This window comes from Glandiceps talaboti, chromosome 10, assembly GCF_964340395.1.
Source record: "Glandiceps talaboti chromosome 10, keGlaTala1.1, whole genome shotgun sequence".
Taxonomy (NCBI): domain Eukaryota; kingdom Metazoa; phylum Hemichordata; class Enteropneusta; family Spengelidae; genus Glandiceps; species Glandiceps talaboti.
Window position 1 is genome coordinate 15,250,761 of NC_135558.1, and position 144,179 is coordinate 15,394,939.

At 35.6% G+C, this 144,179-nt stretch overlaps 8 protein-coding genes across 9 annotated transcripts in view; 2 read left to right on the forward strand and 6 right to left on the reverse strand.

The window, feature by feature from the left end:
• LOC144441030 (epidermal growth factor-like protein 8) overlaps positions 1 to 762 on the reverse strand; it is a 44,775-nt gene extending 44,013 nt beyond the window's left edge. Inside the window, exon 1 of the mRNA XM_078130542.1 lies at positions 89 to 762. Coding sequence (XP_077986668.1) covers positions 89 to 240 — 152 coding nt within the window. The 5' untranslated portion in view covers positions 241 to 762. The remainder of the gene's footprint in view (positions 1 to 88) is intronic.
• A 36,686-nt stretch (positions 763 to 37,448) lies between these two features.
• LOC144440649 (bifunctional peptidase and arginyl-hydroxylase JMJD5-like) lies at positions 37,449 to 45,008 on the reverse strand. The gene is made up of 7 exons (XM_078130035.1): positions 44,685 to 45,008; positions 44,016 to 44,180; positions 42,553 to 42,737; positions 41,695 to 41,827; positions 40,080 to 40,133; positions 39,056 to 39,295; positions 37,449 to 37,622 (listed from the first exon to the last, which is right to left on the reverse strand). Exons 1-7 carry the CDS (start codon positions 45,006 to 45,008, stop codon positions 37,449 to 37,451), a joined length of 1,275 nt encoding a protein of 424 aa, XP_077986161.1.
• Positions 45,009 to 68,820: 23,812 nt separating this feature from the next.
• LOC144440564 (uncharacterized) lies at positions 68,821 to 70,683 on the reverse strand. The gene is made up of 3 exons (XM_078129950.1): positions 70,605 to 70,683; positions 69,328 to 69,547; positions 68,821 to 69,096 (listed from the first exon to the last, which is right to left on the reverse strand). Exons 1-3 carry the CDS (start codon positions 70,638 to 70,640, stop codon positions 68,966 to 68,968), a joined length of 387 nt encoding a protein of 128 aa, XP_077986076.1. The 5' UTR covers positions 70,641 to 70,683; the 3' UTR covers positions 68,821 to 68,965.
• A 336-nt stretch (positions 70,684 to 71,019) lies between these two features.
• On the reverse strand, positions 71,020 to 75,530 carry LOC144440650 (uncharacterized). The gene is made up of 4 exons (XM_078130036.1): positions 75,262 to 75,530; positions 72,586 to 72,886; positions 72,020 to 72,076; positions 71,020 to 71,193 (listed from the first exon to the last, which is right to left on the reverse strand). The coding sequence occupies exons 2-4, from the start codon at positions 72,865 to 72,867 to the stop codon at positions 71,020 to 71,022; spliced, it is 513 nt and encodes a 170-aa protein (XP_077986162.1). The 5' UTR covers positions 72,868 to 72,886; positions 75,262 to 75,530.
• Positions 75,531 to 75,901: 371 nt separating this feature from the next.
• Positions 75,902 to 90,181, forward strand: LOC144440801 (AP-3 complex subunit mu-1-like). Its single transcript, XM_078130193.1, has 13 exons — positions 75,902 to 75,992; positions 77,021 to 77,099; positions 79,212 to 79,317; positions 79,791 to 79,903; positions 80,327 to 80,448; positions 81,303 to 81,429; positions 82,434 to 82,580; positions 84,000 to 84,073; positions 84,600 to 84,702; positions 85,565 to 85,723; positions 86,609 to 86,659; positions 88,895 to 88,963; positions 89,465 to 90,181. The coding sequence occupies exons 1-13, from the start codon at positions 75,958 to 75,960 to the stop codon at positions 89,528 to 89,530; spliced, it is 1,251 nt and encodes a 416-aa protein (XP_077986319.1). The 5' UTR covers positions 75,902 to 75,957; the 3' UTR covers positions 89,531 to 90,181.
• Positions 90,182 to 107,470: 17,289 nt separating this feature from the next.
• Positions 107,471 to 115,749, forward strand: LOC144441054 (uncharacterized). 2 transcript variants are annotated; one of them, XM_078130571.1, is made up of 7 exons: positions 107,471 to 107,563; positions 108,572 to 108,855; positions 110,157 to 110,213; positions 113,126 to 113,245; positions 113,657 to 113,782; positions 114,218 to 114,416; positions 114,981 to 115,749. In XM_078130571.1, the coding sequence occupies exons 2-7, from the start codon at positions 108,589 to 108,591 to the stop codon at positions 115,079 to 115,081; spliced, it is 870 nt and encodes a 289-aa protein (XP_077986697.1). In that variant the 5' UTR covers positions 107,471 to 107,563; positions 108,572 to 108,588; the 3' UTR covers positions 115,082 to 115,749. The 2 variants fall into 2 exon arrangements, with proteins under 2 accessions (XP_077986697.1, XP_077986698.1); XM_078130572.1 differs by having other exon boundaries at positions 107,474 to 107,563; positions 108,559 to 108,855.
• A 3,768-nt stretch (positions 115,750 to 119,517) lies between these two features.
• On the reverse strand, positions 119,518 to 140,287 carry LOC144440952 (high affinity copper uptake protein 1-like). Its single transcript, XM_078130425.1, has 5 exons — positions 140,103 to 140,287; positions 136,275 to 136,400; positions 128,545 to 128,611; positions 126,996 to 127,167; positions 119,518 to 124,218 (listed from the first exon to the last, which is right to left on the reverse strand). The coding sequence occupies exons 1-5, from the start codon at positions 140,166 to 140,168 to the stop codon at positions 124,017 to 124,019; spliced, it is 633 nt and encodes a 210-aa protein (XP_077986551.1). The 5' UTR covers positions 140,169 to 140,287; the 3' UTR covers positions 119,518 to 124,016.
• A 3,315-nt stretch (positions 140,288 to 143,602) lies between these two features.
• Positions 143,603 to 144,179, reverse strand: part of LOC144440887 (uncharacterized) — a 19,252-nt gene continuing 18,675 nt past the window's right edge. The window contains exon 5 of the mRNA XM_078130331.1: positions 143,603 to 144,179. This exon is cut by the window's right edge and continues 2,046 nt beyond it. The gene's annotated coding sequence lies outside the window, so the exon portion shown is untranslated.

The following is a 144,179-nucleotide window of genomic DNA, read 5'->3' on the forward strand; positions in this document are numbered from 1 at the left end:
CTTTGTCAGAAAAAGAAAAGAATGTAAGAGAGAAACTCGATCGGTGACAAAGTAGTAGAAACACTATATGCAGCCTGCAATTACTTACCCAGCGCGGTGCAAATAGTCCGCCGCGGCGTTGCTTCGTTCGGCCTGCAAGAAAACACATATCACGACTACCAGGCAATACACCGACGTCATGGCTGGATTCGAGCGTTTTAAGTGCGTAGACATACGTTGTAGAGTTTCAGCTTCTCGCATGAATAAACTTCGAATTGTGTCTTCACACTTCCTGGGACATTACCGAGGTTTGTACTCCATAAATCACGAACATGTGATGAATGAATGCTCTCCCGATAGTGTCAACAGTATTAATACTAAAGGTGTATGGTGGAGGATAGGATGTCTGCGAGGCGCTATATGAGGCGATAGAGCTCACGCCGAGGTGTAGTGCCTAGACCAGTAGTGTACGTTGAAGTACCACAGTACTGCTGCCAAAAGTCAAATGAGTCCACGGACGCCTTCTATATGTTATACAGCACCCAGAGTCTCTTAAAAACGAGCGAACACTGGCTTCAAGTTGCGTTGAGTTAATTGAGGTGTCCCGACCTGACGTTACCGACTCGGTGCTACCACGCAGACTGTCAAGGCTATTCGAGGAGAGAGAGTTTTAGGACTGCCCAGTCAGAAGCAATCTTAGGTGAATAATCGTCTACCAGATGTGTTGGCGGAGAGCTCAACATTGGGCAAGGATCTCGGCCGAGAGACGTACACAGCCATCAATCATTCTATCGGCCACATACAATACACTTTAACCTAACACTAAATATTCATTACTTGTACAGTTATTGTTCAATATAACACTGCTGTGAAGCCGTATAGCTTGCTCAGAGAACACTTGAATGACTTTTAGACATTCCCTCGACGCTGACAGACACACTATAGACAAAACAATGTGCGACTTTTGTTGTCTGCTCACCTTAAAAGTGACATTCCGTAATTTATTCGCGCGCAGTAAGACGGTGTTTTCAGAGTGTCCAAAACATTTCATGTTTATTTACACATCCAAGTGAAATTGAGCTACTCTTTTTTCACCTCCTAACCTCCGAGCAAACTAGGAATCTGTCTAACATGCGAGTCATACATGCAAAGTTAGACTAGTCAAATAAACATTCTGATTTGAGGCAATATCATTTATGTCTTATTTGCATAAAGTGACATCATAATTGAAAAAAGTGTAAGGGATACGAGATGATGTATTTACACCAACTGCCCATATTGGTCGTTTTTAGCATCTCACTGACACAGACCACCCAAAACAAATCGTCGTTTCTAATAGCTACAAATACAGACTCTCTCGAAGTGCTTGTAGTTTGTGAATTTATGACCCAGTGACCCGAAATTACATCCCCTTTGAAGATTTGGAGATTTTAATGGTATTAGGGTAGTTGATAATGATCATACCCACTCAAGTGGTAATCCAACACACTTAGCGAGGTTCCCTAGTTTGTTGGATTTTCGCGATTATACATTCGAGGTTTTTTTTTACATGACATGGATGACACTTATGCGCGAACTGACACCTCATTTTTTTTAACGAAATGTATTACAACATGACCGTTCAACCCCAAGACGAAGTGTGAAATCACTTTTCAAGCAGCCATATTTCACGAGGCAGACGACAGTCTTTTTCGCGCCGAAAAGTTGTATCAAAATTATCAACTTCTAGAGCACGATTGAGATGTTATATTTCACGCCTGGGGGAAAAGATACGCGATAAGAAGATATCGGTCGCAAATGAAGACTATTATAGAACCAACCAACCGGGTTTGTGTACAAAACATAGATGAAATTGTATATGACTTTTGTCACGTCGACGACTTCTAACAAAGTCATTCAACTGTGCAGTGTAAACGAACACTGCGACTTCAACACAGACTTCTGTAACTATTTGTAAAAAAAAAAGTAACTTTTATTTCGAGTGCTTACAACTCGCCCGCTCTACCATAACGCCATCGCTCGTTCTTCAACTAACTTTCGAAGTTCACTTGTACGCAAACAAATGTACCATTTTTGAATATTGCACGGTTTATTACTTGGAATGAGGCTGATTTGGGGCACACTGACAAAGTGTCGAGAAATTTCCACACACACACAAATAATGACAAATGAAAAAGCGCAAAGTTGAATCAATAAGTGTTTGACTTTTTTGGCGGGCTAGACATACACTATTTACTGAAACCTAACGACGACGAAATGTTGGAATGACACTTCATAAACAAAGGGAACTTTGCTCAACTTAAGCTGTTATTTTTGTCTATTTTGGAACAGAATTTGACTGTTATCAGGCGGACTGAAATATTTCAGACAGTCGAGTATATGATAACGCAAGGAGAAACAAGGTATGCTTCTTATCTGAACTGTTAAAAATAAATTCTTACAACAATAGGGATCCTGACCTTTGACCGGCATAATCAGTAGTTGACTTTATGTATAACTTTTGTACATCGTAAACGGCAGGTACATTGATATCAGAAGCATTAAAAAGTAACTCGTACGGTTTGAAATAAGCGTCCCAAACATGACTATGATACACTTAATCTCATTGGCTGGAAATACAGTTTTACGAGGTGACGTCAAATTTGGATTTTGTAATAAATGTATTTATTATAAATAGTGGTGGTATTTATTGTCACAATGTATGCCGTGTCAAGTGTCTGTAATTCATAAAACTGTCATTGTCGAGAAGTACATTGTGATCACCTACATGTGATTGGACAACGTCAATCGTCGGAGTATATGACACATACTGTACATCGTAAATTTCCTCTGTTTGTTTGTGTTATTCCCCCGTTATGTCAAACCGTCGCATTCCTATATGCAAAGAAACCACAAAAAATGTAATCTTTTCCCTCAGAACCACGAGTCTGTCTTATACACGGTATCAGTCAGATCAGTTGCCTCTGTAGATGGCTTATTTAAGCAACGAATGGTTTCCGTCCTCGGAGGCAAAGTAGAGAGTACACAACTGGGCCAACTCTGACTCTAACGGGTCAACAGACTGACCCGACCCTTGCTGCCAAGACTTCGCCTTCCCCAGTGAAAAATGTCAGCTATTTTTCAAAACATTGGTGTTATTTCACATGAAATGTCAATAAATCTGCCTCGAACGAGCCCTTTCATTTGTCTTCCTGACAAAACTGTAAAATATTCATCGACCTTCTACGTCATATACTAAAAAGACTTCGTTTCTCAAAGATCGTTGACCTTTGGGTGTCGAATTTGTGCAACGGATATGGAGAATATAATCGAACATTGCTATTGGCAACAGCTGACTCTTTATTTACATTTTAGTGACCATAATATATTTTCATTGTTGGAATCTGGGCCAACTTGAAGTGATGCGGGTACTAAGCTTATTATTGCTGGAAGTCTTCATGGTCATTATTTTTGAAAAATATTCTCTAGAATTATCTTTTGGAAATTGTTATACTGGGAAATACATATAGAAGTTATTTGTGGTTTACTAATATGTATCAATCAACCGATAATTTATCAATCGAACGGTCAACTGGTTTGTTGATCAACACAGACGCATATTACATATATAACAGTGGGAACAAACTTGAAAAGCCGAAGTATCTTAGGCTGTATTTTTTCTTTCTAAAACACTAATGTACAGCTAAGTAGATAATGCTTAGAGTACGCCTAAAAGGTAGCTGGTTTATCTGACAACTGATTGACCTTTTCGCAAATACAACTAATGGTTTGATCGATAATCTGATCGATTAATAATCAATCAAACAAACAAACAACTGAACTAATGGTTCTATGAGTTTATTAATTAACCATCTATACCCACCAAATCGACATCACATTCTCAGACAATGAAACAATTGTTAAGCGAACGAGTTAGCTTATCAATAAATTGAACAATCAATTGATTGGCAATTCAGCCAGCCAGCCAGACAGGCAATGAATTAGTTTGTCGGTCAGCCACTTTGACATCTGACGAAGGGTAACATTATATCGTGTATGGTAAATCAAATTGTCATGTACTGGGTCCATTGAAAGATTTCAATGTAATATATCTCCAATAAAGTCTGAACTAAAACCTTGGATATCGAATGAAAATAATCAAGCTTGGGTAACTGTTTGTTGATTCAGTCACGTGTCATTGACTCTTACGTCATCCATCATCGTCCACGTCATCAATGTTACATTACAGTGAAATATTAGTTTATCACAAAGTTCGTCACAGTTCAACTTGAGCATGCGTGTTAACATTCCAGAACGTATGTGATCAAATTTTTAGATGCGAAGAAAGAAAATAAGTAATACCGTCTCGTATGAGGGGTTCAACATAATTTGTAGTAGGGAGGGACAATGTTGGAAACTTATATAAGCACGGGTGTTGAAATCCGGGAGAGTTTGTCTCAAAGTTTAGAGATGAGAGGATAATAAAATAGGGAACACTGTCCCATTTAAGGAGTTCATCATTATATATTACAGGGGGGCAAGGTGAAATTTGTGATAGAATGTGGGTGGGAGAGGGGTTGTAAGAATTTGTAAAAATTGCGCTTTGTAAGTAGCAGGCAAGGAACAGCAAATGCTGAAATCTAATATGTTGTTAAAATCGATACTAGACATGTACGATTTTTCTTAGAAATTGAAACTTGTAACCCCAAAGTTACTGGCACTAGAAACATGAACAAGCCCCCCCCCCCCCCCCCCCCGGAGATAATGATACTAACCCTACTTGTCGGTTACTATCGGTCATTTTGCCATTTTCGTTCGCCTAATCAATAGGTACTCGCACTTTTAAGTTGTCTGGTGCCACGGGCAATTACGGCAAAATAAATCGAATTTTGCCGGTAAAACAAATAATAGAAAACGCATGCCTGGTTTACATTCAACTTGTCTAATACGAAGTAGATTGAGACGCCATTTACAATTGAACTAACACGAGTCTTTGAACAGACGTAATTATGGCAAATTCTGTCTTTCTTTCGTCCTAGTAAAGTTTGCGGGGCAAGAACTGCCAGCGTTTGACCCAGCGAGGTCACCCGTGTGCAGATAATAGCAAAGGGCGGGGACTGCTAATATTATATTGGGTGTGAAGGTTGGACCAAATGACGGTCGACGCGGGGTAGCTTGAGTATACACTCCGATGCAATTGTCTGTCAAGGCCACGAGAAGTCTGGTTTATTCGAGCGGTGTATAGTGCATTCCATTGGACCTAGACACGGCGAGTCCTCTGTCTGTCCTTTTGAAATGGCGACTTCACAGAACCGAACTTTGAATGAAATAAAATTGGAGGAATTCAATTTTTTTTTAAATTCTATCAAGTAGTACGTATACCAAAACTAAACGTTTTAATTCTCCGTGGTATGGTAAAACCAAACTTTGAATAAATAAAACTGTCTGGAAGAGTTAGCCATTGATTTTTTTTTCAATTTTGCTCGTAGTAAAATCTGCATAACGTAACTTGTGACTTTAAAGGGGTACAGTCGGTAACTTTATAGTGGTTGGTGGTTAGTTTTGTTTCATATTAACATATAACTATAATATTATCCAATAACAAAAATGTGTTAAATTAACCTAACATCTAGTAGAACTGTCACTGAGAACTCAAATATGTTACAAAATGACATTAGGACATATCCTAAAAATAACAAAAACAATAACCATAACAAATGGAAAATTCATCTGTGTTGGTAAACCACAGTATTGAATTGAACTTTTGTTCCAAACACAAACTTGAAAAAAAAGTCCTGAAATGTTCGACTGCACACTCCAGTCTTTGTCAGCAGATTGATCCCGCTATTCAGCACACGTGACATATATGGACAAGTTTGTATTAGGAACAAAAGTTTGGTTCGATACTAAAAGACATACATAACTCTTACAGTTTCCAAGTCTCTTTGTTCATGCTGTGTCGATTTAGCCTCCGATTTTGTGCTAAACATGTTAAAGGTGTACTAGCGCCAAATGGACTATTTCTTGAAACTTTTTTTGATTAAATATAATAAGCTGCTCTTAATGTTATACGCCTAGTGGTGCATCATTTTGTTTCATCTACAGGTAAACATTTGTGAGTAGCTGTGCACAAATGTAACGCATTAGCAATTTACGGCACGGACCCTAAAATCAGTGCCTCCAAAATATTGAATTCGCACACAAAGCTTAATCATCACGAGGCACGGTGTGAGAGAATACGTAACAATCAGTGTGACTGGAATTGAAAGTGTATGACCACAGATAAGTTTCTTACTTGTCTTTGGTATGACTTACAACATATAGTAGCTTGTATATCTCGATATTGAATATTTAAAGAGCGCATTACCATATACATGTATAGGTATCGAGGCAAGTCAAACTTCACTGCCTACGTATAAAAATAAGCATTTACATACTGGTGTATTGTCTTTTTCTAAGTAATTGACCTATTTCAGTGAATGTATCTTTGGGTTCTTGATGGAAGTACATGTCTCAGTGAAGGTTTAAGGTGTAGTACTGTGTACACTGACCGTTAACCGAATTAAAAATAGGACCTTAATTTCAGTATGTACCCTTCAACCATATTGATCATCTTCGACCATCGGAGAGAAGCAACTGAAACTGAATAACAAAAACATTCAATTAACAGGATTTGTCAGCTGCTCAAAACGCTCACGTTCGCCCAACTACGTCAAGGAGTCTTTCCGAACTTATCCGAACGTACATCTTGTATTTCAAAGTTTAGTTGAGATTTAGCGCTCAAGTTGTAAATTCAAACCCCGCGTATTTCAAACTAAGTAGCAATAAGTTTTTTTATAAAACTTGATTGATCTATTGTAAAAACTGTAGCAGAGAGTTTAGATATAGATTTCACGACGCTACATATATATCGCAACGTAAAATAAACAGTAACGTCATCATTTGACACTCTTTCAGTATTTTTCGTCCAATGGTATATATTGCCTATTGGCACTGTTGTACGTCATGCTAAATTATGTGTTTTCGCCACATACAACCTATAAGTCCACAGCTATCGCATACTTTATTTTTTGGAAATTTATTTAGGTCTTTACCTGTAAGTACGTAGTATACATTCCATGGTGTGAATATACGGAATGGCTCAAACCTGTGCTGAAACATTTCACTAAACGTCCATTTTTTGACTTATGGACAGGTGAAATAGCTATCCATTGCAAAGGATTGAGCCATGCAAGTTTGGTTACATGTTCCTCGGAGAATTAAATCTGAGTTTTAGGGATAATTTATTACAGAAATGGTCGTATCTAGTTTAGGGTTCTTTTTAAGCAAACACTTATGGTCAGGCACTGAGACAGAAACTATGTTTTTGTCGTAACTCTTTCTATGACGAGAAAATAAATGACTCACCGTCACACTCGCTTTTATCCGTAAACTATATATGTAAACACATAATGGGGCTTTGTTGATGTGAGTTCACAGGTATGTTTTACGCATGCAAAGCACGTGCAAACACTAGGTCAAAGGTCAGATTCGTTTCCTCTCCTGCGAATAAAGTTAACTTTTAGGTCATCTTTAAATAGAAATTCTATTCTTTTCATGTGTGAAATGCTTCGCTTTGTCAGTGACTGTGTAAATAACACGTCTGGACTACCATATGATGACTAGTTGTTGCAATGCTAGTCAGGATTCTTTTAGAGAGCTTTTGATGGAATCCTAGAAAATAAAATTTGATACATAAAGAGAAGGATGCGCATTAGACCGGTCTTTTATTTTCGCTTGACTTATACTGGAAGTTTGGGTGAGTTGGGTGACTCGGCGATTTTCATGGTTCAATGTACTGTATTGTACAGGGTTTTGTAAAATACCACGGAGTTGACTAGTACCACAAAATACACTGATTTACGCACCTTTACAATGGGAATTAATCGAGCTGCAATAAGGGAATGGACTCGACAGCCTGTACTATATTTTGATAAACATGGCTGATAAGACTCTCAAAATATGCATACAGTGTGTCGAATCTGTCTCAAATCAGCGAACAAAATCACGTATGGGGTTGCATTTGGTTTTATTTTTCCATTTCTATCACAGTACGGATGGTTTGATACAGGGTGTAAGTCATATGTCAGCCGATTCTCTTGTCACAAGTTGATTACTTTTCATTGTAAATGTGCGTCGACGCTTGGTTTTGGCCGGTTTTCAAATCAATTGGAATAAAACCACAATGATGTATCATGCGATCCAAACCCTGCCTGAGGTGTCGACTGAATGTGTCGTTTCTATACTTCATCTGTAGTGCTATTATATACATTTGTTTTTCATCCGATGCACAAGTCTGCGACCGGTCAACGTATAAAACTCAATGGCATTTTGCCATTGTAATTAATATCTTGTCAAAACAGTTCCTGAAATACAAGGAAATTAATAACAGATTTTTCAAGCTACGATTCCCTTTCATTGTTAATCAGGGTTTATCAGCATCATACATTTTGCGATGCCTGACCAGCAGAGAATAGAAATACAGCGAATTTTACAATACCGTGCAGGTTTTCTGCTTGTTACAACAACGCAGAAACCAATAAGAAAATGGACATGCTACACTTTAAGATAGCAAGATTGAATGAGCACAGTTTCTTGCTACATTTTGTCTAAGTGAAATAAACTACAATGTCACCATACAGACATCAAATGAACACCACAAAGGACATTTTATGCGCCCCTCATCGGGTGTTTGATACTAAGAAAAAACATCGGTGTCCGAACGTCTGCATGTCGTTGCAATACATTGAAATGGTTTATTTCATTTACACTAAATGTAGCAAAAAATGCGATTTTGCTATTGAAGTGTGGCATATACAGTTTCTTGTGTAGTTGTAGCAAACAGGAAAGCTGCACAATGTTGTGAAATTTACTGTATACAGGCAGACAGACAGTGGAGAGATGTGGGGAGAGACGGGGTGGGATTGAATCAACAGGCAATAGTTGGTTAACAAACGTTAGTGCAATACTCAGTGGACGTGTTCTATTCAGACTACATATGTAATGTAAAACGGGGACTAACTACCTTATCAATAACACACTTTAAATCTGTGAAAAATACAATGCACAAGTGTAGACGACGTGTCTTCATGAAGTATTTAGCCGACTCCACAATCTCACATCTGCTTTAAGTCTTTGTCGAGTTGTTGTGTCGGATTCATAGCCTTGTTTACATTGTAACAACATAATCGTATATTTTCAGGCTCTGTGATCTGTGTCGACTTAGATTTTATCTCTTGTCTAAAAAGGTTTATATCTCATGAGTGTACGCCTACATTGATGTGCAGAGAGGGAATTTCCAAGGGGTTGGGGTGGGGGGTGTTCACACCTGAAAGATACTGGGCCTAATGTAGTTTTTCAATTGACAGCAATTTTGTATGAATTTACAAGGTTAGTAATAATGATCTAATTAAACCTAATATGTCACAGTCTCCTTCATTTAAATTTACTTCGTGGGTTCACAAACACTCTACCGATGTAGACATATTGTATGTAGATGTAGGTGTATTTGAAACCATGCATATATGTTGTCTTGTGAAAACAACTATAACTTAAATGCCGTATTTTTTACCAAAGAAATCGTGATAAAATGGAAGCCCACAGCCCAAATAGTTTAATTAGTTTTTATTTAGAAAACTATGATGAACAAAATAGCTATGACAAATCTCTTTAAATATTTCCACGAAGGATAGCATTTCACAAGAGTTTTGCTGAAAATACACATTCTACATCAACTTTACGGTTTACCTCGTACATTATCATTTACATTATTTCATAAAATATGTCTCTTTGTTGAGAGCCATGTCATCAACCCCGTCCACCACATTGATCAATAATACAGTTTAAAATTGTAGATTCATTCGACTGTTAAAAAAAAACATGCAAACATTTATCCATGGTCTTGTATCTTCATATGGAAGACGTTGAGAAATTTCGGACCCTCTATCTTTGAGGCTATTTGAACAGTTAACCCGTATCTTGGTACGCTTTGACGGTAAATTTACAACCTTGTCTGAGAAAAATACGATTTCGTCGTTTTTCCTTCACATCTGTTTACCCCAACACTGGTTGTATTTTTCTGTCCTATAATTTTGTGTTTATTTGCGACCCCTTTTGTATAAAATCTCCCTTCCATGCAAATGTTTATCAAAATTCAACAGGCTTTGTTTGTGAAGAGTTTACTCGACCACTCGTACGTAGTTCATTATGAAAGTTATCAGTTTAAATGTTATCAGTTTAATTGTACAAAAAAAAAAGTGTTTACGTGAACTGCTCAGGATCATATTAACATATCGACCGATGTCAATCGTAATGGACTCATCAACTATACAAGAAATGAATGTACGAGAAATATCAAAATAAGCTAGCCTTATCTATTCTATGAAAATATCGTAAATATGACAATTCCTGCATCATATTTTCATACCAACCTGTAAATAAAGTTATTTACTATAAATTCAGTCTAAAATAAATTTGAAATGTGACAGAAATTTGTAAGAAGACAAGAATTTTCGTCTGATAATTTGGCGGGAAAATGAGGCATAAAACGTGAACGCGTTTTGATTGGATATTCTGGGTCATTACTGAATATTTAGTTACATAAAGACGAATGAGACTACTGAGAGTACACACAGCTGGTCATATTACACTCAGTTGTTTTGTGTATGGGTTGAAACCACGACAAAGATGTAACAAGAGTAGGAATTTATCATATAAATGCATATCGGACTACAAAACCGAGAGAGCAAAATGGTGACCGTCTTTTCGCTCCATCACCTTCGCCTTAGGTGGTCCGCATCGGCTTGATTTGGAACTTCTAAATGAGAAAATAATCGGTTAGTACGCGATGTACGTGCGCTAATTTTAAACAAAGGAGTAACCACGAACATAAAGAAGCCGATTGTGGACGTTCTTGATTATTGTATGTGCTTGCTTTGATTGGACTAGTAATGATAATCATCCGGTTTTTTTTTATGATGTTGAGAAAGTAAAGCCGTACAACCCCAAAGTAGACTATAATATAGTGTAGCATTGTATACATACGTAGTGGTGGAGGAATTATCAAACATTTGTTGTTAGGGATGTTTAACTTTAAAGGGGCAATGATGATAGATTTATAGGTGCTTTTAATGGCCAGTTTCAGTACAGATACCGAAAATTTATGCCTACTAACGTATGTGCATTGTATATTGTCATCGGATTTGCAACTTCTGTGGTTAACAGTTTTGATGTCGTCATTGTCCTTTTCAATTTACAAACAATGAAGAATTGTTGTTTTTAAAATTTCATTTCTGCTTGATGACGTCATTACGTTAATACTCTTAGACTATCTATAAGAATGTGATATCCTCAAGTTGCCAAGCTCGGAATACAACAGTTTAAAGCTTGCTTTGAGTATCTTTAGATAAAATAGGTGTGTCTGTCTGTCTGTCTGTCTGTCTGTCTGTCTGTCTGTCCACCCACCAACCAACTCACCCACCGACCTACCTACCATCTACCTATATCTCTCTATCTATCTATCTATCTATCTATCTATCTATCTATCTATCTATCTATCTATCTATCTATATATCTATCCATCCATCCATCCATCCATCCATCCATCCATCCATCTATCTATCTATCTATCTATCTATCTATCTATCTATCTATTTAACTACCTGTCTGTCTGTCTGTCTGTATATCTATCTATCTATCTATCTATCTGTCTATCTATCTATCTATCCATCCTTCCATCAATCCATCCACCCATCCATCCATCTATCTATCTACCTGTCTGTCTTTCTGTCTGTCTGTCTGCCTGTGTCTGTATATCTATCTATCTATCTATCTATCTATCTATCTATCTATCTATCTATCTATCTATCTATCTATCTATCTATCTATCTATCTATCTATCTATCTATCTATCTATCTATCTATCTATCTATCTATCTATCTACCTACCTACCTACCTACATATTCATCCACCCGGGCACATGTACAATATCTATCATGTATGTGACGTTAACATAACATTAATGGAGAATCAGATGCAGTATAGAAGGCGAGTAGATTTCTAGAGGGGGATAAGACAACTTGAAAAAATTAGAATTTGATACATTTTCCATATGACCATATGTTATTTCATACTCCATAGATTAAAATGCAGGATATACTAGACTATAACCTATGATCGCTTCAGGGCAAAATTCTACAATTTGATATTTTTTGGGCATCTTTCCAAAACAGCAGAAAAAAATTTTCCACTTCATTGACTTACGGATTTCCTCTCATAGGACGTCTTACCGACTCATTGAAGTTCTTGATTTTTGGCTCGTACTTTTTCCCAGGCCTCGCAACTAATTAGGCAATATTTTGTAAAATTAGCTGTGTGTGATGGGACACAGTCCATGCGGAACACTGAAAGGTGTATACACACGACGAAAGGTCGAAAATGTTACATGTTTCTCAATGTTCTTGCCATCACAATACTTCATAGTATTGCATCTAACAAGACTTACCCCCAACTGTGAAATACACGGTCGTTTAGACGTGTCACTTTAAGTAGTAAGAACGATTTTACGCGGTTACGGATATCGGATGCGTGTCACTTTTCCCGGGTTTCGTTTCGCTGCATGCCGATAATATTGTGGGTTTTGAGGGAACAAGAGTGCATCCTTGCAAACTACGATTGTGTAATATTTCTTTTACCGGTTTCGTTTCGCTACATGCTGATAGTATTGGGGTTCTTTTTTATTTTATGTTACTTTGATTCCTTCTCAAGACTTGATTAATAAAAATTGAGTATATCAGTGCAAACTAGGATGGGTGTAATCTTTTCCGGTATTCCGTTCAAAGTTTCGCCACATGCCGACAGTACAGTAGGGGTGGGTGAGGCATCGTACTTTGGTGTAATTTTTTTGCAACTGAACTTAAAATAATTATCTAGTCGGATAAATGTTTCTTATTTGTACTAAAAGATATAGTTGAAAGTATTGCTGAAGTACCTTCAAGACTGGAAATCTGTGTTCAAAATAATGCAGCCATTTGGGCAAATGTTATCCGGTTTAGAAAATCGTGATGAGCACGATCATTGTGTATATCATTTTGTGCCAGGTTTGAGTACAGTTGTATCGACTGCGCATGTTTGACGTAGGGCTGAAAACGAACATGGATGGAAGCATGGAAGCATCCATCGTTATTGTAATTAAACCTCTCGGGATGAAATTGTCGCAATTTCTTCGGCGATAATTATAAATAAAGAACATCTTGCCAAAAAATGGCTTTTCTCAGAAATATAGCTGAAATGGAACCCGGGCAGAGGAGCCTCCTTCCTTATGACCATCAACAGTCGTGATATTAGTGATCAAATCCTGTCAGTATCACACAACGTTACAATTCGTTGACAAACAATCCGTACCTAATTGACGTCTACTTACATACGTGTACAATCAGCGCAATCAAGGTAATTCATCCTGAAAGACTGCACCTCAGAAATAAATTTTCCTGAAATCAAAGTTATTCAATTTCCCTCAAAACTTTGGCTTATGAAAATTTGTTCTTAGTTCGTGTTAATATAATGCCTTAACTTCTTGTCTTCATTTAAACCGACAATCATTTATTTCCCCATACATACATACATACATACATACATACATACATACATACATACATACATACATATGCAATAAATTATGCAATACATACATACATACATACATACATACAATACATACAATACATACATACATACACACACACATACATACATACATACATACATACATACATACATACATACATACATACATACATACATACATACATACATATCAAGAGGCATCTCGCTTACTTTTAAATTTGGTTCTAAGTAAATGAATCTAAACCAGTAGAGACTTAACTTTCCAAACTAAATCTGTGAATCTGTGTCGCTGTTTTATGTCATTGGTAACAATAAAACACAGCACGTCTAGCGGCGATTTGTCACTCTGCTAGTAGAATCAAGCAGGTGTTATCAATTACCACGTAGTAATAAATGTTGGGAGGGGAACGGATTGTTTTGTCTACAGAGTCACTGACTAGGAGAGAATTCACCACCCTACATAGCCGTTGAAGTTTTAAAGTTTCATCTCGACACGCGCCTGTGGTTTAGCAAACAGAGTTTGACATTCCGTTCCCAGGAAATTGGCATATTCGAGGACTGCCTTTTATCCCTTAGAAGACATTCTCACAACTTTTAGATATCCGGAGGTGAACTTCAAATGCTTCCATTGATTGACTGAGTGACCTGTCAAATTGTCAAACATGTCAAAATGTATTGCATTAGAAACTAAGCACACGTGTTATTTTCTCACATGGTGTAATAGAATCAGACCCACAGCAGGTAAGATATCATGTTCAAGAAAAAAGAAAATGGCCGCCGTGTAAAATTGCGATGTGTGCGATGTCCTGTTTGGCTCATATAAGAATGATAAGAATAATAATGTTGCGCATCTTTTTAAAGTGGCCATATGGATGAGGATTTGATATTCATTTTGAATTTTGAATTTATAAAACAATTATGGTGTCCTACTTGAAAAGATTAATAAATGTGTAAAAAGGTTTGTTAATGTACGTACAATAAGAAACTTTTCACACATTTTTGAGCTTTTTTTACAATGTTTTGAGTTACAAACACAGACTTGATTCTATGTCGTTTCACACTGGGTTTCCAAGAAGGAGGCTGTCGTGATAAAATTGTTTTATAAATCCAAACATCAAAAATAAATACCCAATCCTCATCCATATGGCCACTTTAATTAAAGCATCTGCCACAAACATGGGTATTGCGACCACAGCAATGTACAATTATTACCCCTGGCACAGACCTGTAAGAGCACAACAGCCCTGATAAATCATCCTTCTCAACTCATCACTGGAAAGTAAGAAATTCATTGCTGTAAACGCATAAGATTAAAGCATTCAAAAATAAATGACAGAGGAGCGGCTCGAACCTGCAGATTTCGTTCAAGCCACTCTGACCAATCGACCGTCATGCTAGGATTACACTCTCTCGCTCTAGCTTCTGCATTACTTGTAAATGCAACAAAAAGATACGTGCAGACGATACTGGAAATCGTAAAATTGTTCTGAAATGACGTAATATGAAACTATACATCGTCACGAAAATGTCTTTTGTCACTAGCTGTGGAATTTATAACGTAAAAGGGTAGAATTTTCGATTGTTTGCAACTCATTCTCGATCGCTCCGTTTTTCTTCAATGTATAGTACATGAACAATCATCAAGTGAACGAATGTTTGTTTAGTCTTTACCTCGCTACAATACGATTACCGATTTATTTACACTTAGCACACGTACGGTCTTACACCGTTGTTGATATTGTGTATTGTTCGTTACTAAGCTTCATCAGTTCGCGTTTAACCGTACCAAGCATATTTACACTTTCAGCTTCGATTTCAGATAGCGAGAAAGCTAAGGGAAGTTGGTTTGTGTTTAAGAAAACAGAGACACGTTTCAGACCCTTTCGATTCCAGCATTTGAGTGTGAATCTGTTGAGTATGGTTGGAAGTAGCAATTAGTTATTTCAATAGATACAAAACATTTTCATGTACGTGGTCAGAATAATTATATGTTTCTCTGTATGTCAATAGTTTTTCGTTACAGCGTACAGTCTATATGCGTCTACCAAATTCTTTGTCGGCGTAGAACTAGCTTTTAATTAATATATTTCTATGATGGAAAATCTTGAAAGAGCGGCTAAGTGTTTGGGGAGAGGACTATATTAAGGAAGAATCAAGGGTCTATGGTAAATGTGCATTGGCGATCAATTTCCATGAAATTCAAAGTTCTTTAAAAAAAAAAAATTCCAAACTTGCCGTTTCAAAGCTTGTTCCCAGTCCTTTGATTCCAATTAGTAAAATAAATTTTGGGGTTCACTATCATTTTCAACGATGTACTCAATCGTTTATCTTCCAATAGAGTTTACAGAATAGTCGTCGGTGGCCATGTTGGATTCTAAAATCGCTTAATGTTAATATTATTTTGACCTCTAAAAAATTCAAAAAAATTGTATGGTGACCAGTGTATGGTTACCAGTAAGTTGTTTAGCTTTATCTTAACTGAGGATGGGTTGGAGATTAATTGAACTAATAAAGTAACAGAAACAAATTTATTCTGAGACTTATAGTACACTAACACATCATACGTTTATAGTTAACCTGGATAAGAAAGTCGTCTGACTCGACAAAAATCATCATACCAACGTTAACATTGCTACATTTTATCGTTTGTCTTGGATGTGGCGCCACAAATATTGAAGTACAAGGATGCGGATCACATACAGGTTGCTCACACAAAGAAATGTAGCAATATTGGTAAGACATTTGTCGCGTCAGACGATAAAATGTAGCAGTGTTTGTAAATAATGTTATTGTTGAGCTAGAAGACGTTCTGTTCAAAAATGGATGTACAACAGTCGAAATGAAAACAACAAAAACTGACTTGTTTATTCAATTGTTGTTCTCTTCTTGTCAAAAATAGTAGTTTTAAAGACACGTCGTAAAGTGTGAGTATTCGATATCAAGTTCGTTCATTCGTTTGTTCGTTCCTTTTGATTCTTTTAGGAGATTCATTTGTAGATTAACCGCAATTGAGTTTAAATGTGCAAATTGGTCATTTTTTGTTGTTGGCTACTTCAGTCTTCAGATGATGGGTTACTCTTGATGAACAAGTGCGTGAAACTTGTAATTGGTGAGTCACGGTTCCCGGGGTGTGTAAGGGAGTTAGTTGACCGACCAATTGAGGAAGGGAGAGACAATTTATTTATTAATGAATTGATAATGTTGTTGTTGTTGTTGTTGTTGTTGTTGTTGTTGTTGTGACCTCACTCTGTGTCGATAATGAATATTTACACTAGAAAGACAAATCAGACTAAATATTGTCCAAGTGAAGTATACTGGGAAAAGGGATGTCATATCTGTCTCTTGCCATTCCTCCTCGACCCTCCTCCTCCTCCTCCTCCTCATCATCATCATCACCACCACCACCACCACCACCACATCATCATCATCATCATCATCATCATCATCATCACCACCATCATCACCATCACCATCATCATCATCATCATCATCATCATCATCATCATCATCATCATCACCTTCACTTCAAGCGGCAACTCCATCACTATATATGCTGCTACAACTACCACCACCACCACTACTACCATCCCAACAACTATTACTACTACTACTACTACTACTACCACCACCACCACCACCACCACCACAATACCACCCCAATCAACATCACCAATACCACCCCACCATCACCATCAATACCACACCACCACCATCACTAATATCATCACCACCACACCACCGTGTGCACCATCATACCAATATCACCCCAGCACTACTACCATCACCATCACTACGTACCACAACCATTATTACCATATGTTTGATGAATACAAAACAGAAATGTGTTGGAATGTATGCAATCACATTGATAGATGACAAGACGTACCATATATTAGTAGAACCAAGACAAAGTAGTCACAACAGAACACTTTTTATAAGGACAAGTACCAAAACCAACCGACATATTTGGGCATTCTCTTTCCGTTCCACTGTTATCGACCAAATAAACGCACGTCAAATGTACAACGATTTAATTTGTCTCATAGAGGTTAGACGGTCATTATTGGTCAATTTATTGGCACTATTTGCAGTGTCAATGTACTCGTGATGTATTAACAACAATAAACAAACAGTGAGTGTTGGTCAGCCACATCACAACGTGTATCACCTGTATCCTGACGCTAATGAGAAAATACGTCACACTTCTCTTGATTGATGATGCAATGCAATCACATTGTCAATGGTGACACTTTCCTGTGTTTTTGTTGCAATAATGCCACGCTCCTCAGGATTGCAGGTTATTTTTTCAGACGATTCTATACTTTATGGACCCAGAAGGGTCTACCTATGTTGATCTTAGGCTGCCATTCGAACATTTGCAAGAATCTCGAATTTCAATCTGAACAAAAAAAAAACGTTTCTTTCTGAAACTGTTCAAAAAAAAAGGCCAGTCCATTGAAATGTAGTGCTACGAGTTGTTAAGTGTAATCCTGTGTTGATTGGCTGGGCCCATATCCCTGGATATTCGTGTGTGATTTGTTTATACAATGAATTTTGTTTTTATTTTCACCAAACAACGAGTAAAGTGAATTAAAGTGGCCAATGTGAACTGCAGGAAATATATGATAAAGCAAAACACGAAAAGAATCAAGAGAACCGATAGTCCTTCCTCAATGAACCACCGAACCATTTGCGTGTCGACTGAGTGGAAAACCTGAAACTTGGTATTTGTTTTCAAAGAATGTAGAACTTGAAAGTTCAACTGCTGTGAGAGAAACATAAACACCATCTGACGACAAAAGAAAATACCATGTGTTTAGTGTCAAAACATTTTAAGTTTCATGTGACCAATTCTCATGAGATGATCCTATGTTTAGTAAAAAAAATGTGCTTTGTGATGATGATGATGATGATGATGATGATGATGATGATGGTGATGATGATGATGATGATGATGATGATGGTGGTGGTGGTGGTGGTGGTGGTGGTGGGGGGGGGTCTATGGAAGGAAGGTTATGAGACAATGTTATGTAAGTATCTTGTGGTGGAAGACGACACTTTAAAATTTCAGGTGGCATCACTTATTTCCTAACTCGAAATATTGTACGAGTTTTTCACCATTTTGTCAAGTTTGACCAGATCATAATGCCAAGAAATCACCATAGTATAAATTTGTCCAAAAAATATTATATCTCTCAACCATCTAAACACCAAATGTACTGAGCAGAAAAAGAAAATCGTTCACAGATGTCATTGACTTATTCTACAAACTACTTTAGCCACTTTTCCAGTGTGACAATTAAAACATTCAACAAAAAGTACATATGTATACAAATATTACATTTCACGTAAAACACACTGCAATTGTTACTATGACCCCAACTCAATCAATTAAATTCTTACTTTTGAGGCCATCGAGGTCTATGATTATTACAAATGATCTTAAAAGCGAGATGACAAATTGCAGCGACGTTTATACAGATGTCGACCTTGACCTTATCTCGGTATGAAGTAGGCCAATTCTGTGAAACCACCCGTCGCAGGCTGATGAAGGAGGAAACGGGTCACAACATTATACGGAGTCATTACGTATCTACTCTATCATGAATAAGTCAGCACCGAGAGAAGCGTAATAAAATAAGGCTATCAAAACTCATATTACTCATTTCCCGTCGGTTTCAAGTTATACATCTATTCATTGCCAAAGTTGCTGGGAAATTCAAAATGACAGCTAATGTATCATCGTGGTTTCGTTCTCATTTAAATGTACAGGAGTGTTCAAATTGCATTCTTTATTACCTAAGCCAAACGTTTCACCTTTTGCTCGGAAAGTCTGTATTCTGAAGTTGGTTGCATACTTTCTCAACCTAAAAAGAAATTACAAGTGTTTGCCAAAATTAATTTCACATTGTGTTAGCATAATCCACAGATTTTCCAAATGAGAAAACGTGGGCGGTTTTACTAAAGTGTGTGAGAAGGGTTGTAGAAAATCACCATCGTGTATATCACTAGTTGTTTGAAAATAATGAGGCAGAGATGGGTACAAAGATAGTTGTTACAATCGCTATTAACACATAAGGAATTTGCCGCTTGTTTATGAAGCATTGCGAAGTATTGCTATTGTACGTAGACATACAACCCTCTGGGTGTTACTGTATGTGTCACCAATAAATGCGGATGATGGCGAAGTCATTCAAAACATATATTTACTATTATTATAAAATTGAAAATCTCGATTCGTTTCCCTGTTAATTCTTCAATAGGTAATATAAGGAGTGTTGTTTTTGTAAGTTTTGTATAACGTTTTGTTGCTCTTGATAAAACGTGTGACAGCCTTGTGATCATCAAACCTTATCACCATCTCACAAAATTATAATATGCCCCCAAACAGGTACAATGAATGTTGGATGGACAGTATGTAGGCATGCAATGTCCGACTAATAGAAAGGTAGTGCCACGTGAAATGTGAAGGTTTAACGGACAAACAGTAATGTTACACAAAAACGGCGAACAGTTAAAGGCACTGAGGCTAATTAATTTTACCACATAATAACCTCTTTGTTGCTTAGAAGCTTCCGCCACATAAAATTATCTCTTCGTATAATGATTATGTATATGTAGATGGGATAAATATAGTAACATAATTATCCACTGTGTATTACAGTGTAAGCAGTATAGAATAGTTTGTACATGCGCAAAAACATAGGTTGTGTGAAATTGCAGTATGTAGTTTTATTCATAGTCACAAATATTTAAGCTTCACAGAAGCCATAAACACATTGCATGGTACATTGAAACCGATCCTAGAATTTGAATCTGTACAGTGTAGATATGCAATCAGATATTGATGGATAACTTGAAGATCAGGGTTAAGTCTAAACATATTAAAAGTTCCACAGTATAACATTAGACATAATTTTTCATCTAATGGAATACTTCCATAAGCTATCATAATATCGATGTGAGCATGCGTGTTGAAGTGAGTATAACTTGGATGACACTGAGGTTTATACGCAAGTGCGGCGTCTCTAGGAGTCTGGTGTCAGTGGCAATTTGCGTTGAAACCAAAAGTGTATCATCGTGTTCTTCATTTTTGTTGACTAAAAATGTATTGATGCAAAAAAAATCCAGGTTTCTAGCAATGATTGAATATGTTTCAGCAAAGTCGAGTTACATAATGCGTTATATGAATCGAAACTTAGAAGATATCCAGATTTGCACAGCTCTTCGTTAACTAAACAATTGGATCAATTTATTTAAAACTTGATCGATCAGTCAGAATTTCAGTATTGATATATCACTTAGGCGACAGTCACATGATCAATTATGGTAATGAACTGATCGCAATGATCAGTCTATCAGCTTGAACTCATCCACCATTCTAAAAAGCTTACTGATCCACAACACTCCAAGAATTCTCCAAAGAGCAGAACTCATGCATCCCCACAATTCCATCGACCTACGTATGTAACTTAGGATTCTTAAATACTTCGCCTAGACATTTTGCAAGCAATGTTTTGTTTTCGTTCTCGCGATATGTTATTGTTGCAGCATAGACAAAGTATACATTCATTCCAAAACTTCAGAGTTTTCTATTAACAGTGCTATCTGTCTGGTTTCTTTCTTCCCTCCGTGACTTCCCACGCCCTCCTTCCTTCCCTCCTTCCCTGCCTGCCTGTCTTCTTTCTTTCTTTCTTTCTTTCTTTCTTTCTTTCTTTCTTTCTTTCTTTCTTTCTTTCTTTCTTTCTTTCTTTCTTTCTTTCTTTCTTTCTTTCTTTCTTTCTTTCTTTCTTTCATTGATGGAGTATATTGACTTCATTCAATGGAGGTAAAATGCAACTTGAAAATCCAAGGACCTTCTCTTACAAAAGTCAATAGCTGATTGCAATCCTACATGTAGTTCTCACTCAGCAGTCAGTGAAAGACTAAAGCTGATGTTTCTGGTTCGATGGAAGGAATTTACACACGTGCAGTGCTGACGTCAGAATCGTCAAAGGATTCAGAAATTCTCCGACCTTTTGACTACCAACCAAGCAATCTGACAATTGGGGATTGATAGTACAACTAAAGACACGTCTGATTGATATAAAACGCTTTAAAAGCGAAAATGCAGATTTTTGGACAAATTTAAAAAATTCACGAATCTTTACTATCAACGATATAAAAGGCTTGTGGCGGCTGGTACAGAGGACTTCCGATTACAATTTGTACGACGTTTAAACTCAAACCATATCATGAATGGCTTTAAGACTTAATTGCTTACTATCACACCTCTATGTGATAGCATGCTGAGTATTTTGAACGTCTGGGGAAATAAAACGATAGCGTTGCTGTCAGTTAAGTGACAGATATTCACTCTCTTGCACCATCGACCTTTCCACAACTTCCAGAATTGCAACAGAAAAAAATGAGCATTTGGCAAGCAGATTTTTGTTTTTTTAGGCACTGAAAATTTAACTGAACACAGATGAACCCGGTTTCAATCTCAGTGAACTGTCTAACATTCTCTTCACTAGATATCACTGACAGCATCAGCATCATTTAAATTCAAAAGTAGCCAGCCATCTTGTACTTTATCTCGAAAAACGATGTGTATTTCATAACTTCACGTGTAGGTTCGTGTTTTTAACCATTCCCGCGCTTTTTTGGTTGTATAAAATGCTCGTTTTTCATCATTTTTGACACATTTTAAATTTATTTTTGAATAAAGCCATAGAAGATATCTCTATTGATGATTTGGTATCAAAACATTTGTTTCAAAACGATCAATTTTACCAGTCACAAAATGGTTTTTCATGGCGGCTTTCAAAGGTTGCTTGACACTAAACGGGTCACCGCTTTAAGAATCAGATTTAGGCGGTATAAAATAAACGTTGGAGTATTAACAAGAATAACAATGTGATTGATGACAGGAAGCCTGTCTAGTCCCAGTAGACTTCGTCAAAATACAGTCGTCAAAAAGCAGTGGTAAATTCACAAGCATTGTATCAATATCGTGAACGATAATCACGCAAATTGTGTTTCACAGAGACGCCAGATTGAACAAGCCTCACATCCTAATGACAAAACTACTCAGACGGATTTCTTTTGCAATGATGGAAAAGAAACAGTAGTTTTCTGTTTTGTCTCCGTTGTAAGTACTTCAAAGTAAGGACTCACTCAACGAAGGATTACGCTTTGGTCTCACGGTGACAATTGTACTTAACTACTTTTAATATCATTGAAAAATAAAGAGACTAATTTATCCCCTTTTCGTAAAAAAAAGTTGACTTTAGATCCAAACTTTTGACGCGAATGTGTGACTAAGGATAATTTCCACGAACTTTATTTAAAAAAGAGTTAAAATTTGACAAATATTTATTGAAAAACAACAACGATTTTGTCCCCTAATTCTGGCGGGAAAGTGTTTGGCGATGAAGAGGTTAGGCAAACCTAGAATGTGACATGAACCTACATTGCGAGTAGTGTTCGTATTTGGTGATTGATAAATGAAGGGGACATAGTCCAGAACTTCGCCCTTTTCCCCGTTATTTCAATGACATATGAAACCCTACTTAAACCAGTCGCTATGTGTAGTATAACTCGTAGTTACTGCAAAAATACATCTCTATACTTTTATGCAAATTTTAATGTCAAATACAGATGTAGCATCAGTAAATGGTTATTTCAATGTAAATTATTTCGAAGACTATAAGTATTTTAGGATGTGATGAGTTAATGTGATGATATAAATACTTTAAAATGGAAATTAATTTAATGACGTAATTAGTGACGTAATCTAATTATCTGTGTAGGTTTTGTCAAAGTATAGTCAGATTTGATCCAGGAGAACGGATCTAAAAGCAAAAGATAAAGTACAGAGAAATTCTCTAATGTGACGTGAAAACACGTTGGAAAATATTGGTAGATTATGTGCACTCTTTTTGTTACATGTACTAAATTAGCTCATGTACTGAAATGTGTGTTCTCTTCTGTTTAAGTGAAGTGGTTGGGCGGTAAGAGCAAAAGTGAAATGCAAGGTGACTATATTTAAAAAAAAAAAGCAGCAAAGCATTGATGCTAACAAAGCAGCACCCAATAGATGCCAGTGTTTGCACATTTGAGCCTGCTGTGACAGTGACACGCAAAGAAGGTGTAGCGACTACAGCTGGTCAACATATTTGCCACTTGTATGTTGTTCATTCATTCTGCATTGCCATTACTTTTGTTTCCAGACAGTGGAATACATTTCGCTCCATTTAGAGTAAGTGACAACATGAGACGATCCCTAAATCACGGTAATGGTCATATTTGGTGGTTGTTTATTTTCAATCCTATCAATCGCAACGACTGTGGCCAACAATGCATTTATGTTGCTCCCCCTGCACTTCTATCAGATATTTCTAACTTTTGTGCGAGCGAGGAGAACACGCGTACGAGAGGAATACATTTCGCTGCCTTTAGATACGGTGACACAATGAGACGGTCCCTAAACTGCTCTTGTAACGTATAGCTGTTTATATCAATCGTACGTATTATTACATACATGTGTACACATATATTACTTTTTGAATAGTGCTTCATCACCAAATCACTGTAAATACATAAAATTTCGATCAGCAGAGAACGTCACTTGCTATATGGCATGCAACTGAAACATTTCGCCTAAAAAGACACCAGTCACGTGGTACGTCTTGTCAAGGCCAGTAGGAAAAAAAACTAAACCCATTAAGATTACGTTATCTAATCGACCGTCGATCTAGAGACAGTATATTACAGTGTACATGTAAAACATGCCTCACCGGCGATTGAGAAGTTTTCCAGTATTTTGCCATACATGTGTTCGCCAAGTTTGCTATAAATCAATCGCATATATATTTCCTGCAGTTCGAACTACGTGTATAACGCCATGTATTAGAAGAATACAGAGGGCTAATCTCACATTTCTGTTTTATTAACATTGCCTAATGCACGCAAGTATTAGCTAAATTTGCAGTCTGTCATTTCTACAGATTGAAGTACTAAATCACCATAATATTTAGGTTTCTCCGTTAAATGTTATTATACGGGACAACTTTTAGCTTTGAGTGTTATCAGATGTAGATTATGCACAGGATGGGTGTACTTTCTGTTTGTTGGGTGGCCACGATTTCGTCAACGTTAACTATATCCATTCTTTAACGTTTTCCATGCTTTCATACAACTTTCCCCCTGCTGACTATCGATAGACTGATTGAATGCGTCTGTGTTTTTTTCCTTCTTGTGTTTTATCTCATCCGGCGTATTCATTATTCTTCCTTTGTACATGTTATGTCTATCTATCTATGAGTGTGTATGTACATATGTATGTGTGTATATGATTGTGTGTGTGTGTGCGAGCATGTGCCTGCGCTCGCACGCACGCACAGATAGAAACATACATGTGTGAGCGTGTGTGTATGTGTATGTGTGTGTGTGTGTGTGTGTGTGTGTGTGTGTGTGAGCGTGAGTGCTGCCCCCTCTCTCTGTCTCAGTCTTTGTCTGTCTGTCTGTCTGCCTGTCTGTCTGTTTGTCTGTCTCTCCCTCCCTCCCTCCCTCCCCCCCTCTCTCTCTCTCTCTCTCTCTCTCTCTCTCTCTCTCTCTCTCTCTCTCTCTCTCTCTCTCTCTCTCTCTCTCTCTCTCTCTCTCTCTCTCTCTCTCTCTCTCTCTCTCTCTCTCTCTCTCTCTCTCTCTCTCTCTCTCTCTCTCTCCTTGGTGTTAGTTTGTACATAGGATTTCTTTCGTTTTCCCATTTTCTTCTTTAATAATAGACACCTACTATTAGTATTTGCTCTTTTTATTTTCTTAGACATCAAAGTTGACATATTAAATAAATCTTGATTTCATGCTTTCATGATTCCGGAACGGAGGTCAGTGTCTCTCCCAAAGCAAGCCCAAATGATTTGAATATATTCATTGTCTTTTTCGTGAAAAAATTGATGTTTTATTCGTTCACATGTTTGTTGTCGAAGCTAACATTTACTTCACAGGACATGAAACTTTACATTGTAGTGTACTACTTGACCCAGACGTGCAAACTACATGTAGACGATAATCCGGGTAATAAATTATGACCTAGTTAATGCAAATGTTTACGTCTGACGTCACGCACATCGGGTGAATAAATCATTTAATGACTCTGGTTGAGTGATACGAAACTACAACTGTGACACGACCTTTGACCTGGCAGAGTTTGATGAAAAGATGCAGTTGAGAATTTGTGGGGGTTTGAACAGATTCGGGTGAGAAAGTTCGAGACAACGTGTGAAAAGATACACATGCGAAAAGAAAGGGCAGACGACCTAGATTTTTAACAACTGGCTCAAAACAAACTACTCCTGAACCACGTTCATCATTTATTATGGTTTTACATCAGTACTTTATCCAATGTTATTTTTACATCTTCGCTCTCCTATCAAAACGTACTGAACTGCAAATAAATCAGTTTAAATTGGAAGAGAAATCCACTTCAGGAAACTTTAATATTTAACTTTCAGGGACTACAAATTTTACTAGTTACAGAAAATTGACAGGCTGCTCTGAGCAAAAAGCTTTTCCGGTACGGATGCCTACATCGTTCAAAATACTGGGAAAATGACATTACACTAATAACTACGGATGAAACTATCTAGGCTGTATACTGAACATGATCTTAAACATTGATATGATAAATTTACTTACATTCTACAATTAATTGTAACGTACGGTTTCATCTACTTTACAGAAGGTATTGCGCTAACACTCACTTACTGTGGTAGAGAACTTGCCCTTTTCTTCAAGTTTTCTTGACTGTCTTCTCGAGAAAGTTGTATCTAGGATACCAAACCCATCCTTGTCAAGAAGCCTCAAAAAATTAAAATACCGATCGTCTCCTACGACTAATTGAGTCATCTATTTTGGTAAAGATAACATCATAATACGTCATTTAAAACAAAATACTAAAAGTAAATGTTCGTAGAACTGACACGTTAATTTTACACTCTGCTGTGAGTTACATCATAGATATTTGATGGGTTCCCCTCCACTGTCTATGGTTCAATGACTCTAGAAGTCTACATACTGATGAATATTTGAAGATTAATATTACGTCCACTATGGCAATCCATATTATGAAAAAGTTAGGCTAATTGTTTATATTTTGGGGTTTTCTGTCTCTGAGTGCATGGATAAACGTAAGATACATATGTATGTATGTATGTATGTATGTATGTATGTATGTATGTATGTATGTATGTATGTATGTATGTATGGATGGATGGATGGATGGATGGATGTATGTATGTATGTATGTATGTATGTATGTATGTATGTATGTATGTGTGTGTGTGTGTGTGTGTCTGTCTGTCTGCCTGCCTGCATCGAAATACATACCTACATTTGTAGCTGTGTGTATGTATGTATGTATGTATGTATGTATGTATGTATGTATGTATGTATGTATGTATGTATGTATGTATGTATGTGTGTGTGTGTATGTATGTATGTATGTATGTATGTATGTATGTATGTATGTATGTATGTATGTATGTATGTATGTACATGTATGTATGTACATGTATGTATGTATGTATGTATGTATGTATGTATGTATGTATGTTATATGTATGTATGTATGTATGTATAAGTCTACCAAGTGGAGACGATCAGTCCATACTCATAACCTTTTAGACTCATTTAAAGTTTTACGTTTTTAAAAGGATGTCTTAGCTGGGGGTCACCTTTCTCTCTCAGAATGCCCCTTCTTAACACCCTTGGGTACATCACATATGCGTAGCTATCAGCATTGAAAAGGGTCAAGTCAGGACAAATTCCATCGAAGGCAGACGGACAGATGGAGTGACTGATGACTGGCTTCGACGGTTTTGGCCATGTGATTTTTATTTCCGATTTAAAGTGTAAATTTCTAAGATAGCATAACTCTCACTTCATAAGGTATCACTTTAATGTCTTCTAAATAGTTTGGTTTCTGAGTTTAGAGTCGTTCAGAGGAAGGAAGAAGGGAAATCGATCCCACTTTTTTTTGACATTGTTTACAGTCGTCAGTGGTGGGCCCAGTCAATAAAAATGGTCAAATTTGATAGGGATCGTCAGGAGTAAACTGCAATAAAAGTTAAATGTGAAAAATCTGTTGTGGAACTATAAGTGCTTTTTATGTTGCTCACAATGACATACACTCTTCTGAACTCTACACAGTAAGTCTGATATCCCGATTGACGCTGCTTTAAAGACGAGCATACTTGGGGTCTGTGGGATAATACGTCCATAGAGGGAGGCTATCTGAACTCACCCCTACCTATCACACCATGTCATACGTCCATCATACAGTAAGCAGACTACGGGAAAGTCTTCCATGTTGAGGACACATTAATAACGTATTTACGCCTCAGAAATAAATGTTTTCTGATACTTTGTTTAGGAAAACTTAAACTCATTTTCAGTTCAAATTAAGGAACAAATGAGGGGTCGCCGTACAATTTTTTTTTTTAATTTTTTTTTTAGTAGATGTCAAAATTATTCCAAATTTAAGCCATTTTTAGAATCAGCCCACTATCCTTAGCGGTCTGCTGCACAGTGTTAATTCGACGAGAAAATAACAATAAATTGTAGATTTCTTTGAAAACTTGCATGACGGTGAATCAGCATTTCCTTTGTTATTGTAAAACGGGCCAGGAACAAGCTTTCGTATGGCAAAGTTTAGAAATGTTTAGCTTTTAAATGAATTAAAGATTGTGCCTGAGGTACACTCTACATTAACGGTCTTGAACCGAGACCACGTTTACGAAAAGTCGATCTCTGTAAAAAAAAAAAATTAAAAAAAATACTGATTACAAAACAAACACTAACGCTTTAGAGGAATATTGACATCATTACAGTCATTATAAAGCTGTTTGAACATGCAAAAAGGAATCGACAAGGGAGGGGGTTTTGGGTGTTTTTGTCATTTTCAGCAGTTTTTGCCTTAGGGTGAAATAACACGTGTTATCCCATCCTAAGGCAAATCCCTCTGAAATGACAGAAGTTTTTTTTATATATATTAAAAGTGAAAATATTTAGTACATAAAACCTCTAGTAAAATGTTCATGCATTGACATTACACTTCTCTTCTGGCACTGGCACTTTAAAACAATTGATTGCATAGCAGGGATTTCCTCCACATTTTTTGTACGTATAATAAATTACGTCATCGGATATTTTATATAAGTTATGTCTTAATACCATGTTCGAGTTCAGTCGATTGCATGTAATGGCCAAGTAGGCTTCACGAGATAGAATACGTATTGTACTGCGAGTATCTTTCAATATACAGTAAAAAAAAAATACGCCCCGGAAAACGTGTAAACTTATAGCTTGCGTGTACCTTTAATGATACAAATACTTTCTCCCGTTTATCAGTACAGAAATGATGAAGTAATGTCGGTGTGCATGACAAAAAACGTTTAACCAAAGCACTGGTCTGGAAGGGTCGGGACATTATTTCGACTTTCCACTTTAGAAGGGGCAAAAGATCCAATTTAATCGGCCACACACCTGTCCCAACAGCTAAGTAAATTCTCCCCCGAGGATATGGCGAACCATCAAATCGTGAAATTAGACATTGCCGACAGGGCTTCAATAGAACAGTCTGTGTAATATCAATGCTATACTAGAGGGCGGTGAACTTTGTGTTATGGATCACAGATTTTCAATAAGAATATGGACTTTTACAGCATTTTTTCCCATATCACAAAATGTCTGGATCGTGGTTGGCGACTGTCTACGTTTGTCGCATAAGCTATGAAGCTTAACCTTCTCCGCCCCTCAGCTACATAACGTGCGATTACTACATAGTGGCGCGCGCGGATGTGTGGGTGTAGAGGGGGAGGGGGGTGTCAGTAGCCCCATCTACACGTAGGTCGTCCTACCTGAGGCAGTACCTGAGGTAGGATAGATTTGTGTCTACACGTAGGAACGTTGCGCAGTAGATGTCGCGCGTTCCCTCCTGACTCCGTCCTGACAGTACATAGGACGAAGTCAGGAGGGTTTCAGGACAGTTTGCGTCTACACGGGCTTCAAACTATCCTGAATCCTACCTCAGGTAGGATTTTTAGTGCCGTGTAGATGGGGCTAGTGTTAATATAGTGGACATCGATACTGAGAGCAAACTTAATCAAATATCATTTATTACTTTAATTCTTGTTTTAATATTTTGCTCTAAACATTGCATTTATTACTTTCTGTTAACATTTTGAATATACAAAATAATATACTCTGGTATGGTCTTGATGGTCAGAACTGTATAGAAGGCCCAGGAGGGCAAGTGCGTTGGGTCATTGTCGTAAAACAAATAGGCCTATTTGCGGCAACAGTAGAAGGTCCCCTTTTGCGAGAGCATGAGTAACATGCATTTACTATGCAGCGCGCAAATAAAGTTGAGTTTCATATTATCATTTCCCTTATTATATTTAGAGTCTCAAAAAACGACGTCGGCACAGACATGAAACTTAGTGACGATCCGTTATTCTCCCTTTTTAGGTACAAATTTTGCGTTACATATTTCTGCGAGGTACATGTTTTGCTTTGTGACTTTTTATCAAACCTACAAAATGGCGGTCAAGTTTCAAATATAGATACAGTGGCCACTTTTTTTTGCTGGATTCATTTCTTCTTCTAGCTGACTACCCTGTTTTTCTATTTTACTCCGTTTAAAATAGCTACGTTGACATCTGATTACTGCAGTGCTCAATCAACTTATAAATAGACGGTGGTCGGAAAGAGTTGGAATAGATGGCTTCGCATGACAAAGATACTGCAGTGAGGGTAGTGAACTCTGAATTCTGGGGTCAGAGATTTCTATTAAATGTATCTTTTATCCCCATTTTAGCAGACAGACACGTGGCTCATCAATTTCTAGTTTATAGACAGCATGACAAGTGTAATGAAAGACCGCAACCGTACATATGACTTGCGAAATATACTGGCAAAATTACAACTAAACGACTTGCTACCAGAAAGTTGACGACTTCTGTTCCAGACATTTCCCCGCTAATTTTTTGAAACATTCTTTTGTGTGTAACATTTTAGCACAACCAGACTTCATTTTGGTTTGACATGGTGGCAGTAATCACTATATATAGTATTTGTCTCAAAATACAAGGGTAAAACTCGAAAAAATAATTCATGAATATTTAAATTTCCGCTAATCGTGGGCCAGAGGTCAGACCATTCTCCGAATTGTTATTGCTTGAAATGCCTTTATTTTTTAAAGGCAAATGTCTGCAATATAATCTAACTTTAATTGTGTCGAATAGAAGGCGAATGTGTAGAACTTATTCAAATGGCAAATAGCTAGATTTGTGCAACACTTTTTTTTCCCATCACCATGAAAATTACCTCCCAGCTAGAGTTCTCAATTTATCTTCATAAACAAACATGGGAAAATCAAATCAAAAAGCCCTTACATTGTAACAGGTGACCTAGCTCAGGTTGAGTACGGTGACCTTAAAAGTAATCATATCGACAAAGTACGACCAAGTCATCTGTCATGTCACTGAAATTAAAAATAAGCTGGTGCAACCTGTTAGTCAAACACTGCCTCGCATGACAAGGCTTCGCTTTCAATATTGAGTACTACACTCAAGTGGTCTCTCCGAGTAAGGTAAGAAGGGTGTCCTTGATATCATCATAATAAAAGTTGCACAACAAATCTCTCCATTTGTATGCCAAGATTGTGTTATCAAATGGCAATCTACTCCAAACCGTATAATGCTTTTTTCCTCATCCCAAACAACCAAATACTAGAAGGTATTAAAACATGATACTGGTCCTCTTGTGCAAAACTCTTTACTAAAGGTGACAACTGTCCAAGCTTGATCAGTCACTCCTCATTCCTATGGAATAAGAGATCCGAGTTGGTATTTAGCGAACTTTGAAATTCGCATATGGGTTTATGAGTCATAACATTTGGCTTATATCTCCGGGTGCAGTATGCACAGTACCTAGTACAATATAGTTCTGTTCATGATCAGGGGTTTAATTTCCACCATGTGGTTGTTTTCCTGACGACATAGCTAGGTTGTCCCTAGAATAAGGACACGGTGAACGATTGCACTGCACTGAATGGCCACGACTGATAGACTCAAAGTGAACAAGAGTAAATGTCCCCTCATAAATTACGTACACACGATGCAACTCTATGAAACTGTACAAATTGGTGAATTTAAGTTTTAAATTGAATGAATATAATTCGACTCACGACGAAGTCGGGGTTACGAATAAGTTACTTGTTGCCAACTGCTGCCGACTTGTTTTAAAGTCGCAGTCAGAGTATGTGTGGACGCTGTCGGGGTCATTGACCTTTTTCTTCAATGTAAGACAGATTCTTTTCAAATACTCCATTTTCATCTTTTCTATTGCTTTCTATCTAAAAACAGACAAGGCACTGTAGGTTACGAGAATCTGGTAGGTGGACATACCACAATAGGCACTATGATATGCAGTAGCTCATATGAAATGGCTGTACACAGTACAAAGCAGTAAAATTTTCAATAAACATACCTGAGTGTACATAATAAAGTCAATTAGATGACAAGTAGTCCATTGTCTTCTCTGTCCCCCCCCCCCCACATATAAAAACACACCCATACATAAACACAAACAAACATACTTACATGCATACATACATACATACATACATACATACATACATACATACATACACACAAACACACATACATACATACATACATACATACATACATACATACATACATACATACATACATACATACAACACAAATTTGAGTGTGGGAAAAATACATTTTTTGTAAAAGTACATAGAAGTGGAGGAACATGGCACTGATAACCTTAATAGTTTGGTGTGCATGCGGTACCATAAAACAGTTGAAATATCTGAGAATTTGTCTTAAAATAGACGGAGTAGTAGTCTATTGACACATATTTTAGTTTGTTGAATGGACCAAAAATACCTAGCATTTCTAGTATAGAATGATCATCCATCGACTCCTTATTCCCAAAGGAACGTATTTGATGTTTACACTTCTACTAGTATGTTATGGTGTGAAAAAGTGTAAAATTGTTGGCACAGGGAATCACAAGTGTGAACATATTTGTATATCAGGTCTTTAATTCATACAATACAAGGTCAGAGAGCAAATATGAGACATAAACCACAGTAACTTTAGATCCCTAGCGTCATACCCTAGGGTTGAATTGAATCAGACTCTTATTACTTACAGACTGGGCCTGAATTTAATCACTCTGAGCTAGAGATAGCTGGGTTATAAACTTTGGCTGTCTGGTATTACAACTGTCGACACCTTACCATGGACAAACAGGACCTGTTACAAGCATGGAAAGTAAACAACTGAAATGGATTAATAACACTTGGCACAGCATATTGGAAGTGCAGAGACTTGCATTACGATTCATCATTTCATAAGAACAGTTTCATGGCTACTTTACAAAATAATACAGTTCACAAACAAATTTCCAGTTCCCCTGGCATTTCATGTACACATAAAGAGACCATAAAACTGTTCTTTATACCAAACCATGGTTTGTAATACAAGTCTCTGCTGCTACAACATGCTCTGCCAGGTGCTGTTAATCCAATTCATCTGTTTACGTTCCCTGTTTGTAACAGTTTCCGTCTGTCCACAGTCTGATGTCAGCAGTTGTAGGTGAGTAAATGATCTGTACTCACAACTGATTACTCTCTGAGTTTATAAGTATAAATAGATTGATATGTTTTGCAGAATTATGGCTTGTTTTTGACTGATGGTAATACAGCCATATTTATTAGACATATATATAGCTTAAATGTGGGTCACATGTGTTCATATTTTTATCTGTGGGTGTCATACATGTAGTTGAGTAAGTGAACTACTCAGAACTTATAAAATTGAGTTTTAGTAAATTATTAATAGATTTATATAGTTTGCAAGTTTAAGCCAGTTTTTTGAACTCACTGTAGTAAGTCAATTGCATCAGATATCATCAACAATGTGTGCGTTTTGCGCATATTTTTATCTGCAGGTCGGGTAGGTCTCCAACTTTGTAGGGTAATAGGTGTGTAAGTAAGCTATATAGCTGATAACACTGAGAGTGGTAAAACATTAAATTATTAGATGTATACTGTGTGCAAGCTTATATCAGTTTCTTGAACTCTCTGAAATAGTCAGTCGCATCAGACATCACTGAAACGGTTTGTGTTTCATGTATATTTTTTATCTGTGGGTTGGGTCGGTCTCATACTTTTCTGGGGTGATAGGTGTGTAAGTAATCTATAACTGATAACCCTCTGGGTTTAGTATAGTATATAAATAGAATGATACACTTTGTAAGTTTAAAGTGTATCATATGCATGAGGATTGGGTATTTATTTTGGATTTTTAATTCATAAAACAATTTCATCATGGCTTCCGCCTTGGAAAATCAATGTGAACAATGTTAACAAAGTCTGTGTTTGTAACTCAATATGTTATAAAAAGCTATAAAAAATATGTAAAAAAGTTTGCCATTGTACATACAATAACAAAGATTTTACATATTTGCACATGTTGCAATGTATTGAGTTAAAAACAAAGACTTGGCATGTGTTGTTTCACATTAGGAAGCCATGATAAAATTGTTTTATAAATTACAAATCCAAAATAAATACTCAGTCCTCATCAATATTACCACTTTGAGTAATGTTTTTCAACTCACCAAATCAAAAGATCAAATATCTTCGAAACTATGTGTCTTGCGTGAGCCATTGCATTCATAGCAACCATACGTGAGGACGGCCAAGCTAAAAGTGTCACATGCTTAGTAACACTATTGTTCTCAACATCATCACACATGGCCATGGCGAAAGCTTGACCATGATCACGTTTGACTACCATTGTTGCTACGTATATTTGCAGAACTCGCAAGATCTGCAACAAGATGTAAAGTCCCTAATTCAATACTACATTCATTGTATTTTGTTTAATTTTGAATATGTCAATATGTCTGAAGTATTGTCCTTACTAATACCCATATTGCAATGTCAATGACAAAAATATGTATATGAGAACCAGGAGTTTCAGTGATGTTTGTCAACAGTGACCATATTATAAAGTAATTTATCACCAGATCTGATCAGTTACTGAGTGAATCTTCAATATACTTCAATATGCTGGACATGAAATCTGAAACAAAACATCATCTGATTCGACAACAATCTTATAAACACTTACATTTTATTGTCAGGCTCACCAAAAATATCACTAACACTGCTACATTTTATCATCTGGCTCAACACAAATATCACTAGCACTGCTACATTTTATCATCTGGCTCACCAAAAATATCACCAACAGTGCTACATTTTATCATCTTGCTCAACAAATATCTCTCTTGGTAAGATACAATGTAGCAATGTTAGTAAGATTGTTGTCCAGCCAGATGATACAATGTAGCAATGTTAGTAAGATTTTTGTTGCCAGATAATAATTAAAATGTAGCACTGTTAGTAAAGGTTTTTGTGAAGCCTGACCACAAAATGTAGCAGTGTTAGTAAAGGTTTTTGTTAAGCCTGACAATGTTTGTGTCAGGAGTCACAATTTTAATTGTATTTTAGTACCTTGAAATATAAGCTAAAAGCATTTCTCCTGTGCACTTAGAAAAACAACAAAATATTTGCGATGCATCCAGGAAATGGTAGCAAAATTTTTCACATGTTTGAAGTCAACTGCTTCAGAGCCTGTATACATGTGCAGATCACTAATGATCAAAACACACACACACACACACACACACACACACACACACACACACACACACACACACACAGTTGAGCCCATCACTTAAAACATTCTCAAATTGATTCTCTTGAAGGACTTGTTAGGGTGTCAATTGAAGCCCCCCCCCCCTCCATTTTTGTGTCACATGATAATAATATTTTTGGTTTAAATGCAGAAAATAATAGTCTCCGAAGCATAGATGACAAATACATTGGCTCTTCTTAGCTAGATAATATTATCTTTGGATATTTTCCAATATTTTACAAATGTTGATACAGCCATTTAAACATTGGCAATGAGCCCAAGCTTGAAACATCTGTTTTAAAGGGCAATGTTTTAATCCCAGGTCATTGCATTAGTTTTATCTTAATAAGGATAAAATGTGATTATCCTTTCATGAATTAATGGGATTATCTATAGCTGTACCAGACAACTGGTTTTTTAACCTAGATCTCAATCCTAAACTAAAGCTGGTCTACTATTTTAGGCACTGCTTAAATGACATCACTTCCTGTATAAGATCATAATATCCTGTTCGAACGTAAAAAAGAAAAAATTGTCCCACTTTTATCCATAATGTTGTGGATTTCTTTGACGGAACCATATTTCTGTCCCGGGCAAGTTTGGTGGGAATGCATCATCTGTCACTCTGAAAGGTCAATGACCTTGTGTATATTCACAGCAATATAAGGAGTTTATTCTCACAAACCGTGATTGTTTTAACTTCTACAGCTGTCTGAAGACACGAGGGAAAACCCCAACACTTGGCAATTTGACAGAAAACAAGATATCACACTGTTTAAATGCATTTTGACACTGCTATGTGATTAGGTATCACTTCCATGATGGCATATTTTCTATTAACTTTTGTGTGACATCTTATCTTTTTCTCTAACACTTTGTAAAGTGAATTCAGTTTATCATATTAGTCGGCAGTATTACACATAAATTTGATATTAGCCATTGATAAATTTTGACCCAGCTATGTGTGTAGGTATCACTTCTACTATTAAAGGCATATATCTTCAAATGGAAATTAATCTGTGTTGGTAAACCATAGTATTCAATTTAACTTTTGTTCCAAACACACCTTGAAAATTTACCTGAAATTTTCGACCGCCCACTTCAGTCTTTGTCAACAGATTAACCCACTATTCAGTAGATGTGACCTTATCGATACGTGAGCCTAACAACGGGTCAATCTATTGTAGAAGACTGAAGTGTGCAGTTGAAAATTTTCAGGTAAAATTTTCAAGTTGTGTTTGGAAGAAAAGTTAAATTGAATGCTAAGGCATATTTCTGTTAGCGTTTTTTAATGTGACATCGTATCTCTTTTGTCTGACACTTTGTAAACTGAATTCAGTTTATCATACTTAGTCAGTGGTATTACATATAAATTTGATACGAGTCATTGATAAATACAAGAATGCAATCTCTTCGTCTGAAGTTAGAGTTGCAATGGGTTTAATAGGTGAATGACTATTAGCCTCTGGATATGAAAGACTGTTTATCTATAATGCCGTGTTACATATCTTCGAGGCATGCTTGTTACCATGAAGATGAAAAAAATAAGAGTTTCCATTCTTGTACAGTCTTATTTTGGACTTTATTTACATGTAAAATTAGTCGGTACGTAAATAATCATTCTACAGTTTCAAGAAAAATTGTTGTGTAGTTTTGATAAATCACCAGGAAAAATTAAATCTTGCTCTATAACTTGCACAGCTGCAAGAATAATATATAAAAACATTAAATTTGGCACAATAATACCAACTTGTAAAATTCTGGAAACCTTGTCTCCAAAACTCATCACATTAAGAGTCCTTGGGAAATGTATTGACCACTTTGCTCATTTATGGAGACTCTTCACAACTTGACCAACTTTGGAGTGGGTGGATAATATTATGGTCATCTATAGAGGGCGCCCTTTCCTAGATTCCCAAGTTCTCCCTTCCTCTTCAAAAGCAGTCGGTCTGTACTTACTCAACTCACACACTATCTGAGAGAGTAGTATGGTACAGAATAAATACAACATTAAATGCACAAATATGGCAGCTGCAACATCATGATGAAGACGACCACCAGAAACTTACAGAGAAACTGACATCCAGTGATCGAATGTAGTGCCAACATTTGGGTGGAATGTACAGTATATCACCTGGTTGGAGGATACACTCCTGATAAGTTGCTGAAGTGAACAAAGGAAACTTTTCTAAGTTTGGATTTTCGACGTCTACCTACAAGAAATGGAAAAATAAAATACTTTAAGTCAATGATCTTTTTGACAACCTATCCTACTTATACTGGAAGAACATTGGAAATTAAGAAAACAAGTCTTTTTGTCATTTCAACTTTGTGAAATTCTAGCCTTTAGGAAACACAGTGTAAATTTGGAACTAAAAAGTAAGAAGTGTGCATTTAAAGTGACACAGGCTAAGTTTAAAATCTTTTTTACCTTGGTGAAAATGCTTGCATAAAATATTGATTGCACTTTTCTAGCATTAATATTTATGAATTGTCTTTGATGACATTAACAACAGTCCTTTGGCATTATCAACACAATTATTAGCATAAAGTGGCTTTTAAATTTTAGCGTAAGTGTAATTATGTAAGTGTAATTATGAAAGATTATATATATATATATATATATATATATATATATATATATATATATATATATATATATATATATATATATATATATATATATATATATATATATATATATATATAAGTACTGTGTAATTCATTTGTGTCATTCATTTTGTATATATTTGTTTTGTTGTGACGGTATCTTTACTAGGCTTATTCGATGTACTGTAAAATTTTGATTTAGAGTGACTTATAAGCCCTGAAAGGGCTGGGTGAAAAATGCTTCTTTTTGTGTATTCCTATTGTAAAATGTCACTATACTAAACTACAACTACTATCTCATGAAATCGTTACATGTAATTCGCCCGAATATCAGGTTTGACTTCTGTTAATAGCACATGATGGTTTAATATTTACTTCTTAGAAAAGTAACTGTAAATGTACATCTTCTTAATCTTAATTGGCTTAAGCTGATTTTATAACTTTTTACTCAAGTGAATATACTTATATATAACTTTGATTGAACCATTCTTGTATAATGTCAATGTTGGTGTATGCTTTTGATAACATTGCAATTGCCTTCAAGCATTGTTAGAACAGCTGATTGCATAGTAGGCATTTCTTGAACATTATTATACATATAATAAATTACGTCATCGGATCGTTTATACGCTATATCTTAATACCAGGTTGAGTTCACTCAATTGCAAGTAGTGGTATAAGTATTGTTTAGTAAGGAGAATACCGTGTGTACCTAGCAATTATGCTAAAAAAACATATAAACTCAGTATGCGCCTCTTTAATGTACACTGCTTTTAGGGATGAAGCTGTGAGGGAGTGACGTTAAGTCACATCCATTTGCCCTGACTACCGGAGGCAGCACACATGGTGCTCCTATTACGCATAAGCAAAGTGTCAACATCTTGCAGTAAGACTAGTGACAGTTTAGGTAAATTGTATGCTTTAAGTAAGTAATACATTACAGGTATAGCTTTAAATATGAAGCAAAAAAATTACCTCAAAATTCATATAAACTGAGTTTATGTCCTTTTAATTGACTGCTAAATTCCAATATTACCTGACTAGTGTTATTCAGTAAATGGCCGTCATGTGGATAGACACTTTCACTGACATCCTCTGAGTAGAGTCTGACATATTTCCTGCCTACAACCTGTGCCAAACAGTTGTATTTGGGATCATGGTGTAATGGTGACACAGTTCCTCTTGGGCCAAACCATGCATTGATATCAACATCATCATCCTCATTACCAAGGCAACAGTAGTCAGGAATACAGATATCCTTCTTCAATTCTGGAATCTGATGTCAAGTAATTGATTATTTAATGGTGAATAAAATTGCATTTTAGAAAGACATATGTAAATATCCTTCAAAAAACAATTTTTCATGATTTCCCTGAGAAAGATCATGATGGCTATAAAGTATAAACATCAGACACTACAATCTCAAGCCCATCAGTACCAGATACTTGCAGTGCCCTCTATGGCCAAACTTTCATGAGTGTAGTGAGTAAAAGTGCAGCAGAAAACACTGCATGCACTCATGCAAGTAATTCTGAATGCTCATACTGGAACTCGCACAGAATGGGTTTCTGTACGTTATTATTATATATGTTTATCTGAAACAGCAAATTCCTGTAAAAATGATACTGTATGATCACTCATTTTGGTGTACAATGAACAATCACACCCTCATTTACATATTATTTGCAAGCAGGTACGCAATGTTTGCAGTATTGCACTGCCGTGCAAATACCACTAGTATGCATGCACAACGGTTCAATTAATCACTGATACATGTTTAACAATAGTAATAATAACCTTTTATTAACAGTGTCCGAGTAAAACCTTGTAGAGTCAAACTGAATGACACTCTTCTTACTTACAGCCTGGCAAATTGAGCCAAACCCTGACCTGGGCTCAAGCCTCGACTACAGTGGTAAGAGGCCACTGACTTAACTACTCCACTACCGACAACCAAACTTGTATGTACCTTTTGGGAAGCAAACACGATTAAGTTATGATTATTGAGAACATATTTCATTTCAAGTACATGTATGTATTAAATCATAATTTGTGCTTACCTGATCAAAGAGCTGATGTTGTGCAAGATAGCCAATATCTGAATTCTTAGAACCCTGAAATCATAAAACACAAAAAAATGACTTTTACATGAAAGTACCACAGCTTGGATTATGACAATCAATCAATCACTCAATCAATAATCCATGACACATTGCGTCCAGTAGATAAAGAGAAGATAAACATGAAGAATGGGAATCAAATTAGAAGATGCACACATGCAGTGCATGTCATATAAATTAATCATCAATTTTTGTTAAAATAAATTGGCTATCGCAGACCAAAAATGTAATTGTGCAGCACGGTTGATATTTTTGACATCTGATGTAGTCGATGGAATGACTGCATGATTAATAGTTTCGCACTATATATAAAATTCCAAAATATCTATTCTGCACATCAAAAAATGTAACCATGCAGCACCATTGTAATTTTGGAATCTGCAAAATGTCAATTGTGCAAGGACTATGTTTTTAAATCGGGATTTTCAACCATGCAAAAACTGTCTATTGTCCAGTGATTTGTAGATTCTGTATGAGTTTCAAAAATGTAAATTGTGATGCATCACACTTTTTTTTTGGTCTTCAGGATAGACATTTTGGATTTAAATCATGTCTAAAATTCTATTGTGGAGTAATTTCTGGAGTAGTTACATTTGGTATCTCTAATCTGTGCAATACGTTTTTGGCTTTCAATCATTTCAAAAAGTCTATTGAGCAATGATTTCTAGACTCTCTTTGATTTCCAAAATTGCCAATTATGACACACAATTACATTGTTGGTTTTCACGATAGACATTTTTTAAAGTTTCAGTTCAAAATGTGTGTGAAATCATCTACATGTACATGAATATGGTCGAGGTCTACAAAATACTGAATAACATTGAGGACTGCACAGTTACCATGACAAGGAGTATGTACACAGCAACCCGAGGTCACAACTATAAACTTCAGAAGCCACCTGCACAACTATATAATCGTAGATATTCATTTCCTGTTCGCGTCATGAATGGAACGCTTTGCTGAACCATGTAATCGTGTCAAAAGACACAAATGATTTCAAGAACAATATTGATCAGAATTTTTGCACGACTAACAGGAACTGAGGGACTTTATTATCTGCAGATACTTGTCCCTAAATGAACTGAACTGAATACAAATACTTCATATTGACCATTTGTGTCCCAACATTGAATACTATTGCCTTTAGGCCTAAAAAAATTGTGTGGTTCCGATACAATTTTACAATAGGTGGGCTAGGTAATTTCTTAAAAATATTTTATTAAAAAATTGTTTCATGTGTGAGTGTCTATGTTCATGTAGTTATGTTTTCCGTTGTTTTCCATATGGTCTCTGTGTTATTGGTTTCTTGTCATCAGATGTACAGCCATTACAAATTGGAAGAACAGTTTTGTAGTGTCTTTTAAGTTGATGTCAGTTTCCATATCCATTATTTCTTGCAGACTTCACTATTTTCATTATTTTTATTTGTTTTATCTCAAATACATAAAAAAACTAGGTGGGGTTGGGTAACCTGAACCAAACAATTATTTTTTAGGCCTTACCAATATATGACACCTCCACTACCACTATTACTACCACTACCACTATCACTTACCGCATTCTGTATGTATTTATCAATAAACTCAGAAACAGTCATTAACGTCTGTGACCAGCCTTCATCAGTGTACCTAGCACCAAGCTCAATTGGAACGGTTCTCCAGCCGGCAATCTGATGGAGGTAGTCAAGACTACAAACAACAATTAGAAATACGTAAAGATGATGATGGATTGTTAATTATTATAACAAGACCCTACAGCCTTAGAATGGATATAGTTTGATAGTCATCCTGTCTTTGTAAATGGAAAGACTATTGTTCCTGACTACCCAATGGGTGGTGAGCCACATATGCAGAAGTTACCATAAACCAAGGATTCAGTATATCATGAGAACATTTATAAGGTGTTCATGTAATTCCATAAGACTAATTCTTACATATTACTCAACCTGGTACAGTAACATTGTGCTAATATATGGAACACATTTCAGCCACTACACAATGTTCATTATGAAATGTCAATAGGGTTACAGTGTTCTTGTGGGTATGTAGTGTGGCCTTCAGTCACATTTTTCATTACCCTCTGCTGGTACATGTTATAAATCCATTAAAACCAAAAGTAATCGTGTCAAAAACAGCTTTTATCCAACTCCATGTTCAGAGTCATAATATTGTTGTAGTATCAAGGTTTTTACCTACTGCATCCTTTGTCCTAGTAAACTGTAAATTTTGTCATCTGAAATGTTATTTTCATTATTTGCAATACCACTACAAATTTCATTTTACATCTTTTTACACATATGACAAAAAAGTATTATTATTATTTTACGTATGAAGATAATAAAACTCTGTCTTTAAATAAATTCCTTGTACATGGAAAGACTAAATATATTGAACTATGACCTTTCAACCCTTACCTCCATCTTCTGGTTGCCATGGCAGGCCAATGTTGCATCGCTCCTTGGAGTACAACTGGTGTTTTGGTATTCATATATGCTGACTGGAAATGTTCTAATGATGGACTCTCAACATGTTTTATCTCTCTGTCTTTGTTGATGTGTGGTATATTGTCTATTAACTTCATTTTCTTGGAAACATGGACCTAAATACAAATAAAGTAATCAAGTATGCACTTCTTGTCTGGCTATGAGGAGACTAGTAGACGTCTATTACCCATAGGGCTGTTATGCAGCAACTATTTCCCGAGGCTGAAAGCCAAACAGGGCAATTCTCGCTACCTGAAATACAATATTACTGCCTAGGTGCATCATAAAAATAACGAACATTCGATTTGTTGGTCGACACCTTAACTTCCATTCCACAGGCTTCCCATTCATTACCATAGGCGCAAATGAGAAGACATGTAAATAGACATTTTTGTTCTATTTTGACCCTCTAGCATGAGCTAAAAAGCTATTGCAGGTACTGAGAATTGTTGTTGCGTCAACACAAGGGTAATATGATGTCAACTAGTGCCTAAATAAAGCCAGGGAATAAGTGTTTTATAACACATCAGTGTTCTCTGGTACATATTCTTTGTATATTCAAAACAAATCACTATAAAAAAAAAACTATCACACTACATGACTATTATTGCCCTACCATAATTAGAACATGACTAGTGTCTTGCGCTATGCAAATTGATGTCAATATAGGTCACGTCTATACCACATGACATGATGTAAGCCAATCACTGAAGACTGGATGAATATGACACATTATAAGTTAATATATCAATGGTCAAGAACAAGACAAATATATCTCCTGTGTTAAAAACGATAGAAGTAACATTTGTCTTTTTCTGAGCTATTCATAATTTGTTTTTCAAGAAAACCAGTTTCTGGTATGAATGCAATTCTAGCTTGGTATTTTGATGCGAAGGTTGAAATGATGACATCATCAGATTGTGATTGTAGTAATGGTGATTTTCAAATCAAATCAAACACCTTTTAAATTATAGCACTACATGTACACATATTATTTGTTTGTAGTCTCTTGTAAACTTAGAAATTGTCAAGAAAAAACAACACAAAAATTCTGGGGCATAGCCATAATATAATTTTGACAGTAATTATTAAATATAATGTTAACCAAAAACCAAAATCACACTTCCTGTCAATTTATACAACCAGCAGCAACCTCACTAGCCTGTTTACTGTGCTGTTAAGATACATTGTTAAGTAGTCATACCTCCTACCCTTGCATTGGTTTAGGAGGTATGAACAGCTAACTTTATTATCTCAACAGCACAGTAAACAGACTGAGAATGTGGAGGTTAGGAGGTACAACCAGTTAATAATGTATCTCAACAGTCCAATAAACAGGCTTCAATCTCATTAAAATTATGGTTTTAGAATAGTCATCCAATCACAATGCATACCTTGTCTTCATTTTGAGGCAACACTTCGCTTTCTTTCGGACTGATTTTCCCCTTTTCATTTTCTCCTCTTTGCAGTTGATGAATTCTTGTTGCTAGGTGACTGAGAATATCATCCATAATTGGAGCTCCCATCAATAATCCCATATCACAGGCTTTGAGGGCTTCCTGTTAAACAAAACACAATAAGAAAAAACAAAACAAACAAAACCATTGAACATTAACTTTGAAAGTTCAATGTATGGCTTGGAGAAACTTTCTTCTTCTCCTCCTTGTTTGTGTTCTACATAATTCAGAAAGGCTGAGCACATGATGTACTAGATTGACAAAGTTGAATCTGTTTTTATCTTGCTTGTAGACTTTAAGTGATTTTTTGATAACAGATACATGTAGGTGAAAACTATGAGTTCAAAACGCAGTATTTGCAAAAACAAAAACTTTGCAAACACCTGGTTTGCAGAGGCATCCAAGGTTACGCATTCGTGCCATCATGTTTTGGCAGCCCCCCACCCCCATAAACATTTGATGTATGACTCATTTGCCTGGTATAATAGTAGTGGGATGATTCGGGGTCAGTGCACACATGATGGAGAGAAGAAGTTGAGGTCTGCTTTTTCTTTTTCTGCATACCAAGTTAGCACTATACCAGATCACCAATATCATTTTACGCACCTTACAGTTACAATGACAACCGTCTGGCCCTTGACTGCACATCAACGCAAGACATTTCAACAACGATGCAATGGAGTAGAGATGCCTCCACGCTATATCCACGTCTTTCCAGTGTCCCGTGTTTAGTTTTTCCCAGGTGTATGCAAGAATTTCCCCTGTAAGCTGCGTACATCGTTTATACTCATTCTTGAAGTAACAGTTTATGCAACAATCTAATTTTAAATGTATCGCACTTCCGGTTTTCTCTTGCAGTGTTTTCGCCAGTTCAAAATATCCTTTTGAAGTTGGAGCAATTTCTTTCAAAAGTTCTGGAAGGGAAGTCATACTACCTTTGCTGATTTTTTTAACATCAAAGCGTTTATCGTCGTGCCATGGGAACTACTTGAAAATGTCAGGTTCATGCACAAACTGGAAAAATCAGAACATAAACAACTGCACGTGTTTGTTTGTACAGCATACAGGGCGCAGCCATTTTGTATGAAATATCACCGTCGGTGGCGCTATTTAGTACTGTTCGTGGTTCGCGTGTATGCGTGTATGGGCCATGTGGTGAGCTGCTGCACTATACATTTGTTACCAAGCCACATCGCTGATGGCTCACTTCATTTCCGTCCGCTTACTACACACATAAAACTTGCAAACATCATGTTAATTTGACAAACTGCCAATTTGTCTTGATTTTATTTTAGTTGGTAAACATGATAAAAGTCACACATTAGAAGCCAATACCCAAACTTAATTTAAAAGTGAACAATAATTCTTACAAATTTCAATCATTTTAATAAAGTAGATTTTTTCACAGACTTTTCAGTTAAGCTTCTTATCACAAATATCTTATTTCTTTCTCCATATTTTGTTCTTTCGAAATTGAGCCCGGAAATGGCAAAGATATACGAGAAGAAAGGTGTTCAGAGAATAGTGAGCGTATACTCGTACACATATATACACTTTATTGGCACGTTCCAACAATGACAGGAATCGGAATAGCATCAATTCTAGGCCGTTGTCTTAGCACGGTAGCCAGTGACAGTGAGTCCCGTTAGTCCCGACGGTTATCACTACTCCCTCTGTCTGAAAATACAATGATATATGAAACTATTACAGATGAGGAGTAATTGAAAATATACCTTTGGGAGGGGTTACTCTAAAACGTGCTGTAAGATAAAGGGGGATATGATATAAAGTGGTGTCGGAAATTGATCAATCTTGAATCAACAAATGAAACATTTGTGTACATAGGGTGACTGGTTGGCTATGATATCGTGTCAAAACACAATTATATGGAGGGCATGGTGGATATTTCGAATTAAAAAAAAAATCAAGAACGGGGGTATATTTGACAACATGGTGTGTGTGTGTGTGTGTGTGTGTGTGTGTGTGTGTGTGTGTGTGTGTGTGTGTGTGTGTGCACCAGTATCTTCAGATATCAATTCACCAAATCGAAAAGTAATGTAATTCACCATTCAGCAGTAAATCTTGTGTAAATTCGCCAATATCACATACAGTTTTGTCATAGTTTGACTATAGCCTTACTAGAATGAACGTTAAATACGTGTGTGGGTTTGCAATGTATACCAGAGTCGTGTACACATGAGATAGGGACCGGTCAATTTCTCCGGCTGGCGGAGGCCTGGTGATGGATTTTTCTATAGGGCCGATAAAAGTCACTGACTCCCCCATCCTGTTAACGAAAGAGGGCTGACCCCCTATCGCTTATTTTTAAAACATGATGACATCACCCCTGCCCCCAACTCCCCTCCATATCATATTCACATGCCGGGTATTCACATGCTGGGTATTTCATCGTGACTCAGAGTGGCCTGCTTGCCTATGTCTCGCAAATAATATAATTAGCACAACACGTAATTAGCAACTACATAGGGATGACATTAAAAAAAAAAGTTTACTTGTAATATCATTGTGGTCGTAATATAAAAGTAAGGAGGAAAGGTTTGGATGGAAATATGTACATCTCCCACGGAGGTTCTCCTTCTAGAAGCTCTGGGTGTTTGACTTTTTAAGCCAACTTTTATACTATTCAATACATTCCAAACGTTACAAGACAGCACAACCATATAACTACATGCAGCAACTAAACTAGGGTTGAATTTTTTAAAGTTTCATATCATCTTGAGAGTAAAAGGTAGGGGATAGAGATCTTGAGACGGGTATTGTCCACCTCTCATTGAGGAGAGTTTCTTTACTTTAAGAGTCTGTTATGACAATTTTTTATACTGTGTAAGCAATAATTTCACAGATGTCAGTACATAGTCATAGGGTAAAAGTGTTCAATTTTTTTTTGAAATAACATCATAACAGTAAAAGGTTGGTGCATATCTGATTGTTTGTTGAATGAGTGGCTCCCATTCATCTGGGCGTGAGGGCGTACCAGGGGTCTCCTCCCAGCAGATCTGTAGTTTTTTGGCTCATTATCTGGCAATGTTTAAGTTATTATCCATAGCTTCCTTTCAGGTAATAAGTTCATAATTTCAAAAAGCTAAAGTGAATATAAGTTTCGCATGTTACATGAAAATTACACTGTCTATAACATTATAGTGGCATTACTATTGCAGATAGCAAAGCCACTTTGCTATGTAAGAGAACTTAGGTGCCCATATCTATATTGTGCGTATTGCAGTGCATCATGATGTGTCAGGTGACTGGTACATAACTGGTGCGCCCCCAACGATGACGAAGGACAGAGCTACAACGTTATCCACGTCACAACTAATCAAGCAGATTACAATACACGGACGTCTTGACTATGGTGATGACGACCTGCGTTGAGACTCGTATAGCCTTATCTTGATACCTACACCTGAACGAAGACTATTTGGATTGTACCGACCTAACCATGCTAACAGCGATTTCCTTAGGTAAGACTACTTTCGTTGTTAAGGAAAAACACAAAACTGGTGTTGTGAGATTTCCACGTCGACGTCCCAGCCGGCGATTTTTCCTTGTACATAGTCGTAGTCACTCAAACACTCGACTCGGACTACTTGCGTAGTCGTGACTGTGGTGGGCGACATTTTTAATATTTGACTTGAATTGTAATGAGTTTTTTCTACTACGTGTTTTCGCGTCCATCGAAGATGGGTTAGCTATAAGCTTATATAGTTATGTTTAGTTTTACGTGCACTGTTTGGATTTGAGTATAACTCTCCAGGTAACTCCCGAGCTCCCATGGTTGTGAAGACCGCAAAAGTGTTTCGCTGAAGAATTCTGTAATTTTGGCAGCGTGGTCTAGGCTACCGGGATGCTACTGGAATTTCATGCTAATAACAATGTGAACATGTTAGCGCAAAGAATTTCTACAAAATTACAATAAACTCCTCACTTCTTTTGGAACCAAAAGTCCCCGTCCAAAGTAGCAGGTTTTGAGAAAAAAAATCACGGACTGCAATGAGCAGGTGCCTCCGCAGATCTTTAAATTTCCTGCCCATATGTCGGAAGAGTGCAGAAGTTGTCGATACTTGCTACCTACTCGCCCAATTCACCCTGTCGCCAGTTAAATTCAATTTGAAACTTTATTTATTGGTATTTTACAGCAAAATTCAATGAAATTTTGACTGTGCTAAAGCAAATTCAGAAGCATCCTTATTCAGTGCGAAACATTCTTTGAATAAATTATCTCAGCGCTGAATAAATTAAATTACTCTGTACCCAGTTGTAGTTTTCAATAGCAGTTTTCCTCATTCGTTTGCCCCAAATTCGTAGTATCCCAAGTTTAATTTTACTATGCTATATATATATCAGTCAAAACAAATTATTATACTATATCATTAAAGTTTTCAAATTGTTAACGTTGTTATAATGTTGTAGCAAGCCACCTTCCCTGCCATTGACCCCGTTGTTCAGTGCCAGTACAATTTTATCTAAGCTTATCCTAGTTATGTTAACTTGTTACTAGCTAAGTTAGCTTTTTATAACCTAGTTAGCTGTTTACTTCAAAAGTCCACACAGTTGTGTACATGCCAATAATTTCTATGTATGTAAGAATTTGTCATTGATTACTTAATGTTAGTCTTTTCAAATTTTTGCCCTTTCAGGTAAAAGGATATGGATGCACCAGTGAATGAAAATAAATGAAAATTTAAAAACGCGATCCTTCACAAACCTGACAGCAACCTCAAAGCAGATGAAGATTTGAGACAACCAAGATAAGTTCTGCTAATTGTTACATTTAGAATTCTCAACCATTAAAGCTTTACTCTAGTCAAATTGCATATACAAAATATCGATTTAAACTAACTAGATATTAGAATTATCTGATTGACATGTACATGTAATGTTTATCAACTGGAGTTATGACACAACTATGACCTTCTGTTCACTGACAGGTCAGATACTAGTAACTTTCAAGTTTAAATGTGGAGATTGACAGCTCATATGTTAATATAAGTTGTACAGTATTTTTCAAATTATCTTTACTATAATTTTCTAAAAGCACACACAGTGGAACACAAGCAAATATCTATGAAAAGTAAAAAACAATAGACAATGATTAAATTTCATATTTGGGAAATTGTTGATGTGCATACACATTTTGTTGTTTAACTATTATTCAGGTTGGTTTGCATGGTGCAACACCTGGATGGCTTCATGCAATAAAAGAATCAAAGAAATTTCCATAAATGTGGTAGATTTACCCATCCTCTATCCTTTGCATTTTGACCGATACATTTTACCTCTCCTTGCAAAATCAAATTCCATTGGGAACAAATGAACATGCAATTGGCCAGAAAGACATAGTGAAATGAATACAAATTTCACTAGTCATGTAGCATATTATTTTGAGTGTGTCAGATGAAAGTTAATGGCATGAACATACAGACAGATATACATTGGATGTAGGGCATTATTGGGGCAATACTTTGATATTTGCCTTAGAAGACATATCGGAATAAGAAGACATATATGACAAACTCTTTCACACTGTATCATGCACAGCACTTCAAACACCTTCCACAACTCCACCAGTATGGTCAAACCCTCGGTCTTTATGGCACAGCCTGAATGACAACATATATTATTTAATGCATCAGATGTTGATCGCTTTAGGTAAACCTTTTTTGATGCAAGTGTACAGAAGAACCAAACATCATGAAGTCCAATAAGAAAATGTAATACATTCTGTTTTATCAATAAGTTCTGACAGACCCACAGTTTATATAAACACACCACCCTCTGGCTTGTATTGTTGGTGGGTTGATTAGTTTATGTTGTTTTATTAGTTGGATTTGTCATCATTTGGTTGGTCAGTCGGTTGGTTGGTCAGTCGGTTGGTTGGTTGGTTGGTTGGTTGATATTTTTGATCTAGGTTGGTTTGTTGTCTGTTAGTTGCTTGTCTGTTGGTTAAGTCATTTATTATCTTGTTTATGGTTGTTTGGACCTTTGAATTTATTTGTTGGTTAGTTTGTTGTCTAGTTGGTTAGTTGTTTTGCTTGTCAAGTTCATTTATTTGTTGGTTGGTTTTATGGGTCACAAATATTGTTGTACATCAATGATGCATTGAATTGGATTAGAAGGTGCTGTGACTACATGTATGTACGCCATGGGTTGGTCTAAACTCACCGATAACATAGAATGTTCATTGCATTTTCTTTTTTGGCCTCTGTGATGTGTGGTTCTTCTGTTCACTTCTACCAACCTCAATGAAAAAAATGTTTCTTAAAACCGATCAAAATCTGATGCCTTTGATATCCAGATATGTTGTCGGTTAGGCCAGGCCATACACATTGAGGGGGTAACCATACTGGTGAAGTTATGGAAGGGCTAAATGAACTGATGTGCCGATTCAGTGTGAAAGAGTTTGTCACATTGCCATCTCTTTCCGACATGTTTTCAATACCAACTGTCAATTTATTGAAACAATAATGTTATATTTCATATATATATATCTGTCTCAATGTTCATGGCATGAACTTTCATCTGACACACGAAAGATAACATGCTCCAAGGTCAGTGAGATTCATATTTTAATATTTCACCATATCTTTTTTTGCTAATTTCATGTTTATTTTTTTTCAGTGCAATTTGATTTTACATTGAAAAGTGAAAAGTACTGGTCACAATGCAAAGGATGGAGTATGGATATATTTGCAACATTTGTAGCCATTTCTTTGTTTCGTTTAGCTATGCAGCCATCCATGTGTTGCTCCATATGAACAGAGTCAGTACTTCACTGACTATTTCCGGTTGTCCAGCCACATTTTATGATCAATTTCAAAGTATTGATCATAACTTCCATACTGCTCTGTGGACTATTGTTTTTTTTTAATTACAAACCACTGTGACATTCTTTGTTCATGAGTTGCGAAATGTTACCTGCAAGGTGAGTTGTTTTCACTCTCGATCCAGTTTTGCAAAGTATTCATCTTGTATCTCAATAACCAACTGGGCAGCATGATATTTTGAAGATATTGGATGATTAAGCGGTGATCATTCACACAATCACTATTATGTTCATCAGTTATAAACTAATGTCCACAACAGCATGGTAATCTGCAAATATTCAATGTATTGTGTTAGCATGACTGTGCATGTATTACATATATTTCTCTCTCCCTCTCTCTCTACTCAGACAACACAACAAAATCAAAATGTACAATAGGCACCTGCCAGGATTTTGAATATGTTACAAACTATATGAAAAGGTATTTAGAGCTGATTGTTGTTTTACCTATTTTCTGATACATCTCTTTCTTACTTTCAAAACATATGCTAGTTGGTTTTGATTTGATTGTCAGATAGTATTCTTTTCAGATTAAAAACAATTTACATGAGCTGTCTAATGACCAACCAGCCTTCAAAATAAAAATGCATACAAAACGTGAGGCCGCCATTACTTTTTTGTCATGCATACATCCTCAATGGGTGAACAGCTGCCAAAATTGGTGTCCATGCAATGCCCTTCTGCTCATGACATATCCTTCCTTAATAATGTACACATTATTTCAGAATGTACATGGCTTGTTATGTCTGAATTTTTGCATTCATTGATATATAGATCAAAGGTGTTAATGATTATTGATTTGTGAATTGTAGGCATCAACATACCCCTGACCAGAATACCTCACATGTGAATACTATGCCCAATATTAGCTACAGTTGCTGCAGAACTACAATCCAAAGACTTGGATCCATCACCAAGAACACATCAAAGTCCACATTGTAGAGAAGGAGGGAGAAGTCAAGACTACTATGTACCATTATATCATCAAGAACAATTGTCACAATCCACCACAAGGTGTAAATATTGTGCAGGAAGAGGAAGAATTTGAGACTACCAGTTGCATCACCAAGAACACTCTTCGCAATCCACCGCAGTGCTAATTTGCACAGGAAGAGGAAGATGTCTACCAGTTACTTTCTGGGTTGGTCACCTTGTCTTTGTAAGAATTAAGTCTTTTATATCTCCTATAGTCATTTGGAAGACTATGTAGCATTTGTGCCAACGATGACATATATTAAATGAGTGAACAAGACTTAAGAACTTAGATGCTGTCTTTGTAAGAACCAGAAGCTGTAAAATGAACAACTTTTATTTCATAAGTACTGTTCATATTGTCAACTGTCATGTGAAGTGTATGTATTTATAATTTGTCAACAAATCCATACCCAATTCAGGAGTGTTTATCAAAAATCAAAATACAGTATCATCAGCAATAACTGGTAAACAATTAAAAGGATTATATAAACTGTTCCCAGTGAGTTCCCTCAAGTATAGCTGCCACCACCACCCCTCCCCCTCAAATAGCATATATCTGACAAATAAAAAAAAGAATGAAAAATGACTACAGCTACTGGGGTTTCGATATTTTAGATTTCTTTTTAAAGCCATACTGGCTTGAATATATGTTGTGGGTTACCTGGTATATGGCTCTATAGGGAACATAGGTGTTAAGGAATCAGGGATTGCAATTTCTGAGAAATGTCATAATTGTGAAAATCACTGTTACTGTAACGTTAAATAAGTGCAAACTGTCTCTAAATTATTCTTGGGGTTATTTAGCAAAGCCTTAATCCCCTGCCATGGCCACTGCCTTTTACATGGACTTGGTCTGAAGATGAGTGACCTACATAAACTCATTAAGGTCTGTAGTGCATACATGTGTGTGTGTGTGTGTGTGCGTGCGTGCGTGCGTGTGTGTGTGTGTGTGTGTGTGTGAATAACTTAAAGCTTGAAATCACTGGACCTATTGCTTAAGTTGATGTATTTGTTTAGGTGTTACAAGGGTGTCTACTTGTGAAAATTGTTAAACATAAAATGACTGTGCCATAGATATTAAGATAAAAAAGACTTAAGTTAACCCCACACACAGCTTAGTTGATATGTCTGGTACTAGACTGCGATAATCCATTTGGTATAATAAAGATAATAACATGTTTAGAGAAAGATGATGTGCAAAGTACGTTGAAAATGTGATATCTCATAGGAGCTTGCACCCTAAAATGGCTGACAGATTTGTGTATTTATTGGGGTGTCCAATGAGTCTTAAAGTGCACATTAATGGCCGTATTACCAAATGGGGACAAGAGTAACACAACCACCATACTCCTTGCAACATTTTAACCAATTGATGTTTGGGTCTAAAGAAGTGAACTAGATTAATTGGGTGTTATTCTAAAGTATTTAATCCCCAGCAACCATAATAATGGCACATGCAACTTTAAACTCTGCAATCATATCAAGTGACATAATTAATTTCATTCAATACAGTTATTGTGATACAGTGTTACTTAGCTAGTGCCAACTTGTATATTCTAAAACTACTTCTAAAACAAAGAATATTTGCTGAGCATTTGCAAGTAAAATACGAACTGCTAGTCATAACTATTGAGAATATGAATATCATTATTATCATTTCATTACAATTGAAAAATACCTAACCAATACAAATCTTCATTGTATTTATTTGGTAGACTCTGTTGCCCAGTCCCTTTGCGTATGCTTTGATCACCTCTAGTCTAGGCACCTAATCCTAACCCTAACCATACTAATGAATTTAACTATAATCCTAACCATATCTGTAAAGACTAACACAAACCATCTTTGGGTGGTTGTTAAGCTTACACAAAATAAAAAGCAACTTGGTCTACCATTTTTAATATAATGATGATTTTTTGGATATAATTATTCTTCATTTTGTATCATCATGATATTTTTAATTGTACCCAAGCTTTGATATAGATTAGAAATCCCTTAGAGTACCAAAGTAGTCATGCCACCTGGACGGGGGGAGGGGGAAGTTATACATTGATTATGGGAATAGCTATACTTTAGTTTTCTGATGTAACACCTGTACTACTTTCATGAGAGGGAACAACTATACAACTGTGTTTTAATTTTAATAATGAGGAGACAACTACACTTTATTTTCATGGAGGAGCAACTATACTAATTTTGGGAAAAGCTGTACTTTTAATACTTCAATGAGGAAACAGCAATAATTTTCTATTATGATTGAATAGCTATACTACCGATACATTTATAAGGGGGTCAGTTATACTTTAGCTTGATTACAGAACAGATATTGCTATTGGGGAAACAAACAGCTTTACTTTGATTTTATTGCAAGAGCAGCTACAATTTGATTCTATGAGGGACCTGATTTACTACTGTTATGGGGGCAGTTATACTTCACTTTTATCAGGGGAGAACTAGATTTTCTTTTATAGTGGAACAACTGCTATGGCAGATGCAGTTATACTTGCCATGTTACGGAACAGGTACACTTAGAGTGATACTTTAGTCTTTTAGGGGAACAGTTGCACTTTACTTTGATCGGGAATAGTTACACTTTACTTTCATTGGGGAACACTTCCACTTTACATTGATTGAGGAACAGTTACACATTACTTTGATTGAGGAAAGGTTATACTTTACTTTGATTAGGGAACAGTTACACTTTACTTTGATTAGGGAACAGTTACACTTTGATGAGGGAATAGTTATTCGTTACTTTCATTAGGGAACAGTTACACTTTACTTGATTAGGGAACAGTTACACTTTACTTTGATTGGGGAACAGTTACACTTTACTTTGATGAGGGAACTGTTATACTTTACTTTGATTGGGGAACTGTTACACTTTACTTTGATTGGTAAACAGTTACACTTTACTTTGATGAGGGAAAAGTTATTCTTTGCTTTGATTGGGGAACAGTTATTCTTTGCTTTGATTATGGAACAGTTACACTTTACTTTGATTGGGGAACAGTTATACTTTACTTTGATTATGGAACAGTTACACTTTACGTTGATTAGGGAACAGTTATACTTTGCTTTGATTGGGGAACAGTTATACTTTACTTTGATTAGGGAACAGTTACACTTTACTTTGACTAGGGAACAATTTCACTTTACTTTGATGAGGGAATAGTTATTCTTTACTTTGATTGGTAAACAGTTACACTTTACTTTGATGAGGGAACAGTTACACTTTACTTTGATTAGGGAACAGTTACACTTTACTTTGATGAGGGAATAATTATACTTTACTTTGATTAGGGAACAGTTACACTTTACTTTGATTAGGGAACAGTTACACTTTACTTTGATTAGGGAACAGTTACACTTTACTTTGATTAGGGAACAGTTACACTTTACTTTGATTGGGGAACAGTTATACTTTGCTTTGATTATGGAACAGTTACACTTTACTTTGATTAGGGAACAGTTACACTTTACTTTGATTGTGGAACAGGTATTCTTTACTTTGAATAGGGAACAGTTATTCTTTGCTTTGATTGGGGAGCAGTTATTCTTTACTTTGATTAGGGAACAGTTACACTTTACTTTGATGAGGGAATAGTTATACTTTACTTTGATTAGGGAACAGTTATACTTTACTTTGATTAGGGAACAGTTACACTTTACTTTGATTAGGGAACAGTTACACTTTACTTTGATTAGGGAACAGTTACACTTTACCTTGATGAGGGAATAGTTATTCTTTACTTTGATTAGGGAACAGTTACACATTACTTTGATTGGGGAACAGTTATACATTACTTTGATTGGGGAACAGTTATACTTTGCTTTGATTATGGAACAGTTACACTTTACTTTGATTGGGGAACAATTACACTTTACTTTGATTGGGGAACAGTTGTACTTTACTTTGATTGGAAAACAGTTATACTTTACTTTGATTAGGGAACAGTTACACTTTACTTTGATTAGGGAAAGGTTACACTTTACTTTGATTGGTGAACAGTTACACATTACTTTGATTGGGGAACAGTTATACTTTGCTTTGATTATGGAACAGTTACACTTTACTTTGATTAGGGAACAGTTACACTTTACTTTGATTGTGGAACAGGTATTCTTTACTTTGATTAGGGAACAGTTATTCTTTGCTTTGATTGGGGAGCAGTTATTCTTTACTTTGATTAGGGAACAGTTACACTTTGATTAGTGAACAGTTACACTTTACTTTCATTAGGAAACAGTTACACTTTACTTTGATTGGTGAACAGTTACACTTTACTTTGATTGGGGATCAGTTACACTTTACTTTGATTGGTGAACTGTTACACTTTACTTTGATTACGGAACAGTTATACTTTGATTGGTGAACAGTTACACTTTACTTTAATTAGGAAACAGTTACACTTTACTTTGATTAGGGAACAGTTATACTTTACTTTGATTGGGGAACAGTTACACTTTACTTTGATGAGGGAATAGTTATACTTTACTTTGATTAGGGAACAGTTATACTTTACTTTGATTAGGGAACAGTTACACTTTACTTTGATTAGGGAACAGTTACACTTTACTTTGATTAGGGAACAGTTACACTTTACTTTGATGAGGGAATAGTTATTCTTTACTTTGATTAGGGAACAGTTACACATTACTTTGATTGGGGAACAGTTATACATTATTTTGATTGGGGAACAGTTATACTTTGCTTTGATTATGGAACAGTTACACTTTACTTTGATTGGGGAACAATTACACTTTACTTTGATTGGGGAACAGTTGTACTTTACTTTGATTGGAAAACAGTTATACTTTACTTTGATTATGGAACAGTTACTTCTTTACTTTGATTAGGGAACAGTTATACTTTGCTTTGATTAGGGAACAGTTACACTTTGCTTTGATTAGGAAACAGTTATACTTTGCTTTGATTAGGGAGCAGTTATTCTTTACTTTGATTAGGGAACAGTTACACTTTGATTAGTGAACAGTTACACTTTACTTTCGTTAGGAAACAGTTACACTTTACTTTGATTGCTAAACAGTTACACTTTACTTTGATTGGTGAACTGTTACACTTTACTTTGATTACGGAACAGTTATACTTTACTTTGATTGGTGAACAGTTACACTTTACTTTGATTGGGGAACAGTTACACTTTACTTTGATTAGGGAACAGTTACACTTTACTTTGATGAGGGAATAGTTATTCTTTACTTTGATTGGTAAACAGTTACACTTTACTTTGATGAGGTAATAGTTATTCTTTACTTTGATTGGTAAACAGTTACACTTTACTTTGATGAGGGAACAGTTACACTTTACTTTGATTAGGGAACAGTTATACTTTACTTTGATGAGGGAATAGTTATACTTTACTTTGATTAGGGAACAGTTATACTTTACTTTGATTAGGGAACAGTTATACTTTACTTTAATGAGGGAATAGTTATACTTTACTTTGATTTGGGAACAGTTATACTTTACTTTGATTAGGGAACAGTTACTCTTTACTTTGATTAGGGAACAGTTACACGTTACTTTGATTGGGGAACAGTTACACGTTACTTTGATTGGGGAACAGTTATACTTTGCTTTGATTATGGAACAGTTACACTTTACTTTGATTAGGGGACAGTTACACTTTACTTTGATTGTGGAACAGGTATTCTTTACTTTGATTAGGGACAGTTATGCTTTGCTTTGATTGGGGAACAGTTTTTCGTTACTTTGATTAGGGAACAGTTACACTTTACTTTGATTAGGAAACAGTTATACTTTGCTTTGATTGGGGAGCAGTTATTCTTTACTTTGATTAGGGAACAGTTACACTTTGATTAGTGAACAGTTACACTTTACTTTCATTAGGGAACAGTTACACTTTACTTTGATTAGGGAACAGTTACACTTTACTTTGATTAGGGAACAGTTACACTTTACTTTGATGAGGGAATAGTTATTCTTTACTTTGATTAGGGAACAGCTACACTTTACTTTGATTGGGGAACAGTTACACTTTACTTTGATTGGGGAACAGTTGTACTTTACTTTGATTGGAAAACAGTTATACTTTACTTTGATTATGGAACAGTTACACTTTACTTTGATTAGGGAACAGTTATACTTTGCTTTGATTAGGGAACAGTTACACTTTACTTTGATTAGGAAACAGTTACACTTTGCTTTGATTAGGGAGCAGTTATTCTTTACTTTGATTGGGAGCAGTTATTCTTTACTTTGATTAGGGATCAGTTATACTTTACTTTAATGAGGGAATAGTTATACTTTACTTTGATTTGGGAACAGTTATACTTTACTTTGATTAGGGAACAGTTACTCTTTACTTTGATTAGGGAACAGTTACACGTTACTTTGATTGGGGAACAGTTACACGTTACTTTGATTGGGGAACAGTTATACTTTGCTTTGATTATGGAACAGTTACACTTTACTTTGATTAGGGGACAGTTGCACTTTACTTTGATTGTGGAACAGGTATTCTTTACTTTGATTAGGGAACAGTTATTCTTTGCTTTGATTGGGGAACAGTTTTTCGTTACTTTGATTAGGGAACAGTTACACTTTACTTTGATTAGAAAACAGTTATACTTTGCTTTGATTGGGGAGCAGTTATTCTTTACTTTGATTAGGGAACAGTTACACTTTGATTAGTGAACAGTTACACTTTACTTTCATTAGGAAACAGTTACACTTTACTTTGATTGGTGAACAGTTACACTTTACTTTGATTAGGGAACAGTTACACTTTACTTTGATTAGGGAACAGTTACACTTTACTTTGATGAGGGAATAGTTATTCTTTACTTTGATTAGGGAACAGTTACACATTACTTTGATTGGGGAACAGTTATACATTACTTTGATTGGGGAACAGTTATACTTTGCTTTTATTATGGAACAGCTACACTTTACTTTGATTGGGGAACAGTTACACTTTACTTTGATTGGGGAACAGTTGTACTTTACTTTGATTGGAAAACAGTTATACTTTACTTTGATTATGGAACAGTTACACTTTACTTTGATTAGGGAACAGTTATACTTTGCTTTGATTAGGGAACAGTTACACTTTACTTTGATTAGGAAACAGTTATACTTTGCTTTGATTAGGGAGCAGTTATTCTTTACTTTGATTAGGGAACAGTTACACTTTGATTAGTGAACAGTTACACTTTACTTTCGTTAGGAAACAGTTACACTTTACTTTGATTGCTAAACAGTTACACTTTACTTTGATTGGTGAACTGTTACACTTTACTTTGATTACGGAACAGTTATACTTTACTTTGATTGGTGAACAGTTACACTTTACTTTGATTGGGGAACAGTTACACTTTACTTTGATTAGGGAACAGTTACACTTTACTTTGATGAGGGAATAGTTATTCTTTACTTTGATTGGTGAACAGTTACACTTTACTTTGATGAGGGAATAGTTATTCTTTACTTTGATTGGTAAACAGTTACACTTTACTTTGATGAGGGAACAGTTACACTTTACTTTGATTAGGGAACAGTTATACTTTACTTTGATGAGGGAATAGTTATACTTTACTTTGATTAGGGAACAGTTATACTTTACTTTGATTAGGGAACAGTTACTCTTTACTTTGATTAGGGAACAGTTACACTTTACTTTGATGAGGGAATAGTTATTCTTTACTTTGATTGGTGAACAGTTACACGTTACTTTGATTGGGGAACAGTTACACTTTACTTTCGTTAGGAAACAGTTACACTTTACTTTGATTGCTAAACAGTTACACTTTACTTTGATTGGTGAACTGTTACACTTTACTTTGATTACGGAACAGTTATACTTTACTTTGATTGGTGAACAGTTACACTTTACTTTGATTGGGGAACAGTTACACTTTACTTTGATTAGGGAACAGTTACACTTTACTTTGATGAGGGAATAGTTATTCTTTACTTTGATTGGTGAACAGTTACACTTTACTTTGATGAGGGAATAGTTATTCTTTACTTTGATTGGTAAACAGTTACACTTTACTTTGATGAGGGAACAGTTACACTTTACTTTGATTAGGGAACAGTTATACTTTACTTTGATGAGGGAATAGTTATACTTTACTTTGATTAGGGAACAGTTATACTTTACTTTGATTAGGGAACAGTTACTCTTTACTTTGATTAGGGAACAGTTACACTTTACTTTGATGAGGGAATAGTTATTCTTTACTTTGATTGGTGAACAGTTACACTTTACTTTGATTGGGGAACAGTTACACATTACTTTGATTGGGGAACAGTTATACTTTGCTTTGATTATGGAACAGTTACACTTTACTTTGATTAGGGGACAGTTACACTTTACTTTGATTGTGGAACAGGTATTCTTTACTTTGATTAGGGAACAGTTATTCTTTGCTTTGATTAGGGAACAGTTTTTCGTTACTTTGATTAGGAAACAGTTACACTTTACTTTGATTAGGAAACAGTTATACTTTGCTTTGATTGGGGAGCAGTTATTCTTTACTTTGATTAGGGAACAGTTACACTTTACTTTGATTGGGGAACAGTTATTCTTTGCTTTGATTAGGGAACAGTTTTTCGTTACTTTGATTACGAAACAGTTACACTTTACTTTGATTAGGAAACAGTTATACTTTGCTTTGATTGGGGAGCAGTTATTCTTTACTTTGATTAGGGAACAGTTACACTTTACTTTGATTGGGGAACAGTTATACTTTACTTTGATTAGGGAACAGTTACACTTTACTTTGATGAGGGAATAGTTATTCTTTACTTTGATTGGTGAACAGTTACACGTTACTTTGATTGGGGAACAGTTATACATTACTTTGATTGGGGAACAGTTATACTTTGCTTTGATTATGGAACAGTTACACTTTACTTTAATTAGGGAACAGTTACACTTTAATTTGATTTGGGAATAGTTGTACTTTACTTTGATTATGGAACAGTTACACTTTACTTTGATTAGGGAACAGTTATACTTTACTTTGATTATGGAACAGTTACACTTTACTTTGATTAGGGAACAGTTATACTTTGCTTTGATTAGGGAACAGTTACACTTTGCTTTGATTAGGGAGCAGTTATTCTTTACTTTGATCAGGGAACAGTTACACTTTGATTAGTGAACAGTTACACTTTACTTTCGTTAGGAAACAGTTACACTTTACATTGATTGGTGATCAGTTACACTTTACTTTGATTGGGGAATAGTCACACTTTACTTTGATTGGTGAACTGTTACACTATACATTGATTACGGAACAGTTATACTTTACTTTGATTGGTGAACAGTTACACTTTACTTTAATTAGGAAACAGTTACACTTTACTTTGATTGGGGAACAGTTATACTTTGCTTTGATTGGGGAACAGTTACACTTTACTTTGATTAGGGGACAGTTACACTTTACTTTGATTGTGGAACAGGTATTCTTTACTTTGATTAGGGACAGTTATGCTTTGCTTTGATTGGGGAACAGTTTTTTGTTACTTTGATTAGGGAACAGTTACACTTTACTTTGATTAGGAAACAGTTATACTTTGCTTTGATTGGGGAGCAGTTATTCTTTACTTTGATTAGGGAACAGTTACACTTTGATTAGTGAACAGTTACACTTTACTTTCATTAGGGAACAGTTACACTTTACTTTGATTAGGGAACAGTTACACTTTACTTTGATTAGGGAACAGTTACACTTTACTTTGATGAGGGAATAGTTATTCTTTACTTTGATTAGGGAACAGTTACACATTACTTTGATTGGGGAACAGTTATACATTACTTTGATTGGGGAACAGTTATACTTTGCTTTTATTATGGAACAGCTACACTTTACTTTGATTGGGGAACAGTTACACTTTACTTTGATTGGGGAACAGTTGTACTTTACTTTGATTGGAAAACAGTTATACTTTACTTTGATTATGGAACAGTTACACTTTACTTTGATTAGGGAACAGTTATACTTTGCTTTGATTAGGGAACAGTTACACTTTACTTTGATTAGGAAACAGTTACACTTTGCTTTGATTAGGGAGCAGTTATTCTTTACTTTGATTAGGGATCAGTTATACTTTACTTTAATGAGGGAATAGTTATACTTTACTTTGATTTGGGAACAGTTATACTTTACTTTGATTAGGGAACAGTTACTCTTTACTTTGATTAGGGAACAGTTACACGTTACTTTGATTGGGGAACAGTTACACGTTACTTTGATTGGGGAACAGTTATACTTTGCTTTGATTATGGAACAGTTACACTTTACTTTGATTAGGGGACAGTTGCACTTTACTTTGATTGTGGAACAGGTATTCTTTACTTTGATTAGGGAACAGTTATTCTTTGCTTTGATTGGGGAACAGTTTTTCGTTACTTTGATTAGGGAACAGTTACACTTTACTTTGATTAGAAAACAGTTATACTTTGCTTTGATTGGGGAGCAGTTATTCTTTACTTTGATTAGGGAACAGTTACACTTTGATTAGTGAACAGTTACACTTTACTTTCATTAGGAAACAGTTACACTTTACTTTGATTGGTGAACAGTTACACTTTACTTTGATTAGGGAACAGTTACACTTTACTTTGATTAGGGAACAGTTACACTTTACTTTGATGAGGGAATAGTTATTCTTTACTTTGATTAGGGAACAGTTACACATTACTTTGATTGGGGAACAGTTATACATTACTTTGATTGGGGAACAGTTATACTTTGCTTTTATTATGGAACAGCTACACTTTACTTTGATTGGGGAACAGTTACACTTTACTTTGATTGGGGAACAGTTGTACTTTACTTTGATTGGAAAACAGTTATACTTTACTTTGATTATGGAACAGTTACACTTTACTTTGATTAGGGAACAGTTATACTTTGCTTTGATTAGGGAACAGTTACACTTTACTTTGATTAGGAAACAGTTATACTTTGCTTTGATTAGGGAGCAGTTATTCTTTACTTTGATTAGGGAACAGTTACACTTTGATTAGTGAACAGTTACACTTTACTTTCGTTAGGAAACAGTTACACTTTACTTTGATTGCTAAACAGTTACACTTTACTTTGATTACGGAACAGTTATACTTTACTTTGATTGGTGAACAGTTACACTTTACTTTGATTGGGGAACAGTTACACTTTACTTTGATTAGGGAACAGTTACACTTTACTTTGATGAGGGAATAGTTATTCTTTACTTTGATTGGTGAACAGTTACACTTTACTTTGATGAGGGAATAGTTATTCTTTACTTTGATTGGTAAACAGTTACACTTTACTTTGATGAGGGAACAGTTACACTTTACTTTGATTAGGGAACAGTTATACTTTACTTTGATGAGGGAATAGTTATACTTTACTTTGATTAGGGAACAGTTATACTTTACTTTGATTAGGGAACAGTTACTCTTTACTTTGATTAGGGAACAGTTACACTTTACTTTGATGAGGGAATAGTTATTCTTTACTTTGATTGGTGAACAGTTACACGTTACTTTGATTGGGGAACAGTTACACTTTACTTTCGTTAGGAAACAGTTACACTTTACTTTGATTGCTAAACAGTTACACTTTACTTTGATTGGTGAACTGTTACACTTTACTTTGATTACGGAACAGTTATACTTTACTTTGATTGGTGAACAGTTACACTTTACTTTGATTGGGGAACAGTTACACTTTACTTTGATTAGGGAACAGTTACACTTTACTTTGATGAGGGAATAGTTATTCTTTACTTTGATTGGTGAACAGTTACACTTTACTTTGATGAGGGAATAGTTATTCTTTACTTTGATTGGTAAACAGTTACACTTTACTTTGATGAGGGAACAGTTACACTTTACTTTGATTAGGGAACAGTTATACTTTACTTTGATGAGGGAATAGTTATACTTTACTTTGATTAGGGAACAGTTATACTTTACTTTGATTAGGGAACAGTTACTCTTTACTTTGATTAGGGAACAGTTACACTTTACTTTGATGAGGGAATAGTTATTCTTTACTTTGATTGGTGAACAGTTACACGTTACTTTGATTGGGGAACAGTTACACATTACTTTGATTGGGGAACAGTTATACTTTGCTTTGATTATGGAACAGTTACACTTTACTTTGATTAGGGGACAGTTACACTTTACTTTGATTGTGGAACAGGTATTCTTTACTTTGATTAGGGAACAGTTATTCTTTGCTTTGATTAGGGAACAGTTTTTCGTTACTTTGATTAGGAAACAGTTACACTTTACTTTGATTGTGGAACAGGTATTCTTTGCTTTGATTGGGGAGCAGTTATTCTTTGCTTTGATTAGGGAACAGTTACACTTTACTTTGATTGGGGAACAGTTATTCTTTGCTTTGATTAGGGAACAGTTTTTCGTTACTTTGATTACGAAACAGTTACACTTTACTTTGATTAGGAAACAGTTATACTTTGCTTTGATTGGGGAGCAGTTATTCTTTACTTTGATTAGGGAACAGTTACACTTTACTTTGATTGGGGAACAGTTATACTTTACTTTGATTAGGGAACAGTTACACTTTACTTTGATGAGGGAATAGTTATTCTTTACTTTGATTGGTGAACAGTTACACGTTACTTTGGTTGGGGAACAGTTATACATTACTTTGATTGGGGAACAGTTATACTTTGCTTTGATTATGGAACAGTTACACTTTACTTTAATTAGGGAACAGTTACACTTTACTTTGATTTGGGAACAGTTACACTTTACTTTGATTAGGGAACAGTTATACTTTACTTTGATTATGGAACAGTTACACTTTACTTTGATTAGGGAACAGTTATACTTTGCTTTGATTAGGGAACAGTTACACTTTGCTTTGATTAGGGAGCAGTTATTCTTTACTTTGATCAGGGAACAGTTACACTTTGATTAGTGAACAGTTACACTTTACTTTCGTTAGGAAACAGTTACACTTTACATTGATTGGTGATCAGTTACACTTTACTTTGATTGGGGAATAGTTACACTTTACTTTGATTGGTGAACTGTTACACTATACATTGATTACGGAACAGTTATACTTTACTTTGATTGGTGAACAGTTACACTTTACTTTAATTAGGAAACAGTTACACTTTACTTTGATTGGGGAACAGTTATACTTTGCTTTGATTATGGAACAGTTACACTTTACTTTGATTGGGGAACGATTATACTTTACTTTGATTGGGGAACAGTTACACTTTACTTTGATTGGGGTACAGTTACACTTTACTTTGATTGGGGAACAGTTATACTTTACTTTGATTAGAGAACATTTACATTTTACTTTGATTTGGAACAGTTACACTTTACTTTGATTGGGGTACAGTTACACTTTACTTTGATTGGGGAACAGTTACACTTTACTTTGATTTGGGAACAGTTATACTTTACTTTGATTAGAGAACAGTTACACTTTACTTTGATAGGGAACAGTTACACTTTACTTTGATTGGGGTACAGGTACACTTTACTTTGATTGGGGAACAGTTACACTTTACTTTGATTGGGGGACAGTTATACTTTACTTTGATCGGGGAACAGTTACACTTTACTTTGATTGAGGAACAGTTACACTTTACTTTGATTGGGAAGCATTTACACTTTACTTTGTATTTGGGAAAGTTTATCTTTGATTTTGTTTGGGGAACAGTCACACTTTACTTTGACTAGGGAACAGTTAAAGGTTACTTTGATTGAGGAGCAGTACTCCTTTATTTTGATTAAGGACCAGTTTCTCTTTGAGAACAATTTACTTTACTTTGATTGGAGAACATTTACACTTTACTGTGCTTGGGAACAGTTACACTTTACTTTAATTTGGGAACTTTACCTGCGACAACTTTGCAACCTGAAAAATATTAAAGTTGCGTCTATCCTTGCAAGTTTAGAATTGAAATATCTAGATTTCATTGTTCCTCTCATGACCTTAATATTGAGATAGCAGAAGGCATCAAACATTCCAGAAAACTTGCATTATTTTAACTTCTATACCTCAGACAGAACACCTTAGATAGAAAACATGTAACATTTCTTAACACTCTGTCCTCGTTATGAATAACTGAAACGGAAATTCCTCCCAAGATGATATGGTTTTACAAAAACCCTAGATTTGATAAATTTGTATCACTGGTAAGCTCACAAAATGTCACGGGGTAAAGTGAGCCGTGGCATGTTTCACTTATGCTTTCAAAATTATACAAAGTTATACAATACTTTAAAAAATGTGTGTGTTAAATGGCAAAATTTGCGCAATATGGCAATTTTTATATTTGTCTCCAGTACATTGTCTATAATTTTTCCCTATGATGTACTCTGAATGAGCACTCTATGTTACTTTTGAATAAATATTAATTTTGTGCCAAACAAACCAATGTGGTTTTAGCAGTGTATTACTACACTATACTGGCTGCCATGGTAACTGAGCAACATTTGAGCAGATTACATCATATGATGTGAAACATGGTCCTTTAGCATGATTTTTTGCACAAATAGAGGACTATTTGTGAAATAAAACCACGGTTAGTGATTTCGCCATGTATTTTCTATCGGAAACATTTTAGTCTGGTTTCCATGGCAACCCAAATTGTCAATAATAATGATTTTTCCAAATGTTGTTAGAGTATACCCAGCCATATATAGTGGTTTGTATATATTGCCATTTTGTAATTATTTTCACCATTGATTTTTGATTATATCTTTACTGTCTGTAGGGTAACTAATATACATATATATATATATATATATATAAATATATATATATATATATATATATATATATATATATATATATATATATATATATATATATATATATATATATATATATATATATATATATATATATATATATATATATATATATATATATATATATATATATATATATATATATATATATATAATGCGCATTATATATATATATATATACTAATTCAGTGTAAGAGGTAAGTCATAAACTGAAGGAAAAGCACTCAATACTGAGAAGTAGAGCTGTATTACACAAAATACACAAGTTATGGTACGGAGCCGTTACTCAGAGTTTCACGCTTGAATGCGATGGTCGTCCGAAGATCGCATTCAAGCGTGAAACTCTGAGTAACGGCTCCGTACCATAACTTGTGTATTTTGTATATATATATATATATATATATATATATATATATATATATATATATATATATATATATATATATATATATATGCTAGTATACTTTTATGTTAATCGTTAATATCATGATCCCGAAACTTCCAACTTTTGTTGTTTTTGAATTTATGAATTTCAATAAAAATATTATATTATTGTTGTCACAGTTTCCATCCTTATTTGCTTCCACTCGGCAGAGCCAGAAGAGGGCTATGGGAATGACTGATATCTGTTATCAGTCCTATTCTTGATATGCATAAATCAAGTTCAATCACACCTGGCATACATTTTGTGTACTGTAGGTGATGTATGCATATCACTTTATTTCAATAACATCGTAAATAAACTCCCAATGGCAAAGCCGAGAGGGGCTACTTTATACCATAGGGTCCCATGCGTGAGTCTGTCTGTGTTCACCTGTATCTCAAATATGCCTTAAGCCTATTTCAACCAAACTTTTACTAAACATCTAATACTATCCGAGGGTGTTGATATAATTACTGGTAGTAAAAGGATGTAATCAGCATATAATTTACATAAAACATGTTTATTAAAATTTGAGAATGCCCATTAATGAATTATCACTACTGACTGAGAACAGCTGTTTTACATGTGGTGAATAATAATGAACATTTTTGATAAAAACTGAAACTTGTAAATAGTCTAACCCTCTCAGAGACCATTTACTTAAAAGATTTTTAAATAATCCACCAATTTGATGGTATAGTAAAGTATAATAAACTATAAATAATATGGGTAAGAATCATAAATATATGTAACAAGCAATTTGTTGCATCACTATATATTTACAAACATAACTCAGTATACATGAATTACGAGAGCCATGTGAAACTTTCGCAGTGCAAAATGGGATGAAGATACGAGGGCAATGTCAGTGCTCCTTACAGCAGTTTGAATTTCCCGCATATGCATACATTACCCATAATCCTCTTTATATAGTGGACATCTGCCTTTGATTGGTAAGATTACAACACTGCGCACCACATTTTGGGACTTCCGTGGAACATGTTTTCACACATTATTGTACAACACAGAGAGGGATCTAATACCTAGTTTATGTACAACACTATAGCTTCTATGGGAAAAGACTAAAGACCCCTCCATGCAGGATAGATCCATCATGATCAGTGTGAGGTCGAAGGTAAGATGTTTTGCAATAGATATAATGTATTATTATGCTATCCTTTTGTAGAAAGTGGTAAAACTTGCAAAATAGCACACAGTGCGAAGGGACTATAATAACCCAACTACATGTATCTCAAAGGCAAAGCATGTCGTGTCATCAGAAACTCTATAATCAAATAACGCTTCTTACAAGTAAAATGTTGAAATTTCACTTTGTTAGATCAAAAATGATATATACACCATATCTGTTTCAGTTGGACTCTTCAGTGGATATTTCGCATTACTCTTCAAAGACAGTTTTGATAATTTTCCATACATGGTTAAAAATAGATTTCGTCCACTGCTCCATGCAGCAAAATAACTTCTCCCAATGGAGTATTCTATTCCCCAAATAACACAAAACAGTTCAGTGTGATTTTCAGACAGTACTATTCTCTGGTCTCCGAGCTTAATGTGATAAAATAGCAACTCAACAATAATATGAATACAACTGTATATATCATATATTATATGCTTGGCAAGATTGTGCATTGATTTCAGCATTTGTGCATTTTAATAAATGTTTATATTCCTGATTCTATGTACTAGTATTTGTGATGCCATTAACTTTTTAAGTTTAGGAAATGTGGCGACCTCACCATTTTCATTTCATTGATTGTTATAGATATACATGCGAAGTTCTGTTTGTTTTCTATGTTCACAATAAAACTTAATTGTCCACTTCTTCTCAGTTATAAACATTAAATTCTTTTTCGTATTTTGTATTTTGGGGGGATTTAATGTTGGGATGTCTTCTTGCACCGTTACGTTCACTCTTCAAGCTGCTGGGTTTCATGGTTTGCCTTTCCGGTGGGCTACCTATACAAATCGAAAAAGTTAAAATTTTATATACAATTTTGCAATGTATGTATGTGTGTGTGTGTGTGTGTGTATGTATGTATGTATGTATGTGTGTATGTATGTACGTACGTATGTGTGCATTTGTTTGATTTGATTGATTGATTAATTGATTGATTGATCTATGTCTAGCACAAGTGAACAAATTGTTATTTTAAGGTCATGGATATGTATGCTTCAAATGCAACTCACTGGATATCTTGTCCTTCTCTGGTGGCAGCATAACATACAAAGCTTCATTGTTTATCGTCTCTATTGCAGAAGATGCACATGCCACGTCATTTTCTGGAGGAAGCATTACATACAGCTCTTCGTTATTTCTTGTTAGCGTCGTTTGTTCTTCAGCTGGTGTCACCATCTGAGTATCCTCTTGAGGCTGTAGTGCACATGGTTGACCAGCAACATAGTATGCCTGGGGTCAGATAATATGTAAATATAGCTTGATCAGCAACTGATCTAGAAGGTCATGATCAAAACCTGGTCGTGGAAGAAAGCTTATAACCTATGATAAGTGGGACAGAACCTTGAGTAGAATGGTCTAACTATGTATCGCACTTTAAGAGTTACAGTCCGTTTCAAGTGACCGTCCGGTTTCTGCATGGTTGTATTTAACAGGGTCGGTGGGCGGTAATTTGAAAGGGGTTGTATGTAGTCAGTCATGTTTGATGAAGTTCTCATGATAAATGATTTCCATATGTCTATCACATACAGTATACCCAATCACGACTATTCATGAGCTGGACATATTGCATTACAATGATTCTGTATGCCTTGTCAGAGACATGTTGTCGAATTTTTGAAAAGAAAAGCATATATATAAGAAAGTATGTGCAGCTTATATAATTGCTTTGGAGTATTATCTTCAACTTGTTTAGCTGTAGTATTTGCGCAATGTGTGTATTTTTTATTCAACTGTGTCTTTCACAATTTGTGTACATGTGTGTATATGTTTTGATATGCTTGAGTTAAATGGTGTGAAAATTCCTATTATATTAATTGTAATGTCTTTCCTCATGTATGTAAATATCTTCATATAGGCATGGAGAGATACTTTATGTTTACCTTTTCTCCTCTAATCCATTTAAACTTTGTTTAGTGACAGTTGTTGCCCCCCCCCCCATCCCTATTTGGGCCTAGAGTCTGATTCAAATAGTAAGCTTTGTATAATATGAAATATGCCAGGGGCATCCGGCAGACATAGCCACTAAGACAGACAGACAGACAGACAGACAGACAGACAGACAGACAGGCAGGCAACACGCACACATACATACATACATACATACATACATACATACATACATACATACACACATACATACATACATACATACATACATACATACATGCAGGCAGGCAGGCAGGCAGGCAGGCAGGCAGACAGACAGCCCGCTGATTGCTTATACAAAACCTTTATTATCGCATATGAACACCGTTAGTAAGATACCATATGGAAACTTTATACTTACTGGGGCATTTGGAGACTGTTGTCCACACCAAAGCATTCGACATGAAGTTATCAAGAAAAGAGTTGCAATAACACCTTCAGCTACGGCCACTACAATAAGTGATGAGTCTACGGCATACATTTGTTTCTGAAAAGAAAAGCGAATTATGTGCTAAGAAAGAACTACACTTACTTCACTTTTAGCAACAGTTTTTAACATTGAAAGAAACATCTAACTATTGTAGCTATCGAAAGAATTTGCAACAACTGGAAGAGATACCATGTAATGTTTACCTGCCAGAATTGAAAAAATGTTTTTTTTGTGTGTTTTTTTTGGGGGGGAGGGGTGTAATCTTTGTCATAAGGCTATATCCTGAAGTCCTGTATATTATTGCATATTTAGCAATCTAATAATCTGTATCGATATACAACCATATTCATTTCATAAATATAAAACTTACTAAATACTTGAACATACTTACTAAAGTGTAGGTTGTCGGTTTAAAATTCTCCTGATCAGTATCAACTGCACTGACAAGTGAAATCACTGATAATAGATATCCAATACTAACGACTGCTATTGGAACACTGAACACGATAGATGCAACAATCTAATGCAGGGTGTAAGAAATGGAGCCAGTGATCACTTAAGAGAAACGAGCTGCAGTTCATTCAAATCAGTGCGAATGTAGTGCAGTTCAGTGCAGTGTAGTACAGTAAAACATAGTACCAATACAGTACCAATACAGTACAGTACAGTATAGTACAGTGTAGTGTAGTACAGTACAGTGCAGTATAACGTACAGTATTGTATTGTACAAAAAATACAATTTAGTGCATTACAATATAGTACAGTACCATGACAGTAATGTGCCAGTACAATTCAGTACAGTGCAGTGCATTACAGTACAGTGCAATACAGTACAGTACAGTACAGTACAGTACAGTACAGTACAGTACAGTACAGTACAGACCAGTACAGTGCATTACAATGCAATACAGTACAGCACAATACAGTACTGTATAATAAAGAACAGTACAGTGCAATATAGTACAGTACAATACAACACAACACAGTGCGGTGTATTACAGTACAATACCATACAATACAATACAATACAGTACTGTGTATTACAGTACAATACATTACAGTACAATACAATGCAATACAATACAATACAATACAATATAGTACAGTACTGTACAGTTCAGTGCAATACAATACACTACACTACAATACATTACAGTACAGAACATTACCTTACCTTACCTTACAGTACTGTACAGTACAGTATATTACAGTGCAGTGCACTGCAGTACAATTAGTACGATATAGTAACGTACAGTACAGTACAGTACAGTGCAGTACAGTACAGTACAGTACAGTACGGTAGAGTACAGTACAGTACAGTATAGTACATTACTGTGAATACCTACCAAAACGTTTCTTGTATAGTTAGCAGTAAGAATAGCCAGGACTCCAGGTACAATAAACTAGGAATAAATATGTCGGACATTAATAAAAAAAATCTTGTGGTTTTGCCATAGCATTATTTCAATAACGAGATGGTTGATCGCTATGGCAATTTGTTTGCATATGCCTCAATATCTCTCTCCCCCTAACTTCTCTCTTCATAAGAACCCCATATCTATTTATCATTTTGAAAGGACCAGAAAGTTGGGAGATATTTTTGAAAGAACCTGGTCCCCGACGTAGGCGTATGCCATCTTTATTAAACAAGATCATTTTTTAAAAAAAAATGATTAGATAGCCTTATGTCACAAGTCTGTGAAATGTTGGTGAATTATTGTTTAACATGGTCTGCACGGCATAGAGTGGTCCTTGTCCCCAGTGAATGTTTCGTACCGTACAATGTGCATGAAAACATTAGCAATATTAAAACAGCATTAATAGACACTCCACCTCCTCCTCCAGCAGAATATTACCCACAGGCTTATAAGAATTTAGTCATATATCAAGAAGTTTCCATACGGGCACTTACAATTAGTCCACACCATATTGCACCTCCCCCGTAACCTGCCAGAAGATCCATTTTGTAAGCCATACATCCAAGTACTATCACAAAGAGGCCGAGAATAATTTGAGCTATACCAAAGGCCATGCAGTTACACTTGTATGTGCAACAAATTCTTCTCTGGCTCGGAACATTTTGTGGTATTTGGACCCATACTGTTTGTGGCTGTGGCTGTGGCTGATCTGGACTGTTCCAATTATGTGGATGTTGATGTTGTTGTTGTTGTTGTTGTTGAGAAGCTCCGATCATCTTCTTGCATTAGGTTGTACTGAAAGGAAAGGGTGATTAGATGGTTTCTGACATATCCGTGTATAGTTAATGCCAAATCAAATGAATTTAAATTTTAATTTATTAAGTGTACAGCAGGCCCCCTATTAAAGCCCAACAAATTTACCAAATAATTATGTCAGAGAGGGCGTGAAATGTAGGATTAGTCAAAATGGTCTCCTAAGGGTAAAAAAATATGCAGCTCATAGAACCTGCCTTACCTTTACTAATTATCGCGTACTTGATACTGAACAATGCACTGAGTGGCGGATCGGTGTTGTACGTTTACTTTTCCCAAGCAATTGAAATGTTGGGAGCTTTCATTGTTATATAAACACAAGGATTATCACCTATGTACATTTATATGTACATTTCGAAAAAGAAGTACGACAAGACAATTTTGAAAAGTTTTTATTTCGGTTCACCAGACTGCGTTTACTCTAATCATAAAATGTTAACATTTAAAAAAAAAAATGATAACAACGAAAATTGTATCGTTTTGCGCACTGGGTCTTATGTACAAGGACTGGTACATCGTGTACATATTTCTGATTGTATGCAAATTAATATTAATTTCTTGGTTCTACCATAGAACTTCGGCGAATGTATAAATTTAGAAGGATATTTAGAACGCGCGAATTGTCGTAAATATCAGATATATCCTTGGTACAAAATTTTCACTCGGTCAGGGACGGTAGCATCTAAAATGGCTTGCAGTTGCTGAACTGTAATTAGAAATCCGGACATTTTTTATGCAAAGCTCAACTCAAATGATGTTCTGAAGAACATATCTTTGAACGATGTGTTTTACATAACCACAATAAGTCCGCAGTCAAGTGAATTCGTTTGATTGTGATTGGTGTTGTAAGGTCATACATTTGTTTCTGGTAATACGTAAAGATGGAGACAAGGCCCGAACTAATAACCTCTAACCAGTTATATATACATTAATTGCTAAAAAATAATTATGGTAGTTATTATAAATTGCTAACAATTGTTGCACTCTCAGACCACTCGCTGTGGTTTGACTTGCAATGCAAGATGGTTGTGAATTTTAGGTGTCGCGACCAATGATATCACACTTTTAGTGTCAATCAATTGTCACCAACCTCTTTAGTGAGCTGAATATTTCTTTTGTTAGATCTCAGACCACTATAAAGATTCATTCCCTCCCGAACCTTGATCAGATGAACATCTCGACAGGTTTGCTCAGGTTTGGTGAATTCCATTTTTCGAGGGATAAAGGGTCAAACTTCAAAAGAGACTTTCGAAAAGTCGACTAATTTAAATCGCCAGGCAGCAGCTCACGCCATTATCAATCTTTGGGATAATTATGCAGATATATAAGCGGATACTTTATGAAGTTTAGAACGATATTTAGACGCGATAATTAGCGAATATATCCTTGTAAAACTTTTATTTCACTAGTCTAAGAGATGGCTTGCCTAATTAGCGGATCTTTATAAATAATTAGCGGATATATCCTTGTAAAACTTTTTTCACCAGGGACTGCCCGTCTAATTAGGGGATACTTTATAAAATTTAGAACGATATTTATCCGCTAAAGTCACGTAGTTTAGCTGTATTTATCTAGTTTAGCTAGTTTAGCTCCCATAGGTAACTATAGAGTTTAGCTACATACCCTTGGGAAAGACACAATTCCGCACCCAGCTCGTCAGACAGGGCGTCCGATACAATCGTGAGTTTGCAGCAAGTAGGTTAATTACAAATTTAAAGTGGATTTTCAACGTTTGCTTTTCACGCTAGCTATGACATCATCCGAGTCGCGTCGTAAACCACGGCCGCTTTTACTGCACCGTCCAAAACACGTCCATCATCTCTGTTGTACTCCCCAATTATAGTTTTTAGGACTTCTTTTGGGATAGTCGTATGACCGTATGTGTGAGTACCCTGTAGGTTTTTTTCGGAAGTGCAAACGCGGCATGCAGTTGCCATATAACTCGCCATGATGTAACATGAGCGGCAGCCATTGTTGTTATGATCATGTGTATGATTACCTGTACGTGGCCACGGTATCCCACTTTCATAGGCGTAAGATGTCAGCGTGCCGTAAAAGATGCCGTGGTTTACGATTGATGAGCTCGCACTTCCAGAAGAGAATCATGAAACTGTTGAGACCCGCCATGATAAGACAGTGTCCTCAAATGACCTTTTGTGCAGCGCACAGTTGTCCACTTTGGTACGGCGCAGTCATCTGTCTATGGTATCACGACAGCAATGTCATTTTAACACCTAGCTTGTAGTGTCGCATTTAGCATGGACTCGTATAGAACATGTCCTATGCATGGCAAAAAAAAAGAGAAGAAAAACAGAAAGCATGATCGAGTCACTGTCATATCAACTTTATTTACTCACCTTTTGCGCTCGCCTCACTTCCTCGCTCTGTCGTCTTCACATTAGTATCACTCGCTTGTATTTGTGTTTTTGCGTTTGAATTTTTATCTCTTCTTATTTACAATAAATCCTCTCCGTCGTCGTCAGCTGTGAACGTTCTTCAGAACCTACGTTGTTTTTTCATCACAAACTAGCTATTAGAACTACGTGTGACAGCTAGATGCCGCCGGTCATGGACAGTCTCAATATACGTAGCCTACATTGTAGTGTTCATCACCACAGTGTAGGAAATAGAATACCCTCTGATGAAAGACTATCGGTATCGTCTATCTGATGTCAATATTTCTTGATAATCATAAAAAATGTGTCCTAGTTTTCAACTTAAAAACAAATTGAAAATTAAAATGCCACAGTTTTTGACAACACATGTTTTTAAACATACTTGATAATATACAATATAATTGTGTTTTCATTTCCTTACTTAGAGGAGGAAAAGTCTTCAGTGGTCGCTTTAGAAATAATTTTAAAATTTTTGCTCTTTAAAATTATTTTGTACAACGGCCCCTTTTAGGCAATCCAGTAAGTGAATAAATAAACCGCCTCTGAGGGCGCTGTTGGAAAGATTTGCGCATGCGTACATATGGCCACGAATTTACTTCCGGTTTTCATCTATGTTCATCGTACCGTTATTGGTGTTACATTTAGTGAATTTTCAACATGATAAACAGTTTATTTATCATTAATTCGTCGGGGTAAGTATGTGCATAATCTTTACGATCAGAAAATGTATTTCAGTGTTTCGTAAATTTAGCCAACGTTATTTGCAAAGCCTTCAAATGTACCGTTCGACTCGGAGTGCAAAATTAACTGCAAGCAGTGCAAGCAAGAGGCGAGGGCTAGGGAAAGTAATATTACCAATCGATATTTTCTATTTTGATAAAAATGAAATACATGTATATATGCCCATTCAATGTTACTGAGATATGTTGACCAAAATGAATGGAATGTTCGAGTGTACCCTTTTTGATCCATACCGTGAACAAACTATGGGTCTGTAAATTCTGAGACCATCTGTGTTTGAAACCAAATTTCTGAACACCCACTATTAGTAGTACAGCTAAAATGATGCCGGCTTAGTGTTTCACTCATGTAACATGACATTTGTTTGTACACACCCTCAGACAACTTCTAATGCAAACGAAACAAGTACATTGGTGCTGTGCAATGTGTATGTACAAGTAGTCAAGTTGAAATGTTGATTATCAGTTAGAAAATCAACAATTGCAGCCATTAGAATCATCAACTCCATGTGTGATGTTTTCATTGGAAGCCTGTTTTTACTGCATTGTGAAAGAATAGCAATGCTTATCACTGTTCATTGTGACTGGGCAAAGGATCCTGCTGTGTTTGTTGTGTCTTTGTTATTGTTAGTCAAGAGTTGAAATATGTCTAGCGCTGTGTCAAAAACATAATGTCCCATGAGTGAAACACCAAGCCTACATTGTTTTAGCTATAATGTCCCATAAGTGAAACACCAAGCCTACATTGTTTTAGCGATACTATAAATGTCATATTTTCAGACATCAACTGTTTCAACTCAAGACATTTGTAAGAGAACTGAAACTCTCAAATATATAGAAAATTTACACAAATGAAGTTAATTGAACAGCCAAACCTCTTTCTCTTAAGCGGGTGTTTGTACACATAAGTATATTGGAGCAAAGTAGGATACATGGAATTTCTTTGTATGACTATAAACTATATTTTGATCTTGTCACAGGGATATTTTTATGGAAAAACATTGGAAAAGTGTCATCAATAAATCAGTATGTGATTATTTCTTTGAAGCTCAAGAAAAGGTAAGTGAGCCGGAAAAACTCTTGTTATTGTAGACAATTAGATGAACATCAGGAAATATGATGTTTACATCATTTGGTTCAATGTCCGAGTTGGTTCTACTCACATGGTGATGGTATAGGCCATTCCAGACTGCAAACAGGAAGTTGAGAATACAGCGCCCTCGCTCAAATTGGGGTATCATCACCTCATCGTACTGTTTCTTAAGAGCTTTGTCCCTTGGTATTCTGTAGAAGTGTAAATTAGGGGTATATTTTTTGTATTGTTCAGACATCGAGTAAAGCAGCAGTGCTCTATGATTAACCAAGTAACCTATACCAGGGGTGCGTTCGGTAGTCAAAACGTTTTGTCATTGTTTGGCCAGTGCGCACTCCCGAATGCGCCCCATGTATACCCCAAGGTACACAAAGACAGGAAGTAGAGCGCCACCATGGCAAGTTTTGGAAAGGCCTATTGAGGTCATCTCTTAGTACCCAATAAGAATTTTCACCCCTTTCTGTCCTTTTAGATTCATAAATTAAAGTTTAAAAAACTGCATGGGAAATACTAATAGTGATGTGAGATGGGAGTCAAAAACCCCATATGTATAAATGTACCTGGCCAGTTTGATCCTCACTACTGTACCATTTATATCGTACTGGCTAATCTCTTTGGCAAGACTTGAATGACTGTTTGCCTCAAGTCAACCCAGCTGTGTAAGTGGAGACCTGTTAGGACAGAAATTCTTATTTGAGCAATTTAGCAATCTACATGTACAGTATATGTCTGCTCCATCACCTGGAGCACTGTGATTCCCCATATGATAAAAGTTGGCAAGGAGCTGTGGTATTTGAGGGGTTTACATGTGCATGTGTGTAGATGCACAACTGTGGCACTGACAGATCGACAGTCTGCAAGCAACTCCAGACACAAACTAAAACTCATTATAAAATTTGTAGCATGTTGACTATCTCCATCAGTGGATGTTGATGTACATTCACTCTGTAGAGTGACATCTCTGAGCAAGTTTTCCTCAAGTAGTCACATATTCAACCTCATTCAATATTTACACTATCTTTACTACAGTGTGATTCTATCCACTTAATCAAAGCACTGCTATCACCCACTAGTGTAATCTACAGCATGAAACAACAATATAGTAATATTCTGAGAATCATTTTTAACCAGTCTCTCACACACCTACAAATATGAAATTATTTATGAAATCTTCGACTAGAATCTCTAACCCCACTCACACAGTGCCACTAGATGGCGTAAGTAGCAATTACAGTAGCAATAACAAAAAGTTATAGTTTGTGTCTGTTGTACTTGTAGCATTCTGAACATTTTCTATGGTAACGTTTGGTTGAAGAGCAAATCTGCATATAAATAAGGGTCAGATGAAGATGATGCTCATTGCTCATTATGCTAGATGACTTTGACCGTGGAGGTATTAGGGGAGAAAAATACCTTTACGACTGTGTAACATGCTCACAAAGTTCATTGAGTGTCTGTGAAACTGCCATTTTAGAGAGTACAGATATATATATATATATATACACAGATTGGTATATCCTAATATTGGAGCACTGCAGTGTGCCCTGTAAGCCAATTTGACGTACCACGGACGCACACAATTTCTAGTGATGCACCAAAATTTGGTGTTCCCTTACTGTATGGTGACTCACAATAAATGCCAGTTTTCTCTCATTTTGACTAACAACAACAAAATTTGGCAGTCAGTAGAGGGCACACTGGAGTACAGTATTATGAATATACATGTACAGGAAAGAAATCTGTCACTATTGATGGAAATAGTTGTGCTTAAGGGAGCTATGTTTGTGAAAATGTTGGCCTGAGATGCATGTTGGTAATTATCGGGACACTGACCCGGGATTGACAATTAGCTTGCCCGTATCAAAGTATTTATAAAATGAACGAGATTTTATTAGTTCTGTGTATAAAGAAAGTCAAGTGATGAACTTTTTTGAGATGTGTGATACATTGTGTAGGTATTTAGTAAATTATTTAAGTATTGTACTTCCTAAAAAATACATCATTTGTGCTCGGTTTAAGCAAAAATATATAAAATTACTGATATTGATAACTCTAACTTCTTGTCTACAATTTGACAGGCATCATCACCCAACGATGTTCCTCCAGTTATCAACACCCCCCACCACTATCTGATTAGCATATTTCGTAATCAACTCTACTTTGTGGCAGTTGTGACAACAGAAGGTGAGTATCGAAGGGAGTGACATTCTCATACACATACACACTCACATAAGTGACATATGCATACACATATGTACATGTACATACACAAATGCACACATATACATACAATGTACATGTTACGTACCCATGCATACACTCACATATGGATTCATACATACACATCATGCATACACACATACACACACACACGATGTACAATGTACACATGCATATACATATAAATGTACATGCATACACACATGCATTCACACATACACTCACATGTGGATTCACACATACACATGCATACACACACATGCACATATACATGTATACACTCACACATCCAAGCATACAAAGATACATTTGTGTGCATGCATGCTCAGATGTGCACACATATGAACATGGACACACATACATTTGGTGGGAGTACAATAATATAAAAGTTATGAAAGTTAAAAATATGAAAACTAATGATTGGTATCTCATTTCAGTTCCTCCACTGTTTGTGATAGAGTTTCTTCATCGTGTTGTGGATACCTTTGAGGACTACTTTTCAGACTGCACAGAGTCAACAATCAAAGACAACTTTGTTGTAGTGTATGAGGTGAGTAACTAAATGGGAGTCTTCTTTTGAGACTGCACAAAGACAAAAAAAAAGTTTGTTGTAATATTTCAAGTTACTGGCAAATGTGGTTCATCCATCTCAGTAATTGCTTTACTTGACTGGTCTTGCCAAGGGCTAATATAGAGCTCACACCTTACTACAAATAGCTTGTAATGGCAACTGGAAGGGGAACTACCTGCAACTCTAGAATAGCCAGTATTAACATCAAACTGGCACTGGATGAGCAAGTCTTAGCTTATTTGAATTCCCATGGCTTAAGCTGAACAAAGAAAAAAAATCGAGGGGAATAATATCTTAATGCCGAAAAGAATACCATTAGGAAGAGTATTCACTTTTTATAGTGTGTCATACATGAGATGTACATAAATTTGTGATGTCATTTACAATGTCTTGTCTCTGCAGCTGTTAGAGGAGATGTTAGACAATGGCTTCCCATTAGCAACAGAGTCTAATATTTTGAAGGAATTGATCAAACCACCCAATCTGATCAGGACTGTTGTGAACACCGTTACTGGAAGTACAAAGTAAGTGTGGTCATTTTTCCATCGAAGTTGTACGGTAGCCCTAGCAATAGATCTCATCACTTCAGTTCTCCATGCACTTCACTGGCTATCTCTCCATTCTGGAAGTGAATGCCAAGTACTATTCATCACCTAGAAGGCTCTCAATAACACTGCTCCTTGTTTACAGTGCTGACTTGATTCACATCAAAACTGTAACTCATTCTCTTTGTTCAAGTAACAAGGCTACTTAATGTTCCCCTGATGTTAAACAAAGTCTTATGGTTAGCTGCTTTCTCACAAGCAGTGCCACCCTTATGAATCAGTCTACCACTTCATCTATGTTCATCATTCTTTTGTCAATAAATGAAAGAAGGACATCAAGACACATCTATTTGCAAGCACTTTCTAACTTTCAAATCAATCTACCGATAGTACTGTTCCTGTTCAGTGTCAAAGAACATTTTTGGATTTTGGCACTATAAACAAATTCTTTGGTATGTACACTTTACATGTACATGTAGCATACAGCAAACTGTGCCATTTACTAGCTAAAAGGCCATTGTCTTTTTATTTGGGAGAGAAAGAAACAGTTGTTTGGCAGCTAGAACCATAACAGTGACTGGAGTCCAAAAATAACAATTTAACCATGTGTGATTGCATTCTGGAAATGTTCACAAAATATATATGAAACACCATGTAGGGCTTTGGTTGTGGATTGTGGACTTAACACACTGTAGCACTGCTTTGACAGGAGAGTCTTATCTATCACTACTATTTGCAGCCTGATTAGATTTCATTGTACATGTAGTTTATAATGCATACTCACTTGTAAAAATTGTCAATCATAATTTCAAATTTTCCTTGCCTACCATCAGTGTTAGTGATACGTTGCCGACAGGTCAGCTGTCAAATGTTCCATGGAGACGTACTGGTGTCAAGTATACAAACAACGAAGCCTACTTTGACGTCATCGAAGAGGTCGACGCCATTATTGACAAATCCGTAAGTTTATTGGATAGTCTCCAGATTAGATGTTGGCATGAAAACCATAGAAACGGAATGTTTGTATAGAAATCAGAGTGACATCATTGAAATAATAATTAAGCAATTTAAACATGAAATGAAAGAGCCATGTTGTAGCAAAACAATAAGGGGTATGGAATCCATTCTCTTTGAGGACACATGAGCTTAAAGGCAGATATTAAAACTGGTAGTTTTCACGGTCAATGAGAGATAGAAAACTGCAGAGACATTCATTATTACATGTATTATACTTTCATTTCAAATACGAAGGCCTCAGCCCATCGCACAAAACATTTTACATCACAGTAGAGAAGAGAAAAAAAAGAACAAGGAAGTGAATATCAGTCTTCTAATAATTAACATAAAAATAATTAAAGGAAAGATAAGGCAGGGGAGAACATCGACAATACATCTATGTTTGCTGAACAAAACTAGTCCAAGTATTAAAAGCTTTGTGAACAAAAACTGATAGTTTGTACTGAACAACTTCATTCTTACATGTCAGTAAGGAAAAACATTTTTCTTTCGTAGAGATATGGCTCTTAGAATATTGTGAAATGTACAGCTATACAGCCTGTTACAGTGCTAGATCCACTAATTTACCCCTCAGACACAAAGACTCTGCATTCAGTTTAACAATTTCTTAAGGGAAATAGAGAATTTTTGGTAATTCAATTTTTTTTTTGCAACATGATGTTGAATGTCAATTTTCAAAACAAAAATGACTAAAAACATTGGCCAACCAGGCTGAAAAATTGATAGCTTGAATGTGTTAAGTGAATACACTTGCATGGTGCATTGCTCCAGTGTCCTCACTGCCATGATAATACATTTATTTTGTATATACACTTGCATGGCATTCTAAGGGTTAATAGTTGCAGTGTGTTGTGATAGTGAAAAAAACTTTGCATGGCTTCACTACCATCATACACTAGTAGTATGTAGCATTCTAAGAGTCGATAACCAAATTTTAACCATTGCAGGGCTCTGCAGTGTTTGCAGAGATCCAGGGTTACATTGACTGCTGTATTAAATTAAGTGGTATGCCAGACCTAACCATGTCATTTATGAACCATAGACTGCTAGATGATGTTAGTTTTCATCCCTGTGTCCGTTACAAGAGATGGGAGGTAAGCGACACTTGCATAATTACTACAGACTTATGAATAGGCACCAGGGCTATCCACTGAGTCGACCTTTCAGTGATTGCCTGGGTGCCTATGTATATGAATGTTCTCCAAGGGAAAAATATTTACGGTTGGTCCAAGTATAATCATGTTACGTAGACTGTACTTAGCACAAAACTACATTCTCAGGTCTAAAATTACAATGTGATGCAAAGTTATCAAATAAAGATAATACTAAAGCACATCGCAGTGCTACTCCCTGACTGTACACAGTACATAGTATACTGCACCAGATACAACATGTTAATGAAGTACAAAGACGAAAATATAGCCAGGCCATTTCAGCATGACTGCATCACAAGGACTTGCAAACTCTGTAAATGGTTTTTGTTTTGCTCACAATATCCTCAACATCCCTGTATAAAATAAACACAAATCATAAGGAATTCTTTCTAAACTGTTATGACATTAGTCTCAGTTACCCAGACTCTTGCCACTCGGGGGCTCTACCTACGAGACCTCCCCCTAGTGAGAGTCTGGAGTAACAAGATTCCAACTCATCCACGCAGGAAGTACTGATCAGAGCAGTGCATGCTGGGGAATAATTCATGTCTAACATTATAGGCTAAATGATTTAGGTACTTTCGTGATAATTTATCACCTCTCAAGCATCATACATCTAAAACTACAACAGATAGGCTTCATAAGCTCATTTTTTATGACTTTGAAGAAATGTACCATGTGACTTTACATATGAATGAATCTTTATTTCACCAAAGTTAAACAATAACGAAAGAAAAGACAAAAGTTTGAATTAAAAAAAAAATGCTAATAAAATATATTAACTCTGGTGGGGACCATGGAAATAGGTAAGCATACCTAGTCGTGTTCATGATCCAACCTACTACTTAAATTATAATACTTGATACGAGAAATAGTGAAATACAATGTAACTACTAAAAACTACTATTTACAAGAAATGTGGAAATGAATACAATGTGACTAGAGGGCGTGGGGTAGTTGAAACATGGTTGTCCCAGACTCTCATCTCGATGGTCTCGTAGAAGAGCCCCCAGTGGTGAGAGTTTGGGTAACCAAGACTATTATGACCTTACAAATCAAATAACTTGTTCACATGTCTTTTTCTCATTGAAATTTACCTCAATATTGAAATATTGCACAAAGAAAATGTAAAGAACTAACTTCCCATGCAGAAAAGATGTAAAGTAGCCTTCTCTATACTTTTATAATATCAACAAAATATGTATTATTATAAAGTGCAAAGATGGACATTTTCTGTTCATATAAAAAGTGAAATGAAACAGATCTTAGAGAGTTTGCCTTTATGGAAAAATTACTAATTTAGTCACAACAAGAGTATAAGCATAATGAGTTTCACTTTTATGTGTTTTTTTTTTACAGTCTGAACGTATAATATCATTTGTGCCTCCTGATGGTAACTTTAAATTGGTATCCTATCATATCAGTTCACAAAGGTAAGACTAGATTTCAAATTAAACTGAAGTTGCAAAATGGTTTGTTGAAAGAAAAATAATTGTGTGACTGCACTTTGTACATCAATTTTAGTCAAAAATGGGGCCTCAGTTACTGACATTGTTTCCTTTAACTGAGTAGGCAAGCCTTATAGACAGTTACTATATGTAGTCTTGTAGTAAGCCCTGGATCTGCATTCAAAAGGTTGTTGGACAAAAGTTAAGGTGGACAGTACCTCTAGTAACAGCGTCTTTGGTGCTATACGACGTGTGGTCACTTTAAAAGTTAGCAGAATTGCCCAAGGTTCTAGCGCAGCTTGACTAATAGACGTTGTACTCAGTATCTTGCCGTAGGTAAGTTGAGAGAGGTTTGTACTTCAGCAAACTGTAAATGTTTGCGTATGTATGAATTTAGAAAAATGGAAGATAATGTGATTTACTATTGTCTGTTTGCTAATACTGAGCGTGCACAGTGCACTGCTGTTCAGAAACTTCATCTAATTTTGACATAATATTTGATACATTTCAGCATGGTGGCCATACCAATCTATGTCAGACCCCAGATATCTTTCAGAGAAGGGGGTGGAAGATTTGATTTGACTGTAGGACCAAAACAAACCATGGGTAAAACTGTAAGTAATATGTTAATTATACCAGGTGTTAAGAGTTTATTTAATGGACTACTATTGGACTGACTGTAGATCAAAATGAAAGATGGACAAAACTGTTACATTTACTGTCACTTATTCTTTTGTGAGCACTCGTTACATGCATCTGACACAACACCATAGACATTCCCATACCAAATCTTGTACTTACGAGTAGCCAATCAGAATCCATCTTACAATATATACACACAACGTTCGAAATTGAAAGAAAGAGAACCACCAAACAATAATGATAACATTGTTGTATGTACTCTGTGCATTAAGAGTTCCCATTCATTGAGTGAATTACTCAGCACTTAGGTGTAGTATGGGATCACCTATGGTGTTGTGTCAGATATATGTAATGAGCACTCACAAAAGAACAAACGACAGTAAACGTAACAGCCAAAAAGAAAGTGTACGATACATCGCATTTTAATCAGATTAATTGGGTAAGATACTACAGAGCAAGTTGTGTGCTTATCTGTGAATGTAGTCGTCACATTTTGAAAATAAAATATATGAATAAAAAAACTGAGTTCATGTGTTGAAATTCAACAAAGTAGTAGTACATGTGTACAAAAATAAAGATAGTAGTAAAATAGATTATTGTCATAGTCAAACCTGAAATACCAATCCTCTCAAAAAAAGGTGATTTGAGACTCCTAGTATTGTATTCTGGAATTTTTAATTTGTAAGAATAAATATCGTTAATTTGGCTGGAAACCCCTTATGAAATAAATCATTGACACTTCTTTATATTCTCCAAACACATCACTAACTTTAGCTTTGCATTGCAAGTTTTATCAGAAATGTGATTCTGATTTTGTGTTACTGATATGTACAGATTGATAGTGTAGTGATCACAGCAGAATTACCCAAGGTTGTACTGAATATGAATCTGACGACGACCCAAGGCAACTACAGTTTTGATCCGGTCAACAAGACTCTGACTTGGGAAGTTGGTAAAATCAACACGCAGAAACTCCCAAGCATCAAGGGAAACGTAAGTATAGTGTCATCTCATATAAAGAGATGATGGCTCATTGAAAACTTATAAGCTATATAATTTAAAGCCCCCTTTCAGATAGCCTTGAATCCATGTGGATTAGGATTTTAAATTTTGCTCTTGTGGTTGGAAAGCAAAATTTGAAATCCCAATTCGCATGGATTTCAGGCTACCTTTCAGATAATATTAAAATGTGAGTGAGAAAATCTGTTCTCTGACAGAGCTAGATAAAAAGTTAGTTCCAAGCAAAAGAATAATCATATGTAATTCTTATAGGCTTCACTGATAAGGTACATGTAACACTAATGTGACAACATTGGATTCATTCCTGGGCCATTAATAAACATTTCCATGGTATTTAGTTCATTTTTAGTCCCCGCCAGACAAAGTCCGGACGGGGACTTACTACTGCTCTCATTGTTAAGCAATAAGTGTATTATATTATATATATACATTGTTTAACATATTTCATTCCTCTCAGATTAGTCAAATTGATTCACTCAAATATATTATCAAATGAAAATAAAGTAGAACAATGTGGTCATGTTGCAGTATGTCATAATTTGGTTATTTTCAAGATAAAAGATTGTACATTGGGGCCATTTTCACCCCACTCCCCACCCCCACCACACACACACACACACACACACACACACACACACACACACACATGCACACACACACACACACACACACACACACACACACCTTCCTCCTTCCACACAGCATAATAAGGTCAAGAGGAACATTTCTTCAAACGAGCAATTTGTCAAAAATAGCTACACACACGTACATGTATACCATTGATATATGATACATTCTCATCAATACATGTGACAGGAAGAAAATTTAATTCATTCTTTATTATTTCATTTTGAACAGATGAGTCTACAAAGTGGAGCACCCGTCCCAGAGGCTAATCCAACAATCAATGTAAGATATCCATAGTTTTATTTTGGTTTTGATTACTTTGCCACTCACTTCTTGTGAACGAATTGTCGTAAGGTCGTATCTACCTATACAACTTGAATTGCATAGCAGATACGACCTTACAGCACTGACGTGACCACATGTTGATGAAGGAGTAAAACCCGGGTCCTTTTATCAATGGAAGCCTTTCAGATGCTTTGGTATAATCATAAAAGAGTCAGAGATGCAACATTTTCAAACACTTTTTTTCAGCTACTTTGCAATCTAAGCTGAGTGGGGGATTATTTGTAGTTGTGGTAATGCATATGATGTGGTGAGCAGAAGAAAACCCTACTGCAAGGATCCCTGTAACCAAGACGCAAAACTGTATTTGATTCCGAAAACATTTCGTCAAGATTCTTCACAAAAGTGACCAGTTCATGTTTATCAATAGAATGATGCCACATTTCCCAGGGCATGCCTTTTGAGGCGAGCGATCGCTCCGCTCGCCTACCGCTCGCGCAAACTAAAATCCACGAGAGCGATTTTCCACTCGCCTGGGCCCCAACGAACCTTTACAACAGCCTGGTGTTATTTTATATCATTTTTCAATATGTGGTTACCATAAAAATCGACGTTTGTTCGGTAAAATTACGTGGTGGGAGCGTGGCACACTTCCGTGTTCATAATCGTCTATCTCCATTCATGACCTATATATGTATCTGAAATTTGCATTGCACTACCCTTATATGGGAAAAATAGTGACGTATTCGAAGCGGGACATGCATGATGTCATGGCATTCATGAATATTGATCAGCTCAGTATCATATGCGTGGAGATTTCAACTTTCGCATCATTGCAAATTGCGCAATTACGATTGATACGATGACTGTTTATACGATGTCGTTTTCAGCAATCCATCGATGAGTTTTTAGTTTTAAATTCCGATCGGCCTAGTTTTGTTAGAACGGGGTTTTTGGAGACCATCCGGCATCCTACGCTTACGTGAATGTCTCCTCCGGAACATGAACAACAACTGCGATTTATGGTCGCTACACAAAGTACATGCCCAGAGTTCCGACAATAGCATGGCGATGTTTTGGAGGGCATTGAAAGAATGACAATAAAATAAGATCGATTATTTTACAAAATAAAAAATAAAAATAATCTGTCGATATTTTTCCCATCTTATCTTATTATTCTCGTGCAGTTTTCAGAGAAATTCCCGGGTTTTTATTTCATAATCACCAACATGCAGTTTCATTGTTTTTGTCCGATGATCTATTCAACTGCCGACCACGTCTGTTTTACCTCCATGACTTTATCGACTGCTGTAACATATAAAATATTTGCTCGAATTTTCGCCTTGTCGTGATTTCTAAAACAAAGTAGGTCTGCTGCTTAGACGTGAACGGATCTCGCTACTTTAGTCGGCGACACCGGTCGTCGGATCCGTGTGCAGGTACTAGGTGGGGTTACGTGTTTTATTGTCTCGGATCGAGTGAATGGTTACAAATTAGCAAGCAATGTAACGTCAACGTCAAAGCTCAACATCAGGAGGCATTTGTCATCTGGGGTACGTTAGTTTTTGTCAATTCATTGTAGTTTTGAACAATCTCAAGTTTGAATTAGCTGCATTTTAAGCGGAATAGAAGTGGTGGTTTCTTCAATGCCCTCCAAAACATGTACTTTGTAGCGACTATAAATTGTTCCGGAGGAGATATTCAGGTAGGATGTTTTTATAAAAACGTTCTAAAGAAAACAAGACCAGTTAGCATTTGAAATTAAAAACATATTTTTGTATTGTACTACTTGTAGTCACAACAAAAAACTTAATATTTTTTGATGTGCACAGACTTAACAAAATTGTTGCAATAATAATTGTTGTACTAATAACCAAACGAACTGTTACTTATAAATATATTTTTGCATACATTTTTTAAATGTGTGTGTTTTTTTAATTCTATTTTATTTATTTGGACCCAACTGGCCATTTGAAAATACAAATAGAAATGAAAATGAAATTTTTTTTTCTTCACTCGCCTGACTATTTTCAGGTGAGGTATTAAATCACTCGCCTACCACTCGCCTGGATGGTTTCAGGAGAGTGATTTTTAGCTCTCCTGCCATTTTCAAAAGACATGCCCTGATTTCCCAAAATGCACCATTCAAGATGGCAGGTTTGCAAGATCTGTATTGACATTCACATATTTGCATGATGTTGAGAATAATTTACATATAATGTGTTTGCTATACAGGTGCAATATACCATTCAACAGTTGGCGATATCAGGAATTAAGGTCAACAGACTAGATATGTATGGTGAGGTAAGTAAAAAGTAAAGATATGTTTGTATCATCCTATCAATGATAAAACAATGAATACTTTTACACTACAGCAGGGTCAGAAATTGTTTTTCTAAAGTTTTGGGGAATAGCAAGGTAGGTGTTTGGGAAGAGCGGGAAGGAATAAACAGATAAACAGACGTAGGAAAATGGAGAGGGTAAAGAAGAGATTGAGTACAGATAAATTCTGAAGCATACACAAATCAGCTTGATATGTTAAAGTAAGGTTGTGCAGAGTTCAACGGGAGACACAGTATACACACAAATAGAATGTACTGAGAGAGAGAGAGAGAGAGAGAGAGAGAGAGAGAGAGAGAGAGAGAGAGAGAGAGAGAATATATGTTTGTGTAAGAAAGACGAGGTTGAGGAGGAAATACAATACATATATCCCACTATTTCTGCAAATGCTCCTTTGTTACTATGTTAGTCAATCCTTTCCTATCAAATCAGTATTTATCAGTAATATTTGTCTTTTTCTTCCAGAAATACAAACCATTCAAAGGAGTTAAATATCTAACAAAAGCTGGTAAATTCCAAGTGAGGACATGAGGAGATCCTACAAATACTATTTACTTTATTTGTTTTTATTGTAAAAAAAAAGAAGATATACTTGTCAGTATGTGCATTTATTTTGTAGAGCATGTGATGAGGAGAATATTAAAACGGACACGACACAGTGAAGTAGTGCATGAACAGGAGAGAGGTTTGCTGCATAAAGATCTCTTTATATGGCCAACATTAGGATGTGTACTTAGCAATTATTGAATTACAGTGGTTTATTTGAAGAGAGGGCCGAGTTTATGGTTAGATGTAGAATGAAGACCTATAGTCAAATTTCAGACGTGAATTCAAAGACCCAACTGTATCATAGTGGTCTGAGATGTTGGTCGTACTTGTTGTATTGCAGGTATACCTGAAGGACACTTTTTTCTCCCCCCAAACCTTCCATGTGCTGTTAAATTTACAACAATATATAATGTGAAATAATTCCTGTAACAACCATTATAGTAAACTTAACCTATACTGTAATAATCCCTAACCCTATTGGCAATCAAATAGAGAAACTCCATTTTAGAAGAGTTCAAAATCTGACTATTAAAGTATGTACTTCCTAGCGCTAACGCTAATGCCCAATTTCCCCCGTTTGCTCGAAGCCCACACTTGATGGCTGAAAACAACCCCCCCCCCCCAAAAAAAAAGTGTGTATATATATATATATATATATATATATATATATATATATATATATATATATATATATATATATATATATATATATATATATATATATATATATATATATATATACAATAGTAGTAGATAAAGACGTGAAATACATAAATGTCAAAACTTTTTTCTTTTTCGCTTTACTACTCTACGAGTTTTAAGTTTTTATCCTCTGTATACTGTAGTCAAGTTCTGTCATGTGTTAGCAGCTGATGATTTGCATATTATGTAGACAGGGGGTTACTGTACTTCAGACATCAGACCAACATTTTAAATTCAAAATAGGAATTGTACAAGTGAACATGTACAAAAATTCTTGCATAATTTTCTAAAAAGAAAGTATGCTCGCATAGTCAAGTCGAACTTGTCCAAATTGTAAGTTAAAAACCACTAGCAGAGGCAATGAGCCTTCTGTAGAATATTTCTTGAAACACCCCCCCCCCCACAAAACGACGCCCTCTAGTGGCAAACAAAGGAAATAGGTTACAGGGTGAGAGAACTCGAAGGGGGTGGGACTTCAAATAGGGTTAGACAGTTTTGTTAAATGTGCTATTTAAACTGTAGCTCGTTCATGTGTATGTGTATATTATATTATTCAGCTGCAGAAATAAAGTACAAATAATAAAAGGAAAACAATTGCATTCCACTGAGTAACTTTGTCCACGCAGTTAAATTTGAAAGGAAAATAGAAGATTGAAAGAGAGAACATGTTAAGGATATGTGTGTTCCCGGTTTTTGTTCTAGTAAGGTAGAAGATGCGCAAATATACAATAGAAGATGCACAAATATACAATATTGTGAGTGAGAAACCCATTACTGCTCATACGTACACGTACATACATACATACATACATACATACATACATACATACATACATACATACATATACTGACTCACAGACATACATAGACTCACAGACATACATGTAGAGTCATTTATATATGTAATGGTAGAAATACCCAAACAGAAATGAAATATTTAAGTAATTTAATTACAATTCAAAGAAAACTATCTACAATAGAAATATAGATAATAAACAGAAAATAGACAGGCTTGATGTACTACTATATTAAAATTATAATATCTCTTAGGGACCGGACAGAATTTACGGCAGGGGGAGGGCCTGGGGAGAAATTATCTCTGACTTGGTTTTTTTCCTGCCCCCCCCCCCCCATCCACTGTGACCAAAATTTCACAGCCCCCCCTTTCAAAAGTATAAAAATTTCATGCCCCCCCCCCCCAAAAAAAAAAGAAGAAAAAAAGTGCACAATATCCTGCCCCCTACAATAACTAAAAATAGCGCAAATATTGCGTTGCCGCACAACTTCATGTTCAGGGCAATGATAGATATATAATTTTTTGAAGATTTAAAGTTGTAACCAAAACAAAATTTTCATACCTAATTTCCATCATCATAATCCAGCCATCCTATGTTGACAAGTATGGCAACATCCTAATCAAACTTTAAAGGGATGTGTCTACAAGGTTTTGTACTTCTTTATTTTTTTAAATAAATTTGGAACCAAGTCATACCAATGTAACATGTTTAACTTTCTTGGTTGTCTTATTGTAATATTTTAAACACAAGCTACATTCAGTTTATATGGGTAGGTGATGAAACAGCTGTCTTACAACATATTACATAATCAAGTCATAAACCAAACTGGCCATGCTACAGGCTTTACCACCAGAGGAAATAGTAAAGTAAACATTATAGTTAATTAACAATGTACTGTTCTCACTGTGTCAGCTATTAATGAGGACACATCTACACATTCTCAACAAAGTTAAGCTCAATCTACTGGGTAATTTCAGAGTTGAAGATTTTGAGGAAAAGCAATGATATAGAATAACACTTCTAGAAACATCTCACCAAGTTTCAAACTCATTCACTTAGTACTTTTTGAGATATAAATTTTTGACCAAAATTCACATTTTTACACCTTAATTCCATATCACTCATGGAATCATGGTATGCGTAACATATCTTCGTCCATACATCCCTAAATGCATTTCCATTAAATTTCAGCCCAATCTGCTCAGTGGTTTTGGAATTATAGATTTTCAACCAAAGAGACACATTTTTAGCCCTAATTTGCATATCACTGATGGAATCATCCCATCATGAACAAATCTTACTTTACACCCCCTTAAGAATGTTCCCACCAAATTTCGCACCAATCTGCCCAGTAGTTTCTGAGTTTAAGTTTTTTGACCAAAAATTACATTTTTTGACCCAAATCACACACCTGTGATGCGATCATTTTGATTTGAACAATTTCCCAACTAAATAGACACCCAAGGTAATGGACCCACCAAATATCGTGGCAATCGGTTCAGCGGTTTTTGACTTTAAGTTGTTTACACACATACACACACACACACACACAGACAGACAGACAGACAGACAGACAGACGCCGGGCGATCCCTATAGCACTACTGAACCTCAGTTCAGTTGTGCTAAAAAGAGTACAAATATTTTTGTTACTGTAGCACAACTGTAATATTTCTTTTGATACTACTATTATGTTACTATTTCAGCCCAAACAACTTAGTAGTTGTAGAGGAAGTTTTTTAGAAAACAAAACAAAATAAAACATTTTGACCATACATGTAATCATACACATGTGGTATAATCTTGTTTATTTCCCAACTAGACACCATAAGTAGTCATCACTTAATACCAAGGCATTTGATGTGGTGGTTTTAACTGTCATTCACTAATACATACACAGAAACACAGACACAGAGTAAACACACATTCACATGCGTGATTTGTGAAAAACTGTAGTGGGGACATTTGTGGGGTGTATCTAAGGACATCACATCACCTACATAGTGTATTCAAATATCTATTTATACTCATAACACAATAACTATCTAATGTCAGACATTTGTGATGTCATGAAGTGCTAGCAAACTAAGGATTTTATGCACACTGAGGTCTGACAAATATAGCTTTCACTTTCCTACACCAAATGCATTACCAATACACATGTAAATGTAAGACATTTGTGACTTCATGAAAGTGCAAAGAAATTCAGAATGTTGTGGAATACTTAGATGTAATCAATATGCTTTCATTTCCAAAACCATACATATTTAAACCTATATAGTGTCAGGCATTTGTGACTTCATGATGGGGACAGCAAATTCAGAATTGTATTCAATACACTGTACAGTGATCAGATGAGTATATACGGCCAGAAGGCAACTACCAATGTTAGTGCAAAGTCACTGATGAAAAAACACTTAACACCACGCAGACATCTAAATGCTTTACATATTTAGTACAGATAGATGCATTTGATGATGCTGAGAAGGGAAATAGTTTAATTTCACTGGTTAAAGAAAACAAGTCTTGCCTCACATCTTCAGACTCTAGTGAGTCTGAGAGTGAAACTCAAGAAGTGTCAAGGAAAGAAATAAAACACCTAAATTAATCTGGCCAGACGTTTTTGTATTTACATTTTTCACCAAAAGGTCACTTTTTAATATATATATATATATATATATATATATATATATATATATATATATATATATATATATATATATATATATATATATATATATATATATATATATATATATATATATATATATATATATAAGTATATATATATATATATATATATATATATATATATGTATTCTTGATGGTAATTACACACTGAACCTGTTTCCACAGTGCTAAAATGTATGTATGTATGTATGTATGTATGTATGTATGTATGTATGTATACATATATGTGTGTGTGTGTGTGTGTGTGTGTGTGTGTGTGTGAACAACTTGGAGTATATAAGAGTAATTCAGGGTGTATCAAATTAATTTTGAGTAGTGTTTTTATGCTTCACTAAATAGGTACATACAAACGTACACACTTCCATTTTAATACATAAATGAAAGTGTAGACATTCAATATTAAAGGCGATATCAAGTGCTATCTCATGCAATGCTAAATTTTCTAACATATTAATTTTTTTCAATGACAAAATATTTCGCGGCCCCCCCTTTCAAACCATGAGAATTTTCATGGCCCCCCCTTCAAGCCTCCCATTTTTTTCATGGCCCCCCCCCCCAATTTCTCCCCAGCCCCCCCCCCCCCCCCGCCGTAAATTCTGACCGGTCCCTTAGTTTGGTTGAGAGTAGACTGTAAAATACGTCGTGACGTTTCGCCCTCACCGGCCTCCTCGTCTCTTAGGGGTTGCCTGATGTTTGAGGGCGCCCCGTCACGGAGTACCTTGCAGACTAGGTTGAGAGGTGAAGTTCGTTTAGCATTCTTGGATTTGACTGAGGCACACAATCAGACTTCAAGCGTGAAAGTAAACTTGAGGAATTTGAGATACTGAAGTTCAAATCTACTCAGTCGAATAACGGAGTCAGCAGAATTCAATGTCAACCATACGTCGATATGGCAAATGAAAATTAACGTGGCAACCTAAGTGCAATCAAGATTATTCGGCGTTTGATATACTGTAGGAGCAGTGGTTGAATTGTTTGAATTATCAAGCCGATACTGATCATAAGTATTCTACATCAATAGTACATTGAAACAGCTTTATTTGAAATGTAGAGAAAATAATATTAGAAATCCGGAGAATCGCGAGAACAAAATTAATTATTAATCCCGTACCCTTTGCTTATAGGCGGTGTTTTCACGACTTAGAGCTTATGGCAATACACGCCACATATAACATTAACATTGTCTTCTGTTGTTGTAAGTAGAGTTGATGATGTAACAGGGTTTCATCAACTTTGTTTGTAAGCTTGTAGTTAAATAATGTCATCGAATCTTTTTATGTTTCAAACCTTGATACAATAGTTGAGTTCTGACAATACAGCAAATTATGGTAAAATATACTTCAGTAAGTAGAAGACTGTAGAATAATACTGGTAGCTTTATATGCAGCAAAAATTATCCCATCCCCAAAACTACACAAACCCAGCTTATGTCCCTTTAAGAAAATATGAACAACAACAACAACAACAACAACAACAACAACAACAACAACAGCAGCAGCAGCAGCAAAAACAACAACAACAGCAACAACAACAACAACAACAACAACAACAACAACAACAACAATCGTAAGCGAAGCGAATTAATCGACAAAGATAAAGCCAGTTGTTACAAAATGTAAATGTGATTTATTTGATTTCAGAGAAGACATCTTGTTAGCTTGACCGACAGTAAAGATGAAATAGTATAAGTTGGAGTATATAGTAGCTATCCTTGTTGTTATTTTTGCTTTTTGCGATGCTGGACGTTCGATTTCCGAGGAAAAGGAATCTAAGCAGCGGATTCGTAGAGGTTGGCCGCTCGTTGGTATAGGGAGGTATGCTCTGAGACTCCCATGCATATAGATAGTTTCATGTTTACCGATAATGTTTTTACATAATTGCATAGATTGTGTGCAGTGGTGTGAATGTTACAATAACTTACATCCTATGCTAAACAAATAATTGGCTGATAAATGATAAACGTGTGATGTCATACTTGTGAACGTTCGCTGAGGTGGAGGAGAGGGGGTTGGGGTTGCCCTTAACGAATGATGTTCGCCGGTTTTTGAGCTTAATTGTGCTACACTGTGTGCAATTGTCCATTAAACTGTAGTATGGCCAGTTTCTTATTGGTTTCTGTGTGTTTGTATCGAAGAGAAAAGCTGCATGCTATTGTGAAATTTGCTGTATGTGCTCTGGCTTGTGAGAATGTAGCTAATGATGTGTTTGTGTTTTCTTCAAAATCCATAGAAATTGGAGTAATGCCGCGACCAATTTGGAAACGTGATTGTTATGGTGCAGACTGTCCCGCCTCCAAACCAGCTGACAAGGGTAAGTGTTGTTTCATTAAGCTTATAGATCACGATTTTCGCGGTTTGGAAAACAATAAAATTAATGGAGGTTTATCTTGCGTTATGCGAGGAGATTGTAATTTTTCTCAAATTGCAAACACACCAAACAGTGTCCTGGGAATCAAAATAATACAGGAGGACAGTTTTTATCATCAAATCCAAGAGGACATAAACTTACTTCTTGCCTCTAAAAATCGTCACACCATACATTATTGGAACCCCTCAGCATTAAGGTGATGGATGGTGGGAGGGCAAAAAGTGAGTCTTGTTGTTGTTGTTGTTGTTGTTGTTGTTGTTGTTGTTGGGGATGCGAGGGGTGCCCTTTTTATATAGTGTTGAACGTTTATCCAAATTAGACCTTGCAGCAGTTACGTTAATTTTCATATTTAATAAAAATGATTATAGTATTGTACGTAAACTTCGAGTGGCAAAACTTATTAAGATTAATTAATTGTTTATTGTTTTCTAGCTTCTCATAATCACTCTTTCGATATGGTGAATAGGTGTACCTGTGTGACTAACGACGTCCAAGCGAAATCCTAATTTATCTAGAGATGATGTTATTCGAGTCGGCTCTTAACAAGTGAAAACCGGAAGTGACAAGATATATGTATTACGCATGCGCATATTTACTCGCAAAAACGAAATTCGCAGTTCTGTATCAGATCTAGATCATAGATGACCTGATGCATGGTATGTATATCAAACTTATATTATATTTTCCAAGGGGCAGACTCCCCCTCCCTCCCTGCGGGTAGGGGGTAGTAAAATTTCTAGGGAGTGTCGTTCGAAACTAAATAAATCACATATAATAACGTTACTTGCCTGCTATCATACATACTATAGCTACACATCACGGTCACAATGAAAATATGAATAAAACGGTATAATATAATGTACACTTCTATTGTGTCAGTGTCTATCTTTGAATGTAACATAAGAGCATATATCTTGAGTATGTATACTATACTATATCTACAAGTGCATATGTCATATAAAGTTTGATAATATAGCATGTAGTTTTATTGATTAATTTGCCGTGATAATTAACGACTTTCCGTAATAACTAATTAGACTATATCTTGAGAATACATGCTTCAAATTCAATATAATTTGGTGCATACTTCCAACACAACAAATGACACGTCCTGAAAAAGCTTGTTGATGTAGCTTTTAGTTTTAACAAGTCATTTGCATAAGAGATGATTTTTCAATAATTATGATATATATATATATGAAGAGTGCAAGCTTCAAGTTCTATATAATTTGGTTTGTACATCCATGAGTCCAGGATGCACATGTCTCATAGTATACTGCATATTGGTGTAACACTTAGATTTAATGATTCATTTGCATAATTAATGATTTTAAGGAATTGGGCATTATCTCAAGAATGCACTCTTCAAATTCAATTTAGTTCAAACATTGATGGTAAGAAAGTCCATGTACTATATAAAGTTTACAATGTAGCTTTTAGTTTTAATGACTCATTTGCATAATTATTGATTTTAGTAATTAGGCTATATCTTCATAATTCATACTTCAAATTCAATATAATTTTGTACATCCTAACATAACTAACCCCACATGTTCTGAAAAGTGTGTTGATGTCACTTTAGTTTTTAAGAGTCATTTGCATAATTTATTATTTTCAGTAAATTCAGTAACATGTGGTACATACATGTACTTCAAACATAACTAGTCACATATGTTCTGAAAAGTTTGCCCAACAGTTTTTGAAGATGAATATCATTTTCTTATTGATTGCCCACACCATTAATTTATAATGAGAGTCTAGAGGTTTAATTTCTTCTATGTCACTGAAATATGTGTTCATTTTTATGCATACCTTAAATAGTAAAGAAACATTTTTGCTTAATATTTAACTTCATTTGCGAAAGTCCTTTCTGACACAATCAAAACAGATCAGCAAATTTAAGAGTGCTGTATTGTGACATTTTGTCTATGTATTTACTATACCATGCTTTCCATATCATGTTAATGTTAATATTATAATCTGTCTTGTTTACAGAATTATAATTAGTATTTGCAAACATGAGTACCACCACACAGCAACAACCAGAGTATGTGCAGAACCAGACAGGAGCACCCGTTAACATTGGAGCTCAGCCACAAATGGTTTTTGTTCAGATACCGAAAAATACTGTTTACTCCCAATTTTCTGGCTTTGCAAGTAAGCCATCGCTGGCCCTCGGAATCACACAACTTTGTCTGGGCGTACTATTGGTGATACTTGGCATAACAGCTATCATTGTCTATAGTGGAATGAGTTTCGTTGGCAGTGCAATATGGTGTGGCATATTTGTAAGTGAAAACTTCTTTTTCTTTTAAAGTGGTCATAAGAATGACAAAGGGTATTTTGGATTTTTAATTCATAAAAACAATTCCACTATGTTTATCTACTTGAAAAAACAATGTGACACAGCATATACAAATTCCTTCTTTGTAACAATGAATTGCAAAATATTAAAAAATGTGTCAAATATTTGTTGTTGTACAATAATGAACATTTTTAGCTTTTTGTAATTTATTAAGTGACAAACACAGATTTGGTCAGTGCTATTTCACATGTTTTTCATTGTAGAAATACTTGGTAGAGTTGTTAGTGAAAAAAAAATCTCTAAAATGAAATCCCATTTGTCATCCATAAAGCCACTTTAATATATACACAGAATTTATCTTGTTGTTGTTGTTGCTGCTGCTGCTGTTGTTGTTGTTGCTGTTAACGTTGCTGTTGCTGTGTTACAGCAGTGACAATAACAAGTGTAACATTTGCTCTGTTGGTGGAGACAAAGTCGAGTTATACTACGGTAATTCACACCATAAACAAAGAAACAGTTATATAATTTATCATACACTTGTATTGTTTTACAGCAAGCACCTTTTTAAGTTTGTCTTTGATATGTCAATCGGGGGTGGGAAGTGGGGGATGGATGTTCTCAAAGTAAATGATATATGGCTTGTATATGGATTTTCCATCCTTTTGAGTATGCATTTGATTATCGTTTGTTCTAAAATGGATGTGTAAACTTGGGAGGTTAATTGGTCAAAAATTGGGTCATCTAGTCTTGGTCCAAATTCATCCAATAGTACACCATGGCCATACCAAATTACATCTTGTTCAATTGAAATGGGGGAATATTGTTTGACTCAAATTAGTCTAAAATGAAGTATGGAATAGGGTCTCACACCCCTATCATAATCACCATAACAGTAGATGAGTGCAACATCTCCCCCCCCCCCCCCCATTATTTCAGTTTCACCAGATCATGTATTGGAAATGGATGTATTGGAAGTTTCCCCCAGTTACTACAGTGTTTTTTCCCCTAATTTTAACACTATGATATGTGGACCATGATGCACAAGTGATAACCATGTTTGGATTAATTGTAAATTAACGAATAAATTTGGAAATTTGTTGAATGGTCACAACAAGAATAGCACCGTCATGCCCTAGTGTTGAAGAAGTAGGAGGAAAGGGTAGTACATGGGGAGAAATTGCATTGCTTCAGTAGGTTCAAACTGAGCATCACCCTTCTCACATACAGACATGGTTAAATTTTAATCAAACCCAGTCAGTGCTTCAGTGGCTGGTTCAAACCCAGACAGCAGAGGTGAGAGGCGTACAATCTACCTGCTCGGCCACCGACAACCTATAATGTTATTAAATTATTATTATTATTATATTTAATGACCTGATAATACTCTGTCAAAAGGGTGAAAGTTAGAGTGTTTTCAAGTGGAAACACTTTGAGTTGAGTTTTGAGACTATCTGATTTTCAATGTTTTTCTTTTACTATTAAATGATGTAACTTCCAGACTAGACCTACTTATCAAAGCCAAAATTCCTTGATAAGAACAAATGACAATAGTTTGGAAATAGGAATTATTTTTGGATTACATAAAATTGATAGTGTTTGTTTTTAACCTTCCAGTTCAGTATCACAGGATGTTTTGGTATTGGTGCATCTATAAACAAAGGGAAATGTCTGGTATGTAGAGATAATCATTGTGTTATGATATTGAAAACCATCTATTGAAATTTTCACTTCCTGATAAATTTGTTTTAAAATCAGCAACTGACTGATGGTTAGATGAACGAGCCTTTTGGCACTCTGCTCCATCCCTGGGACTGGGGAATGTTTTAGCAAGTGAATTGAGAGATTGTCATTCAATTGAAACTTATAAATGAAAACTTGGAGTCATCTTTTTAAAGAAAATCTATGTCTGATCATTTTTAACTCTAATGAGGAATGATTTACTTTTTAGCACAACTGAACTGATAATGTGGCCTATCAATCCCAATACTTATTTTTACCATATGCCATTTCATAGTTGCTATGAGCTTGGTTTTGTTGCTAGGCACATATGTGTTCCCCTTTTAAACGTTTATCTGCTTGCATAATCATTGTTGCAATATTTGGCTGTTGCTGTGGGATTTGTCTTGTTGCTAAGCATATTTAACTTCATTTTTTTGTGTGTTTATCCACTTAGGGTGTCTTTACTCAATTTTATATTTCTTATCATAACACCATAAAAATGGTTGGTTGTTCGGTCGGTTAACAGTTAAAGACAAAGTAAAAAAAGTAAGTGTATGAGGACATGTTGGTGATACTTTCATAATTCTACCTGTACAGTCTGAATGACTTAGAAATAACATCTAAAGTTAGAAGCAAACTTTGAACTTTTTGTTTGATTAAATTTCCTGAATCCCGAAATCAACAGATTGAATAAATTTAGGGTCGGTTGTGTATTCAGAAACAGAATCATGGCCGCCCATAGTTGCCCATTGCTGGTGTTCTGTTTACAATATATCTGTTTTGACTTCTTGCTTGGCATGTTTTGATATTTCTTTGCCTGCCTAACTCAAAAAGTTTTTATCTTTGCAAATACAAATGTATTCTGGCATTTGGATGTTGCTAAGGGCATGGCCTTGGTAGTTGACTATAATCATGGGTTTCCCGATACCTAACAATGGTTAAGAATGCAGCTTTTGGGCCAAATTTTATTTTAGCCCCCCTGAGACTTATTTTAAAGATAAAAATTATCAACTTGTATTTTTTTCTTCAAATTAAATGTCCTATATAATGAACAAACCATATGTTTACATGCTTTTCACACGAAAGCCCATATGGCCGTGTACTATGATAAATAATAATTTTATGATTTGATTTGATTTTTCCCAAATGTTAAATCAGATTTATGCCACTTTGGTGTTAAATATCGTGTCAGCCAGCCTAAGTGGTGGATACTTAGTAATAATCACAGTATGTGGCATGGTATTGGAAACTGAATTTTGGTCCTATTATAGTATGGTAAGTAAATTTTAATCTGACCAATATTTGTTTGAGGAGCTCTATAATATTCTATAATATGTACCTTTTTGTTCATATTTGAGTGTCTAGTTCAGGTAGTTAATATGTTTTCCATTGTTTTCCATATGGTCTCTGTGTTATTGGTTTCTTCCCACCAGATGTACAGCCATTATAGTGGGAATTGGAAGAACAGTTTTATATTGTTAAAGTTGATGTTAGTTTCTGCATCCACTATTTCTTAATAGACTTCACAATTTTTACAGTTTTATTTTTTTTTTCCATTACAAACAAAGTTAGGGTAGGTAGTGAAAAACTAGATGGGGTCAGGTAACCGGAGCCAAACATTTTTTTAGGCCTAATTCCACTGTTTTGGACCTAGTATCCTGATATATGACATATTATTGTCATACATCCTTCAGTGTGATTGGTTTAGATCTTGTCATGTGGTATGGACTAATAACATAGTGACCGTAAGTTGCACACAGTGGGCAATATCCCTTTTCTATTTTACCTACGGTGGTATTCATGTAGCAAGGGAGAGTCCTATCAGTGATTTGCTTTGACTATGTCAAGAATATTGCCTTTGATGGCTTTATCCACCAACAATCACCACATTGTTTGTATGAGTTACTAGTCACAACTATTACACTCGATTCTGCTTATATCAAAATCTATGACTGTCCATATCATGTCAGGTTGAACGCAGGTCAATTTTGTATTTCTTTTTCTGGCACAAAAATTTGGAATGGCTTCCCTGTCAACATAAAATGTATTAACTTTTTACGTCATTTCAAACAATATCTACTGGCGCAGTATAACTGATCAACTGCATATTTGTAATTTTAATCATGTGTACATAATACATTATATATTTTGAGTCACATTGAGTACCTTGCTGTGAATTTCTGAATATAAATATGTGAGGGGACAGGCCCTGACTACCTGTAAGCTATTTCCTGACTCCCCATTTACCCACTGTTTTATTTGTTTTGGGGTAAATAAACTGATTATGTTGTATAAAACACTTCTTGTCTGATCTTATTCAGGGAGTTGAAGACATCATTTTATTCTTGTGATGTTATAGTGTGGCAACTACAATGTATTTCCCTCAGCTTTCTGCCTCAGGAAACAGTTGTTACACAAGAGCCCCAGGTTAATTCTTGTCTACTCGTGCAGTCTTACCCAGGCATTAATTATTAGATATTGTCATTTAAGGTTAATTAAAGAATTTGTTATGAAAATCTAATTAATTTGACTCAGGAGTGGCAACAATAATGAATCTTTCAGTCTGCTTTTGTCATTGATGAGTTCATGACATGTTAATTTCCAAAATGATATAAACTTTTTCCTTTCTAGGGTAGCAGATATCTTGTCAATTCTCTTATCATTATCACAGCAATTGCTGAATGTGTTATTGCTGTAATACACTCGTCTCTTTGCTGCCGAGTTGTTTGTTATGGAAGGCAACAATACACCACTCCTGTAAGTATACACTTATTCACTGCAGATAAGAGTCATCCTCAAAGTCAATGCATAGGAGTTATGATATTTCACTACAGGCACAAAGAAATATGGAGTAGATTTTGACAAATCAAATCAGCTGTTTTTAATAAACTTCGATGTTTGAAAGATAAAATGTATTACTTTAATTCACTTTTACGTATCAGTACAGCGTTGGCATCAACCTGAAATTAGGTGGACATGAAGCATGAGAGTTCTACTAGATTCAGATCAATGGTAATTCATTACTGATAGATGAAAGTGAACAAAAGTAAAATTAATTTTATCTCATTTTTAACACTGGTAATCCATTTGTTCTCATGACAAGAAAGTTTCAAATAAATTGAAAACAGGAATTTGGCATTTATTTAGGATAATTGTGAGTTTCATTTTCAAAAAGTACATTTTCTTGTCCTTTCTCCTAACCCAGGTGTACTATGCCACTCAACCAGGTGTACCACAACAACAGGCAATCATGACAACAACTGGAGCACAGGTGATCATACCACATCCAGGGCAGATGATGATGCAACCTGCAGGACAGATGATGATGCCACCTCCAGGGCAGGCAATGGTGACAACTGTGCCACAAGGTGGTCAGGTGAACAGTGGCCAGGCATTGGGTAAGTTGATGACAAATGTAAGTCACTGTTTTTCATTTTTTATTTCTGTGTTACTGATTGATAAAGACAAAAATATCTCAATACCTGTTTCTTGGCTTCCATGTTTAATGTTTGTGATGTATCAATGTCTCAATATAAAGTGCAAAATTGTTTCTATATGGTTATCACTGCTTCACTTTGATACATAATGAACTGTTATTATCTTTATATAGCTAATCAGTCAGTGCAGGATACCAGCCATGCAGCCAACAACTACCAGCATACTCGGGGTCAGTGAATCAAAAGGGTCAAGACTGCAAACAAGAAGGTCAACCTATATAGCCGGCAATCTTTCCATGAACCAAACACAGAAGTGGACTATCTACCACATACATACCGGCTTTTGCACTCACAAACTCTTGCCCGACCAAATCTCTTGATACCACATAAATTTCACTTACTCCTACTGGTATAGAACTGTTCTGATTTGAAATTAAGGCTTTTTGCACTTCTTCATGGGGTTATCATTTGTGATTGGATGATACAGAACTGTTAGCTCTTCCAAATAGTAATCATGTGGCAACCTTTCAAGTATGGTTAGATGTCTCCAGTGAGGATTTTCCAATATCGAGAGGTGTTAATTAAGAGAAGTTAATGAATGCTAGTGCGTGTATGGATGTCCCCCACAAAAAACAATCAAATTGAATTGGGACTTCTGTCCAAATTCCTGTTCATGGGAACTGAATGAAAAACTGCTCTTGTGCAACCATGACTTCTGTCAACGATAACCATGCATTGAAACTTTACAAATGTGATTAGCAAAATAAAATGTATATATTATGTATAATGTTTATTTGTTGAACACCAAATGTTATGGGCATTTTAATCTTGAGTGGCAAGATATTTTATTTCATGTTAAATTAGCATAATATTTATATATTAGATTTTAAATGTTGAGATGAATGTGTGTAAAGGTACTACTTCTTTTCAAATTAAATTGAGTTCCATATAGTAAGGGGTGAGATCAATAGTTCAATGTAGTATAAAAAACTAAATTCTTTTACTTGGGCCTCAGAACCCCAACCCACCCCACCACACCCCCTTCTAATTAAATTGGCAAAAATTGAAAATTGTTTCAAACCACACAATCAATTTCAAATCAGTATGTATTAGTATGTGTCAATAGTTCACACCATGTGATACAATCTAAGCCAATCACTGAAGGCTGTATCAAAACAATGTGTTATAAAGACTTATAGTATATATATTTAGAATATCATATATATATATATTATCTTAAAATATACATAAAATGTAAGTAATCTGTAACTGAATATCGCATGTTGGAATTAAGGGCTGATTAAAATCTGATGTGGTGAATATGGCTTGATTTCTTTATTTACCTAAATATCCTTCATTTATTGTCGTTTTCTTTCCTGTTTCGTTGTCCCGGGAGAGATGTCACCTTCCCATGATCACTCCCGGAACAAACCAAAAGAAAAAATGAAAACAAACAAAGAAATTTAGGTAAATAAAGAAATTGAGCCAAGGCAGTGGTCACTCCCGGAACAAACAAAAAAAAAAAAAAACTACACTAAAGGAAGGAAATTGAGGTAAATAAAGAAATCGAGCTGTATTCAATACATCAGATTTTAATCAAATTTGGGCACACTATGGTGCAGGCAGTAATGAAAATAAAATATTAATGTTGAAGTTCTTTTTATAGAACAAGTATAGTCTTGTACGAATTATTCAGCTTGAGTGGTTTACGTCATAGGTATTTATTATTTTATGATATTAATTATTTATAATTATTGATTTAGATATATTTATTTCATGTTAGTAATTAGTTATAATTATTCATTTACATGTATTTCATGTTAAGTAATTATTTATAATTATTGATATACATATATTTATTTCATGTTAAGTAATTATTTGTAATTATTGATTTACATATATTTATTTCACTTTTAAAAAAATTGTAAAGGTGTAATTTGAAAACTTATGTTAGAGGTATTAATGGGTTACAAAAATCAAAAATAAACTCGTCAGTATTGTATATAACCTTAATGACTTGCTGCATTTTATTATATCAAGCTTAAAGTTGGGCTCTTGAAAAGTGATTGTAATGGTATGTATCAACCCAGCTGTATATATGGGGACCTGGTAGGATAGAGGTTACAGTGTGAATGCTTTCATCCTATACGTTGTTGAAATTGGCAGTAGGGATGGGTCATCCTGTCTTGAAAATTTTGGATTGGGGGAGGAGAGTCATTGATAAGTGTTTTAATCCGGCGGTGGTGGCAGTCTCTGGATGGGTAGGTACCCATGCTTGTTAGTGAAATTTCATATGTTGCCTTTTTCCCGGAATATTTTAGTGAATTTGGGAGAAAGTCACTGCAAAAAACACACCCCCTTTTTCCCAAAATCCGGGAGGTTTTACCTTCAAGGACACCTACAATCCATACACTGCACATACACTGCCCTAATGTTTAAATACTAGTATTTACAATAGCAAGTGTGCTGACCATCCTACGTACCTCAAGTACTACGTAGTCTTTTTTACGATTTTAACGGAGCTAGATGGCCGACGAAAAACATCCCCAGTTCCGTGAAATTTCTAACAAGCATGCGTACTCACTTCGTCTGGGACTGCCACCACCGAGGTTTTAATCCACTTATAACAATGACTTTGTCTGAAGTGTGGTATTTGTTTTTGTCCCAGTTTCTTACCTATATTCTTTAATATTACTACACCTTGAGTAGCGTTCAAACTTAACTCTACAAAACATATGTATGACATTGTACATGTACTATTATGGGGGGGGGGGAGGGTTAAGATGTTTTAGAATTTAAGTGATGGAGGGGGGGGGGGGGTGTCAGCCAGTTTTCGGTCAACAGAGTGGGTGGTTCGGTCAGTGGCGTTTTGTCAACCCAATGGAAAAAGATAACACCATATTATAGTTGCCGTCAACGTTTTCCAAGACAACGAATTGGCAATTGTAAATATTAGATAACTATAAGATATTTTGTCAATCTAATTTCGTTTAATATAAGTATCGACATTAGACAACACCACAGGATATATAGGTGCTGTCTTCCTCAGTTTTCTAAGACAACGAAATCGCCGATAAATTAATATCGGATAAGTTGGAGATTAATTTTCGTCTACTATCGAAATTAGACAAGACCATATGATTGACTCCGTCTTCCTTAAAAGCGTAATCGCCGATGAATATCGGATATTTTGTAAATCTTATATCGTCGAGTCTCAAAATTAGAAAGATTTTTTTTTGTCTAACTTCGATATTAGAGTATCCGATGATTATCAAAGATGTTAATTGGTTCATAAAAAGGAGAGAAGAAAAGACTGATCTAAGTTATTTCTATAATATATAATCAGCACTGTCCTTATGTGGATACCAAATCTCTGTTTTTGATCATGATGGGTGAAAGGTTTGAGTGGCTGGCTTTGAATCTGGTTGCAGGTTCGAGCCCCATCCTGATGCATGACATTTATTGTTTCTATGGCTACAGTCCTTGGGCAAGATTTGAACCACGACTGTGCCTCAGTTAACCCAGTGGTATACTTAATTGGGGACCTGGTAGGATAGAGGTTGCAATGCGAATGCTTTAATCTTATGTGCATATAAAAGGCTGCAATGGATTGTATGCTCCCCAGGGAGTTAAGGAAAGTATAAAGGGCCTTGCGGGGGGGGGGGGGGGTAGTGTTTGTTCGTTGGTTTGTTGTCGTTTACTCATGTATCTACTCATTTGTCGGTTTATTTTATTTATTTGTTTCTGTTTGTGTTAACTTGTTTGTTTACTTGTTTGTTTGTATTTGTAAACAAAACTAACTGAGCCTGAGCTCCCTGTGGTGAGATCTTGAAAGTGAAAGCCGGAAGTCACATTGACAAGCTACATTGACAAGCCATTTTACGCATGCGCATATTTACTCGCTAATGAAATTTGTATAGATCTGAGACAGTGAGAGTGATTTTGACAGCAGTTTCGTGAAGTTCATGAGTGTCTAGTTGGTTTGATGGCCTGGTTGTGGTACGTACATGTATTTTAAGTGTATTTGTTTACAAACAAGGACATACCCATCCCGCCGGGGAAGGAGAGGGTAGTAGTAGTACAGTTTAATAATAAAGAAGATGAAATAATACGTTGCTATTTGGTGTTTTAAGGTAGAATGGAAGCATTTGTGGAGTTCCGTCTGATTTATTTGTTGGTAAATGTCTAGGGACGAGAAATATCTCGCGGTGGCAGTAGCCGTTCCAGTGAGGGCGGGCTACTGACACCGGGGAGGTACTAGACACCCCGTATAATAATATAGGGAGTGTCGTACATTTTGGTGTCCTTCGAACCTAAAATAAATGACAACAAACGTTTTACTCGCCAGACTGTGTTTTAAAACACAATTCAATTTTAATTTGGAACCGTACATCTACCCTTGGAGTTATTATACTGACTACCCAAGGACATATTTCAAACCTTCTTGATCTAACCTACTACGTCATGTACTATGTCATGCTGTTGTTATGTGTAATTACAACAATCTTCTATCAACTGTATCCTTTAGCCTGTCTCAATATGTGCTAAAACTAAACTACTTTCAGCAAGTTTCCCTATTGATCAGTGTAATCTTTCACTCCTTGATGTTTAATTGTAAATTGATAGGACCATGGTTGTCTTGTCACGTACTCCACAGATAATATGACACACATACACTCACACACATATATAAACTCAGATGGACTGACACCGCCAACATTTGTTGTTATTAGAACACAATACAACTAGAACACAATACATGTACAACATTGCAACTTTGTGTATTATACCAAATTAGATATCCCAGTGTTGATATCATGAAGACTCTACTTAAAACTCCACTGGTGAAATGTACACTAATTAAACATGAAGGAGTGAAAGATTACACTGTGATCAATAGAGAATCTTACTGCTAGTAGGTAGTTTTAGCACAGCTTGAGACAGGCTAAGAGATACAGTTGGTAGAAGATCATTGTAAATAATTTAATCCGTAGATCTTGTTTACAGAATTAGTACTTGCAACAATGAGTACCACACAGCAACAACTACAGTATGTGCAGAACCAGCCAGGAGCACCTGTTAACATTGGAGCTCAGCCACAAATGGTTTTTGTTCAGATACCGAAAAATACTACTTCCTCCCAACTGTCTGGCTTTGCAAGTAAAACATCCTTGGCCCTCGGAATCACTCAACTCTCTCTTGGCGTACTATCAGTGATACTTGGCATAACAGCTATCATTCTCCTTACTGGATTGGGTGTGATTGGAAGTGGAATATGGTGTGGCATATTAGTAAGTGAAAACTCATCATTTGCTTTTAAAGTGGCTATATGAATGATAAATCGGTATTTTTTTTAAATTTTTAATTCATAAAAGAATTCTACTATGTTTATCTACTTGCAAAACAATGTGACACAGCTAGCATATACAAATTCCTTCTTTGTAACAATAGATTACAAAATATCTTAAAATGTGTAAAAAAAAATTTGGTGTTGCATGTACAATGACAAACTTTTTTTACACATTTTTTTAAAGTAGGTTTTTCAAGTAGAAAACATAAGAGTTGTCTTATGAATAAGAATTTTCAATTAAATACCAATTTATCATCCAGTTGGCCACTGTAACGGTGTACATGGAGTGAATTGATCTTGTTGTAGCTGTTAGGATGACCCTATTTTTAATAATGTTTCTCATTACTTTTTCATGGCAACTATGGGTCGGACGGTTGATTTAAACAAAAAAAATCACAATTTTGAATTATACTTTACACAGTAACATGACAGTCACAAACCATTAGCGGTCCAAGTGCAACAAACCCGCGGGCTTGCCTGGCGAAAACGGGTGTCATAAAAGTTGTTTGCATCTCTAAAGCTGTTTGTAGCATTACTTATAATAGCCTAATAAATTGATAACAACTGATATAAGACGGAGATAAGGTTTGCCTCAATTGACTCACTCCTTAGAAATGATCTTACGCTGTGAACTACACTTTTACAGCTGTTTAGTTGTGTTATGTAAGAGCCCATCATCACATGTGTAAATATTGGTACTCTTTGATAACAAGTCCACTTGCTTGGCTAATGGCTTGTCCCAGTAATGACAAAAAAAAACCAATGATGTAAATTACTGTACACTATATATATCTTTGATATATCAAATACCCAAAACATTATTGCATACCTTCATGCAAATGATATGCAAATGAGGACATGAATCATTTGTTCTACACGAAAGTGTGCGATAACATATATAGTAGCATTTTTACAAAAATTTGTTGTTTTGGATAAACCAATGTAATAATAACAGAACCCCATTCTGCGTGAGTGTCAGTGGGAGTGTCAGTGTGGGTACTCTGGGGTATTTGCCATTGTGCTTGCAGTGTTTTCTGCTATACTTCACAGCAAATACTCCAAGTATGCCACACTTGCACTCATACGTCATGGGGTTCTGTTATGATATTATGATATAAATTCCAGATTGGACATACTTGTCAAAATCCAAATCCTTTGATAACACACAATTAATAAAAGTTTGTAAAAAGAAAGTGTTTTTGGATTATAAAAATTGACAATCTTTTTTTTTTAACCTTTCAGTTCTGCATCACAGGATGTCTTGGAATTGGTGCATCTAAAAACAAAGGGAAATGTCTGGTATGTAGAGATTATCATTGTGTGATATTTAATTAAAAAACATCCATCAATATGTTCAATTCCTGATAAATTTGTTTAATATCAGTAACTATTGATGTTAGATTGATGAGCTTTTTCGCACTATGCTTCATAGTTATGGAGTGTTTTACCAAGTGAACAGAGACTTTGTAATTCAATTGACACTTATAAACAAAAACACAAAACTCATCTTTCTTAAGAAAGTCTATGTCTGATAATTATTTTATCTAATGAAGAATGATCTACCTTTTTATCTGTAGCTTGTGATATTTGTCACGCTGTATTTTTACATGTATTGATTTTGTCTGACTTTCTCTCCTTTTTATCTTTTTTTTTCATATTGTACAACACCTCTCAGCAAATTTAATTGATAAATTGGTACTTTATAATAAAGATCAGTTTGTCGTTATTACAACATCTATTAACACCTAGATTATCATGGACATTTGTATTATAGCAACCCCCCCCCCCCCCCCCCACACACACACACACACACACATTGTACGTACACAACAAATTAATTTTCAGGGCTTGAAATTAACTTTTTTCTTTCGTAGTCCTGGTGGGCTATCAATTTCAGAAGGTGGTAGCCCAAGGATGGTGACCAAATGTCGCATATGAATTGAAAACAGAGTTCCTCTACTAGAAATATGCTTGTTATTAAAGTACTTTCATTTCTGTAAATCTCACATCCTTTAAATCATTGCATAATCAGTGGTAGCCTGAGTGGGCTACCAGCTACACATTATATATGATAGCCCCATGACAAGAATTGGTAGTGTGTGGACACGGGACTATACTGTTACTTTTGAGCCCTGATTTTCCACCTTCACCCAAAGAGGAATGCATTCCTTCAAAAAAGTCTTCACTATCAGCATTAGTTATTGCTGATGTACAAAAACACAGATGAATTAATAACACAACTAAATATTGCAAGCAAATTTGATTAAGATTCATCAAATATTTACTAATATCTATAGTACAAATATAACTAAATAATTTCTGTCTTGGCACCTACAGAAGCAGACTTTCTCAAGGAATCTAACTTAGCAAAATGGCAGATACATGTACAGCTTTTCAGTAAATGTAAATGTAAATGTTCTTTCTATACACACAAGGATGGAAATACAGGTTCTACCATTGCAGTGCATACAATGTACATGCTGCAAATATATGAAGTATAATCCAATATGCTATATTCTGGTGTTCTACCTACCTTGCAGTCATTTTTGAAAGGAGTGTCATAAGAGAGCATCACATTGAAGGTAAAATGAGGGCTAAAATCACATGGAAGTTATGACAGTATATGACCTAAACAATTCCATGAGTTCCTGAAAATTAGCTGATCTGAGATAAAGATTGTAAAATATGCTGGCTGATTGAGAATGCATTGCTGTGAAACTCTGGGAAATGGTGATTTTTTTCCCAAAGGAGGCTATATACCAGTAATATACCCAATTATCATAGCTCACACTATGGGTTGAGATGATGTTTTCTAACAGCATACCTAGTGGCAAAACTCTGCGATCTTTTGTCTTTCTGATAACTGGCATATGGTTTATTCAACAGCTAGCGTTCTCCCTGATAGATGACAGACAATATGCAGCTGATTTGCATATCAGTGCATAAGAAATTTGCATATTGCATAATGTATACACATCTTGAGCATGGAACCTCAAACTTACATGCTTACAAATAGTCCTCACGTATGCCATTTCAATCTGACGTCAACAGAATACTTTGAAGTACAGCAGAAACCTGCAAAGCATGGCAGCCTTGGTGGCAAGGATGTATCAACTAACCAAACACTCATGCAGTGAAAGATATTGAATAATGTACAATGTACTTTTCACAATCAGTGAAAAGTCTAGTCTAGTGCTATCCATGGCATCGAATCTCGAGTCAAAATCTCTCTTTATGTCTAGCTCAATGAGGTCCTGAGATGAAATTTCAAATTCAAGCCACCTGCACAGTCATTTAACATCATGTCTTTGTTAAACAATCACAGAATTCTACCCAAGTTATAAGTTGGTGTTTATTGAGGCCAGTTACATGTATGTATTGTCCAAATATGGTACCGTAATGACCAAATATGGACAGGTATATTTGTTAGCTTAGGATGCTGCTTATACACTGTTTTCATCATTCCAACACTTGGGGGTTTACTCATTTGCATGAACAACTATTGGTTCATGATTTCTCATTGAGCTAAGATGGGGTCAGAGATGATTCGATACCACGTTAGTCTCTAGACTGTAATAACTCAGAGTGTATATCAGTGTCCGTAATACCTGTATCAACATGTTGCTACTACAGTTTCACTTTGTGTCTATAAAGTAAGGATGACCCTATTTTCTTTTGTTTCTCATTACCCAACTGACATCAAAATAAAAAAATATTTTTATTTTGTCCCTCCCTTAATATTTTGTGGAACAGTGCCCTCTTTGGCAAGAACAAGCAAGTGTCTGGACTGTCGATGTCATCGAAAGTCATAACAGACATAACACTTGTTCACAAAGAGAGCATTTTTCTTTCATAACATGTTAGTGAAGTAAGTTATTCAAGTGTGAGGGGGGGGGGGGGGGGGTGAGAACACGACAATTGTGTAGAGATGCAGGGAAAGGGCGTGTTACCAGGAGCCCAATAACATAAAGATTGAGAAGAAGAAAATGAGATGCAGAGAAACATGAAGATGATTTTTTTACTTAAAGCGACTGACCAATCCACAGTTGCCATGAAAAAGTAATGAGAAACAAAAAAAAATTAGAAATAGGGTCACCCAAAGCTGAAAGCTAGCTCACCACAGTTATAAATTGACTTTCTACATGTACATATCTGCTAATAAATTCTAAGTTTATTAATTTATTTGATTTTTTTTCCTGATGTTGAATTAGATTTGTGCCACTTTGGTGTGTAGTATCTTGTCGGCTTCTCTAAGTGGTGGGTATTTAATAGTAATCACGGCAATTGGCATGATATTTGAAGATGAATTTGGTTGGTCTGATTACAGTCTGGTTAGTAAATTTAAATCTGATTAATATTTGTTTGAAAAGCTCATGCAATTTACTATAATATATATATACCATTTTAGAGGGTATATTAATTCCATTGTTTTTGACCTAGTAATAGTATACATATATGTATTCTATTCTTATCCTGAATTGTAACATTGTTTTTCATATAGCCTTCAGTGATTGGTTTAGATCGTGTCACATTCAACATAGTATGGACTAATTATACAAAAAAACTTGATAGCAAGGACAGTATCACAATTTATTGCCTACCCAAGGCCCTCATGGCCAGGCAATAATTGTTAAATATTGCCAATTAAACTTAATTAATGTAAATTTCAGTCAGACTGCTTGTGTTCAAGTGTTGACATAATCATTAAATATTTCAGTTGTTTTTTTTCCCTTTTTTTCTAGGGTAGCAGACATTTTGTCAATGGGCTTATTGTTACCGTAGCAATAGCTGAATGTATCATTGCTATAATACACTCATCTATTTGTTGTCGAGCTGTTTGTTGTGGAAGGCAACAATACAATGCTCCTGTAAGTATACAGATACTTGTAGAGTCTGACATCCTCATAGAAAAAATGTTCAAAATATTTGTTATTTGTACAACTTTTTACTGTTTTTAGCTTTTTGTAATTCATTAAGTTACAAATGCAGTAGAGTTGTTTTAAGAATTAAAAAATCCAAAATAGATATGTATACCCATTTGTCATCCATTATGGCCACTTTAACCCTAATAGCATTGACTCGTAGAAGTCCATAGGATTAGTTTCTGTCTGTGTGTTCATCAGACAGGCGTTTGTATATTTTCAAACTTGGAACAAAGATGAACAATTTATAGGCTGTGCAAAACGTGAAGCTCATAAACCACTCCATATATTGCATTGAATTGAAAACAGCAAGGCAGAGATATATGTAGGATAATGGGCAACATGAACATGAATATTATCTTTTCCCCTCTCCTAACCCAGGTGTACTATGCTGCTCAACCAGGTGTACCACCACAACAACAACAGATGATCATGACAACAACTGGGGGACAGGTAATGATACCACCTGCAGGGCAGATGATGATGCAACCTGCAGGACAGATGATGATGCCACCTCCAGGGCAGGCAATGGTGACAACTGTGCCACAAGGTGGTCAGGTGAACAGTGGTCAGGCATTGGGTAAGTTGATTTCATTACTCTTTGTCATGCTATTATTAATTCATGTGATTGATGGATCCATTCGATAAGCTTCAAATTGTATGTTTGTTTGTTTAGGTCATATGCATAATTAATCCTCCAGTTATGTATGGCTCATAATGACACTTGAAAAAATAATAGTACACATTTTTTAATTGCCTTTCCACAATGGATGTCATGATTACCGCACCATTGATAAAATTCTTAATACTCCAGGTGCAGACAAATAGCAGCATAACAACCCTATATAATTTCCTCATCTCCATAGAGAGCATACAGGCAACCTCTGCAAACAGGCTTAAATCCTTCAAATAGTAAACCTTGTCCTATGCGGGTTCCTGTTTTTATATACAATTAGGTTGACCCTCAAGGACTGCACTGAACAGTGAATGAGGAACAAGTTTCAAATGCTGTTTCTTGGCAATCATGCGTGATGTATGTGCTATATCACTATCTTAATGTACATGTAAATTGTGTAACATTTTTCTATGAATATTACGAACTGCTTCAACGTAATACATAATGAACTTTATTATTTTTATATAGGTTATCAGCCAGGATACCAGCCATACAGCCAACAACCACCAGCGTACCAAGCACAAGTGAATCAACAGGGTCAAGACTACAAACAAGGTCAACCTATATAACCAAGCTTTCCAGGAATCAAACACAGAAGCAGAATATCAACAACATGCCAGCTTTTGCATTCACAAACTCTTGCCCTAACATATGACCCAACTCCTCTGATACTGTGTACCCATTATATTTATTTCCACTTACTCCTATTATGGTAGTTTCGACTTGAAATTAAGGAATTTTGCACTTCTTCATGATTAGTAGGTGACGCCAAATTGTTTGCTTCACCCACTAACAATCACAACAAATACAAGAGGAAACCCTTTCAAGTGTGGCTGGATGTCTTATGTGAGGATTATCCAATATTAAAAGGTGTTAAAATGAACTAACAAATAGTGTAAACTTGCATGGATGGCCCCCCCAAAACGGGGATGGGATCGGGACTAAATTCTGTCCCCACTCCTGTTTGTGAGAGCCATATGAAAGACTGCAATTGTGGAACCATTGATGTTGGTCAGTGGTAATTATGTGTTGAAATTTTTACAAATGTGATTAGCAAAGCAGAATATATCATTATGTATAATGTATCTTCGCAGTGGGAAGTCATGGTCATATTGATTGTGAGTGGAGAGATATTTAATGTCATGTCAAGTAGTATAATATTTATATATATATTAGACTTTACATTTATATGTGAATGCATAAAGGTAACACTTCGTTTCAAATTCAAGTGACTTCCACATAGTAACCATAAGTGTTGTTAATCATTCAGACCTTCATAGACTAAGATATGTCGTATGTCGTGTTGATTTAAATTCTTTTTCTGAATGGATGTGAGATATGTTCTGTCCTGCTCTCGACAGTCTAATCTTTGGAAGAGGTTGGCCAAAATGTGAGGGTGATATAGTATATTTTACAGCCTATCATCTTCACTGCACTGTATGGTTATGTCGTTGATTTACATAACGCAAGTCATTCTATCCAATCACGATCTTTGTAGCCTAATGTTACTACACCATAAGGTTATTAGTGTATTTATTAACATTCCCAAGCAATAAAATTCATTAATTCTCTCCAAACTTTGCCATATGAAAGCTTCCTCTTCCTTTTGAAATGATAAAGTTAGGGGTTCACCATCTTGTGTGCAAGGAAACTATCAATCTTTTATTTTCCACATACAGTATTAAATAACGCAGTATTCGACGGCCATATTGGATTCTAAAATAACTGAATTTTAATATCATTTTGACCTCTAGTTAAAAAAATTGTATGGTGACCCCTGATTTTCATGATTTTAATTGAGCTTAAAATAGGTTGTCTTGAACATACTTACAGCACAAGTTTAAAGAGTTTAGTTCTACAGTTCACAGTAAAATATGGTAGGTTTGGAGATTATCCCTTCAAAATTATATTAAATGAGGGCACCCTCATACAGCGTGTCATATAGATGAATTATATGATTGTGTATTTAGATAAAGTTTTAAAGATTCAATAGCTGCAACTAGAACAATTTTTTGTTAGGTACAATAACTTGTAATTACTGAACACCATTGCAATATTCACCTGTGGCTGACATTGTTTTGGAGCGATATGCATGATAAATCAAGTCAAATTAATTTTTGGGTCAGCATCCAAAAATCAGCACCCACAACAGTGATCATGATTATAACATGTTTCTGTATAATGCTTGTGGATAATATTGACCACCGAGTAACATTATACAAGGTCTAATTATTATATTGGTATCTTATTGTGGTTGTCTGATCAAATATGATACTCCAATTACAACCATACCATCGTCACAAACCATGGCCTCTTTTACAGCACCATCCATTATGTTATTTTGAAGTTCGCGGAAGAAATAACAGCTCTGGTTTGTGAGAATGAAACCACATACATGTAGCACACGGTCACAGATTCAAAACTGAGCCTTTGTTGAAGATTTAAAATTGCCACTACACTACATACAGATAATATTGACCACTAATTAACAGATACAATTATTATATCATTTTATAAGTAACTGACCAATTTTTAGTGAACATATCTTTGGTTATTGATGAAAAAAAAATATCCTAGTTGCAGCTAGTGCAGGTTTAAGATGTGTAATACTGTAAATAATATGGTGCAGCAGCAATTAAATATCAAATGTTAGAAGGAAGGTCACACTGTGATGCAAGCAGAAATAGTAATTTTAATATTTAAGTTGTTTTTGTGGTAGAACAGGTATTGTCATGTAGAAATATATTATTGAGTTTTTTAATATACTTTGTAGGATGGTATTTATTTTTTTATGTGATGTTTATATATTTGTAATCATTAATTTGTATTTTAGTAAGGCAAGACCATATGTAGCAAGTAGTCTTTTGTGTATTTTGTAATTGCTATCGCTATAGCATATTTTAGCAATTTATTTAGTACATATATTTATTACACTTTTCAGAAAATTCAAGTATGTATTGTAATTGTGAAACTTAAGATGAGTTTTTTATGGGTTAAGAAAATCAGTAATAAACGTAATGTTTGTAACCTGAGTGATATGTTGCATTGTATAATATTGAGGATAACTTTGGGCTTTTGAAAAATGATTATAATGGTTACTGTCAACCTGCTGTATATATCGGGACCATGTTAGGATATCGGGTACAATGTGAATGCTTAAATCCTATACGCTAACAAAGACTGCACTGGATTGTGCAGTTCTGTACCAGGGGTAATAATTGTAAAGTGCTTTGACCACATTGTAAGTGATATATAACAATGAACATTATTATTTCGTATCGTCTTTATTATGATTATGATGATGATTATCGTGCTCTTTCAATTTTTGAAGAGCCCAGTCAAATGGCCCAACCAATGAGCCCAGCCCAACAGCTCAGCAGCGCGCGCAGCCAGGTGCTGGGATATGCCTAGTCTATCAGCTAGCCCTCGGATGTTCTTCCGATAAAATACGACACACAGCCGAACAACGTTATTGAGGATGGAACATCCGAGCATGCCCTCACATGCGAACTTCGTTCGCTTATAGTTATAGCATCGAAAGAAAGCCCGAACGTCTAGCAGCAAGACTAGGATATGCCCAGACCATTGCAATTGAAGTATTGATATCTACCAATTCACACTTCCATTGGTCAGCTCAGTAGATGTTTACACTCACTGTGCAATGTGTTAATTGGGCAATTAACCTGGGAGCTTGTTCTTGGATTAGCAATCTACTAATTAATGCAAAAACTCTGATGTTAGTGATAACAGTAGGAAATTTGAAAATACTGTAAGTGAGAGGAAACAATATTTAAAACTTTATTTGAAATATAGAGAAAATAATAGTAGAAATCTGGAATATCGCAAGAATAAACTTGATTATTTGTCCTTTTCGCTGTGGTTATACAGGGCAAATTGGAGACCATTTAATGTAAATAATAGGATACTTTTGAGTAACCCTCCATTATTTCGTCGGAAGCGCAGCAAAGGAGTTACCCAAAAGTATCCTATTATTTACAGAAATGGTCGAGGACTTGTCCCATAACAAAGTTATACTTCAAATTCAGTGAGGTTTTTTCATCAGAGAGTTAAACTAATTGGTATCTGTACAGCCCTGTTATGTAACCTCTTACCCATTATCATTTTAATGACGAAATTCACGAGAAATACCATCCTGCACATCTCGGCCATATAATCCAATGTTTTCCCCAAAAGTTCAGTGTGAAATCCACTAACCTGACAAGGATCGTTCTGTAAAAAAGTTACAGTCCCAAATCGAGAAGTATTTCCATTTTTACCCGCCAAGAACGTTTGTATGTTCTCTAATAGCTCTGGCCCTCTGACCCTGACCCTGGTGTATGCATTGTCATGAACAAATTCCATACGAAAACCGTTGTCAGCACAAGTCACTTTGTAGTGATGTGGTTATAGAGCACATCTTTGATTAGATAGGTAATAGAACTAGAGGTACTGTGTTCTACATGTAGACCTGTCAAGGTATGGGTGATTTTTTACACATACATTATAGAATGACAGGTGCAGAATTAAGAATTGGTAGCACATGGTCTTAGGCAGGGCAGAATTGACAAGGTGGGGACAGTGCCATAGTAATGGTTAACACGAAATGTGGAGTTTCATTGATGGATTAATGGGTTGTGGACATTTACTTTCATGGAATTAATGGTTTGCAGACACTTTCTTTGTGTAAAAAGTGTCCGTTAAATGAAATTGAGAGCACAGTTGAAACAATGGGAATGAGTCGGGGAGGGGTATAATCGATAGTTCAATAATACAGGTCAGAGACCATTTTTTGAGTAACCCATCTGTTATTTTGTCCAAAGCGATAAGAGTTCAAAGATTTATGTTGTTATCTAGTATTCTGAGAAAAGAAATGTGGTAACTCATGATGAACTGATAAAGAGGCATCATCAAACACAAAATTGAAATTGTTTGGGGTGGGGTGGGGTGTGTGTCAGACTTGGTGGAATCAAGCTCATACCAAAATTTCAGTGAAAATAAAACGATTCATATTTTATTCAATTGTCTTATTGAAACTTGACTACTTGAAATTGATAATTTCTGTCTGAAAAAAATCACAAGTTACTCGAAGTCGACAAGATGACATGATAAATGTAAATGGACACTCCCAGAGTGATAGTCTCGGTTACCCAGACTCACACCACTGGGGGCTCAAGATTGACTATGAGACCGCCCAGATGAAATTAAAGTCTGGGGATGTTCAATCCCAAGTCTTCCGCATCGGAAGTCACACAGTACATTTCTTCTAAGTCATGAAGAATGGGCTTACACAGCTCGTTCTTCGTAATTAGGATGTATTGGTAGCTTGAGTCATGTAAACCTGTCGCAAAGCGGGAACCTGGATCCTTCACTGTGGAATGTTGGGTGTGAAGTATTCCCCAGAATGCACTGCTCTGGGAGACAGATTTTGTCTCATAAGCGAGCCCCTGTGGGTAAGAGTCTGGGTAACTGAAACTAAGAGTGTGAATACTTTTCATAGATGATTGCACCTGTTCATCAAAGGAAAAATGACAAATGCTGACTTGATTTTTAAAACAACATTCAGAGTTTACAGATAAAAGAGATGCCATTTACATAATAAAGGCATCCTTGTTATTTTACCAAAAGGCTGAGGAGTCAGAACTTGTTGACCTTTTAGGCTTTTACCCATCATGCATACCTAGTGAACTTTTTGACTCCTTAGTACAGTGCTTTTTTTTCAAGTAGCAAGAATTGTTTTCTGGAAAGGTTTCTGTTGAAATTCATACAAATCTCACAAGGTGACATATTAAAACTGCTCTAGCTGCAACTGGAACTCTTAAAAAAAAGTTTTGTTAAGTACGATAACTTTACTCGTAATATTGTACATCATGAAAAGTACTGCATCACCTGTTGGTAAATACACTTTTGTAGATGTACATGTATACATGATAAAACAAATCAAATAGATTTTTGAGCATGCAGGCAAACAAATCAGCGCCCTCAACGGTAACCAAGATCACCACTTTCTGTACTGCTGATGATAATACTAGTATCAACTGATTAGCATGTACAATGTCTAATTATTGGTATTTTAAATATTTTCAGTGAATATATTGTAGTTAAGTTGTCTGATCTAAAAATGATGCTCCAGTTACAACTAGTACAGTTTTAACATGGTAACAGATTCAAAATCAAGCTGCTGCTCAAAATTTTAACTTGCCACTAAACAAACTACAGAGTAATATTGACCACTAATTAAGAGATATAAAGTCTTTTTATAAGCAAGTGACTAATTTTCAGTTTGGTTATTTGATGAAAAAATTTTCCAGTTGCAGATAGTGCAGGTTTAAATATAATAATACAATCTGAACTAATCTGAGAATTATAATACAATAGCTGAGTTAACAAAATTTAAATTATTCAATTTTTTCATTCAATACATTTGAAAAATATTTTTATTTGTACAAGATGTTTTATACATACCAAGTCTTTCTGGCATGTATGCTTTTCAATTTTCATTTTATGGGAACATGAGAATCAAAATTGGACTGTAAGATCTTAAAACTGTTCAGACCCCCAAATTTCAAGACGTACATGCAATTATGAAATTTGAGGCTCGGTTTATGTGGATTTTAAACATCAAATGTCAATGTTAAATCAGTACTACATATATCATAAAATAATGCTCCCACCTGGTTGTATTTTAATATGCAAATTTTCTTTGTCATGTAAATTAAGTCATCAGTATGTTCACATTCTATATTACTGACATAATCATCAATAAACTACATTTTGGTCGTACTTGTGTTTCGTCGGTCAAAGTACATTTCTGGGATATAAATTTGGTTGTCAACAGGGAAGATGTATGCTTAACAGGAGTTGATGCATCGCTTGTGCAAATCACCTTTTCTGTTCAACAACACCCATCTTATTTGACACAATAAAAAAATGTAAATCATGCATGATACATTTACACTATGCAAATTGAGGGCTTGGAATTAACTTTTTTGTTTGGTAGTCATAGTGGGCTACCAATTTCAGAAACTGGTAGCCCAAGGATGGGGACCAATAGTTCTATATTCCTGAACTGAAAACACAGTTCCTCTATTGGAAATATGTGTGTTATTATAATACTTTATGTCCATAAATCTTCCATCCTTTAAATCATCACATAATTAGTGGTATGTTAGCCCGAGTGGGCTACCAGCTGCAAATTATGGTGGCCCAATGACAAGAATTCTATTTGTTAGTCTGTGGACACGGGACTACTGTTAATTTCAAGCCCAGAAATTACTGTGCACAAATAAATGATGGTTAACTAATAAAAAATGAAATATTTCTTAGATATATCCCTTTACATAACATATATACACATGTAGACTGTATAATACTTTGTATTTGTCAACCCTCAACAGCTTTGAAAGGGTTGGTGGATGTGTGAGGGCACCCTAACATAGTCTCAGTACTGTACAGACTGATGTACGTTCGATGTACATCATCCATGTCATCTTAGAAGCATTCTCCAACATCGTTGATGTTATTTATGGACAACATGGTGTCTCATCACGAACATATGGAATGAAAACAGCTTGCTTTATTTTAATAACCAAAACAGACTTATTCTAATAAATACTCATGTTTTACTTGCTTTTTCTTTTTTTTTACCATAATACAACATATATATGAATAGCCTTAGGGTTACACCTGTTCATGTCTGCATCCATTTTCGTTTGTTTGTTTGTTTGTTTTTGAGGGAGTGGCTATAGTTGTTGCCGAGTTCACTCTTATAATACACAAGTATATCTCAATAAAGCCCCCTCATATATTCCATCACAGTATGACTATCAACACCTTTTTGTGCAATTCTTGTGATTTGGCTTTGAGTCCCCATTTTTTGACACATAACATAAAACTGTCTGTGATTGTTACAGTATTACATACAAACAGTGGATCAGAAACAGGTAATGGTCTAACATTACATTACACAGGAGCTTACATCCTCTGGCTGACTTTTCATCTATTAATAATATTTATACTACTATCACTAGAGGGCGCTGTTCATTGTCCGCCATGTTTCCTAATATTGTATTACAATAGATGTAAATGACATCATTCAGTGGTTTTCTCAATATTTGTCAAATAATAGTTCAGAAAACCATGCAATATTGTTTTTAGTTTAGAATACAAACAAACATTGCTGTTAAATGTAATCAACTGAAATCAACTCCTGGCAAATCCATATGCTTTAAAATTGTGAAAAATAACTCTTATGGCAGAAATGTGAACGCTGCCATTTTGAAATGGTCATTTTTATTAGTTAATAGTCAGAATTAATTCCACATTGACCTTTGACCTTGAAATTAGATTTATATTGGCCAATACTTTCGTTTTGGCTAAAAAAAGTACAAAATTTAAGAGGGAATATTCAACGCTAAATAAAATATATTTTTTAATTATTACGACACAAAAACATTAGGATATGATATTTCACAAAATGCAAAGCCCATTATTCAATGAAACAAGCTTTCATTGTATTTTTGGACCCATTGTTGTCCATTCTACTTAATCTGCTTGAGGAACATGCATCATAAAAAGGTATGAGGGATAGACAACAGCAATGTGTCTTTTGCACCAGAGTTTTGCAATATTTACATACACAAACATCAGGCACATAATACAACATGCTTCGAATCTTGATTTTTGTTTTTGTGAATTGTTCTTTTCCTGAGTGATACCATCATCTCTGCAGATCATTGCCAAATCATTTATCGTGTAACAATTTGTGAATATAATGGTATCTCATGTATAGGAAATGTAGCAATATTAGTAAAAAAAAATTATTGAGCCAGATGAAGAAATGTGGCAATGTCATTTTTGTCTAGACAGACAATGAAATGTAGCAATGTTATGATTTTCGTCTAGCCAGACAATGAAATGTAGCAATGTTATGATTTTTGTCTAGCCAGACAATGAAATGTAGCAATGTTATGACTTTCGTCTAGCCAGACAATGAAATATAGCAATGTTGTGATTTTCGTCTAGCCAGACAATGAAATGTAGCAATGTTATGATTTTTGTCTAGCCAGACAATGAAATGTAGCAATGTTATGATTTTTGTGAAATGTAGCAATGTTATTAAAATGTTTGCCTGCCAGACTGCAATGTTATTAAAATTTTGCTTAGCCAATGAAATGTAGGAATGGAAAAAATGATTTTCATCAAGTCAGTTAATACAGTAAACCATAGAAATGTTATTATGATTCTATTTCAGGTAACATGGTTTTTATTGCATATATGTCCATTATTAGTATCTGCAGTTTGATAAGTAACTACAAAACTCGTTAAAAGACACACACAACAAAATATGGCTAGATTAAATCTATGGTTTCTCTCAACCTATTAATTGGTATATTTACTTTACTTTGAATACTGTGTTTTCCTTGGTTTGAGTCATACCATTTACAAATGGGGGTGATTTTGAGAAGAAAGAGTTCGTCTTTAAGAAACATCACAGTGCGTAGTTTATCAGTGGCAGTGTTCATTAATGTCCACAACGACAGTTTTCTTCCATCCAAACACAAAATAGCCGAAACCGGCTCCAAGTGCGACCGCTATACACAACCAGACGTTGTACGTCATGAAAATCAACATGAGAAAGTAGCTAATGACGATTTGTATCACGTGTAGTATTGTTTGTAGGAGATGGGATAAACTCAGCAACCGTGACCTGTAGATGAAAATAGAAAAATACCAACAATTTGGTTAAAATATGGTTTTCAAATATCAGATATTTATTGTGTATTCCAGTTTTTTCAAGTGAAAACTACATCAAGTAGATATGAGATTGTTCGGGGTAAATTGTAATTTCTTTGAGTACATGTATTGTACTAATATGTAAACAGTATGTTTTTGAGTGCAGGACTGTATAGGGAAAAAACACTACACTACAGTACAGAACAGTAATGTACAGCACTGTACTACACAGCACAGTATAATACAGGATAGTGTAGTACAGGACAGTACACTTTAGTAAAGGATAATGTACATGTATAGTGCAGTACATTATACAGCACATTACAGCACGGCATATCACAGTACACTACAGTACAGAACAGTATAGTAGTACAGGCTACAGTACAGTACAGTGCAGTACGACACAACATGTACAGTACAGCACGGACATTGCTGTAATTGTAATCAAAATTCAGTTCAGAACAGCACACTTGGTTCAAGAGGCTTTAAACTCACCAAAAGTTACACAGACTCTAGCTGCTACATATATATGTATTTTCTACGAAGCAAGGGCACCACCACTGGTGGAATGTATTGGGTCTGAACAACAACAACAACAACAACAACAACAACAACAACAACAACAACATCATCATCATCATAAACAACAACAACAACAACAACAACAACAACAACAAGCAAGAAAGGTCTGCCTATTCATTAATATTCACCATATATTGTTCTTTTATCACCTAATGTCATCTCATTGGGGTTTGGGTTAGGGTTTGGCATTTTACTTCCATTCCAAAACAGATTGTTGGGTAAACAAACTACAATGTCATGTAAATGTACTGTACTTTTTAAATCTTTAGTGTATACATGTATGTCTTTCTGTCATCTATTTTACTAGTATGTATACACAAGTCCTGATTTATTTTTTGCTATGCAAGCTACAGAGGGTGTGTGTGACTGTAAGGCAATAAAAAGTAATTAAAACACCATCATTGATAGGACACTTTGTTGACATGGAAATCACATATATTAAAGACAACAGATTTGAAGAACCTGTTAGCGACAGTGGCACATATAACTTATAAGGTCAAAGGGCATAGGTCATCTGTCTTGGCCCATTTCATTAATCATCCTGTCACCTCCTCACACACAAATCGATATCACAAGTACAGCTAAAACATTCTGAAAACTGTCCCTGGGTTTGTTAAGTACTACTTCTGAGAGAGACCTACATGTGAAAATATTCAACTTAAATGATACTTGTACAGTTTTATGGGATTGAAATATGACTTTTATACTGTATAGTTATACTGGGATTAAACACGACATAAAAATAAGTCTTTGCAATGTTTGGTTACAGTTTTCTGAAATCAAACAAACTATACATCTTGTAATCCTAGAGGCTTGTTTATATATAATAGGACAAGTTACAAAGTTGCACACCACAAGTTTTATTAACACTGTTATATCAGGAAATTCAGCTACTGATAATTCTACATTGTAACTACGGTCTCAGGGTGGACAATTTGTACCTGTGTTCAAAATGCTACTGAAATTTCATGTGGCCACGGATATCAGGAGACCTTTAGGTGTCAAAAGTTTCAACAGTTTTGGGAGTCTTTTTGTGTTCACATGGACACAATAACTCAACTCTTGCATGTAGCTCTTAAATTTTCCTATACTGCACTCAAAGCACTTTACACTTGTAACACGTGATAATAGTTTTGTTCTGAATATACCACAGAGAGTGAAAGTTTTTGTAACGAATTAATGAGTCAAGGCAATGATGACCTTAAGATAACCCCTATCTGTCATCATCCTAACAAATTATGTTGTATCGGAATTTGCCTAGGCCATGGGGAAGACTCATATATACAAAAAATGTAACATATAATCAAGTCATGTGGCAAAGTTTCCGGCCACATATTAAGTATGACATCACAGATAGGAAACCCATTCAGATTTCCAATATCACATTGCACTATAATTCTATGCTACCTCACTTTGACTTGAGAGCTATCAGCAGAACATTGTGGTCTAAGCTTATGCTATTTGGAGACAGCGTGGTTGGTCCTTTGCTCTGATTGATTAAACTTTCAGGCACGCTGATGCCACAGTCTTGTTCTACCAGAATGATTTACACCGTTTGATTAACATTATTTAAGTCTGTGTTATTGACCTTTATTGGTAACCGACTCGGAAACATTCACAACAAAGCACTTTGTTTGTAGTCAATCTATCTCATAAAGTACCTGACTTTTATGCGAACTCATTATAATATGATTGCCTAGAGAATCATAAGTTTGTGATTTTGTTAATTTCTTTCTTTTAAGCATTACTCCAATTCTACTTGTGATTTGTGTCTTGAGATACACCATATGCTTTAAATGTAGAGTTATTTGTGATGACGACATTAGTTACGTTAGTATTTTATTCCTTTCCTTTGCTCCGATTGATTAAACTTTCAGACCTTGAAAGTTTTACTCCAGAGAGAACATTGAGATGGCTAACATTACAATCATTTGAGGAAACCAACAGACAGAGACTGACAAGTGACATCTGGAAAAAACAGTGGACAAGCCTGTCATCGCCTCATCCATCAATGCGACCTTGGTCCTTGTGTTTGGAATCATCTACTGAACTGTGGTGCAATATAGCTACGTGTAATGTAAACTGAGTTTAACTATATGCCAGCTTTGTTTTGCCGGCTACCGGCCCTTATCTACATGCACATCCCTGCTATATGCATATTACTCTTACCTGCCATGCCCATGTGTTTCCATAAGTACAGCATCACCACTGCCTTTACCAATCAACATAGAACTGTGTTTGACATTGACAATACTTTTCCTGAGTAAAGATTCTCTCATCACTTTCAAGCCTTCGTACAAGACAGCTAAAAAGAATATTGCGATACATGACCCAATAAGTGCTGTAAAATAAACACACAAAGAAATAGTATTGGTATTAGTAGTTAGTCTTCAGTGAAAGACTGAAATGAAAAATAAATTGACGTTTGTTTTCACCCAGTTTTGAGTAGGGTGTTTCTGATTAGGCATAAAAAAAACTGAGTGGTTCCGATTACATTCAATTTTAAAATAGGTGGGGTAGGTAGATTTTTTATTTCATTTTATTATATTTTTTTTTTCATGTGTGAGTGTCTAGTTCAGGTTTTTCATTGTTTTCCAAATGGTCTCTGTGTTGTTTACTTCAGATGTACAGTCATTACAGACTGGAAGAAAAGTTTTATTTTGTCTCTTTAAGTTGATGTCAGTTTCTGCACCCACTATTTCTAGCGAAACTTAATGATTTTCGCAATTTTGTTATATTTTTCTCGAATATGTAAAAAAAAGTTTAGGGTCGGCGTCAAAAACTAGGGGGGGGGGGGTAACTGGAAACAACAACTTTTTTAATTTGGCTTTACCACTAATTTGTCCACATGTAACTTCAAACCATGGTACATCATACACATGCGTATATAGATGTAACTATGAAGAACAGTTTAGCTAACTGCAGTTGGCCTGATCAAGTACCTTGTAACTGGCTACATATAGTTTAGTCAATCAACTATCAACGACAATTTGAGTATACAGAAACTTGAACTTGTAAAATCTGAAAATCAATTATCTTGCTCAATGTTCATATTTTGTGAGATATATAGCCATGATAGTGTTTGTTTCTAATACTTTTCACTTGTACCACATACAGTGTAACAATGGTGCAAAGATCTGAAAAGACTTCAATTTCTTACATTCTGGTACATGGAGTTTGAGAGTGTGGGGCAACAAATGTGGGCTTTGTTTTGATCAACCCATTCCGAACCAATGTAGGAGTTAAATTATTGCCAGAATGAAACAGACATGAGAAAATAATCCCACACGCAAATGGTCTGAGATTGAATATTCTGCACTCGGTAGGGATTTTTTTCTCTTATACACCTGTCTGCCCGTTCAAGACAAAAATTCATCAACTTGTTTGCAATATGCCATCTTAGTCTATTGGAGTGTGGGATTCTGTCAATCTCAACATATGAGAATTAATGCAGTTGTAATTATTTTAGCCCGTTGCATGTATTTTCCAGCCATCCTTCCAAAATTTACCTAAAATGCTATCACAGTAATTGAACACAAAACACTGAACATAAAGTCATTTCTATCACTTCAACTTGTGGTGGATTATTTTTTTTGGTTGCTACGGACCAAGTCTGTTTGAATAATTGCCTCCGGTCTTCATCCATTGGTTCGTTAGTACATGTAGTGTGGCGTCAGTTTTATCTCCATTAATTTGCTATATACTAAGTCAAACTTACCTCCTACACTGTCTACCTGCCATTCTTTGAATAAAATAGTTACTGATTCACTGAAGTGGAAATACATCTAGAAGAAAATGAAAACACCAACTAAAGTTAGAGGAGTATGTTACTTAACCAAATCTGAGTATGTCAGATAGTCATGCATTTCATTGTACATTGTGCAAACTGAAACATTGCATGTTTTTAAATAATCCCTCTCAAATAACATATTTCCATAAGTAGGCTCACATAGTCTCGGTTACCCAGCCTCTCACCGATGGGGGCTCTGCCAGACAAGAGTTTGGGGAAATGAGATTCCAAATATCCTGCTCAGGAAGTAGCCTCTGGAGCAGTGCATCATGGGGAGTCCTTCACGTTCAACATTACAGGCTGAACGATTGGGATACCTTTGCTACAGATTATCGCTTCTCAAGTGACTGATATTTATTAATTACAACAAAAAGACCTTGTAAGCACATTTTTTATGCTTGGAAGAAATGTACTGTGTGACTACTGTTGCGGGGTAGTTGGAATGCGGTTTCCCAGACTCTCGTTTGGGGTGGTCTTATAGGCAGCGCCCTCAGTGGTGAGACGCTGGGTAACTGAGACTAGCAGCGCTCACATGTACATGTACTGAGAACCCACTGTAGCTGCCATGAAAGAAGAATGTTTTGTCTAATGATTGTTTTGATAATACATGTATTTCTGTATCAAATAAAGTGGTTTGGAGTATGATTATCATTATATAAAGAGTGTGTTCAGACATTACAAGTGGTCTTAGCAGGCCTTGTTACTTTGCTCCAGAAGAACACTGCTGACTATCATTTTCATTTCTGAGAGTGACAGAGTTTTTGAACTATTTCTAAGAAGTGTCCATGCTAACCTACTGTCATTTCAATGTAATTTGTAACTATTATGTATTATATTTCATCATTGGTCCACCATCTAAGTTTACAGCTGTCAGGCATTGTGAATTTTCATCATTTTATGGCTGATCAATATGTTCAACTTCCAGTATATCAAACTTTTCTCTGACCTTTCCAAAGTGATTTCAAATTTAGTTTTACAGCCTTTGGGGTGGCATACATGTAGGTGCTCAGTAACATCAAACATTTTACCTTCCCATGCTATACCCTGCACTTACATTTTGACTATTCTTATAAAAATATTTGTAGTAATAATTGAGGCAATAAAGCAAGGTATTAAATGACAGCCATTTTATTACAGGTAGTAATTTTATCCTTTATTACATGCACCATCTTGACAGTGTAACATTTAAAATTTTCAATATTCTCTAACTTTATCTGAGACATTTTCTTGTTATCAGCATCTGTACAATTTGTACATAATTGATTGTCGATCTTCAATTTTAATTAAAGACATGTCAATCATCACCAAAACACAATGTCAGTTTTGATTAAATTTAACTAATAACTTCCAGTTTCATCAAATTTAATTAAATACCATAACATTTGGATTATGCATGGTTTAATTTGATTATAAAACCTTTATAATAAGTATGTAATTATAATTCAATGATAAACATAGTTACATAAATATCAACCATGATATTTTGAAGTCCTTATTTTTGGATCATGGCCATCTGTGTGTCTGTTACAGGTAGTTTCAGGGAACATTAAATTTACAATATGGTCAATAATGTACAAATACATCATCTGAAGGTGTATACGGTTTCTATACAGTTACTAGAGTGTCCACTGTTGTTAGAACCATACATACATTTTGTAACTGTAAAGTTTTGATATTTTTTGTCGAAACTGCTCTGGCGACATTTTTAGAAACTGATTTGTTAGATAAAATGACTTTCTTGTAATATTACAGTCACCTTCAAAAGTATTTTTGGGTCCACACCCGAAAATCAATGCATATTATCTAACAAAGGAGGTATTTGATGATGAAAGGGATGTATTCAAGTACTACAGTACCTATTGACAGACATACCTGGTACTACTCACAGTGGTTACATGTAATTTGCATTACTATTGTTTTAGCTTACTTTGGAGTGGTTTGATGATTGAAAAGTTCACTCAAAATGGAGCATCAATAGCTATTTACAAACAGAAACTATGTAGGCTTAACTAAATAAATATATTTCTTTTCACATGTTAATTACATTAATTTACACTTGTTTAACATGTAGTTATCTAACAAGGGAAATATTCAATGATGAAAGGAAGGTATTCAAGTACTCCAATATCTAATGACAGACATACTACTCACATGGGCTTTCACAAAAATGTATACTTATTATACATTACATGTAATCTGTATCCTTAACTAGAGTGATTACATTACACACATTAAGTTTGTTTAAATTCAATAGGAATGATTGAACAATCATATAGTGACTCAAAAGTAATTCATGACTTTCAGACCTACCCATACACATGTTACTTGCATTGGTTTTTGAACAAACGATATTTAATGAATATTATTTTTTCACTAATTATGTTACTTAAGAAAACCATCATTTTTCACCATGTTCCTCCACTAAATTTTTTCTAGACTTTTGATATGTTATTCAGCATAAAATTCTAAGCAAGATGCATTAACAATTATTTCTGTTGCAATTATGTCAAGGTTCGGCCTAAATTTTCCACTAGATTTACTGGACTAATATGTAGTACTAGTGGTCAGATGACATATGCTGGTTGGTTGGAACAGTACGATGTGCGCTGGGATTAAATCCGGCAAGACTTTATTACAGGTATGTAATTCTTTATCATGTGTGCTTCATAATTCCCAACGCTTACAGAAATTGGCACACCTGTTATGACAGGATTGCAGTTCTCAGGATTTACATTTTTTCATCTACATCTACATCATTCAGTCTAAATTGTTATTTCAAGATAGACGAAAGCCTGGTCCCACCTGAATCGATTTGAAACCGATTCAAATTGAATTGAATATTAAATCGGCTTGAAACAGAGCTACGGATTTGAATCAATGCACTTTTGCTTTTTGCACTGGGTTCAAATCAATCACGAACTTTAAATTATTTTCGAAACCACACCCCTGGTGGTTTCGAAATATGAGTAATTGGTTCAAGTCGGTTTTAGTACATGTGGGGACATATTTTGATTCTATTTCATACTGACTCAAAATTCCATATACATGTATGGGGCAGGACTAACGTCTGTTTAGTGATAAGAATGATTTTAGCAAAACGAATTGAACTTACATCTAACTATAGACTGACAGATGAGCCTTTATGGCCGCGGTCTAATCTCACTTTCCCATTAGGGCAGGCGTGATAAGCCCGAACCGATGATGTCCTTACAGTCTAACATCTACCCTGATAGTAGGTTTATGAATCCTCATTGTTGTCTACTCTATATGTTACTGTATTCCTTTACGGTTACATATGTACATGTTATTCCCCAATATTTTTCTTTGTTCAGCAAAGGAAAATACTAGTGATCTAAAGGGCCTTTGTCACTACGAGTCACTAGACAAGTAGTGACAACCCTTAAATCACGAGTATTATCCAACTGAAAGAAGAAGAATATTGGAGAATAATACAATCATACCAGCACCAGTGATATCGCTAAAAAAATTGAGGAAAGTAATGGTAATTTTGATTCTTTTGACTCATATTTCAAACACAGCATAACCAGTGATGTAGACGGGTTGTCAGGACATAGACGCAGGTTGTTGTGACGACGTAGAATGACCAGAGTATATATATTCCATATTTTTTGTTCAACTTGGCTTGTACATAGTACAATTGGATATTATTCCCGAATATTTTTCTTCATACATCAGAGGAAAATACTCATGACCTAAGGGGCCTTGTTAATTTTAAGTCAATGTTCCCTACTGTATTAGTATTGTTATGCAAATTAGTTGAAAAATTATTTAAATTAGTCCCCCCCCCCCTCCATCTCTGGAAACTATGGAGAACACTGGTAACAAGCCATTTTTTTATATGAAAGACATTGTGACAAGTCTGAAGACTAAATTATATATTTAAATTTATAAAATCTACCAAAAATATTACACAGCTAATTGGAAACATTGAATTCAAAATGGACTTATTATTTATCGATAACAACTACCGGTAGTAAAAGTAGTACACACCCTGCATGATGCGTGTAGGGTCTATGTGTTACTGTAAGGTCTATGGTTTTTAAGAATGGCTTGACTGACTGTCACAGCAGTATTAGTTAAGACCTTGTATAAATCATCAGATTGAAAGAAAGATCACAAAGAACAGATAAGCTTCTTATCTTCAACAATTAGGGTAAATCCTCACAGAGATATGTGCTAGCTACCAGTGGTTTTTATGTAAAGGTTCATTTAATAGCTACAGTGTATTTAGTGTTAATTAGACAATACATGGGAAGGTACATGTACATGTAGGTCGCCCAACTCTACTATGAAAGTACTACTTCCATAGTATCACAGAGTAACAGTGCAAGCATATGCAAAACAATAACTTGAAATCTAAAGATATACAAAATGATATTTTTGTAACATAACATATCAAATCAGAAATGAAATTATTTAAAACCAAATCTGTTTTTTTCTGTCTCTGTCTCTGTCTCTGTCCTGTACATACATGCATGCATGAATTTATTTACAACCTTTTGGACTTTCACTTTTGCATGTAATCAATGTTAAAATTATAATTCTGCCAAGAATGTGCAAATCTGTCATAGTGAGGTCGTTGCACTGTGATATACCATACAGTATTGTGTAACTATAACAGACAGACAGGTGGTCAACTTTGACCATTTGTTTACATTGTGTATCTCACCTACAGGTAGGTACTCAAGGCTAAGATTTACGCATAGACATTGTTAAAATTCATAAATAACAGTTTTACATAGTTTTAGCAATAGGATTACAGCAGCTGTAATTTCAACAACATTTTCTCACGATTTATGTTCTTATTGTTTACTTGTCAATTTGTTGTCCCAGGAGCAGTACCACTTACATTGTACTACTACCTATAGCCAGCTATAGTAAGTAAGGGGTGTGTAGCCAATACTGCAAATACCCATTGAGACCCCATTTTGACAGGTTTTTACAAGATGAAATTTTAGACCAAAATACATTTTGTAATATAGGTCTATGGTAGATTGCTAAATGTAGTTTTCTCGCTTGTATTTTTGTCCTTCAGGTGGCAATGTTTTGGGGCAATTAATGGCACAGTTATGATTTGGTAATAGTGAATGGATAACATTTTAGACCAAGCAAAATCGAAAATAATGTAGAGTGAAACCTATTTAAACTCTTCACTCAAAGACAATGACCCCATTTCAGTCCAAAGGGCTAGAAAACAACCTCCAATGAGTAGCACACATTGACTCATATATACAAAATGTATGTATAGTGAAATATGGGGAGTAGCCCCCCCCCCCCCCCCCCATGGGTTGTTGTGCTTGTTTAGGCCCAAATGATATCTATCAATCTAAACCTGAGGAGTCCTCACAAATATACAATTTGTTAACAAACATGCACTTAGTCATGTATGTTCAGATTCAGATTGTTTACATATGGCCATCAAGTCAGCACACAAACTGATTAGTATATACATGTAGATAATACAGCTAAACAGAATTACTGACCTGTTTCAGTATTCTTTACGACAGGACAAACACATAATAATAGGTATAAATGTACAAAGGTACCATATACTGGGATTTAATTTTCATAAATAGTTAATTTTGATAATGATGATAATGGTGATGGTGGTGGTGTGGGTTGTGGTTTACTAGAATGCGTTTAGCCCTGCTACCCTGCTATGGTTTTATTTTTTTTATTTCGTGTAAAAATTGTGACAGGGTTTAAACAGGACTAAATGTTTCTTAAAAGATGATTATGATGATGCCCCATACTTTCACTTGTGTGCCTTCACTCTGCTACCCTTCTATGCATTTTGTTAGTTTATAATTGTAACGGGGGTTTGCTATGAATAAATAATTCCTTAAAAGATGATGATGATGACAATGATGAAACTGGGTTTAAACAGGACTAAATGTTTCTTAAAAGATGATTATGATGATGCCCCATACTTTCACTTGTGTGCCTTCACTCTGCTACCCTTCTATGCATTTAGTTAGTTTATAATTGTAATGGGGGTTTGCTATGAATAAATTATTCCTTAAAAGATGATGATGATGACAATGATGATGATGGCGGTGGCAGCGACGACGACGACGACGACGACGACGACGACGACGACGACGACGACAACGACGATGATGATGATGATGATGATGATGATGATGATGATTTTGGGAGCAATGACATTGAAAACGACAACAATTTAAACAAGCATGAAGATAATGACATTTGTTGATAACAACAGTGTTGATGACAACGACAAGTGATACTAACGATGCTGTTGATGCTAACAACGAAAACGATTACCACACCAACAATAACACAGTGAATGAAATGACATCAATATACAGGAAACACAGCAATCATGTCGAAACACATGTCATGTGTACATTTCTACAATTATATATTTCAACAATTGTACATTAAGTACTTCCGAAATGTTGATGATTTCATTATTTGTAAATGTCAATATATAAAATTTGTAAATGCAATTAACTTTCAGGAAATACCTAAACAATATAGAGTACAGTCAATACTGATTACACAGCTTATTTTACACAAACCAAATATTCAGAAAATAGGATGAGTGACACTAATAGTAGGCCTTTCCAAAATTTGCCATGGTGGCGCTCTACTTCCTGTCTGTGTGTGCATTGGGGGTATACATCATTACATGGTATAGGTTACTTGGTTAATCATAGAGCACTGCTGCTTTGAACAATATGAAAAAACATCTCTGATTTACACTTCTACATAATACCAAGGAACAAAGCTCTTAAGAAACGGTACTTAGAGGTGATGATGCATCATTTGTATAACACCCAGATTCCATAACTTAACACTAAATTTTGCTTTGATCATTCACTAAATTAAATTTTTAAAAAATATGAATACAGTACATACAAGACCTTGGATCTATACTTGAAAGGATGCTGCACAAAAGCAGAGGAGTACCCTGGTGTGCAGCTTGGGCAACAAGCCCCTCGACAATACCTTTGGTGTTAAGCAACCTGTTATCGCTTTTTAAAGTTGACATATGGATGAGGATTGGGGTATTTATTTTGGATTTTGTCTGTCGGTGTGCACGTACAGTTGTATGTATTTATGATCATGACTAGATCTCATTTTTTTTTGTAGAATGATAGTCTAGTTCCTGACATACTGTATCCATACTATATCTTCATAATTATACCGTCTAGTGAAGCCTGTGACTCAAGGCATTAATTGTGGTTCAACCCCATGACGAGTGAAGTGCGAACGCCGCATGTCAGTAGTAATTCATCACAAATTACCGACTGTCATCATCTCTCATTAATATTCATTTGATACAGCTGTTTTGACTGTGTCAAATGTCTAACCAGGACTCCACCTCCTGTCTGTTTTAAACTAAAATCACATGGGAATGCAACGAAGTCATCATGTTTATATGAATGCTGTAGGTGGGAGCACAGAATTCTGTGCATGAGTCATGAGCTTGACTAGATGGTATAAGTGTGACGTTAACATAGTACGGAATACAGTCCGCCAGGAACTAGACTAGTTGAATGATGTCATCTGTTGTCTGCACCATCATTGTATATTCCAAAAAGCCCATCACTAGTAAACTGTAGTAAAGATGGGAATATACCACTTGAAATTGGTTATACGGTACTTACTTTCATACCCATATCATGATCCATCGACATACCATTACCTGTATCATGGCCTGCATGTGGGTTATGTGTCATACCCGTGGACATCAACATGCCAGGCATGTGTGTTCCGTGTTGATGGCCACCATCCTGTAATGGAAAAATATATCTATCAGTACAAACATTACAGACAACTTGTAATCTGGTAGAAACTAAATGTGTTAATTGATCTTTTTCTCAGTTATTTGCAGTGGTGTTATACTACATGTACATGTACTATGCAGTTTGTATTATAAAAGGTGATAGAGAAGGGGGTTTACTACATGGCATATTACAAGCCTATATAAACACGTTTGAGGTAAATTCATGTATTAAGTGCACAATGTAATTGCATCAGTACACTTTGAGCCCTGGTATTGCAGGCACTCCAGTCAGTTATTTTGCAAGCATTTACATGCACTGATTTGAAAACGCCATACAAAGTTATTGTGCAAATCAAAAGGTACCAACTGGATTTATGTATGGTAACTTTAGTTATATGAGGTAAATGCATAATTGTCTGCACACTTTAAGCTCTAATATTGCAGGCTTGCACAACTTGTGTATTGTGCAATCAATCAATCAATCAATCAATCAATAAACTATATTTAAAGAGGGGTAGCCCAGTTAGTGGAGGCCAATCTTCCCCAGGGCTCTCTGAATAAAATAGCAGACAGAATAATAGACAGAGAAAAATACAAATTGTCCAAAAAGGACATACATTGTACAATAAACAGCAAAAGTGTCTTAAAGTTTTGTCATAAAATATTGGTGAAAGTCACGTGTGAACGACAAAAAGACAAAAATGATCTACCGAGATACATGTATTTCTCACTTCAAGTGGTGTAAGGTATTGCAAATATTTTCACCACACAACATAAGACATAAGTCGATTCTAGGTCGAGGTACTAACAGGTCGTTGTTTTTATTTGACCCGGTTCTATAATTTTGACAGTTACATGTATAAATATACTTAAGACACAAGTTAAAATACTTCCAGTGTTAGAACACTTACACTCAGGTCAAAACAGACTTATTAGAGGATGCTGTCTGAGAAATTGGTACTACATTTATAGATTTAAATAAATTAGCTTAAAGTGAATCTGTGTAAGTTTCTAAGAAGGCTTTCATTATAACCCCCCCCCCCCCCCCCCCCACCCCAATAGTGTTACATAACAAAAGTCGAGAATGGGGACTTTATAAACTTGTGTAGAAAAAGAACCCTGATAGAGACCGGTAGATACTTCTTACATGTAATGGAGTTTAAGAGGTGAATGTGTGAGTGTAATTTATGTTGACGTAAACACCAAGCCAAAGATTTTTGTCAATGTAAACACCAAGCCACAGCAAGCATTCCATTTCACACTGCAATAGTTTGAAATGAGGCAAACAAAGTTAACATACATCTTACAGTAGTGACAGTGTAAGGGTATCAACTGAAGTAATTACCTATATGTAAAGAATTTTTTTGCACACATCCAAACTCCATAACATTGTGTGTATTAACATGAACAGACAACCGTCCTCTTAGTTGTTGAAGCCTTAGTCCATTAATTTTGTACTAAAGTTTTTGTCTGGACTGACTACAAGGATATTATAGGGCTTGAAATTAACAGTAGGTCAGTAGTCCCTGGGTCTACAGACTACCAATTCTTGTCATGGGGCCTAGCTACCATCATTGGCAGCTGGTACGTCACCCACTCAGGCTACTACTGATTATGCAATATTGTTGGTCTTTTTTTCTTTCTTTTTTTATTACACAGTGCTTTCCCACTTGTGCTCAAAGCATCCTACAATTATTACCCCTGGCACGGATCTATAGCGTCAAAACGGCACTTTATACTTCCTTGAAACTACCTGGGGAGCATACAATCCTTCATAATCACATAGGATCCGATTAAAGCATTAACATTGCATACAACCTTTATCCTACCACTACTAGATCCCCAATTATACAGTTGGGACTCAGTGGAGCCTACATGTAGGTTGATGGAAGTACTAGTCGTGGTTCAAATCAAATACTTTTGGAAGATGACATGAAAGTATTTTAATAACACATATTTCCAAATTCAGGAATAGAGGACTATTGGTCGCCATTCTTGGGCTATCACTTTCTGAAATTGGTAGTAGTCCATTAGGACTAACATAAAAAAATGTCAATTTTGAACCCTGATGTCAGTGATCTGTCATAGTCTCATTAAGTTTTGTCTTGCTTTGTATATATACATATCAGTACGTGTTTGTAGAATACAAAATTAGTGTAAACATCAAAAGACAATCGTATACACAGTTTCTTTACTGATACAATACTTTCACCTATAGGCAGGGTATATGTGTAAACATAGTAGGCAGGGTATATGTAAACATAGTGTATGGAATAAACCTGTACAAATCTGTCCTTCAAACAATTCGAGGTCAAAAGAAATGGCACCATAAAACATTACTCCACTGTAGTGTGTTTGATTACTGAAGCAGTGAAACTCATGTTACAGTTACCACACCTGGGTATCCATGGATGACGCCACCAAGTCCTGTGTGACAAATGTTTTGGCTTTAGTGCCATGCATGGTTGAATTTTTGCACAACACTTTATGTAGCAGTCTCTGAATGTAATGAAAGCAGGAAACTCAAGAATTTATTTCCTTAAACGTAACTGGGCATTTTGTAAATAAATGTAAATGTACATGTACGTAGCTAAGAATCAGTTTTTATTGTCTGCTTTCATAGTTTCAAAATTTCATAATTTACACAACCTCAAAGGTTAGGTGAATCTATACATATATACTTGACATATGAATTATAGTCATATACAATGTACTGAAATGTTGGTTTTAGAGTCATTTGCTCATTATTCTTGTCTAGAAACCTCACATGTGGGCCCGTTTTCTATGAACTCTCTCCGCTCCATCATGGAGAGAGATTGCAGAAAATGGGCCCACATACATAGATTCTATGCTACCATCATCCATTGTACCTGCCAAGAATACAACTATTATCCAGCTTCCAAAAGCAGCTGATCGAGAAGTGTAAAACGTAATTTACAAAAAAGAAAAAAAAAAAAAAATCTATGGCCAATATTAAGGGAATATCTCAATCATGTGTGTTGCCATGGCATCCACTCGGTGCCACACTCATCTTAAATGTGTGTCCACTCAGAAATCTTTTAGAGCGAACACTACCAAGAATACGACGAATCCACCAGGCATTTTATTGCATTGATGAACAACTCCATTGCCTTCAAGCTGTTTGGTGTATTGAACCACACGTGTATTAGTGAGACTTACATGGACACACATACATGATTGGGCCAACCATTCTAGACATGAACTCGGACCACCACGGTATGAGGCATGAATTTAATGAACTAATGCACGGATTCGTACTCATCAAGTCAAGCCTTGACGAACCCTTTCTCACGTTTTAAACGTGAAACCAAGCTATATAAACCAAGCTCCCGATCCCTTCTGTATTTTTTTTTTTAATCTCTGTACGGTGTTGCTACCTTACTGATTTCCACAGCTGTTATTCCAAAAGTGTGGTCAGTAGAGCTTTGAGATACAGCTAAATTCAAATTTCTCTAGACATGTTTTCGTAATATTAGATGGGTTATGATTTTGCAAGTACAGTGAATGTTCTCTATTAGACGCTGGCATTTATCACTTGATTTCCAGATATCTATTCATCCACTTTCGCCACGATCACACAAGCGTCACGTCTGTGTGGGTCATGCAGTCACAAGACAACTCACACCCCCGCCGTGCGTTCTGCTGATCATGATGTGAAGGTATTATTAAAGGTACCGTATATACTCACCATTGCCATTGGCATTGTCGACGTTTCGTCAGGACCCATGTCCATCATGTTGTGATTGTGATTCATGTTCAGCAAGAGTTTTAGTTATTTCTTATACCACTGACAAAACAAGTTATGGTCTTAGGACGAAGTCTACAGAAAATATCACCGGAAAAAAGGAATACACGCTCATGTGATGACGAACAGGAAGTAGTTTTACGCGTACGTACGCAAACACTGTACATGTAATGAGATTCACATTCTTAATTAGATTCAAAAGTATAATTGACCACTGAGGGCGCTATGTCCGACGAACTACGTGCAAATATACAGTCAAATACAATTTTTAAACTCTCTCACAGTCCTCAAAGCTTCGCATAAATGGCTAAAACTCGGGTTGTTTTGTATATATCTACTGCATAATTGTACTCATATACTAGTATCCCAATATCCCTAGCCCTGTACAGTCTGGACATTAGATCTCATTTGCATACGGTCAGAGTTGAATCACGTCAAATGGCGCGCTATTTCATGTGTTCCTTCGAGATGCTATCTACATAACAATACAGTGTTATTTTTAGAATGCTACATGTACAATGTTCCAAAGTCACTGTACAATCTACAAGTGACCTACTCGCATGTTTAGTACCTTCAAAAAACATAGTTTCACGTGAGATTTTTCATTATACCGTTTTGTTTGGTCGATGTTCGTTTTCAGATTTCTCAGTTTCACTTCCGTGAAGAAAACATACCCGTCGTAAAACGGCCTGGGCTAAGAGAAAGACGCACGGGCTAAGCATGTCACATACATCATTCGATTTGTTATTAAATTCTACACAGATGAAGCCCTGCAACGTAACATCTGTCCATGCAATGATATTCAACTATATCTCTGAACATGTAACCTTGTTTGTTTTTAGAAATTTAGTGCAACGTACTCTCGACTACTGTAGGTTTTACTGGCTCGTTTTCCGTCCGTATGCAAGTAAAATGTGATCAAAATGCATCATGCTAAAAATCACCACACAGTTAATCACTGTATGAAAATTCACGAAATTTGACCACGGCCTTTATTTTTGCCGATAAAGTCAAATGACAGTCAAACTTTCAAGGCAATTTTTATTTTCAATAATTCAGTTTTAGTCATCATTGATCAGCTAGGAGTTATAATTTCTATGCGATGTTTTAAAAATAATAAACACAATTGGCCCATGTATTTTCCAGATATAAACTTCATCTCATGTGATTTTCTTGTTGCTTGTTTATGTGTAAACATGTTTTTCATCAAAGAACATTTCACTTTACGTATATTTTTTTGTGTCGAAAATATGTCACTTGGATAAGTCACGATGCACTCTGTGATCAATCGATAAAAATGTTGTAATTCTTTCCGAACATTTGCTGGAATTTCCACTTCTCAGAGAGCCTTATTCATAATAATGTTGGTCATGTTGTATTTAAAGAGTCAAACTCTATAAAAGCATCAAATTCTATGAATATTTAGACCGAAGTAGGATTTCAACGTTAATGCACGATAAATATGCGCAGACAGGCTGCGCAGACGAATGTCCAGACTGTACTTCGCCTACCCATCAACAAAATGTTAGCCCTATGTGATCGATGAGGGCGCACAGTACAGGGCTAGGGATACTGGGATACTAGTATATGAGTACATGTCCAATTATGCAGTAGATGTATACAAAACAACCCAAGTTTTAGCTATTTATGCGAAGCTTCGAGGACTGTGAGAGAGTCTAATACAGTTTGTATCCACACTAAGTTTATATTTTCATATTGTTTGCAAAAATAGTGTCTATAAATGTGAATTAACCGAAAACCGTGCTTCACTGCTAATTCATGGGTGTATACGTAAACACAGATTGGTGAGACGTCAACTGTACAACTTCTGGTAAAAAAGTAACTACATACATACTGAGTTTTGCGCATCTTCGTCGACGAACTTGAAATATACCGTCTACAAGTAGATCTACTACACACAGTCACTTGTGAGTTACTACTCTATAAAATGCTAGTATTTTACGGAGCAATCACCGGGGATGGTAACATATTTTTCAGAGCAATCACCGGCGACGGTATTTTTTTTAATATCGTAAATACTTTATAATAACGTCATTGTTTTGTATTATGATCATCCTGGAATAGAATATTAGCTCACAAGCTAAAATTTGTATTTGACCATGTCTTTCCAAATCTTGAGCACCGGATGTGTAAATGTGGACGTGAGTATCAGACGAATTTCCACCTTTGACTTAATTTACCCCTGGTGATCTATCCCCTGGGTGGGTGGGGGGGGGGCTGTAGGCAATTAAAAGTGGCACTGCGTCTCGTACTACCCCTAGACAAAGATAGGGGGGTATGTGGGTCGCAAGTAGGGTAAACATTGGGAAAAAGGTGGGTAAATTGACCGGCTTTTCGTATATAGTGTGTGCTACGTATACTCCACCGTATCATGTGCAATATGATACTTGTGCGTGGGACGAATTTCGGCTCATAAACATATTTTCTTCAAAAAAAAATTCAAAATTCGACACTTGTCAGAATAAATATAGAGCAAGGATTACACTGTATAAACACAGACAACTCTTTCCAAATAAATAAAGAAAGACATACATAAGCAATGAAGACCACCGGTTCAATAATTCAAATACCAAAAGTTTAATCGCATAAACAACTTTGTTTCTTGCTACAGGACTTACACGTATAGAAATACGTTCGATCTCGTTTAGAGTACTGTTTCAGTAGAGACATCTCTACGAAACGAGTTTTTTTTTCTCATCGAAAGGTTAATCCAAATCCACACGATGGATATTTTAAAGCACGCCATATCTCGAAAGTAACTTTAATAAAGTGCGTCTCACTGGTCAGGAGAGAACAACGCTAAATGCAAGTGTCAGAGTCTTATTTAGAGACTATTAATGTAAGGAATTGCGAAATCATATAAAGTCGTATATATACTCGGAGTTTCTGTGATCCTCTGATGAACTGAGTTCTTCTTTTATACTACTTGGGACAAGGAAAGTGCGCTAAGGTAAGTGATTGAAAGTACATATACATATCATCATAATTTCAATTATATCTATTTGTAGCTGAAATAATGTAGGTTTGGTGTTTCACGTCATGGGACATTGTCTTTTTTATCAGATCTCAAAACTGTTAATTTACGTGTGATAGTATCTGTTTTTTTTCCAACAACCGCGACTTCAGCCGCGTACGATCCATGTGCAACAGGTAAAGGTATTTCCAATGGGTCAGTCAGGTACTTCTAGTACGAGCGCGAGCGCACATGTTGACGTCGACCTGATGTATTACATACGTAGACGTGTTGTTCTCAACTTTTCATGATACATGCATGTGTACTCAGAACACCAAGAGAATGTATACTACAATGTACGATGAAGTAAACTGAATATTTACAACAACAACAACAACAACAACAACAACAACAACAACAACAACAACAACAACAACAACAACAACAACAATGATGATGATGATGATGATGATGATGATGATGATGATGATGATGATGATAACAACGTTACAAGGCGATAAAAGCTGGTTTAGGTTGATATGTAATACAGCAGGTCAACATGTGCGCTCGTAGTACCCGACTGACCCATTGGAAATACGCGTTCGCTTTTCCTCACGTTTTTGTTCCTAAAGCTGTTTTGCTCACGCTCACAGTATAGTGTACCATCTTATTTCAATTCTGGTCAGTTTCACAATAATGAATGTAATTGTTATTGATGCAACAAACTTTAGTTGTTTTAGATTAACTACCTTTACCCTTTGCACATGGATCGTGTCCTACGTACTACATCATGTAAAACATCACACATGCGGTCGATAACCTTAACGTGACGGTGTACACATGTGTGTACGCGGCTGAAGTCGCGGTTGTTGGAAAAAACAGATACTATCACACGTAAATTAACAGTTTTGAGATCTGATATAATGTTTGAGCGACCAATTTCGAAGGTAATGAGAAGGTGTATTTGACGCCGAAACACGTCGTAATGGATGTCGAAGGACATGCCTGTCACGAGCACGACGTACTCGTGACAGGCGCTGGTCAGC

Bases quoted from the DNA above. Each gene is read 5' to 3' on its own strand.
- LOC144440650 (XM_078130036.1), bottom strand. From the start codon at position 72,867: ATGATCGGAGCTTCTCAACAACAACAACAACAACAACATCAACATCCA. The intron at 72,077-72,585 runs GTAAGTGCCCGT...ATTTATTCCTAG, and splicing joins CAATATGGTGTGGACTAATT to TTTATTGTACCTGGAGTCCT. The intron at 71,194-72,019 runs GTAGGTATTCAC...ACCCTGCATTAG, and splicing joins ACTATACAAGAAACGTTTTG to ATTGTTGCATCTATCGTGTT.
- LOC144440649 (XM_078130035.1), bottom strand. From the start codon at position 45,008: ATGACTTCCCTTCCAGAACTTTTGAAAGAAATTGCTCCAACTTCAAAA. The intron at 42,738-44,015 runs GTATGCATTGTG...ATTTGTATTTAG, and splicing joins TGCCTCAAAATGAAGACAAG to GTCCATGTTTCCAAGAAAAT. The intron at 39,296-40,079 runs GTAAGCACAAAT...ACTTGACATCAG, and splicing joins AACATCAGCTCTTTGATCAG to ATTCCAGAATTGAAGAAGGA.
- LOC144440801 (XM_078130193.1), top strand. From the start codon at position 75,958: ATGATAAACAGTTTATTTATCATTAATTCGTCGGG. The intron at 79,318-79,790 runs GTGAGTATCGAA...ATCTCATTTCAG, and splicing joins GGCAGTTGTGACAACAGAAG to TTCCTCCACTGTTTGTGATA. The intron at 86,660-88,894 runs GTAAGATATCCA...TTTGCTATACAG, and splicing joins AGGCTAATCCAACAATCAAT to GTGCAATATACCATTCAACA.
- LOC144440564 (XM_078129950.1), bottom strand. From the start codon at position 70,640: ATGCTTTGGTGTGGACAACAGTCTCCAAATGCCCCA. The intron at 69,548-70,604 runs GTAAGTATAAAG...ATCTGACCCCAG, and splicing joins AACAGTCTCCAAATGCCCCA to GCATACTATGTTGCTGGTCA. The intron at 69,097-69,327 runs GTGAGTTGCATT...CGATTTGTATAG, and splicing joins AGAGAAGGACAAGATATCCA to GTAGCCCACCGGAAAGGCAA.
- LOC144441054 (XM_078130571.1), top strand. From the start codon at position 108,589: ATGAGTACCACACAGCAACAACTACAGTATGTGCAGAACCAGCCAGGA. The intron at 113,783-114,217 runs GTAAGTATACAG...CTCCTAACCCAG, and splicing joins GGCAACAATACAATGCTCCT to GTGTACTATGCTGCTCAACC. The intron at 114,417-114,980 runs GTAAGTTGATTT...ATTTTTATATAG, and splicing joins GAACAGTGGTCAGGCATTGG to GTTATCAGCCAGGATACCAG.
- LOC144440952 (XM_078130425.1), bottom strand. From the start codon at position 140,168: ATGAATCACAATCACAACATGATGGACATGGGTCCTGACGAAACGTCG. The intron at 136,401-140,102 runs GTGAGTATATAC...TTTCCATTACAG, and splicing joins CGACAATGCCAATGGCAATG to GATGGTGGCCATCAACACGG. The intron at 124,219-126,995 runs GTAAGAGTAATA...TTTCATCTACAG, and splicing joins GAAACACATGGGCATGGCAG to GTCACGGTTGCTGAGTTTAT.